General features: G+C 55.8%; 2 protein-coding genes across 9 annotated transcripts; both read right to left on the bottom strand.

Annotated features, from left to right (window-relative positions):
* Positions 1-19,245: 19,245 nt before the first annotated feature.
* HTRA3 (HtrA serine peptidase 3) lies at positions 19,246-57,850 on the bottom strand. 2 transcript variants are annotated; one of them, XM_003816489.8, is made up of 9 exons: positions 57,201-57,850; positions 44,910-45,009; positions 40,643-40,865; positions 35,842-36,036; positions 35,053-35,085; positions 33,205-33,319; positions 23,818-23,866; positions 22,054-22,149; positions 19,246-20,373 (listed from the first exon to the last, which is right to left on the bottom strand). In XM_003816489.8, the coding sequence occupies exons 1-9, from the start codon at positions 57,583-57,585 to the stop codon at positions 20,208-20,210; spliced, it is 1,362 nt and encodes a 453-aa protein (XP_003816537.4). In that variant the 5' UTR covers positions 57,586-57,850; the 3' UTR covers positions 19,246-20,207. The 2 variants fall into 2 exon arrangements, with proteins under 2 accessions (XP_003816537.4, XP_034807818.1); XM_034951927.4 differs by lacking the exons at positions 19,246-20,373; positions 22,054-22,149; positions 23,818-23,866 and adding an exon at positions 29,870-30,653 and having other exon boundaries at positions 57,201-57,811.
* A 28,491-nt stretch (positions 57,851-86,341) lies between these two features.
* On the bottom strand, positions 86,342-128,719 carry SH3TC1 (SH3 domain and tetratricopeptide repeats 1). Of its 7 annotated transcripts, XM_024928576.4 has the most exons (19): positions 128,088-128,346; positions 126,391-126,905; positions 122,127-122,326; positions 117,664-117,738; positions 114,343-114,470; positions 112,585-112,690; positions 110,908-111,054; positions 109,998-110,208; positions 108,819-108,895; positions 107,671-107,866; positions 104,244-104,374; positions 101,993-102,034; positions 98,560-100,224; positions 95,109-95,289; positions 93,750-93,900; positions 91,893-92,015; positions 91,053-91,203; positions 89,785-89,981; positions 86,342-86,762 (listed from the first exon to the last, which is right to left on the bottom strand). In XM_024928576.4, the coding sequence occupies exons 3-19, from the start codon at positions 122,296-122,298 to the stop codon at positions 86,505-86,507; spliced, it is 4,011 nt and encodes a 1,336-aa protein (XP_024784344.3). In that variant the 5' UTR covers positions 122,299-122,326; positions 126,391-126,905; positions 128,088-128,346; the 3' UTR covers positions 86,342-86,504. The 7 variants fall into 7 exon arrangements, 5 of the variants coding, with proteins under 5 accessions (XP_024784344.3, XP_063459786.1, XP_003816493.3 ...); XM_063603716.1 differs by lacking the exons at positions 126,391-126,905; positions 128,088-128,346 and adding an exon at positions 128,695-128,719; XM_003816445.5 differs by lacking the exon at positions 126,391-126,905 and having other exon boundaries at positions 128,088-128,345.
* Positions 128,720-140,804: the final 12,085 nt, after the last annotated feature.

Genomic DNA, 140,804 nt, shown 5'->3' with positions numbered 1-140,804 from the left:
TTAGATCCCATCCAAGAGGGGATTATTCCTCCAGCTGGGGTCTTTTACTTTAAAAGGCCTTTATAATAAATGATGGAGTGGGTATTGTCAAAAAATTCAACTGCAGTTTACGGTCGAGTCTCTCTGTTTACAGAACCCACAGTGGAAAGGCCTCAAGGAGGCCTAAAGGCACTTAGGGACTTGCCCCTCATACTCTGCTAAGCCTTCAAGGCTAGAATCCAGTGCTACTTCCTCCAGGAAGCCTTCTCTGATTTCCTGGGCCCACAGAGCTTGCTCCTTTGCTTAAAGCACTTGACCAGCCCCATTATGGTTCACTGAGCTTTTTCACCCTTGCAATGGAATCTGGTAAAGGGGATCAGGCTGGGGAAGGGGACATGTCCCCTCTCTGCCACTTCCTGACTGCATTAGTAAGCATAGTTTGGCTTCCCCAAAAGCTGATCGGGAAGCAAGATTTTGGGAGTAAGTAGTTGTTGATCCCAGGAAGCCTTGGTAGGGGTGTGGGCAAGTGAGTCAGGGAAAGGAGGATGCATCAACACACAGGTCACACCTGTGGGCAACTGGGGCTCACTCCTAGTGGGGCTCTCTGGGAGACTGTGGAGCACACCCCACTGAGGCACGAGAAAACTGATTTCACCCATAAACTGCTCTCCCTCCTGGTAGAGGGCAACTGTAGACATTGCCTCCCCAGCATGTCTGGCCTGCAGTGCGGACAGGTTGGCACACTCCCAGGCTGGTCCTGTGGCCTGAGGTTGCCACAGGCAGACAGACAGAAGTGGCCCTTAGCTGGAATGATGGAAGCCATCTGCAGGTGAGCTTGCCAAGGGTGGGGGGACAGAGCATCATCGGAGCCTGCTTCTGTGTCCTCTGACAACCTGAGGACCTCTGAGACTGCACCCATGTCCTGCACAGGAGTGGCATTTGATGATTAGCCTGTGCCGAGGGCCCAGGGGAGTTGAACAGTGAGACCACCTGCCTCTTCTCTGAGTCCCTGTCTCCTCTGGCCCAAAGCAGGTACTTAGGGAGGTTTGATGAAGAAAACAGAGGGTAAGGAGTGTTCATGCCAGCTCTAACCCAGTCCTGGAGAGGCCACAAAGCATTCATTCATTCAACAAATATTTATTGGCAGACTGTAACTGCCAAGCCCTGAACTTAAGCCTGTCCCAAATGCTAGTTGCGGCTCAGAGATCCTGACTCAAAAGTAGGACCCTTAGTCACTTGAAAAACAAGTGAAGGCAGAGGCTGGAGGTGCGGGGTGTGTTTACAGGCAGCGTGCGTGGTATGCACAGCTTGGGCTTTGGAATCAGATAAGCCCAGTCTCACATTCAGTTCTGCCACCTTCCAGCTGTGCATCCTGGGCACATCCCTTAACCTCTCTGAGCACATCTCCTCATCTGCAAAAGTGGACCACAAATGAGGTTACAGGGTCACCTGAGGATTTGATGACATCATGGACATCAAGTGCTCAGCACAATGCCTTCCACATGGTGAGTGGTCAACGTGGCATCACTATGGTAATGGGCGTGTTAGATGGGTCTCTCTCTGCCCAGAATTTGTGCTGAGAGCAAAGATACTGGGTGCCCACGCCTTCTGAAGAGGGAGCCAGAACCTCTCCGAAGGAGGGATCAAGGGGAGACTAAGGGGTGCTAGGTGTATCAACCTTGGCCCATCATCAGTTTGCTAAAAATGGCTGAGAGACTGGAGTGAGGGTGTTTTGGAGAAGACTGGGTGTTTCCACCCACAGGTTGGTAAAGAGGAGCATGCAGCCTGAAAGCCAGGTGAGGGGTATAGAGAGACTGCTCAACTGCCCAGAAGGAAGGGATGCCTTTGTAGAGCATAGTGGGGCAAAGTGCCCAGCATTCCAGAGTGGAGCCATGGTGGGGCCTGCCCAAGGGTCTTCCTGCAAGGGCAAGTGGCTGCAGGCAGAGCACTTGGGGGGGTGACTCACAGAGGCAGGAGCTGGGGAAGCGACAATTTGTTTTTCTAAGGCCACTCAAGGTTACCCTCCCCCACAATAGAATTTGAGCTTGGCCAAGTGAGGGCTTGTTAGCAGCTGAGTGGATGGACATCCCCATGAGCAAGTGCTTCTTGGCACATACATGTATGTGATTCTCTGGAATGAGCTTCTAGGAGCGGAATTGCTGGGTCAAAGGGGATGAGCATTTACCTTTTGAATAGACGGACAGAGCCAAACTGTCCTGCAGGGTCAGCGGGAGGGTGTGGCCACCAGCAAGGTGTGAGTGTCCTGTGTGCCCATGCCTAAGCATCCCTTAGATGAAAGTAATTCAGGGCCTTTGACTCTCCAGTAAGAAAAATTGAGGCAGAGAAAGCAGCCCAGTTTGGGGAGCACTTTATTTTCCAAACTCAGAAAGTCAGAGCCCATATCCCTCATCTTACAGGTGGGGAAACTGAGGCTTGGGAAAGGGAATGTGGTAGTCCCTCATCCCTGGAGCCTGCTGGCACTGTTCTACTCCTCAGGGTGTCTGGGAAGAGGCATTTTGGACCCCTGTGTTTCTGGAGGTGCATCTGAACAAAACTGGACAGTTTGGGAGGCTGCTACAGGCTTAGTAGTTGGCTCTGAAAAAAACAAAAGAACAAAATACAGACCGTGTCTGCCAATTTCCATGGTGTAAATGCTCTCACTATAGCCAATTTCAAGCTACCAATATGATGACATTGAACTTGGAGAGGGGAAGTGATGCACACCATTGTGTCTGGTGGGAACCACTTGAGTGCCCTCATCGGCTGAGCCACCCTAGGTCCTCAGCTGTTCCTGATTCAAAGAGAACCAGAGAAGAAGCTGGGCAGGACAGCCACCTTCATCCAAACGTGTGTCCCTCTGGAGGCACAGCAACTGTCTTCCCAAAAGAGAGGAGGCTTTGACTGGGTTGGGTGTCCTTTTCCATGTGTGTGGCACACTATGGGGCAGGGTTTGCCTCAGGCCACTTCCAGGCCTGCCCCACTGCACTCGGTGGCCAAGACCCACTGCCCCCTGGACTGCATGGCTGTGACTACCCTGGGACCTTTATTGAAAAACCCTGTTGGAACCCCTTTTGTCAGAGGACCTTCCTGCACACAGTCTTCAGCCTGCCTGTCAGGCCCTATTGATTTCAATAGGGATGGCACCAGATTCAAGAGGCTGAAGAAGAGACCCAGAGACAGCACCGAGACCTAGGGCTTCATTAGACGGAAGCTTACAGGGATGGACCAGTGGTGGCTGGATGGACAGGAGAACCTCAACTGCTTGCAAAAAGCATGTGGTTTATGTAGCACTTTTCCTTGGCGCCTCCCCCAACAACCTCCCTCCACCTGGCAACGTTCACATAACCCAAAACACAGGGTCTCAATCCCCTGTACGGCCTGCATTCCGTAGGATGAGGCCAGGAGCTCAGATGTTCCTCAGATAAGGAATGAATCTCTGGGTTGGCCACTCCCAGGTTCCTTAGCTCACAACTCTGAACATATATTCTTCTCAGACCATGGGGTCATTCTCAGGGTGTGCTTCAGTTACGCTGTTGCTCTCAGGTTCATCTACCACCCACTGCTCCATAACCTTCCAAAACCCCAGGGGTAGCTGTTATCATCCTTCTTTTACAGGTGAGGAAACTGAGGCTTAGAAAGAGATCACTCTTCCAAGGCCACACAGCTAGTCCCAGGTCTCATGTTAGTTTCACTGAACTAGTGGCACGGATGACATAACAGCTGACACTTGGGCAATTCCCTGGCTGGTGCTGTGCCAAGCATCTTCTTCCTGAAACCACCACTTATGGGTTGTGCTGCAAGAGTAAGTTCTCCACCATCTCTAAGCTACAGTTTCTCCTGGAAAGACTGGATAAGATGCAGTGCACCAGGGCTTAGCACAAGGCCAGATACACATTCTACAGAACACCATGGAACAAACGTTATAGAAGAGATCGACTGCGCTGGTGACTCATGCCTGTAATCCCAGCACTTTGGGAGGCCGAGGTGGGCGAACTCTTGAGGTCAGGAGTTCGAGACCATCCTCAACATGGAGAAACCCCGTCTCTACTAAAAACACAAAATTACCTGGGCGTGGTGGTGCATGCCTATAATCCCAGCTACTCGGGAGGCTGAGGCAGGAGAATTGCTTGAACCTGGAAGGCAGAGGTTGCAGTGAGCCGAGATTGCGCCATTGCACTCCAGCCTGGGCAACAAGAGCAAAACTCCATCTCAAAAAATAAAAAAATAAAAAGGACGAGATCAACTGTTCTGGGATTCCTTGGGGGTAGACATCTAGACCTGCTTGAGTCAGAAGATGCCTTCATGGCCAGAGTGTCTGCTGAGCCCGGTGCCACTCGGGGAGAGAAAAATGACTCTGCAAAACAGTTCAAGGGACTCAGTGTTACTCAGGGAGAACTGGGAGGGGAAGAGAGGAAAGTGAAAGAGCAGGTGGGACAGGTTGGAGGGGAAAATAGCCCTCCAGTGATGACTAGGGTTCCAAGGGGAGCAAATCCTACTGTGGGGATCTTGAAAAATCTTCATGTCATTTGCTGAGAGGCTGAGATATGCCTTCCTTCCCTTGTACCCCAGGAAATTTTCAGTAAAGTTAATATTTCTCTCTTATATATTTATGCAAGTGGATTCTTCTTGGGAAACACTGATGTTGATGGTGGTGATGATGATGATGGTGATGGTGAAGATAGTGGTGATGGTGATGGCAGTAATTGTGACAATGATGAAGATAAGGGTGATGGTGATGATGATGATGGTGTTGATGATGGTGATGGTGATGATGGTGTTGATGGTGGTAATGATGAGGATGAGGGTAATGTTGATCATGATGGTGATGGTGGTAATGGTGACGATGATAATGATAATGATGCTGATGATGATAGTGATGGTGATGATGACAGTAATGGTGATGATGATGGTGTTGATGGTGCTAATAATGAGGATGAGGGTGATGGTGGTGATGGTAATGGTGGTGATGGTGATGATGATAATGATGAGGATGGTGATGACGAGGGTAATGGTGATGATGACGGTGTTGATGGTGGTAATGATGAGGATGTGGGTTATGGTGATGCTGGTGGTGATGGTGACGATGCTGGTTTTGATGATGGCGATGATGATGGTGATAGTGATGATGCCTGATATGGTGTGGCTCTGTGTCCTCATCCAGATCTCACCTTGAATTATAATCCCCATAATCCCCATGTGTCAAGGGTGGGACCAGGTGGAGGTAATTGAATCATGGGGGTGGTTTCTCCCATGCTGTTCTCTTGATAATGAGGGAGTCTCCTGAGATCTTATGGTTTTATAAGCATCTGGCATTTCCCCTGCTTGCTCTCATTCTCTCTACTGCTGCCATGTGAAGAGGTGCCTTCTGCCATGACTGTAAGTTCCTTGAGGCCTCCCCAGCCATGCAGAACTGTGAATCAATTAAACCTCTTTTCTTTATAAATTACCCAGTCTCAGGTATTTCTTCATAGCAGTGTGAGAATGGACCCATACAATGCCAATAGTTGCTAATATTGGGGAGGGAAGTTTTAGTTTTAGTTTAACTTTGCCAAAATTATCCCATTTCATCCTAACAGAACCCCTTTGAGGTGTGCACCACTATTGTTGAGTCCCATGTACAGGTTGCACCAGGTGAAAGAGCTGCTCATGTGAGCACAGGAGTCCAGGGGCAGCAAGGAAGGGGATGTCTGGAAATTCTGAGGCTCACTACCACCCCCATGAGGAGGGATGGCTGTTCTGCTTCCTATGCATAGAAGCCAAGGCCCAGAGAGGGAGAGAAGCTTGCCTGAGTTCACAGAGCTGGGGGTAGCAGAGACAAGGTGGGAACCCAGGCAGGTTCGAGCTTTCACTAAGCACCAAGGTAAGTGCTAGGAATGCAGAGATGAATCAGACAGACTCAGTCCCTGTCCTCAGGAGCTCCTGGTCTGTTGATGGAGACAGGCACGTAAACTGATGGCAGGAGAGGAACAAGGAGGCATACCCTGTGGATGGGCAGGGAAAGCTTCCCAGAGGAGGTGGCACCTGGTCCTGCAGAGAAGGGGAACCACATTCAGATAGTGGGCCCATGGAGGCCAGCAGGCAGGGTCATGCACGAGCAGCCCTCATAGTCTCAGCCATGACCCCATCCTGAGTCTCAAACCTTCAGCTGGCCAAGCAGGATGGCCGCCTCGGCAGTCACCTCTCCCAGACCTATTTTTAGATGTAATTGAGCATTAAAATCAAACACATTGTCAAGATAGTGGCCAACTTGGATCCCTTCCATGAACAGGCCCTCTTCGCTACACCAAAATAGAAGAAAATTGCTCTCCTTGTGGATGACATGGACTTCTGGCAGAGGCTTTGACTTCCAGTGGACGGAGGCCAGATCACGACCCAGCCCTTGGATGACCTGGGCGCATCAGTGCTTCCTACCAAATACAGCATAAAAATGCATGCAGAAAGGCACTGCAGTTCATCTCATAAAAAGGCAGCTTCCTCCTGGGGCAGGCCATGGTGCCAGGCGTGTGTGAGCAGGCTGACCTCAGAGAGGAAGCAGAGATCCTACTTGCTACAGTGAGTACGCTCAAGATAGTTTGTTATTGTAATTAATACTAAGTTGAAAGCCACTGGATCTAAGGACTGGGAAGACTTTTTGGACCATCTTAGCAATACACAACTTATCATAGGCCCAAGTTACTTATCATGAGCTCACCATGTGCAGATACTGCACTGAACACCTACATTTTAGGCATTGTCCCCGCATAACCACCCATGAGATGGATAATTTATTATTCCATTTCATGGATGACAGTACTGAGGCTCAAAAGGGGTAAGTAATTTGTCCTACTAGTTGGTAAGTAGGTGGTTTGGAATTTGAATTCAAATCTGTTGAACCCAAAGACTATGAGCTTAATTTCTCCATGACATTGTTCCTCTGTCTTGCAGTTCATCCTCCTCTTATTCATCCCCAAAGCCCAGCTCAAATGTCACCTCCTCCAGGAAGCACACCCTGTCTGCTGGATTGGATTGGATGCTTCGTCTCTCAGAGCAGTGATCACACTAAGATGCTTTCTCTGCCAGACGGAGATCCCCCGAGGCCAGGGACTGTGTGTGACCATCTCTGTTAGCCTTCAAGCCCAGACCAGGCAACTCCCTCTGGAAAGGTCTGATGCCGACTTGGAAGGATCAACGAAGCTTTTCTTTCTATAGGGAAGGAAACCGAGGTCTAAGGGGAGGGGCAGTGAGCTGTGTAGTGTGGTGATCAGAGTCTTAGATCCCATGGTCAGAGTGGCACGGATTGCAATTCACACACTGCCACATTTTACTTCAGTTTATTTTGAGACAAGTTCTGGCTCTGTCGCTCAGGCTGGAGTGTAGTGGCGCGATCTTGGCTCACTGCAGCCTCGACCTCCTGGGCTCAAGCAATCCTCCCATCTCAACCTCCCAAGTAGCTGGACCACAGGCATGTGCTACCATGCCAGCTAACTTTTTGATTTTTTATAGAGATGGGGTTTCCCTATTTTTCTCAGGCTGGTCTTCAACTCCTGGACTCAAGCAATCCTCCTGCTTTGGCCTCCCAAATTGCTGGGATTACAGATGTGAGCCACCGCACCAGGCCTCTGCCATGTTTTAGACACGCTGGTATGGACAAGCTACCTGAGCTGTCTGAGCATTCACTTTGTTAGGATGCAGACACTGCTGTTATCCCAGGGTTACCGTGAATGTGGAACCAAAACTCAAGCCTTTCAAGCCCTTAGCATGGTATCTGGTGAACACTCAGAGTTCCACAAGTGATCATCTCTATTGACATGAAAAAACAAAACAAAACCAGACTTCATTGCCACACAGACTAGGGACAAAACACATTTATCTCCTTGTGTTTTCTACAAAAAGCCCGTACCGGTGTGCCCCAGGGGTAATCTTTTTTCACTTTTAAAGTTTGTGGCAAGCTATATATATATATTCCTCCTCCTCCTTCTTTTAACAACCTTTTAAACATATAGAAACCAGTCTTATCTTCTGGGCCATATAAAAACAGGCTGTGTGCTGGATGTGGTCTGCAGGCTGCAGTTGCAGACATCTGCCCTGGAGAATTGGCTGGCCTGGGGAATCCCTTCTGAGGAGGATGAGGTCTCTCATGTGTATGTAACATTGGGGTCTGTTACATGTATGTACTACGATGTATTTAACATGAGGATAAGTCATATTAAAAGGACAATAACCATTTTTCAGAACAAATGAAAGCCATAAATAATCACATTGTGACAAAGCTGAAACACCGAAGACAGAGAATCTTTTTTTTTTTTTTTGAGACAGGGTCTCGCTCTCTTGCCCTGGCTGGAGTGCAGTGGTGCAATCACAGCTCACTGCAACCTCTGTCTTCTGGGCTCAAGGGATCCTCCCACCTCAGCCTCCTGAGTAACTGGGACTACAGGCTCATGCCTAATTTTTAAATCTTTTTGTAGAGACGAGATCTCCCTATATTATCCAGACTGGTCTCCAACTCCTGGGCTCAGGTGATCCTCCCACCTCAGCCTCCCAAAGTGCTGGGATTATAGGCGTGAGCCACTGTGCTGGCCTAATGAGAGAATTGTAAAAGCCACTGGAGAGAAAAGACCATTTGCCTACAAGGCTGACAGTTATATTTTGGCATGCTTCTGACCCCACCACAATAGAACCCGCTGGCAGAACCAATGGCAGGTGACAGAAATCAGAACCGAGGCTGTGGTGTATTTTAGATATTTCATTATCAGAATGCAACAGTGTGACAGGCCAGATGATAGATTCATAGGTTAACTACGTTTTCTATTTGTTATGTGTTTGAAATATTTCATGATCTTAAAATGTTCCTATCTAGAATATAAACAAGGCAAAAAGAGGTTAAACCGTGGGCTCTGAGGGCTGCACAACACCTAATGCACTGAAGCATCTCAGGTGTGCATCCCCACAGGTGTGTCCTGTGCCGCAGATGCTGCCTGTGGGGTTTCCACGCCCCCCATCACCCCATCCTGCTGACCGTGTCTTATTGTAAGTGCCGGTAGCTCTTTGCCTGAGTCCTCCCCTCTGCGCTCACCCAGGGCCTGCTGGAGGGGCCGGGCCGGCCACGTCTTCTAGAGCAGCCCTCGGCCAGGGACGACAGGAGTGGAGGAGGAACACCCAGCTCCCTCTCCCCTTGGTGGGCGAGGCTGCCGTGTGTCCCACACACCACCGCAGAGGTCACAGAAGGATGGTGCCTGGGCACCCACCAGGGCAGTCTGAAGAAGGCACATGGGCTCCTTTCCCTCCCTGTCTCGCTTCCCTGCTGTCCCACTAGGGCTTCCAGGGATCACCTCGCAACAAACCACTCACACCTGAATACTTGATTCAGGCCCGGCTTGGGGCCCTGGCCCTAGACAGCATGCTCACACGCTAGACAAATGCTCACACGTGTGTGCCTGGCTCTCAGCTCCCGCCAGGTCTTCTTTACCCAAGATTCCACAACATTTATTCTGCACACCTGTCGGCCCACAACAAGACTAGCATTACTGTTGAGCCTAAGGAGGAAGAGGGTCCCGGGTGGTGATACAACCTGCAGGGTAAGCCGATGGTGGGCAGGAGGAGAGATGGCGAAGGGGCTGAGATGAATGCAGGGGGCCTGGTCACGGCCGGGGGTGGGAGGCCTCGTCCCAGGGGGGCCTGGTTGCAGGGTGGGGCATTGCAGGAGGCCTGGTTGCAGGGAGGAGACTGTCGCAGGGGGCCCTGGTTGCAGCAGGGATCGGGGGGTGTCACAGGAGGCCTGGTTGCAGGGAGGGGGCCGTCACAGGTGTCCTGGTTGCAGAGGTGCTGGCTACAGCAGGGCGTAGTCGCAGGAGTTCTGGTCACAGGGGGGCCTGGTCCTGGAATGACAGAAGGAAGCCAGGCATGAGGAGAAGGAGCTGGGCAGGTGCCTGGGCCGGATGAGGCCTGGCTGGGGATGCATGAATCCTGGGCACTGACTGTGGAGGGGACTCTCAAATTAGCCGGCCCATGAAGCTGAGCCGAGGAAGAAATTTACCCAAAGTGTCTCAAGCCCCTCACTGTCTCCGGGTCTCCGGTGGGCCTGAGGCAGGGTGAGGAAGGCCGCGTCTGGAGGTGGGAGAGGGTGGGGGCACACACAGCAAGGAGCATTCCTTGGTCTCTGAGTCAGCATCGGAGCAGGGCTGAACTGGAGGGAAGGCGGAGCCACAGCACAGACGCAAAGGGAAATGTTTGGAAAGACTCGGTAACCTTGCAATCACGTTTCGGGTCACGAACTCTCTAAAAGCAGGCTTTGCTTCATTTCAGTGAATGTGAAAATACACAAAGGGGGCCTTGCTGGCCACTCTTAGCTGGAGTTGCCCCCAGCTTCCTGAGCTTCTCACATTGCCAGGCGCTGGCACAGAGCCCAGCCTTGCGGGTGGCGAGGAGGCCCTGCAGGGGCACATTCTGTCTGCACGTGTGTGGCGGGAACCTGCCATGCCTACACTCTGCCACCCAGTGACTCAGGTGTGGCCAACCAAACATGGAGCGTGGTGTCCCCTGCACCCTTGCTTAAGGGCCAGGAGTCCCCGGGAATGCCGTCAGCCAGGGGAGAGTGGAGGAGCAGAACGGGTCTGTTTGGAAACGGTTTCCCTCCTGAAGCAGGAGTGGGGACAGCAGCTCTGCAGTGCCTGCTGTGTCTGGGTCCTCAGACATGTCCATGTCCATCACATCCAGGAGGCCCTCCCTAGACCGTGCCATTCACGTTCAAGGTCAGAGCGTGCTGTACATCCGCCACTGCAATCTCCTCAGCAATGGCAGGAAGGTGTCTTGGGGAACAGGAGGCTTTTTCTAGTTTCACCAAGACATGCATCAGGCCAGAGGGGAGGAGGATCAGGTAACTGTTGTAACAACTCTGTGAGATGCATATTAAAGACTCCATTTTACAGATAGGGAAACTAAGGCTCAGAGAGATTGCCAAACTTGCCAGAGCCAGGGTTTGGCTCTGAACGGGGGCTTGCACCAACTGAAGATTCTGACAATTTCTGTAAAATGCATCTCAGCTGAGAGTGCAGGAGCCACTGCTGAAGGACCAGGGAAAGAAGGCTCTAGAGGTGCCGGGACACCAGCACCACAGGAGGGCCTCCTGGGGTTTACAGGTTTGGAGCATGGACTGGGAAGAGGGAAAGAAAACCCACAGGCGGATTTGAGACTTGTTTGCAGATGAGCTGAATTGGGTGGTGGCAAGAAGCTCTCCAGCAATTCTGGAGATGCCAAGTCTCAAGGCAGGGGTCGGTATTCCAAACGAAGGTGCTCCTCATCGGGGATTGGAAGGCAGCATCCCTGCCCTCTCCCCTCGGTGCCCCCTCAAGTGAAGCCTGCTGGTAGACACACCTGCCCAGCACCCACAGGTCAAGGCCAGCTTCTCTTTCAGGACAGAGACTGGAGATGTCCAAGAAAACCCACACAGGTGCTTAGCTGAATCCGCCAGGTCCTCCAGCCATATGTTCAAACAGACACACAGGACCAGCAGACCCTAGAGTAAGACCAGTGGCCAGGAGGCAGTCTGGGGTGGACAAGAGCTGTAGAGAAAACAGAGCCCACTGTGCTTTCTAACAAGTTGTATTAAAAACATATGAATTACTATCCCCAGAGAGATTTCATATTTTGCATCCATAAAACGAGAATAGGCTACTAGAAAGAAAGAAGCAATCTGAGAATAAGAAGGAGTACATGAAAAAAATAAAATAGAAGGAAAAGTCAAGGTAATCTTTCTGAATTTATATAGCCAAAGACGAAGAGGTAGAAAACTCAGAGTAATAAAATGGTAATAGCTAACAGCATATTTTGAGTGGGTATCTATACTGTTTAATCATTCACTCTCCAAGGGAGAATGATAATGATCTCCATTTCACAGATGAGAAAACTGAGGAAAGAGAAATTAACTAAATTGGCAATGGCCACATAGCTAGAAAGTTTCAGAGCTGAAATTCAAATGCAGATTGTGTGGTTCCAGATTCTGTGCTCTAAACATAATATGATATTGATTCTGGAACAACCTAGGAGGGCAACATTTGTCGAGTAGAAGTTCAGAAAAACCCAATGAGTGATACGGCTGAAGCTGTGCTAGAGGGTAGTTTATACTTTCAGCATATGTATTAAAGTTCTTCTTGAGAGGCAAATTAAACCCAAGGTAGAAAGTAGAAGACAAGAAATAATAAGGGTAAGAGCAGCAGTTAATGAAATAGAAAGCAAATATACAATGAAAAGGATCAACACAGCCAAATTTGGTTCTTTAAAGAGTAATAAAATTTAACCTCCTGATAAAGCTTGAGAGAGAGAACAAATAGCAAAGTCAAAAATGAAAATAGAGACGTAATTGGAGAAACTGAAGACATCAAAGAAATAAAACGAGGAAATTATAAACAACTTTATGTTGATATATTTGACTTTTTTTTTTTTTTGAGGTGGAGTCTCGCTCTGTCGCCCAGGCTGGAGTGCAGTGGCGTGATCTCGGCTCACTGCAAGCTCCACCTCCCGGGTTCACACCATTCTCCTGCCTCAGCCTCCCAAGTAGCTGAGACTACAGGCACCTGCCACCATGCCCAGCTAATTTTTTTGTATTTTTAGGAGAGACAGGGTTTCACTGTGTTAGCCAGGATGGTCTCGATCTCCTGACCTTGTGATCCGCCCACCTCGGCCTCCCAAAGTGCTGAAATTACAGATGTGAGCCATTGCATCCAGCCTACATTTGACATTTTAGATGAAATGAACACATTCTCAGAGAAATACAACTTACCTAAACAGACACAAGAAGAAATGGAAAATCTAAACAGTCCTATAACTATTCAAACAATTAAATCCATAATTTAAACCATTCCACAAACAAGACTCCAAGAACAGATGTCAATTCTATTGCCATTTAAGAGAGAAAGAATGCCAAACTTATACAAACTCTCCCACAGAACAGAAGATAAATCTTCCCTCTTAACAAAATTTTAAGTATGTAATACCATATAGCTGACTATAGAAACCATGTTGAACAATAGGTCACTAGAACTTACTCATCTTGTGTAACTGTAATTTTATAACCATTGAACAGCAGTTCCTCATATCTCTCTCTTCCCATCCCATGGTAACCACCATTATATTGTCTATTTCTATACTTTTAACTGTTTTAGATGCCTCATATAAGAGGAAGCATGCAGTATTTGTCCTTGTATGGCTTACTTGTTTCACTTAGCATAATGTTTTCCAGATATATCCACAAGAGAAGGAATTTTATATACATAAAATAAAGAGTTCATTTCTACAGTATATAAAAGAACTCCTGCCACACAGTAAGAAAAAGGCAATTTAAGAGAATAATGGGCAAGACTCAAACAGGTACTGCTCCAGAGAGGACATCTAAATTACCAATAAATACAGTACTTGAGAAGTTGCCAGACCTCCCTCATTAAGAATCATGGAATTGCAAATTGAAATCCATGAGTTACCGCTGCATGCCCACAAAATGTCTCACATCCAAGAATGACAACATCAAGTGTTGGTGAGGATGTGGAGCAACAGGAATTCACACACTGCTGTTGGGAGTGCAAAGTAGTTAAACTACTTTGAAAAGTTTGCATTTCTACCAAAACTGAATATATGTATACTATATGGCCCAGCAGCTTCAGTCCTAGAAATACGCCCAACAGAGATGCTTCCACAAGTCACAAGACACAGCTATGAGGATGTTATGTCATGATGCACCATAGCCCCAAGTTAGAAACACCCCAAAGTGGCCATCAACAGGAGACCAGGTAAAGGAATTGCCACATGTTCCCAGAGCAGATACTATACAATGGTGGATATTGGTAGCCTTCAGCTGCACACATCAACATGGATGAATCTCACAAATGTAATGTTGAGCAGAAGCCAGATGCAAGTGAGTACATCAGTGTAATTTCATGTGAAAAATGCAGGCAGCGTGCAACTGTGCTTAGCAATGCATGCTTAGGTGGCAAAATTATAAAGTGAAGGAGGCGATCGCCTCAAGGGGCAGGACGTCAGTGACCTTTCTGGGAAGAGGGCTGTTGATGGGATGGGCTGGAGGGAAGTTCTGGGGAGTCAGGAGTTGGGGGCTGGTCATGTGGGGTTTGCTTTTTGATAGTGCATTGGACTGTTTAGGTTTGTGGCACATTGTTATATGTGCCACACTTGACAGTAAAAAATGATTTTGAAAAAATAAAAGTGTTTCAAACATGTCTGTCAGCTCCCAGAAAACCCACCCCATGTATGCTGTGCCCATGCACGCATGCATGAACTCATGTGAGCTCTGAGTGTACATACTCACATGTGCAGTGGCACGCACACATGCATCTGTGTGTGCAAATTCATGTGAGTTGGAAGTGTACACACTTATATGTGCTAGGCCATGCACATGTATCTGAGTGTGTGTACTCATGTGAGCTGTGTTTGCACACTCACATGTGCTGTGCCATGCATACAAGCATCTGAGTGTGCACACACGTGAGCTGTGAGTTCACATACTCATGTGTGCTGTGGACATCCTTCTGACGTTTGCCTGGCCTGGGTTTGAAGGGCCGGGCTTGCTGGTCTGGGAGGATTTGCAGAGAAACCTAACAATCCAATGCACTATCAAAAAGCAAACCCCAGGTGACCAGCACCCAAGTCTTGACTCCCCAGAACCTCCCTTCAGCCCATCTCATCAGCAGCCCTGTCCCCAAAGATCACTGACATCCTGCCTCTTGAGGTGATCGCCTCCTTCCCTGGCATTTTTGGGCAGACACAGGTCAAGAAGGTGATCTGAGCTCAGGTGTCAGAGCCTGTCCCCTGCAAAGTGTGAACAGTTGTCAAAGGAGAACAGTGGGTTAGGGAGTGTTTTGCAGATGGCCGACCTCCGAACTCTCCTCCGGACCCCAGAAGGCAAAAGGGAGCTCTTTGGGGACAGGAAGGTGAGTGCGGATTGTGGCCACTGTGTGGGGTGATGATAAAACATCACAGGAGAGGACTTGGGCAGCTCAGGGAGAGGGCAGCTCTCAGTTGGTGAGAGGTGAGATCAGGTCTCCTCTCCTCTAAGGAGCCATGGAGGGTGGCCCCAGAGCCCAGGGAGGAGGGGTCCCTTTTTCTGAAGTGAGAGGAGGGAGTGGGACAGAGGAAGGAACTGGCGAGGTGAGGAGGAGAGGGGATTTCCCCTTGGAGGCTCTCCTGCCTGGGGTGTCCCTGGAGCCTAGAGAGGTCCTGGGAGAGGGGCTCAGTGGTGGCTGCATGGGTGCAGGGCTCAGTGATGGCTGCGTGGGTGCAGGGCTCAGTGATGGCTGCGTGGGTGCAGGGCTCAGTGATGGCTGTGTGGGTGCAGGGGCTCAGTGGTGGCTGCATGGGTGCAGGGGCTCAGTGGCGGCTGTGTGGTTGCAGGGCTCAGTGATGGCTGCATGCGTGCAGGGCAGCACGTGGGCTGCTCCTTTGGAGGGGATATCTGCAGAGTGAAGATTGCTCCTCCACTTTCAGAGAGGATCCTGAGGCTCAGAGGATCAGTAGCTATGAGGAGAGTGGGGCCATTTTCCTCCCACCCCCACCTCTTGTCCCTGCATCTTCCCATCCCTGACATCCTGGCCTTCCTGGATATTGGATTTTGGGGTTTGCTTGGAGTGACACAGCAACATAGGCCCCAGAGTTATAGAGCTGAGATGAACTTTCAAGCCCACGAGTCCCATTCAAACTAAGACCCATTCACTGAGCACCTGCTCTGCCCCGGCACTGGGGTTGGCTCTGGGGACATGGCTGTGGTTTAAGCAAAGTTCATGAGCTCCTGGAGCCAGTGTTTCTAGGGGATGGGGAAGCAAGGAGCAGTCAACATCCAGAGGAACAAGGAAATAAGCCAGAAACCAGAGACCATGAGGGCTCTAAAGGGTCCCCAGCCCCTTGGCGTGGGCAGGGTGGGGCTTCCCGGCGGGAGTGAAGTTGGAGGCCAGCTTGAAGAGCGGATGCAGTTCCTGCGGCTGCTGTTAACAAATGACCATGAACCTCACCGACTAACACAGCACACGCTCCTTCTCTCACAGTCCTAGAAGCCAGAGTCTACAATCAGTTCGTCTGGGCTAAAGTCAAGGAGTCAGTGGGGTGGCTCCTTCTGTGGGCTCTGAAGGGACCATTTCCTTTCTTTCCTTGCCTTTCCAGCTTCTGGAAGTCCTCTGCATTCTCAGCCACTCCCCACAGAGCCCCCACCTGTCACTCCATCATCCCACTTTCTAACTTCTGCTGACCCTTTCTGTGTCCCTCTTATAAGTACCCTTGTGTCACATCAGGCCCACCCTACAATCAGGATCATGTCCCCACTTTAGAGTCTGCCTTGATCACATGTGCTAAGTCCCTTTTGCCATATAAGACATTCCAGGGCTCCAAGCGTCATGACATGGATGCCTTTGGGGGCCATTCTTCGGCCCATGATAGAGGGAATGGTCAGTAGGAATGAAGCAGGTGTGGGTGACAGCCCCGGGCACTCCCCTTCTCCTTCAACTCTGACCCATTCTGAAATTTCCAACTGTGCTCATCCATTCTGAACCCACTCACCCCAGAGGGAGCAGGCAGGGACTCTGGAAGGAAGATGTGTGACCCACGGGTGAGCAGTGGGAGGCAGGGTCTGCCCTCCTGGAGGCACTGGCTGGGCCCCGCGTCAGGGCAGTGGAGGTCTGTCCTGCAGCAGTTGCACCACGGCTGCCTGAAGGGACAGACGGGAGCCTGATGCTGGTCACCTGGAGCCCAGCCACTGGCTCACATGTGACCTGGAACAGGTCCTCGCCCTCTCCAGGCCTCAGTTTCTGTCTCTGTCACATGGGGTGTTGGGACATGGGGACCTGTGCCTGTGAGATTCCAGGTGTTCACTGAGGACCCAGCCTGGGGCAGGGGGCTCCTCCTGGTGGGTGCTGGCCTTGTGAGCACCCTGTTTACATCTTCATGGGACACGTAGAGGGGTGGGTGGCGGCCCAGCAGCTGGGGCTGCACAGGAGCCAGAGGGTTGCACAATGACGGGGTAGCAGCCGGCAGCCTCTGCAAAGGTTTTTTTTTTACGGAGTGCAGCTGGAAGGGCAGCCAGGGAGGCGGCTCAGCCCGGAGGGAACAGTCAGGTCTCGGGGGCTGAGAGTTCAGAGGTCTCAACCTCCCACTACGACAGGGCCAGCCGGGGTGGGCGAGAGGGTGACCCTGAGGGAGGGCTGTCTGAGTGCCACTGTCCCTCTTCCTCTGGAGGTGGCAGCCACAGGCCTCCTGAATGCAGAAGCCCAGAGCTGGAGGCCCCCACAGAGGTCAGTTCAAGGGTGTCAGAACTGGGACCACAGTCCAGGCCCACTCACTCCCAAGCTCAGAGACCCCCGTCCCACCTCCCTGCTGCACAGATGGGCATCCGGAGGCCATGGTCATTTGGGGCCAGGGGCAGGGAGAAGGAGGGTGGTGGGAGGCAACATCTCAGGGGCACATTCTGTCCTGGAGTGTGAGTAGGATCCTCCTCATGCTGTTTAATTCAGTGCTCACGCAGCCAGTTTATCTCCTTCAGTGGAACCCAAACTGTTAAGAAAACATTATCGGCCAGGCACATTGGCTCACACCTGTAATTCCAGCGCTTTGGGAGGCCAAGGCAGGCGGATCACAAGGTCAGCTGGCAATATGGTAAAACCCCGTCCCTACTAAAAATACAAAAATTAGCTGGGCGTGGTGGCAGGCACCTGTAGTCCCAGCTACTTGGGAGGCTGAGGCAGGAGAATTGCTTGAACCCGGGAGGTGGAGGTTGTGGTGAGCAGAGATCACACCACTGGGCGACAGAGTGAAACTCCATCTCAAAAAAAAAAAGAAAAGAAAAGAAAAAGAAAAAAGAAAGAAAACAACATTATCTCCATTTGACGGGTGGAGGAACCGAGGCTCAGAGGCTCAGAGTCTCATCTGAGCTCAGCCTCCTGACCTCACAGCCCCGCTGTGCTCCTCAGGCCCCTGCAAGGGATCTTGGGACTCCGAAGCCAGGCTGCAAGGTAAACGCGACCCAGACAGAGCCAGGAGACCACAGCCCATCTGTGAGTGAGCAGGTGGGTTTGCGATCCGCTCTCCCCTGAGGCAGAGCATGGCCCATCTGTGAGTGAGCGGGTGGGTTTGGAATTTGTGATCCGCTCTCCCCTGAGGCATTTGCAGGGCAGACACAGGGGGTTGAGAAGGTGGTCTGAGCTGGGGTGTCAAGACTTGTCCCCCGCAAGGTGGGAACAGCCATCAAGGGAGAAGTGGCTTCATGTGGTGGACACCAATGCAGGGACAGTGTGAATGGGCAGAATCTCCAGACCCAGTTCCCCCAGAACCCACAGGACCCCAGAAATCACTCCAGTGACCGCTGACCCTCCAGATTTGGGAGAGCTGTGGGAATGGCGGTCGTGGTTTCCCTGGTGGCCCTCAACCCTCCCCCAAGTGCTCACCTCTCCAATAATTGATAAGGTCACAGCTCTCCATGCCCTCTTCCCAACCTCAGCCCCCCAGCACCCAATAGGCTCCTCTCAGCCAGGGCCCAAAGACTGAGGGGCAACGGCCTACTCTCTGGGGCCAGTGTGTGTGTGGAGAGCCCAGGCCGCAAGCGGGAGTGGGAGCAGGGCCTGGAGGGTGGACATGGCTGCCTAAGCCTGGCAGGTGGATGGAAGCCTAGATGGGGCCAGAGTGGCTGGGGGCCTGGCAGGGGTGGCCCACTCTGGGTGGAGCAGAGGGTTGGGGGCAAGTTCACGGTTCCCAGTGCTCCGCTTCCAGCTACTCTGGGCAGTGTCCCTGGACCTCCTGCTCATTGAAATTGCTCTCTGCCTCAGTTTCCCCATTGCTGGATGGGTGGCAGGGAGGGTGAAATAGATGTGAGAAAGGGTTCTTCATGTGACCAGACGTGCACAGTGGGGCTTAGTGGGAGCTCCCCGTAAGCTGGGTGGCTTCCCAAGTGCTGCACCTGTCACCTTGCATCCCAGGGCATCCAGGAGGTCAGCGCAGCAGAGCCAGCCTTCCTGCTGGACAGAGGCAGAGGCCAAGGTAGGGAGGGGGACATCTCTTGCCCAAGACCATGAAGCCGGAAGTAAGCGGAGGAGCCAGGACTTGAGCCGGGCTGCCTGACTCGGAGCCGGCCCTCCACAGCGCCACATGACCCCGAAACCTGGTGTGCCCCAGTGCTCAGCTGTCATAGAAACCCTTTAAAGGCCCGTGTCTTTGCAGGTATGCCCAGTCATGTGTTAGATGGATCCCCAGGAAGAATCCTGGCCAGTGGTGGTTAGGCTGCCCCAGTGCCCTGCTGGCTGAGAACCGTGTGCTTGTAAACTTTATTTTCCATACAGTAGAGAAACATACAGTACAAGCAACACTGGGAATCCATTTTCAGCAAAGCTCACAAATGCCCCTTGAGACACACTCGTTCCCTGGATGAGGGGGTGATGCCCAGGAGCCTGCATGCCTCTGGGCGGCACTTCCATGCGAGCAGCTGCTGCATCCCAGAGCTGCGTGGGAAGGGGAAGCCGGCTCAGTCCTCACACCCCGCAGCTCCACGTCCACTGTCCTCTGCAGGCCGCCCCATGGCCGCCTTGGGGAGGAGAAGCTTCCCCATGCAGCAGCCAACTTTCCACGTGCTCCCCGCAGCCTCCTGCCTGCCTGGGGAGGAAAACCTCATGGCAGGGCGGGGCTCAGCTCCGCAGCCAGGGGGCATTCACTCAGTGCCTGCTCCGGGCTGGACCCCACCCCCCCCACCCCGAAGGGATCAGATGTGACCTGTCCTCCAGGGACCCCAGGCTGGCAGGCAGCAGCCCTGGCCCTACAGCTTGGTAAGTCCTAGGGCAGAGGGAAGCTGGGGCCTCAGGTCAGGTGGGCGTTTGTCAGGGGGGAAGAAGCTTGGCAGCCCAAACCTGCAGTAGGAGGGGCAGGAGCAGGGGATACTGCAGATGGGTGTTCACAGGGGCAGAGGCGGGAAGCTAGGAGAGGAGGGGACCTCCATGGAAGGCAGTTTTGTGAATATCCGGAGAACTTGGAAGTGACTTTCAGGATCATCTGTACAAGGGGATGTTGGGCTTCCCTCCCCGGCACTGGGATGTGGATCCAACACTCCCCAGGCGGAAATTCGGGCCCCTGGCCAAGCCCAGCCTCCGCTCTGCCCCGGACAACCAGGAGGAGGCTGCCACCCTGCTGAGGACCGACGGTGGTCCTTCGTCCTGATCTCGGGGAGCGCTGCCCTCCGTTGTCTGCAGGCTCTGACGCGTGGCGCTGGAGGAATGCGCCCCTCACATGACCACCTCGGGTGCGATGCTGAAGAGGAGGTCGTCGTTCCCCCGCCGCACCTCCAGTAGGAGAGGAGACTCGGTCAGCACGGCCTCCTGCAGCTCACTCGAGTCCACTAGAGGACGCCCGTTGACCTTGACGATGATGTCACCATCTTGGATGCCGCCTCTGCCAACAGGAGAGACGGGGTCACCACCCACCGCCTCCCCAGGCACAGCCTTCCCAGGCCCGGCCCAGAGCGAGGCACAGTCAGGGTCAATGACAACATTTCAACAAAAGTCATTTCGATGGGAAAGAACAGTGCCCCAGCCCCAAAGCTCTCACACTGGATGAAAACCAATGTCACACGACAGGCAAACAACCTTTCAAACTGCTTCTCCCATGCGTCAGAAGGGTGGGTTCGAGCTCCCGCTACAGCCCTCCTAGCTGGGCCAGGCACTCTGTCCCCTTGTGCCTCAGTTTTCATGTCTACCATCCTATGTGGAAATGCACTTTGCAAATTATAAAGGCCCAGGAGTAGGTTCTGCTGTTACTGCCGTTACGAAGACGTCTATGTGAGAGGCAGAGCTCACGGGACCAGCCTTCTCTCTGCATGAGGCTCACTGAGACCTCCCCACTGCCGGGAAGGAAGGTGATGGTACTGTGCTCAGCTGCGTGGGCACCAGCATCAAGACCCTCACATGCCAGCCGTGTGACCTGGAAGAGTAACTTCTCTAAACCTCAGTCCCTCCATCTGTAAAATGGATGAGGGCAGGACCCTGCACCTCCCTGGCTGCAGTGAGGATTAACTGAGATGTGTGTGGAAAATTTCACCCAATTTCAACAATTTTTACTGCAGGCCTGCTGCGGGCAGGACAAGTGTGCCGTCTGTGCTCATCACAGAAGGTCACGCGGGGCCTCCCACCTTCAAGCCCAGCCTCTGAGGATGCACAGTACAGTCGGCCCTTGAACAACATGGGTTTGAACTGTGTGGGTCCACTTATATGTGGATTTTTCCCACTGCAGATGAAGACCGAGGCTAAGGAGGGGAGGCAACTGGTTCAGAGCCCTTCTTGGGGGTGGGTCAGCCATGCCAGCGTGTGGTAGTGTCGCTGCACGCCTGCCTCAGCCTATGGTGTTGCAACGCTTAACATTTCTCTAGTACTGGAAGACTTCAAAGAAAGCAATCCTTTATCCATTTCATCTACAAAGTCTCCTGGGGGTAGAAATCCCAGCATTTTGGGAGGCCGAGGCAGGTGGATCGCCTGAGGTCAGCAGTTCAAGACCAGCCTGGCCAACATGGTGAAACCCCGTCTCTACTAAAAATACAAAAATGATTAGCAGGGCATGGTGGTGGGCACCTGTAATCTGAGCTACTCAGAAGGTTGAGGCAGGAGAGTCGCTTGAGCCCAGGAGGCAGAGGTTGCAGTGAGCTGAGATCGCGACACTGCACTCCAGCCTGGGCAACAAGAGGGAGACTGTCTCAAAAAAAAAAAAAAAAAAAAAAAAAGGCTGAATTATCTCCATTTTACAATGAGGAAGCTGAGTCCCAGAAAGACCCAGGACCCAGGCCGGTCCCCACCTGGTGAAAGAGTCTGGCTTGGAGTGGGTTCTTAGCCCAACAGGGACTCTTCAGCCTCTGCTTCTCGAAGGAAATGACATTGTGGACTTAGGACGTACACAGTCAGGGCTCTAGGGACCATTCAGCTCTCCAGCCTCCTCTGGCTTAGCAGACACGCTAGAATCCACCTGCCCCTTCCCGGTCACTTTGCTGGGAAGCTCAAGGTCACATGAGGTCAGTGGGGCAGCCCCAGCCCAGACCGTCACGCCTGCCCCATGCCTCAAGCGATCTCCTCTGGCAGAGCCTACCTCTGAGAAGGTGAATTTGGCGCAACCTCTTGCACATAAATTCCACTGCTGACCTCTGGGAAGTCCGGGTTGCTGGCCTTCAGCTCATCCACCAGGCTGGAAAGAGTCTGCCGTCAAGGCCCCTCCTCTGAGCCTTTGCCCAGCTCCTTGGTATGAAGCTGCCCGTCCCTCCCTCCAGCACGAGGCCAGAAGAGGAGCCACCTCTGGGCCCCCATACTGCCCTGTCCCACCACTGGCCACTCTGTGTCCCCTACCAGATGTGCTTCTTAAGAGAAACGTGGTAGCAATAGCTGGTTAGAAGCGTGAAGAGAGGAGAGAGAGTGGGTAGACAGGTGGGAGGAGGGGCGGGAGGATGGATGGATGGATGGATGGATGAATGAAGGAATGATGCCGGATGGGTGGATAGAAGGAAAAATGGACAGACAGGCAATGCTGAGTCAAGGAATGGACAGACAATGCTGAGTCATGGAACGTACAGACAATGCTGAGTCACGGAACGGAAGACAATGCTGACTCATGGAATGAGCAGACAATGCTGAGTCATGGAACAGACAGACAGAAGACTGGACAGAGGTGGGATGGACAGACAGATAAAAGAGACAGAAAACAAAAGATAAATTGGCATACTGGACATTGATAATTTTTTTCAAATGTCACCCCTAGATTAGCAGAGTTGGTGAAACAGGAGGAATGACAGCTTTAGGGACTGTGTTCTTTGAGGAAATGGTCACTTGAGCATTCTCGAGTTCTTCGTAGGCTCCCGATGCAGTGACCTCTCCCTTCTTCAAACCTCGAAGCTCAAGTTTGCACTTCCAGCGTCCCTTCTATCCTGCCCCTGCTTCCTCTCCCCCAGCCCCTTCTTTCTTGCACTCATTCAGCATTTCCAGGCACCTGCTCTGCAGTGGACTTGCTTTTGGGGGCAGAGTGGAGGAATAAGTAGGTCACAGTCCTTGCTCCCAAGGAGCTGACAGCCGAGGAGGCAGGATGGGGTGGGGCGGTCCCACCACAGGTGATTCCGACACAGTAGGATGAGTTCAAGGCTGGAGAGGGAGGCCAGGGCTCTGTGTGCTATGAGGAGGCACCTTCTGCCACTTGAGTGTCCTGGGAATGCAGAATGGTGTTCCCCCAAATTCATGTACACCCAGAGCCTCAGAATGTGACCGTGTTTGGAAATAGGACCTTTATAGGTGTCATTAGTTGAAGATCTTGAGAAGAGACCTTCTGGGTTTAGAGTGGGCCCTAACTCCAACGATGGATGTTTTCCTAAGAGAAACGAGAGAGAGATGTGCACACAGATACTCAGAGAGAAAGAAGGTCAAGTGAAGACAGAGGCAGAGACTGCAGGGAGGCAGCCACAAGCCAAGGATGCCTGGAGCCAGCAGAAGCTGGAAGGGGCAAGGAAGTAGCTTTCCCTGGAGCCTCAGAGGCAGAGTGCAGCCCTGCCGACCCCTTGACTTCAGATCCCCGACCTCCAGAACTGAGAGGGAACACATTTCTGCTGTTTTAAGCCACCAGGCTTATAGTAATTTGTTATAGCAGCCATGGAAAGAGATAGCGTCCTGAAAGAGCAGAAGGAATCTATAAGGCAAAGAGGGAAAGGTCCAAGCAAAAGGACTGGCCTGAGCAACGGCCAGAGGCCTGAGTGCATCGGCCCGTCTGGGCACCTGCAAGGAGCCGAACACAGCCAGCCAGGGTCTGGAGGGAGGGTCAGGGTGAGGGATGAGAGGAAGGGGTAGCAGGGGATGGCACTCTTCAGACACTCGCCTTGGTGTGATCGTCCGCATCCGTATGCCGATGAAGCGCTTCTTCCAGTCTGGAAATGAAACACGGCGAGACTCCGTTAGGGCTGCTGTGAAAAGCCACCACGCTCCCTCAGGGGACAGGCAGAGGACAGAAGTTCCCCTGCAGGACCAGGAAGCAGCAGGTGTCATTCTGCTTGAGCTGGCCCAGTCCCCCTGCGGTCCGGCAAAGCTGCCCTCTCCTGACCATCATCATGGAGCTGAGGGGTATTCTAGCTCTAGTGTGGCTCGCCCCACAGGTGGCTTCATGTCCACCGCATCCTGCATCCAACCATGTGAGCTCCGACATCTGCTCTCCCAGCTGAGCTCCAACCCAACCCCAGTGGCCAGTGGGGCTCTCCTTTCTGGCTTCCATATTGCTGCTTCCCCAAATGTTCCCTGCTTGGAACTGAACTCATCACCTCCCACTGGTCTTCCTCAAAACAATACTCGCTGCTAATGTCCAGTGAGTACTAACCATGTGCCAGGCCCTGTGGCTGGGGCACTGCACACGCAACTCACTGAGATAGTGTTTCCATCCCCCGAGCTGCTCTAATCTGTGAGTTAGCAGGTGTCTCAGATCCAGAAATAAACAAGAGCCAATAAATTTAGAATTTTCATTTTATATAAGAGTTCTGACCACAAGTAGAAATCAATAATAGGTATCTAGAAAATTCCCAAATTATTGGAAACTAAATAATACACTCTAAATTACTCATCTTCAAATAAGTAAAAAGAGAAATTAGAAATTATGTTCAGCTGAATAAAAATGAATGTATAATATATTAAAATTTGTAGGTTGTAGAGGTAGAGGGAAATTAATAGTACTAAAGTGTCTATATTAGAAAATAAGAAAAGCCTCAAATCAATAACCTCAGTTTCCATCTTAAAAACTATAAAAAGACCAAATAAAACCTAGAATAACCAGAAGAAAAAAATAATTAAAAGTCTGAATCAATAATAAAGTTGAGTGTGAATTAATAATAAAGCTGAGAGTGTGAATCAATAAAGCTGAGAGTGTGACTCAATAAAGCTGAGTGTGAGTCAATAATAAAGCTGATAGTGTGAATCAACAATAAACCTGATAGTGCAAATCAATAATAAAGCTGAGTGTGAATCAATAATAAAGCTGAGAGTGTGACTCAATAATAAAGATGAGTGTGAATCAATAATAAAGATGAGTGTGACTCAATAATAAAGATGAGTGTGAATCAATAATAAAGATGAGTGTGACTCAATAATAAAGATGAGTGTGAATCAATAATAAAGATGAGTGTGAATCAATAAAGCTGAGTGTGAATCAATAATAAAGATGTCTGTGAATCAATAATAAAGCTGAGAGTGTGAATCAATAATAAAGATGAGCATGAATAATAAAGAGTGTGAGTCAACAAAGAGTGTGAATCTAATAAGAGTGTGACTCAATAAAACAGAGTGTGAATCAATAATAAAGATGGGTGTGAATCAATAATAAAGATAAGAGTGTGAATCGATAATAAAGCTGAGAGTGTGAATCAATTATAAAGATGAGTGTGAATCAATAAAGATGAGTGTGAATCAATAATAAAGATGAGTGTGACTCAATAATAAAGATGAGTGTGAATCAATAATAAAGACTGGATCAATAATAAAGCTGAGAGTGTGAATCAATAATAAAGATGAGTGTGAATCAATAATAAAGGTAAGAGTGTGAGTCAATAATAAAGTGTGAATCTAATAAGAGTGTGAATCAATAATAAAGCTGAGAGTGTGAATCAATAATAAAGATGAGTGTGAATCCATAATAAAGATGAGTGTGAATCAATGAAGAGTATAAATCAATGAAGAATGTAAATCAAAGAAACACAATAGTGAAAATAAAAAATAAAGCTGATTCTTTAAGATCAATAAAACTGATAAATCTTTAGCAAGATCGATCATGACAAAAAGACACAGTTATCAACATCACAAATTACAGAGGTGACATCACTACAGATTCTACAGATATTAAAAGAATAATAAGAGAATATTGTGAACAACTTGATGTCAATGAATTTAATCACTTAGACAAAAGAAGCAAATTTCTTGAAATTTCCAAACCACCAAAGCTCATTCAAGAAGAAATAGATAACGCAAATAGCACTACATCTATTAAAGAAATTGAATTTGGAGTTAAAAATCTTCCTACAAAAAAAAACTTCAAGCCTAAAAGATCTCACTGGAGAATTCCACCAGATGTTTAAGGAAGAAATAGTACTAATTCTATACAAACTCCTCCAGAAAACTGAAAATGAGTGGCTACTTCTAACCTCATTATCTGAATACAAAAACCAGAAGAGAAAACTAGACCCATATCCCTCATGAAAACAGATACAAAAATTCTTTAAACAAATCAAATCCATAAATACATTTAAAAGGATAATACAGCCGGGCATAGTGGCTCATGCCTGTAATCCCAGCACTTTGGGAGGCCAAGGCAGGTGGATCACCTGAAGTCAGGAGTCTGAGACCAGCCTGGCCAACATGGTGAAACCCCATCTCTACTAAAAATACAAAAATTAGCTGGGCATGATGGTGGGCACCTATAATCCCAGCTACGTGGGAGGCTGAGGCAGAAGAATCACTTGCGCCTGGGAGGTAGAGGTTGCAGTGAGCCAAGATCACACCACTGTACTCCAGCCTGGGCGACAGAGTGAGACTCCATCTCAAAAAAAAAAAAAAATGGATAATACATCACAAATAAGTGATAAGTGAGGTTCATCCCAGGAATGCAAAGTTGGTTTAACATTTAAAAATCAACCAATGCAATTTACCACATTAACAGACTAGAAAGGAACACCATATGATCATCTCCAGAGATGCACAAAAAGCCTCTGACAAAAAGTAACATCTATTCCCAATAAAAACCAGAAATAGAAGGGAACTTTTCAACCTGATAAAGGATACCTATGCAAATTTGTAGCTAGCACCGTACTTAATGGTGAAAGACTGAATGTTTTCTCCCCAAGATCACGAACGGGACAAGGATGTCCACTCTTACCCCTTTCATTCAATATTTTACTGGAAGTTCTAGCCAGGCAAGAAAAAAAAAGGCATTCAGATTGGAAAGGAAGAACTAAAACTGTCTTTATTCACAGACTGCATAGCCATCTATGTAGGAAATCTGATGGCATCTACAAAAAAAGTTTCTAGAAGCAGTAAGTGAGTTATCAAGCTTACAGGATATCTTATGGTGAACATCCAAAAATCATTTTAATTTGAATATTCTCTTAACCAACCAGCAGAAACTGAAATTTAAAAGAATACATCATTTATAATAGCATCAAAATTAAGAAATACTTATGAATAAATCTGATGAAAAATGCCCAAAAACCAGTACACTGAAAACTATAAAACATTGCAGAGAGAAGTTAAAGAAGATATAAATAAATGGAGAGGTAGTCTGTATTCATGGATCAGAAGAATTACCATTGTTAAAATGCCAAATTTCCCCAAATTGATCTGTAAATTCAATGGAATCCCAATCAGATCATCAGCAGGCTTTATTTTTCTTTTTGTAGAAATTGACAAGCTTATTCTGAAATTCATGTAGAAATGCAAAGGGTCTGAGGAGTCCACACAACTTGGAAAAGGAAGAATAAAGTCGGGGGACTCACACTGCCTGCCTTTTAGACCTACTGTGAGGCCACAGTAATCGAGCCAGTGCAGTACTGAATATTGGCCTAAACACAGACAGCTGGAATGGCACATGGTCATTCTCTTTTGGACAACGGTGCGAAGGCACTTCAGTAGAGAACAGTCTTTCAACAAATGGTCCTAGAACAATTGAATTTCCAAGGCAAAAATAACAAAAATGCCCAAACCTCGATCTGTACTTTGCACTATTTAAAAATATACTAATTCAAAATGCTTCGCAGTCCTAAATCTGAAACCTCAAAAAGTAAAACTTCTAGAAGAAATTGTAGGAGAAAAATCTTTCTGATCTTGGGTTAGCAAAGACGTCTTAGATACAACACCAAACGCATGACAAATTAAAAATAAAAAACAGACTTCATCAAAATTTACAAAACTTCTGCTCTTTAAAAACACTGTTCAGAGAATGAAAAAGACAAGCCACAGACTGGGAGAAAATATTTGCAATTTGCTTATCTGATGAAGGGCTCCTATTCAGAATGTAGAAAGAACTCTCACAACCTACTAGTAAGAACACAAATAACCTAAATGTTTTTAATGGGCCAAATATTTAAACACACCAAAGATGAACAGCTCATGAATAAACCATGTGGGAGATGGGGTCAGAGCTGGCCGGGAGGCCTGACCCATGGGTCCAGTGGGCCCTAGAAGGCTTTGGATTTGGCCTTGAATCACCAGACATGATCTGCCGTTAGTTTTGAAAGGGCTTCTCTGGCTGTGGGAGGGTCTGTGGGGGACGGGGCAGCATCCGGAGGAGCCCAGAGAGGTAATGGTCCAGGGCAGCGAGTGCCCCGGTGCTGGACCCGGAGGTGGAGGTGGAGGCGGAGCGGCGACAAGGCCCGGGGTGGATGCATCCTGAAGGCTGGGCCAATGGACTCGCTGACAGTGGATGAGGCATGTGGGAAGTCCAGAGGGACAGAGGGACAGAGGGACAAGGCTGACATAACTGAGTGGGGACGGCAGGTGGGGCTGCAGGAGCAGGGGGGTCTTGACAGGTGCTCTGAGTGGGAACTGCCTGTGGACATTGGTGGGTCCATCCCACAAGCAGCTGCACGTCTGAGCCTGGAGTAGGAGGGGCCAGGCTGGAGGCGTAAATCGGGGGGATCACTCTCTAGGTGGCTTCTAAATCCAGGGGGTGGGATCCTCGACAGGACCTGCACAGCCCACCTGGGACATGGGCCCTTCCCACTCCCACTGCCTGGGAGTCCCCTGCAATCTCCAGAGCCTGCCCCACTCCCTTCCGACAGTCTCTGCTGGAGGTGGGTCACCGCCTCAGAGAGGTCTCCTGCCCCGTCATGCAGCCCTCACCCTCGAGGCCCCAGCCCTGCCCCAGCCTCCTCCCAGCACCCCTCACTCTGATCTGTGGCATCTGGGGGCGTTTTTGTGGCCCGTCTCCCTGCTAGAAGGAAAGCGGGAGGGCAGGACCTCTGGCTCACAGGAGTCCAAGACACAGAGCCAGCATTTGAACAATGACTGTGGTCCCCTCTGACTTAGACCCACTGTGCGGGTGGGAAAGCAGAGGCCTGGTAATGCCCCTGGGCCAGAGCTGGGGAAAGCACGACTCACTGTGCTCAGGATAGGGGACTCTGAAGCCTCTTCTCCTTGAACTTGAGAGGTGAGCAGAACACACACCAAGTATGGGGCCACCAGCCTCCCTGCCCGTCCTGCTCCCGGCCCTGCTCCTGCCAGGTGGCTGGGCTGCCTTCCCCAGACTTTTCCACTATTGGGAAGGACTCAGGACTCTACCCAGCACAGGGGCCTGAGACCAGGGGACATTTTGGCTTCTGAGACCAAGGGACCCTGTGACCTCTGAGGCTGGGGAACCCTGTGAACTCTGAGACCAGGGAAACTTACGGTTTTTGAGACCACGGGACCCTGTGACTTCTGAGACTGAGGAACCCTGTGGCCTCTGAGATCGGGGAATCCTGTGATGTCAGAGATCTGGGAACTCTGATGTCTGAGACCAGGGAAAGCACATGTCTTTGTCCCTGTCCCCTCCCCTCCCTACAGCTCTCCCTTGGCTTGTGGGCCACAGGATAAACGAGGGGTTTACCCCCCAGGCCAGAGGTCTCCCACCTATGAACTGCACTGTTCCCCACAGTCCACAGAGGGGCAGATGCCCACAAACGGCCCCACTCCATGAATCAAACACCCCACACCACCCCATGTGGGGCTATACTCTGGTCCTAAGGCTGGCTGGACCCCAAGCCCTCCTGGGGCTCCCCCAACATGCATGGTGGCCACTCTTTACCCTGAAAGCCCCTCAGAGGCCTCTGCACCCCACCTCCAGATGAGAATAATAAATGCACTTAACATCTCCTTGATTTAATAAAAAGATGGTTCATTTCAAACAACTTTAGATTAACTGGGTTTGGATCATTGGATTTTATTAAATAAAAAAGAGAAGCAAGTACAAACACCAGTCAACTTCAGAAGGATTTTAAAATTGCAAGTGTGCCATGCAGCTAAGGTTTATCAGGCTCCTCCGTTAGTCTGCACTGTCCTTGGGGAGGGGACACAGCTCTGAGGACAGGGGATATTTCCCAGGGGGTTCTGGGATGAGGTCAGCACTAACTAGGACAGCCCCTGTACAACAAAGAAGCAAACCTAGGCCCCAGGGGGATCCTGTCTCAGGAGAAAGAGAGAGGCAAGAAGGGAAGAGGACACTATCATCCACTTCCAAGGAAAGTCACCTCACAGCTCAGTGTGTGCAAACAGCAGCTCTGCTAATTTCCAGTAAGGAGGCCGAAGTCAAAGGCACCCATGGAGAATGGGATAATTCAACAGGAAAAACTCGGTCATTAGGGAAAGGAGCATGCTAGGACAGGTCTGGATGCACCCCTGAATCTAGCTCTGAGCTTCCTAGAGGCCAACAGGAAAAGGGCTCAAGAGATTAGATGGTCCCCACTGTTCAAGAGAAGAAGACTTCAGCTTCTTTGGGAAAGACAGGCTCTGCCTGGCTCCAGATTGTCTTCCCATAATGGACACAGAAGAACAATGGCGGCATCCTCAACAGCAGCTCTTCATGTGACCAGCCCTCATGGCACCAGCCTTGGCTGCACTGGGGTCCATGTGCTTGGCTGACGGGGTCATGGAGGAGGGGGAAACGTGAGGAAGCCCCCTGCTCTCAATGAACTGCCAGTGAGGGGGCTGGGAGGAGACAGCAAAGCAATGTGGAAGTGTGAGTTGCTGAGTCAGGCCTGGGCGTTGGCCAGGAGGTGGGCACAGGAGACACAATGGCAGGAGGGAGAAGCTCACTAGGGCTGAAGAGAAGGTGGGGAGGCAGAGGCCCCCAGGAAAGGCCCTGCGATTGGAAGCATGGCCCTGCTCTGGAAGGTGGCTGCGACTGCCCACTTAGGGAGGCAATGGGCATGCTCTCACTTGGGAGAGTTGCCTAGTGCCCTGGCGAGACCTCTCCCAGATGGGTGCTCATGGCAATCTAGGAGTGGGCAGGGTGGGCTGGGTATCCCTTTTTGATGGGGTGAGGAAATGGGGGCAAGGAAATGGGGGCTTGGAGGAGGGTGACTTCCAAAGACGAGGTATTGGACTCTGCTTCCCTGGCATAGAGGATATTCTACCATGTGATCTCCATGGGCCACAGGCTGAAAGAGGAAGTACTCAGGAGTGGGTAGATGGATGGAAGAATAGACGGACAGGGATAGAGGGACAGGTGGGTAGACGGATGGATGGATGGGCGGATAGGTAGACAGGTGAATGAGTGGGTGGGTGGATGGGTGGAAGGAAGGAGAGAAGGAAAAAAAGAAAGGAAAAAATAAAGGAAGAAATGGTGGCCAGGTGGGTGAATGGGTGGATAGGTGGGTGGATGAGTGGATGAATGGATGAGTAGATGGATGGATGGATGGGTAAATGGATGGATGATGGATGGACGGATGGATGGGTGGATGAATGGATGACAGATGGAAGAATTGGTAGTTGGAAGGATAAATGAGTGGTTGGGTGGATGGATGGATATAGGATGGATGGATGATGGATAGGTGGATGGATGGATGAATGGATGAATGGCTGGGTGGATGGGTGGATGGATAGATGGGTGGATGGATGGATGGATGGATGGATGGATGGTAAATGGGTAGGTGGAAAGATGGGTGGATGGAAAGATGGGTGGGTGGATGGATGGGTAGATGGGTAGAAAGGTGTGGGTGGATGGATGGTGGGTGGATGGATGGATGGATGGGTGGATGGATGGATGAGTGGGTGGATGAATGGATGATTGGATGGATGGGTGGATGGATGGATGGATGGGTGGGTGGGTGAATGGATAGATGGATGGATAGGTGGGTAGATGGGTGGGTGGGTGGATGGATGGGTGTGTGGGTGGATGGGTGGGTGGGTGGATGGATGGGTGGCTGGGTGGGCGGATGTATGGACAGATGAATGAGTGAATGGATGGGTGAATGGAAGGATAGATGGATGGGTGGGTAAGTGGATGGATGGATGGATGGATGGATGGATGGAAAATGGGTGGGTGGATGGATGGGTGTGTGGGTGGATGGGTGGGTGGGTGGATGGATGGGTGGCTGGGTGGGCGGATGTATGGACAGATGAATGAGTGAATGGATGGGTGAATGGAAGGATAGATGGATGGGTGGGTAAGTGGATGGATGGATGGATGGATGGATGGAAAATGGGTGGGTGGATGGATGGGTGTGTGGGTGGATGGGTGGGTGGGTGGATGGATGGGTGGCTGGGTGGGCGGATGGATGGACGGATGAATGGGCGGATGGATGGATGGATGAATGAATGAATGGATGGGTGAATGGATGGATAGATGGATGGGTGGGTGGATGGGTGGATAAGTGGATGGATGGATGGATGGATAGATGGATGGGTGGGGGGATGGGTGGATAAGTGGATGGATGGATGGATGGATGAATGGCAAATGGGTGGGTGGAAAGATGGGTGGGGGTGGGTGGATGGATGGGTAGAAAGGTGTGGGTGGATGGATGGTGGATGGATAGATGGATGGGTGGGTGAATGGATAGATGGATGGATAGGTGGGTGGATGGGTGGGTGGGTGGATGGATGGATGGATGAATGAGTGAATGGATGGGTGAATGGATGGGTGGATAGGTGGGTGGGTGGATGGATGGATGGACGGACGGATGGATGGATGGATGGATGGATGGATGGATGAATGGATGGGTGAATGGATGGGTGGATAGGTGGGTGGGTGGATGGATGGATGGACGGATGGACAGACGGATGGATGGATGGATGGATGGATGGGTGAATGGATGGGTGAATGGATGGGCGGATAGGTGGGTGGGTGGGTGGATGGATGGATGGATGGATGAATGGATGGATGGACGGACGGATAGAAGGAAAGAAACACCTGACAACTAAGGAGCAGCCCAAATGAGAGGAGCCCAGGGAGTCCAGGAAGCTGATGGTAGGAGCTGAGATCGGAGATTCTCCAGCCAAAAGGAGACAGCCTTGGACGGGCAGGGGATGAAGCCGATCACGAATCGATGATAGGCAGGGGGAAGATCCTGAAAGAGGCTGAGGATAAGCTGTCCTGGGGGTCTCACAGCTTTGGGGTGGGCAGACAGGACCTGTCCAGTAGTGAGCAAAGTTCACCCAGCACCTCCGGTGGGCCTTGGTCCCAGGGCTGGGGTGTTAAGGGGCTGTAGCCCTGAGAGAGTGCCCCCTGCCTCTGGCCCCCTCCAGGTGAGCTCTTTACCTTTGATCTGCTTGTCTTGGAACTCTGTGAGGAACCGTGTGATGCGGTCTGAGGGGATGGCAAAGGAGATGCCAGCCGTGACCTTGAGCGTGTTGATGCCAATGACCTCGCCATCCTGGGCAGGGAGGTAAGAGCAGGCATCAGTTGGGGGAACCCAGGCAAACCCCTGCCCACAAAGCACTGTGTCCACAGCTCTGTTTCTAGAGGCTGACCCCAGCTGTCAATACCCCTACAGCCCCCAACTCCCCTGAAAAGCTCACTCTCAGGATCACACCTGAGTCAGTGACCCTACCTCTCCAAATCCTGGAGATCCCCCTTCCCCATCCCTGGAGAGTATTTCCAGGGAAGCTTGCAGCTCGGGCCTGCCCCCAGGCTCTGGCCACTCTGCCTCTAAGAAGCACGGCCACTGGGCCAAGAACACCGCCAAGCCATGTTTGGAGGGACTGAGAGAGGGAGGAACATGGTAAGGCCTGTCGGGGACAGAGACCCTGTCTATCCCTACCTTCCAGAAGTGGGGGGCTGGCAGGTGGGACCAGGGGAGCTCCTTGACCCCCCCATCCCTCTCTTTGGAGACCCTCCAAACCTGCCCTGCCCCCCATGAGGCTGGTACCACTTGGGCAGGATCTGACCTGGCCCCTGGGGACCTCACACTCAGGCACACTCCTGGAAAGGAGCCCCACCCCACAGCCTGGCATATACCCCTAGCCCTGCCCTCCCTGTCAGGGCCTGGCCAGCTCATCAGGGAACCCTCTGGGGCCTGGGGCAGAGCTTTGGGTCAAGGCACCCTTTGTCCTCCTGGTCCCTGGAAGCTCAGGAGGCAGGAAGAGCATCCGAGTGTGAGATCCAGTAGATTGAGTTCTGTGTCCACCCTCGGCCCTCTGTGCCCATCTCTACTGCCTGGACCATGCGGAGCAGCCTCCTGGGCCTGGCTTTCTGGCCTCCAGCCTAAACCACACACACGAGCTTCCTTGAAACCAGGGCATGCCCTCAGCCCTGCCAAAAGCCTGGGAGACATCTTGGGCACATAGGGTGAAGCCCCATCTGCACACGAGGCCTGAGGCAGCAGGACATGGGCCACCAGCCCCTTTCATTGTCCCCTTGTCTGACCTCCCCCTTCCTAAGCCTCTGAGAGCCTCCTGCAATGCTCATGTTGTGCCTTCTCCCTGGGATTTCTTCTTCCTGCACCCAGTCCTCCTCAATCTCAATGGCCGTTGTATAATGCTCTCACCTCCAGGAAGCCCTCCCTGATCTCACATCAGCTGGCAGGCCTTCCTGCCCAGCGTCCCTCCAGAGCTATCTCATGTGGCTCACATGGTGCTGGGGCTTGTTCACATCTGGACACCTCCCCAGCCATGGATAGGAGCTTCAGGGGTGGGACCGTCCAATCCTTCACGGCCTAGGAGCTCTGGACTGAGCTTTCTGGTTTATTCTGGAAAAATCTCACCTGGGATGAGGCTGAGCTTGACTTTGCGGCTCAAGACACAACTAGGAAGGGGAGAATGAGGGTGCCCCTGTCATCCTGTGTGTACATCCAGGGCAGGGAGGGCTGAGGTGAGCAGCCCCACACCTGCGTCTCCCTTGCCCCAGCTCCCCTGACAGGCACATGGCCCTGGACTGAGCTGCTGCTCATGGGTGAGTCCTCATTCCTGGTGGCCACTAGCATCCCCGAGGCGCTTGGGGCAGCCTTGGTCTTTCCTCCTTCCAGGCCTCCAGCCCAGCTGCACTCCCGACTGTTGGTGTAAATGTTCTAGGACCATATTGTGGGGCCTGTCCCACCTCAAGGCTGAGCACCCCCATGTGAGAAGAACCCCAGAAACCTGAGAGATTTTGGCTCTAGGGGACACTTACCAGGTTCACCAGCGGTCCCCCGGAGTTCCCGTACTGCAAGGGGAGGAAACAGCATTAGCTGTGCCTGACCCCGCCTGAGGCTTCCTGGAACCCCTTCTCCAGATCTACCTCTAACCAGTGCAGAGACACATAAGCAGGTCTCATCCTCAGCAGCATCGAAAGGCCTCAGTGCTGCCCCCATTTCACAGATAAGAAGGCCATGTGGATGGCTGCCTGATGACCGAGGTCTGACTGTCACTGTTCTCTGCACAAACCATACGCTTCGGCATCTACACCCTGGAGGCCAGGCAGCACCGCCTGGTGCATGGAGAATGGGGGTATTACTTCCCATCCTGCTGGCCTGGGGGGGCCCTCTACAAAGACTCGGATTCCAGCCAAGTGCCTGAGCTGCAGCAAAGCTGGATGGACGTGATCTGGGGCATCTGGGTGAAGTGCTTTGTGAATGCTAAACGTGCCACCAACATAATCACAATAATAATGAAAAGCAATGTTGGCCAGGGTGTGTAAGCTGGGCAAAGGTGTTTCCGGGCTGTGGCCATGCCTCTGTTTCTCTGAAAGGCTGCCCGAGCGAGGACAGCAGCCTCTGACTCCCAGCGTGCCTGGCACCCTGGGGTGGAAGTCACAGGGTTAGAGCTCCACCGAATGTAAAGAGAGAACTTTCTAGCAAGTGGATGTGTCGAGTGCCAGAATGGCTCTGGGGATGGGGGCAAGCCGAGTCAGAGACTACCTCGAGGTTGAGGTCTCGGGCACAGATGGCAGGTGCCCCGGCCTCCTGTCCCTGGGACTCACGTTGATGATGGCATCCGTCTGGATGTAGTCCATGTCGGAGTCCCGGAGGCCCAGCTCCCTGCCCTCCCGCTGGGCAGTGCTGACGATGCCCGTTGTCACTGTGTTCTGTAGGGCGAAGGGACTGCCGATGGCCACCACAAACTCCCCAGGCCGCAGGTCGGCCGAGTGACCCAGCAACAACACAGGGAGCTTTTTCTAGGAGAGAGAAGGAGAAGACACAGAGAGGGAGGCTTAGCCGTCTACCTTCAGTGGGGACCGGAGTCAGATCCTGGCAGGGGGGTCCCAGGGAAGGCATGCACATCTGTGCAAAGCCACCAGGACTGTGAAGGCTCAGGCAGGTCACCGGTGCAGACCAAGACCAGGGCAGTCCTGTGCTGAGACCCAGGGCTGGAGTACACGGAACAGAGGCTCAGCTGTGCCAGGGACCAAAGGTTCCCCCAGGGCAGGCATGGGTGCTCATCATGTGCAGCTGAGCACAGCCTCCAAGGTCGTTGAGCCCAATGATCTGATGGTCACATGGCCTCTAAAAATCTGGTAAAAGCTGCAGACACCTGGTAAAAACTACTACACCATATGCACCACACACAAACTGATGCATTTGATGGAGAGAGATCTGCAGACCCCTGGAGCCCAGCTAAGGACTCTGACATCCTTGATCCAGTTCCATCTCATCTCCCATTAGAGACACACGGGGGAACGCAGGCCTGGAGAAGGGAAGCCACTAGCCGAGCTCCGCCCCCCGCCGCGCACACTGAGACACCTGCACACCCCTCTTCTGCTTTTGCGCGGGCCCAGCGGAGCCTGTCTGTCTGATTATCTGACTCTGCAACTAGCCTGGCAGCAAGGAGAACAGCCGGGCTCTGTGTTCCAGAAGCTGCGTGGTGCACACTCTGAGAAGGTAATCCCGGGTGCTTGTTAGAAGGTGCCGAAGCGCACACACACACACGATAAATTGGGGAAGGCGGTTCTGTGCTCGTACCCACATCAACTTCCTGGTTCTGGTTTTGCACCCATTACCTAAGATGTCACCGTTGAGGGAAGCTGGCGGAAAGTCTCCTGGGACCTTGTGGCACTACCCTGTAGCTTCCCGTGGATCTGCGATCGGCCAGGTCTCAAGAGCATTGCCCCAACTCAGGAGATCAGTGGGGCAGGACCCCATGCCTCTGACCCTCTGGATGGCTCCCCTCCACCAGGCCACTGGTCCTTCTCATCGTTTCAGTCCTCTTCCCTTTTATTATACACCATCATGTCAAATAAGAAAGTTTCTCTTTGCAGCTTTCAATACGAGGAAAAAGCTGTCAATAATGGGGGTGACGTGGAGCCCCGCACAGGATTACGGGAGCCCTTGGTGGGCAGGCGCTGGTGTGGGAAAGGCTCAGGCCGCTCCTCTATTCTTTGTGCTCAAGAAGCTTCAGTCAACGGCAGAGAGAATCCCAGGTGGCGGAACCAGGCCTGCACATTGGAAGGTGAGGGCCCGGAGAGATGATATTTTCCATTGCTGACCGGCCGAAGAGGCAGAAATAACGTCTGAAATCTCTGGGAGGCCATGAACTGAGGAGGGTCAGCCCGTCCTCCCTGCACCCAAGGAGGGCGCACAGGTGAGGCCATGAACTGGGGAGGGTCAGCCCATCCTCCCTGCACCCAAGGAGGGCGCACAGGTGAGGCCGTGAGCTGGGGAGGGTCAGTCATCCTCCCTGCACCCAAGGAGGGCGCACAGGTGAGGCCGTGAGCTGGGGAGGGTCAGTCCATCCTCCCTGCACCCAAGGAGGGCGCACAGGTGAGGCCATGAACTGGGGAGGGTCAGCCCATCCTCCCTGCACCCAAGGAGGGTGCACAGGTGAGGCCGTGAGCTGGAGAGGGTCAGCCATCCTCCCTGCACCCAAGGAGGGGGCACAGGTGAGGGTCAGGAGCCTTTCCCATGGCTCGATTTAATGCCTAGGGGCTAGGAGGGCGTTTCCCACCTCAGCTCATGGCCATGGGTGCTGACCAGGGCCTGCAGGACATGAATCACACTAGCTCTGCTGGCACCCATTTGCCACAGGTGGCTGGTGGGGCGTCCTGCTCAGGCCCACCTGGATACCACCCCACCAGTTCTGCCAGCATTCTGCCACAGCCGCCGGAAGGGGAGACAGACCTGCCCCTAGTCTCGCTCTCCTCTTCCCACGGGGGTCCTCGAGCGGGGGTTGCAAACTGGCCCAAGGCCCAAACGCTGTCCATTGCCTGTTTTGTGAATCAAGCTTCACTGGAACACAGCCACACCCACCTGTGCAGCCTAAGGCTGCATTCTTGCCACAGCAGAGATGCGTGGTTGTGACAGAGACCACAGGGCTTGCAAAGATAAAATATTTACCATTTGGCTTCATGGAAAATTTGTTGGCTGGGCACCATGGCTCACACCTGTAATCCCAACACTTTCGGAGGCCGAGGCAGGAGGATTGCTTGAGCCCAGGAGTTCTAGACCAGCCTGGGCAATACAGCGAGACCCTATCTCTACCAAAAATTTAAAAATTAGCCAGGTATGGTGGTGCATGCCTGTAGTCCTAGCTATATGGAAGGCCAAGGTGGGAAGATCCCTTAAGCCCAGGAGTTTGACGCTGCAGTGAGCTATGATCGTGCCACTGCACTCCAGCCTGGGCAACAGAGCGAGACCCTGAAAAAAAAAAAAAAGAGAGAGAGAGAGAGGGGGAGGGAGGAAGGAAGGAAGGAAGGAAGGAAGGAAGGGAAGGAAAATTTGGAGGTGGGGTGCAGTGGCTCATCCCTGTAATCCTAGCACTTTGGGAGGCCAAGGCAGGGGATCACCTGAGGTCAGGAGTTCAAGACCAGCCTGGCCAACATGGTGAAACCCATCTCTACTAAAAATACAAAGATCAGCTGAGGGTGGTGGCATGCACCTGTAGTTACAGCTACTTGGGAGACTGAGACAGGGGAATTACTTGAACCTGGGAGGTGGAGGTTGCAGTGAGCCGAGATCCTGCTACTGCACTCCAGCCTGGGTGACAGAGCAAGAACCCGTCTCAAAAAAAAAAAAAAAAAAGGCTAGGCACGGTGGCTCACGCCTGTAATCCCGGTACTTTGGGAGGCCAAGGCAGGTGGGTCACCTGTGGTCGGGAGTTCAAGACCAGCCTGACCAACATGGAGAAACCCTGTCTCTACTAAAAATACAAAAAAATTGGCCAGTGTGGTAGCACATGCCTGTGATCCTAGCTACTCGGGGGGCTGAGGCAGGAGAATTGCTTGAACCCAGGCGGCGGAGGTTGTGGTGAGCCGAGATGACGCCATTGCACTCCAGCCTGGGCAACAAGGGCGAAACTCCACTTCAAAAAAAAGAAAAGAAAATTTGCCAACTCCTGTCCATGAGCACACCCCTCAGTGGGTTTCCTTGACTGTAAAATGGAGGTGATGCCCCCAGACTCAATCGCGACCGTGAAAAGGCTGAAAAGCAGGGAAGGGTCCCCATTAGGGGAACTCCTTGGAACCATTAAATCTCCTCTCCCTTGATGGGGCAAGAGGAAACCCCCTTGTAAAAGACTTCATCACAAATGCTGTAAACGTTCATTCAGAAAGAGAGGAAGCCAAATTCAAACCAGCCAAGGTGAACTTCCCAGTCCAAGGGAAGCTCTGGGTCCAACGCTGGTGTGAGGCATGGGACTCAGTGACCTCATGGCATGGGGAGCTGCAAGTAACTCAACTGTGGTCCCCAGGGTCACATAAGCATGGCATTGGGCAAGACAAGAACAAGCTGGAGGGAGGCCGGGGTGCTAGCTGAGCGGGCCGGACCTGCTCCCGTGCGCTGTGATCTTGGGCGAGTTACCTAACTTCCAAGCCTCAGTTGCCCCGTCTGAAATCCCAAGATAATGAGGTCCACCCAAATCTCATGTCAAATTGTAATCCCCACGTGTTGGGGGACGGGCCTGGTGGGAGGTGATGGGATCATGGGGGCAGACTTCCCCCATGCTGTTCTCATGGTGGTGAATTCTCATGAGATCTGATGGTTTTAAAATGTGTGGCATGTCCCACTTCACTCTCTCTCTGTCTCCGGCTCTGCCATGAGAAGACGTGCCTGCTTCCCCTTTGCCTTCCGTCATGATTGTAAGTCTCCTGAGGCCTCCTGGTCATGCTTCCTGTACAGCCTACAGAACTGTGAGTCAACGAACCCTCTTTTCTTCATAAATGACCCAGTCTCAGGTAGTTCTTTATAGCAGCGTGAAAACAGACTCATACAGGCCCTTTCCTCCCAGGCCTGTGGTGAGAATTAGAGGAGTGCAGTCAGCACCTGGCTGAGAGCAGGCCTTCCAGAAACAGCTGGTGGAGGAACAAGAGGATTCTGGGGGCCTCAGTGCAGGCCTCTTCTGGGTCAGCTGGTGGGAGGTACAGACGTGAAGGTGGAGGGATGGGGTCCCTGTCCCAAGTGTTCCCCACTGCAGCCCCCTGGCCTCCACGCCCAAACCCAGATGCCATCCCATGGGGCAGGTGCATCCCCAGTAGTGGGCCCAGGTAAGACAGTGAAGAGCCTCCGTGGGGTGTGATATGGGACCACAGCCCACCCACTGTGGGCCACATGCTTCCTGGCTCTGCCCTGCACCTAGCGGCTCAGGGAGCGCAGGGCAAGGAGTCCAAAGACCTGGGTTCTAGTTCTTTTCTGAGCCGTGACCCTGGGCCAGCTGCCAGTCCTCCCTGGGCCCAGTTTCCTCCCCCTGGCCGATGGAAGGTGGGGCTAGCTTGCCTCTGGGGTCCGGCGTCTGGGAAGAGGCCGCCATGCCCAGCCCCAGGTGCTTCTGCCCCTCTGCCCATGCCCACCCACCTTGGGATGGATCTTGATGGTGGCAATGTCCGACTTCTTGTCGATGTCTTTGATGGTGGCCTCATAGGAGTCCCCATTCTGTAGCTGCACCTTGAGCTGCTGCCTGCCCGGGGCAGCACTGTTGCTAGACACCACGTGGGCATTGGTGATGATCAGGCCGGCCTCTGACATGATGAAGCCAGAACCGCTGGACAGGGGCACGTTGCGGCCAAACAGCGGGTGTCTGCAGCCAGGGAGACACAGGCGGGCATTTAGGGTGGGGCTAGGACGCGGGGGAGTCAGGCGCAGTGGTGGGGCTGGTCAGCGAGGAGCAGAGCCAGTGTGTGGCTGATAGAACACAGGTCTGGAGTCCCTCAAGCTCCCATTTGAATCCTGGCCCTGTGACCTGGCCAAGTCACCAGCGCCTGCACCCATTCACAGCCATAAAGAGGTGATGATGATCACCTCTGGCTGCAATTTGCTGAGATGAGACGGGCTGCCTGCGACATGTCAGATGACTCCCAGCTTGCACTTGCCATCCTGACTACGGAACACGGAGCCAGACAGATCAGGATGCTAATCCCAAGTCCAGGCCCCACTTATTATCTGCCTGACCGTGGGCAGGTCAGTGAAGCTCTCTGAGCTTTGGTCTCCCCACTTGGGAAATGGGACAACAACACCTCCTCCACCGAGTGGTGATGCCTGGGCTCTAAAACGCCTCTCAACAAACAGGACAATAATTGGCCCTAGGGGAAAAGCCCCATTGCACACACAGCATCCTCCAGGGCTGCAGCAGGTACCCAGGAAGGGAGGCTCCCCAGAGGCTGGGGCAGATTCCTGATCAACCCGACAGGGTGAGTGCTGGGAGGGCTGAGAAGGCTTATTCCCACCTCCCTCCACCCTCACCCCCAGGCTAGCTGCCTAAAGCCCCAAATGTGGCAGTGCTGGCAGTAGGCAGATGCAGGACCCGAGCCCTAGACACCCTGAGGGCAGGGGTGCACAGGCACAGATAAGGCCAGCCTGGGCCCTGCCCTCTGTGAACGGAGTGGAGCTGGCCTGGGTTTGCATTGGTGTTCGCCGATGGGCAACAATCCCCAGTTCTCACCAGAGCTCTCTGAGTAGAAACCACAGCCCCACGTCCAGCAGGGGAGGAGGCTGAATGCCAGACACAGCCTGGGACCTTCTCCAGGGTGGGAACCTTCGGGACCCCAGCGTGGGGCCCAGCCCAGAGCAGGTACTCACTCCCTGAGGCTGCTTAGTAGAGATGAGCAAGGAAAATGTGCGAGGGACAAAGTATGGAGGGATGGGAACGTCTGGCACATGCAGGCAGGTGACAGCAAGAGACAAAGCATGGAGGGATGGGAGCGTCTGGCACGTGCAGGGAGGTGACAGTCTCTGCAAAGTACAGGAGCTTCGCTATGACCCACAGGACCAGAGATGGCAGCGAATGCCACCCTGTGCTCCCTCTGAGGCAGGCAGGCCATTGAATGCTCATGGGCACCCTGCAAGGGGGGTGCTGTGGTGAGCTGTGTCCCTGCCAAGAGATACGGCCAAGTCCTAACCCCATAGACCCGTGAATGTGACTTTATTTGGAAACAGGGTCTTTGCAGGTGTCATGAAGTTACGGTGACATCAGAGTGTGTCTGTGTTGTCTTTAAGGGAGGGAAGTCCAGACTCACAGAGGGGAAGGCCATGAGATGATGGAGACAGAGCAGAGAGAGGGGTCTAAGGGCCGAGGCGTACCAAGGACTGCGGAAAACACTAGAGCCAGTAGAGGGGCCTGGGACACTCCCCCAACATCCCCCAGAAGAAAGCAGCCCTGCTTGATTAGGACCTTGACACCTTGATTAGGACCTTGACACCTTGATTAGGACTTCCGGCCTCCAGAACCATGGGAGCAAACATCTCTGTCATTTTAAGCCATGCAGTCTGTGGTACTTTGTTATGGCAGCCACAAGAAACTACTGTCGTCCCTAACTCTCAGGTCTTCATGGTGGGAAAACTGAGTCCCGAGACGCTGAACTACTTGCCTAGGTCAGGCGGGCAGGCAAAGGGCAAAGCAGGGGTCTGCCCCAGGCAGCCTGGGCATCTGGCCACTTGGCCACCCCACACGGTGACCCCAGCATCTGTCCACTCACATCCGCAGCCAGCTTCTGCCACACCCACTCTGTGTGTGCCCCAGAGTAGGAACTGCACCTGTTTTGCCTGCGGAAGCCCCAAGGTGCCTCACAGGGCCAGGCACCTGCGGGGTCTGCAGAAAATGCCCGCGGCTGCCCACTGGCCTCCATGCCCACACTCAGACCTCAGGTCAGGGGTCACAGCCGGGAGGCCTGTGCTGGAAAAGCATCTGTCTCATCTTTGCTGGGTCTCACCCACCCACTCAGAGCATCAGTCACTGGAGGCTCTGAGGGCGGAAATGGCCTCCCAGCTGGGCTGGAGTCAGTAATTAGTTGGGTCAGAGCCTGGTGGCTGGGGCCTTCCAGAAAGATGCTGCCCCCATCCCTACCTCCTGGAAGGCCAGCAACGTGCCACTTAGCGCATCCAGTTATAATTTCCTCAATGACATGTCTCAGGGCCCGGGGCCCGAGGGAACGGCAGTGAGGGGTCAGTGTGCTGCCAAGGGGGCAGTGAGAGGTCCATCAGCATGGGGCACTGGACAGGGTGGCAACCGGGGCTGTGGGTCCTGCATGGGTGGTGCCTCCAGGGCTGTTTTGAGAAACATGGGCTACACAGCCCACAGCCCAGGGAGCTCCCAGCAGGTGTGGAGGATGTGATGCTGAGGTGCTATATGCCCGTCACGCGCTCTCACACCCCTGTTCAAGGAGCACGGCCTCTGCTGGAGAGCCCGGGATGGGGAGGGCAGAGGGGCCGTGACGCCTAGTGACAGGGGCTTGGACCAGACAAGTGCCAAGCCAGCCAGCAGAGAGGCGGTGCTGGAGCAGGAATCACTCCTGGGATCTCCCGATGAGCCACCAGATGCTCAGTCCCCAGGGCCGGGCCTAGGGCAGTGGAGCCTCGTCACAGGGAGGCTGGAGGCCTCAGGGAAAGTGCCGTGAAAACAAGCAAGTCCCTGGAGCCCTGGCCTGTGGCCTCTGGTGACTGCTCATTGCCGGCTCCTTGTCCGCCTGGACCTGCCGTCTGATCCCTATCAGGGTGGAATGAGGCTTGGTTCCGGGGCCTCCTCATCAGGCTGTTTGCCAGCTCTGTCCACACCCAGGGGCCAAAGGGCCAGGAAAGGTGGATGGGAGAAACACTCTAAACCTCAGAAGAGTCATTCAGTTTGCTTCTGCGGGATATAAGTCAATCTGGGACAAGCCCTCAGGATTCGGTGTGAGCGATCAGACATTGGGCAGTTTGCACAGCAGGAGGTTCTGAAGGCAGGGCTCCCCCACACCAGCTCAGAGGGTCCCTGTGATGGAGGAGATGGGAGAGGTTGGGGCTGGTGGCAGGGACCGGGGCAGGCCCTGTGGGAAGAAGGGGAGGAGGCTTTGCCTGTGCATCTGCAAGGAGAGGTCTTGCTCGGGGGGTGAGGCCACACGGTACGCACCACTTCCTCTACGGGGCTGGGACATCCTGCTTCCCTATTGACCGACTCCACTCATTCATTCATTCTTTTACTCATCCATTGTACACTCACTCATTCCCTCCCTCACTCATTCATTCTGCCACTTCCTCACTCACTCATTCCTCCCCTCACTCATCCGTGCACTGATTCGTGCGTTCACTCACCCATCCCTCATTCCTCCCCGCTCCGGCCACACGGGCCTCGGTGCTTGCAAGCTGCCCCCACTGCCCTGCATCCACTGGCCCAGCTCCTGGGGTGCCTACTTCAGGCTTAGCTTGTGAGGCCTCCCGAGCCCCCGGTTCCCACTGCCCCGAGCCCTGCTCTCTGCCTGCCGTGCCTCTGCTCCTTGCACACACACCTGCTGTCTCCTGGCGTCTCCTCCACTGGGTTCTGTCTGTGTCTGCTTTACTGCACGGCCCCTCAGGACAACCAACACATTGCAGGTATCCAATAGCATGGGCGGCAGCATGAAGGGACAAAGACCCACAGCTGTGCACCTTCTTGGTGCCTACAGCTCCAGCAGGTGCGGAGTCACTTCAGCGGGGATGTCCTTCCCCAGGGGCACACAGGCAGCCGGCAGATGTGACTGAGGTCAGCCTGACCCCAGGCCACTCCAGTTTCTGTGGCCCAGGCTGCAGAATCAAGCCTGGTTTGGGCCCCAGCAGCTGGCGGGTGTACCAGGGAACGCCGGGAGGCAGAGAGGGGCGAGGGGTATTCACCCACCTCAGGAAGAGCTCTATGTGGACCACGGCTGGTGCGATCTTCTCCACCACGTCGGCAATGAAGTTGAACTTGTAGCGCGGGCTGCTCAGCTGGTGGAGACCTGCGCTGGCGGGAAGGGCCAGGTGCGTCAGTGAGACCACGATGCTGCCAGCTCCCAGAGGCCTATGCCCGGTGGGCAGGAGGAGGAGGCTCTTCCTGAGACCCCTGTCCCAGTTCAGAGCCAGCCTCAGCCCACACTGAGCCCGTTGGGGACCCCCTACCACACAGCAGTGCAGTGACACCAGGCATTTGGGAAGGGGCTCGCTCACCCCGAGAATGGTTAAAAAGGCTTCCATGTGCTGGGCTTCCTCGCCCCCCTCACTGGACCCTGCTAGGCTGGGCAGGAGGCTCAGAGAGAGGTTAGGACATTGCCGTGAGCCACACGGGAGTGAGGCCAGGGCTGGATCTCGGGTCAGTCCCCCTGGGCCTTGTCTGTTCCCTCATGCTACAGCAATACCCTTACAGGAGAGAACTGGCCCTCTCCTCATGGGCTCCAGCCGGTCCCTCCGAGCCCTGGGGCTACAGCAGTGTCCAGGCGGGGGTGTAGTGGAAGACCCCCAGGTGACCCTTCTGAGCTACCCAGGCCCGGACACAGTGTGGCCCCTCTGGGCCAAAAGCGCTGCCAATTTCTGAGTCCACAGGGCCCTACATCTGTGTCTAACTTGGCCACACCCCAGCCCGACTTGCTAGATGGTTCACGAACTTCCCTGGACCCTTCCCGGGCTCAGATTCCTGCTGCCGTCAGCAGTAGGGGCTGTGGCTGCCAGGACCACAGGCCTGAGGCATGCAGTGGCACGGGGCCCACAGCCCTCGGGGTTCCCTGCATGGGCCTGTGCCGGGATCTCTCCAGTTCCCACCATCTGGAACCCATGCTGCTCAGCCTCGCTCGTGGCTCCCGAGCCCCGCAATGAGCAACTGGGCTGGGGGCTGCACACACCAGGGGTTCGGCTGGGCCTGGCTGCTTTCTAGCTGTGTGGCCTCAGACAGATTACTTACGTTCTCTGGGCCTCAACTCCTCATCTGAAAAATGGGACTGAATATGCCCTCCTACCACATATGTGGGAACTGAGTGTGGAGGACTGCAAACTTCGAGTCCCTGCCCGGGGGGCTACCCACCTACCCAGCCACCTTGGCAATGGGGAGCAAAGAGGGCTCAGTCCATAACGTCCAGCTTTGCAGCCCACATTCCTCTTGATCTCTGGGAAGTGGCCAAGCATGGGGACCGAGGGAAAATCTGGTTTTCTGGATCGTCCAAAGGCACGAAGATACCATGGTGGATGCCACTGTGGGGGCAGGGCCCGGGCCGCGGTCCATGCTCTAGGAATCATCACAGGCCAAACACAATCCCCAGGCACATCCCAATTCATTCACCCAACTCTCCGGGGGCAGCCAGGGGAAGGAAACTTTTCCTCTATTTTAAAGGTGGGGACACTGAGGCTCTGTAAGAAGAACCCCCCTGCCCAAGGACTCACGGCTGGGAGGGGAGAACCAGGATCTGAACGCAGGCCGCAGGCCTCCTTTCCCTGGGTGCCCCCACCTCTGCCCTGCGGCTCCCCAAGGCCCTGAAGAACCCTTTAGCCTGAGCTGGGACCTGGGGGGTTGGCTCGAGCTCTGGTGTTGGGTCTCCCAGACTTCCGACGTCTGCCTCTCAACCGGCCCGCAGGCACCAACCACACCAGCCCTCGTCCACTTCAGTCAGCCTGAATCAAAGGCCACCTGTCTGGGGTGGCTAGAGCCTGGCTGGGAGACGCCGGCCACTGCGAGGCTCCTCATAGATCAAACCACTGCGGCAGAGCGGGGTCTCAGGTTCAGACGTCACATTAACAAACACCCCAGGGGCAGGGCCTGCTGTGGGCCCAGGGCTCTCTCTGCCCACGTTTGCTTCCATGAGGGATGCGCTGCCCTGCTCGACACCTACAAAGCAGGCGGCTCCCTTGGTGAGGTGAAGCTGCCGTGCGGCCCGAGTGGGCAGCCCAGGCCTGTCTGCTTCTCCTCCCTGCCCCTGGGAACTTGAGTTCATTTTCTAGCACCCAAGTAGAGAGGAAGGACACCAGCCACAAAGCCTGCTTCCCTGGTGAGGTTTGGAGCTGGTTCGGAGCTCTCACAAGATGCGCTCAGACCCACAATTTCCACGACCCAGAGGGATCCCAGGGCAACCCCCAGGCCCAGGCCCTCCTCCCTCCAGGAGGGAGGACTCAGCCGGTCTGCTGCTCCCCTGTGTGCCCTGGGGCCTGAGGCTGGCACACCATGTGCCTCGCCTGAGGAGAAGCGCCAGGGCACGGGCACAGCCCCCAGTTGGGACCATATTACCTCTCCTACCGTGTAGCCTTTGTCGGGCCACCAACTCCAGTTTCTGCTCATCATCCACCTCTCTACACCTCCCCCTGCACGACCTCTCTCTACTCTCCCTACCAAGATGCTCTGGTTGGTCCTGGGCCAGGCCCTAATCCTGCCTCCTCCAGGCAGCCCCCCAGCAGCCCCAGTTGTACCGAATCTGCCGCTGCTCACAGCCTTATTCAAGCCACGCGTGCAGGGTGCCTCCTGTGTGCCCACCTGTGACAGCTGCTGGAGACACAGTGGTTCAGCTGGGGGCAAGGGTCAAGTCAGTGACCGACCAGAGACAGCACAGCATCACCAGGGATGAGGCAGAGAGGAGCCCGGCGTGGGGTGGGTGAGTGCAGAGGTGCCCTGACCCAGGCCTGGAAGAGCCCACGGGCAGGGGCACAGCACATGGAAAGCCACAGGCTGAGCCCGCATTGCCTGTGCAGGCAGCCACGGCAGACAGGGACTGGGCCCAGTGTGAACACAGCAGAAGGAGGAATGGCGGCACCTCTCCTCCCACAGGTGATTAGAAAAGCCTGCCTTCCTGTGTGTCTCCATGCTGGACTCAGACACTCCAACACCCAGGGCCGGAAAGCTCTCTGGACCCCAACGTGTCCACCCCCTGCTTGCCAAAGCCCAGCCCCTGGACCCCCTCAAGCGCCTGGGCTGCTGGGCCCCTGAGCTCTGACGCGGCAGCCTGAAGATCTGCACAGCACTGCGGCCTCCACCGCAAGGACTTTCTCCCCAGTGTGGTCTCCCAGAGGTCACTTAAAATAGGTGACACTCGATTTTATAGGGGATGATTTGTTTTTAAACCCTCTGTGAAATATTCGTTAAGTAAAAGCCTTGCAGGAAACATCAAAATTCTACTACATGGTGGTTATTTGTGGTTGGGGTAAAGTTACAGTGACTTTTTTTCATTTTTCAAAGAGAAAATAAAACAGGGAGGGAGAGCAAGGCCTGAGACAGAAGGGCCGTGGGGCTGGGCTGGGAGGTGGCCTGTTTCCCACAGAGTCTCCAAAGAGAAGCCCGCACGTGCCCACCCCACACCCCAGGCTCCTTTGGGACAGAGACCATCTGGTTCGCTTCCACACCCCAGTGGTAACCAGCACAGGGTGAGACAGTCGCTGAGACATTTCAGAGGGAAGGGATGGAGGGGGAGGAGGGACGGAGACAGGAGGGGAGGAAGACAGAGAGAAGGGAGAGAAGTTCAAGGGGGCCCTTCTTGATGCTCTCTGAGCCAGCACACAGTAGGTCTGCAAAGAGCACCCTGAAGAAAGAATGTGGGTCAGCTGATTAACCAAGTCTCTAAGCAGCCTCACAAAAGCAGCAGCACTGGCCCATTTTATGGCCCAGGAGACTGAGGCTCAGAGGCAAAGATCAATCACTGAGGGAGGGCAGGCCTGGCGCTGGCCCAGGTCTGCTGGATTTCAGGGTCTAGACAACCCCAGAGCCTGGGGCACCCCTGCAGGGCCCCACCAGGTCCTGTCCCTTTAAGCGGACCTCAGTGGGTGGTGGGGTGGGGGCAGGGGCCCCTGTGCCCCAGCTCCTCCTCCCAACACGCAGATGAATCAGCCATGAATCAGGGGGAAGGGAGGACGTGGTTCCCACTGCCTCTTTCCACAGGAAAACCGTGGGCCCCACGGCTGGGAAGCAGACTCTGTTTATTTGGGGGTTTTTGACAACCTCCACCCCCACCCCATCCTCGAGCCAAAGTTCTGAAGTCAACAGTCAGTCTCAACCAGATTCAGCCGTTAGCCTTTTTTTTTTTTTTTTCCTCAATAAACTGGAATCTAAAGCCCTGGAAGTTTCAGTCAGGAAGACCCTGACACAGAGCAAAGCAATCAAGGCCCAAGGCTAGGTGTCTGGTGTCACATCCCAGGAGAGGAAGGGGCGCAACAGGGCAGGGGAGACAAGCAGGGTGCCAGGGCTCCAGCTCCAACAGCCCTGCCTGATGGAACTCCCAGGAGTCCTGGGGGACTGTGGCCAACCCCGAGAGAGGACCACGTGCTGGCTCTGGACAGTCATAACTGCCATGGAACAGATGGCGACACTGAGGCCCAGATACTCTGTGGGGATACTTTGTGTTTGTACACTGCGTAACTCCAGGCCCTTACTGACAAATATCAGAGTGGCCAGCTTCCCTGCAGTTGTGCAGTGCACAACCTGCCCAACTGTATGCATCAGTCCCTCTAGCACATAATGTACAGAGCTGGGACTGACACCCAGTTCTGTTCCTCCATCTCTAAGGTCCCTGCCCCTTCTTTTATTGCCCTCTGCAATTAGCAGACCCCTCTGCCACCCAGTGGTCAGCTGTGAGCTGGGGATGGAGGAGCCATGAGTGGATAGCCATGGGTCCCAGGCTGTGCCCATCTGTCCATAACGGTGACCATGGTCTACAGACCAGATGGCAACCTCTAAGCAGGGCATTCAAGGCCTGGGGTGTCCTGGTCCCATTGACATCTGCAGCCTCACGTGCTGCCACTCTCCCCTGTGGACCTCGGCTCTGCTTCCTGCACATGCAGGCTCCTAAGTGTCACTGTGCCTTTGCACATGTGGTTCCCTCCTCTGGGAATATGCCCTTCCTGTCATTCCTCAGGGCCCAGGCCAGCAGCGCCTCCTCTGGGGAGCCTACCCTGACTTTGCAAGCGTGGTGATCCACCTCTCCTTCTGGGCCCAACAGCACCTCGTACCCTTCCCAAAGCTAGTCCCTTGGAAGTGTACCTGTGGCCTGCACCCCTGCGTCTGGGCTGGACCTGGCCCGCTGCAGTGGGCAGGAAGCGAATGAGGGAGCGAATGAATGCTCTTCAGAGACAGAGGAGCCATTCCAGGGGCCCCCTCAACAGCCCCCAGCCCCGCCCACCACTAAAGGGGCTGCCTCCTGGGTCTAATTAGTTCCCAGGGCAGCTTCCTTTGCTTTTCCTCCTCTGGAAAACTTGCCTGTCCCCTAGTGAACTTTGCCCCACCGAGCCATGTCCCCAAGTGAACCGTGCCCCCACAAGCCTCAGGTCCAGCTGTGGCTCCCCGTGGGGTGTATGCTGCCATCTGCCACCCTCAAGCCCAGAGACCTGTTCATGTGGAACGCAGGCGGGATGAGGGCTGCAGCCCAGGCCCAGAGGAACCCGCTGCCTCCCCCTCCACGGGCCACACCTCGCAGGCGGGACCCGATTTGGGCATGGGACGTCAGGCTGGGCTCCGAAGTTTGTGATCTCATTGAATTCTTGCAGCAATTCTGCAAGACAGGAACTGAGTCCATTTTACAGGCAAGGCAACAAGGCTTAGAGAGGCCATGGGACCTGCCCAAGGTGCACAGCCAGGCCCCGCAAGCCCTGACCTGGGCGCTTCCCCTGCTCCGTGCTGGCCCTTGGCAAATGTGACAACCTGTCCAGCCCCAGGAAAGCTCAACCTAGACCCGAGCTCAATGTGGGGCCAGCCTGGCTCCTCTGGCTGTGAAACTCCACACCCAGCTGGGCCACAGCCAGCCCCTGGGAGGAGGAGGAGGTGCTGCCGCCAGCCTGCCTGTGATTTACCAAGAAGGCTGGTCCTTGTGCACAGTGCCATGGGTCAGGCAGTTCCATGCCACTGAAGGCAAGGAAGACAGCCCCTGGCCCTCCTCTTACAGGAAGCCCTCCCTGCCTTGACCGGGGCCAATGAAACTCCCTCCGGCAGGGCCAGCACATGGCAGCACCTCCACAGACACCGCCTTCCAGCTCCTCCCCTTCCTCGACCCCTCTCCCTCACTCTCACTAACTCCACTTCTGTAAGACGCGTCCACCTGCCATCCTTTCTTCACATCAACTTCTATGAGCCCGGCACCGTGCAAAGCACACTCAGTCCATCATCTCATTTGTCCAGTGACCAGTGAGGAGGGTCCCACTGTTATCCATTTCACAGATGAAGAAACTGAGGTGCAAAGAGCTTCAGAGACTTCTGGGGCAGAGCTGGGACTCCACCCTGAGCAGCCAGACATGAGGGACAGAACTGGGTCCCAGTCCTGGTGCTCTGCCCATTATGTGCTGGAGCAGGGTAATGCACACAGGTGGGCAGGCTGTACATTGCACAATTCCAGGGAGTCACCTGCTACTCCTGTACCAGACCTGGCTTTCAGCTTGGGGAACATATGGACGTGTCCTCGCCATGTCTTTGCTGCATCAAGGACAGCGGTCTATGATTTTAAACCCTGTCTCACCCATTAGTCCACAAACACCCTCATCAAAACCAAGCAAGGCAGACACTTCGAGGTGCTAGGGGCCTGCCTGGTATTCAGAGCACTGGCTGGGGAACCAGGGGACCTGGGCTCAGGGCAGAACCATCCATCCCTACCTGAGTGACCGAGGGCAGCTTCCTACAGTTCCCTGAACCCTTTCTCATACAGGACCAGGACATCAATACCCCAATGATGTGTTGAAGGCTTTGTGGGCCTGGAACACTGCCCAGTGTCACAATGTTGACCCTTGTAAAACCTGGTGGCCTCCCTCCCTCAAAGCAAGCCTGGGCGGAAGGCGTTCAGACCACCTGGCAGGCCCTGGTGAGCCTGTGGGAGGCCGAGGGTGCACAGGCCCCCTTGTACCCACCTCTCCACAACTAGATGCCCCCATCTCCAGAAAGCCCTCCTGATCTAGCCCTCTCTCCACTCTGAAGGTGGTTTCTTCCTCTTCTGGGCTCCATGCATTGTCATTGGTCCCTCACAATGCAGGATGGGGGTTTCACAGGGGTCTGCGGCTGTGGTGATGTGGGCAGGAGGCAGTGGTCGGGGTCACCAAGCCTGCGAGCCTGCCAGGAGGCTATGCTTAGTCCTGAGGCCGTGGGAGCCATGGCCCAGCTTTCCGCAGGGACGGTCCGGGTCTCGCCAAGTCCCTTCAGGCTGCTGTGTGGGGCTGCACGGGAGGGCAGAGGCCTGTCGGGGGAAGACCACAGGATGGCAGATGGGGTGAGGGTGCATTTGCTAGGCCAAGCCCCGGCAGGAAGGGCAGCTGCACAGCGCCCTGGTCTCAGCTCCAGTCCGGCTGGACTCCTGGCTCCTGGCAGCCTTGGCGAAAGCTCTTGGCCAAGCAGCTCTGCCGGCAGTTCCAAGTCCTCCAGTGCCGCCAGATGCTGTGGCTCAGCACTGCAGCCCCAGCGGGAGTGGGCGGGGCAGGAGGGGAGGCGTCATCTTGCCTGAGTGGTCCCAGATGCTGAACTCCAAGGCATGTGCAGCCCCAGGAAGCTGCTAAGAGGATTACAAATCAAAAGCCAACCCAAGTTCTTCAATAAATACAACCGGGAGATGCTGTCAGAACCTGCTTGGGGTTGCACAATAAAAGCCGGTGATTAAATGCCACCTTGTAAACTGGTCTGGGGCTCTACATTCTGAGCGCATGGCAGGCTCCAAGGCCTGTTTATCTGCAGCCAGAGGAGAGGCTGCACGGCCTCAGAGCTCTGGTTACGCGCAAAGGGAAACCCTTCTCCACACAGGCCCACAGAAACGCATTTATCCCCGCTTTTACCACCCCGTGGATGGACATGTATCCACTCTGTGCAACTGTGCTGCCTTAACATGGACCTGAGAAGATGCGAGGGTTCCCCTGAGAAGTGGTGAGCCTCCGTCGCTGGAGGGATGCAAGAAGGGCCCGGAGGGTTAGAGGAGATTCACACATCACATGGGCCCTCGTCTCATTTCATGTCATCTACAGAGGCCACGCACTGGCCCAGGCCCCTGCCCCGCAAGGCTCCGAGCCTGGAGGAGATGGGGATCACGCAGAGAAGTTGACCCACAGTCACAGCTGTGTGCAGGGCCCACCGGAGACCCTGGGTGTGCTCACCAGGCAATGAAGGATGACCTGGGCACAGTGGCCAGGGCAGGCGGCTCAGGGGCGGTGGGACATCCGGGTGAAGGCAGGATGAGGAACCCACCACGCTAAGGCAAGGGAAGGAAACACCGGGCAGTGGGCACTGTGCGTGCAAAGGCCTCGAGGTGGGAAAGAGACCGGTGAGGCCGTGAGGCCGGAGCACAGGGGATGAGGGGACAGTGGGAGACGGCACCGAGGGTGATGCGGGCCAGGTGGCAGGCACAGGGCCCTGTGAGTCAAGGTAAGTGTTGGGGTGCCTTGCAAGGAAGCCTGCAGGTGATGGGCAGGACAGATTGACCAAGGTGATCCTGGCTGCTGTGTGAGAAGTGATGGAAGGGAGGATGGAGGGGGAAGTCAGAGAGCCCCAGGAGATGTTTTGTGGATGAGCTGAGAGGACTCCCGGTGCACAGGAGAATGAGGGGTGGAGGGCAGCGAGGGGCAGAGGGGAATAAGGGGTGGAGAGGAGTAAGGGTTGGAGGGGAGTGAGGGGCAGAGAGGAATGAGGGGTGGAGAGGAGTAAGGGCCCCCATCCACACAGCTGGGCTGCAATGGGCAGGCCCAGGAAAGGTACCCCCACACCAAGTCCCAAACTGATGAGCCACCATGACGGTGCAGCAGGCATTGAGGGGAGTGAGGGGAAGAGGGGAGTGAGGAGCGGAGGGACGGAGGGGATCGAGGCTCCCCACTGAACATCCTGGTGCTCCTTTCAGTGGGGCTGGGAAGAGTGGAGCCCGAGGCGGCTCCGCAGGCATCTCCACGTGACTCTAACTCAGGAGAGACCTGGGGGCTGGAGATAGGGCCCGAAGTCCCAGCACGTGGGGAGGACTTCATGGCAGATGAGCTTACTGGGGCGGGGGGGCGGGGGGAGGGTGGCAAGAAGGGACCAAGGAGACCTTCCTGCCTAGAGGGGGGGAGAAGGCGGAGGAGCTGACATGGGGAGGGGAGAGGAGAGCACAAGGAACCTCAGCCCACAGGAGGCTGCCCTCACCAGGCAGGACTTCCTCCCAGAAATGCCCGGCAGCGCCTGGCACACCACTAAGTGTGACCGGCACCCAGCAACTTCTGGCTGGGACCTCAAGAGGGCGGAAGGCCGGCTACGCTGCTGGAATACTCCATGGAGGCTAAGCCTGATGGAGCCGGGGGCCCAGGCCTGACCCGACTCCCAGCCTCAGGGGCCCTGCCACCCCTTGCAGAGGAAAAGCCAGGAGGCCCACAGAGCATAGCCTGCAAAGCCAGCCAGACCCAGGCCAGGCCCAGCCGGGTCACTTCCTGACCATGTGACCTCAGAGCAGTCCCTCACCCTTCCTGGCCTCCGGCAGCACATCTGTGGTGCCTGGGAAAGGACCAGGCTTGCCGTGGGAAATGAGACAGGGCTGGGGAGAGGCCGGGCACCCAAGGCCTCCACAGGGAGTGGACTCTGCGTGTCGCCCTGCCGAAAGCTGGCTGTCCAAGGTCCCCGTGCACCGGGCTACAGTGGCAGGGCTGCACACCATCCACAGTGTGAATGGCGCCCTGGAGATGGCCAGCAGCCTCCCACCTGCACTCTCTGCCTCCCCTCCCCACCGGGCCCCATTTCCTCACCTGGCTCCGTGGGCTCTGGTGGCGACAGGGCTCTTGGGTCCTGTGCAGGTCTCTGCCTTGCCCACGCCCTCTCTGTCCTCCCCACCCTTCCCCAGGCAGCTCCCAGTCCTCCTCCACAGCTTGGCACAGAAGCGCCTCCTTGGGAGAGCCTCTCCTGACCTTGCTGGGTGAGACAGATTTGGGTCGGTCGCCACAGTGATAACAACATATGAAACAATGTGGTCTGGGGGTCACCCATCAGGCAAGGGGCGTGTGCCTTCGTGCCTGGCAGCAGCTCTCCTGCAGGTGCTGCTGTCGTCCCCGCTTCTCATTTGAGGAAACTCAGGGTGAGCAAGTGGTCTAAGGTCACCTCATCGGGAAGAGGCGCGCTGGGACTGCAGACCCCGGAGCACTGAAGCCTCAGCCCATGACCCCAGGCTCGCGGCCGCCTCCTGGCCTTCTGAGCTCCCCATGCACCTGTCTCTGGGGATACGACTATTTTCCTCCTCCCTTCTGTCCCCTCGATGGTCTGTGAGGCTTGAGGGCACCAACAGGGTCTGCTACATGGCTGTGCCCTGTCACCAGCCTGGGGCCAGCCAGGCACAGAGAGAAAGCGCCTCATGACGCGAACTCCAGAAGTCAGTGAGTGTCTCAGAACACCCAGGCTGCCTCCAGCTCCCTGCCAGCCCTGAGCCCTGTAGCCCTATTCTCATAGTGCCTTCCACAGTGGGGAGCGGGGTGGGGAGGTGGCCCCCATGCACACAGCTGGGCTGCAATGGGCAGGCCCAGGAAAGGTACCCCAGCACCAAGCCCCAAACTGATGAGCCACTGTGACAGTGCAGCAGGCGTTGAGTCAATGACAACGTCTCCAAGACCCCGCAGCCCCACACTCGCACCCCTCAGCCTCCTGGGCAGTCTCAACACAAGCCGGACCTCATCACCCTCACCCCCATGATGGTTTGAACATGTTCCCTCCAAAACAGAGGTGTTGCCAATGTGATGGTATGAAAAGGTGGGGTGTTAGGAGGTGATGAGGTCACAAGGGTTCCTCCTTTCGAGCGTGGGCAGAAGCTCCTTATGAGAGAGGCTACAGGCAGCGGGGTGGGAGGTGGCCCCCATGCATACAGCTGGGCTGCAATGGGCAGGCCCAGGAAAGGTTCGGCCTTGTCCCTGCCTGCACTTCTGCCGTGTGAAGACGCAGCTTCCTCCCTTCCACAGAGTGCAGCCCTCACCAGACAACCGAGCCTGCTGGCACCTTGGTCTTGAACTTTCCAGCCTCCAGAGCTGCGAGAAATACATCTCTGTCCTGTATAAACTGCCCAGTCTCAGGTGTTGTACCAGCACAAGGTGGACTGGGACTCCCTGCCAAACCCTGCGGGGGCTCTTCCACATAATCCTAGCTAATCTCGAATGATGCTTCCCACACGGGGCTCCCAGGAACCCCACCGTGCTGGGAGGAGGTCACGTGTTCTGCCAGAAAAGAAGAGCTCTCTGTTGAAATTCTCTGGGGAAGCCCTGGGTTTCATCAATTGAGGACACTGCAGGTTTTCTCAGAACCTCTGATAGATTGAGCCTGTGAGTCTCCACTACAGGAATAGAGCGCTCAGTTCCCCAACCTTTTTACACCATGAAAACACTTGGAATTGTGTTCAGCGGACCGCAGAAAAATGAGGAAGCCCTCTGCAGGCTTCCCAGGTGCCCCGGCAGTTGGTGCTCCCCATGGTGCTCCTGAGGCTCCACGGAGCCTGTTCTGGCAGCTGCTGCATCTCTCCCTGCCACCTGCAAGCTGATGGCACACAGGACCCTGACTCCTATCCATGAACCTGGGGCCCGTCGCCTGTCTTCAGTGAGACCCTGTCCGGCCACAGCAGAGTCTGCTTTCCTAAGAGGCACCCCAAACAGGGAAAAAGGTACAGCAGGTTTTCCAGCATTTTCTTCCACGTACAGAGTCAACCTGCACGGTGAGATGCAACCTAGAGCCGACTGCCTCAAGGGAGGCTGTTCTAGGGTCTGACCCCGACATTCTCTCCCCCAAGCAGCCTCTCCCTGGGGCGCCCTAAGCAGTTCAGGGACCTGCACCCTGACCCTTCCCACACAGTCCTGTGGAGACATGCACTTAACCACGGTCTCCAGGAAAGAAGGCATCACCCAAGAGGGCACCCGGGCTGGAGAGTTAGGGCAGGAAAGAGTGCCCTTCACTCAATACCCGGACAGAGCAGGGGTCCAAGGATCAAGGGAATGGGCACAAGACATCAGTTCTGAAGAGACCAGAGCTGGAAACAGTCCTAGATGAGGCCCCTCGGGTGGCCAGGAGACCACCGGGTTTCCCTTTTGACTCTAATTCTGTGACCTTGGGGACAGCGGTTTACCTTTCTGGGCCTCAGTTTCTTCATCTGAAAGACCAGAGGGCTGGTGGGATGATTTCTGAAGGGCCACCCAGTGGTGCCCAGGGAAGGGCGACCTCGAGCTCGGCCCTAACTCCCGGCCTTAGTTTCCCCAAGAGAAAGAAGCTTCACTTCCTCCCTGGCCCCCGAGCGCTTACCCAACGGGCAGGCGCCCTTCTGCAGCTGGCGCACGGGCGTCCCGGAGAGCTGCAGCGCGCGGCGGCTGGCCGCCTGCAGCGCGCACACGTTGGCATAGGTGTGCCCGTCGGTGCCACACACGGCGTGCGACCCGCGGCAGCGGCACAGGCCGCGCACGCACTCCAGGCTCTCCCCGCAAGGCGAGTCCAGAGGGCCGCCACAGGGCTCGCCCTCGCTGGCGGCGCACACCAGGCAGCAGTTGCAGAGGTCGGGCACGTAGCCGCCGGGGCAGCGGGGGCTGGGACACCGCGACACGTCGCAGCGCGCGGGACACGGCGCCGCAGGGGGCTCCCGGGCCAGCGCCAGCGCGGCCAACGCGGCCAGGAACAGCGCTCGCGCCTGCATGGCGGCAGGGCCGGCGGCGGGTGGCAGCGCCGGAGACCGGGCAGGGGCCGGCGGGGACAACGAGGCCGCTGCGGGGCCAGGCGCCGGGCGCCTACGGATGGGACTGGGGCGGACGCGCGGTCACATGCGCCGGTGGCTCAGGCTGGCGGGCGTCAGGGCGGCAGGGGCATCCCCAGGGCGCAGGGAGCGCAGGGACTTCAGCTCCCTCCAGCCTGACTGTCCGCGGGCGGCGGGCCCCGAGCCTTTAAAGGCGACCGCCCAGCCCGCCCTCGCTGGAAGGGGCGGCCCGGCCCCTCCGCCAGCCCCGCCCAGGCCCCGACAGGGCCCCGCCTGGCCTTCCGGGCCTGGACCCACCCGGCAGGCCTTGGGACTCTGGTCGGCCTGGTCGAGAAAACCCGAGGCTACAGACACGCAGGGGTCCTTTCTGGTGGGGACCCCCGGGCCCAGCCTATCCCAGAAACCTTGGGGGATGCGTTCTCCCCGCTCTGGAGGGGTCTGTCCGGGTCCAGTCTCCTCTGTGCCTCAGTTTCCTCCTCCAGGAAAGGGGAATTGACAGCATTTCTCAACCTCATAGGGTCGTTGGAAGAACCACAGAGGCCATGGCTGAGCAGTGTTCCCGAGTCCTCCCTGTCCACGGAACCGGAAGCTGTTTCCATTCTCATCATTGCTCCTGCATTTTCTGCAGGGCCCTTTCAGACCCAGGTCCCATCACGAGAGTCAGAGTCTGGTGACAGTGCGTCAGCTGATGGGGTGAAGGCTGCGGAGTTGTGAGAGAGGGCAGAACCCCCCTTGGAGGTGAATGTCAAGCCTGAAGAGGAAGGATGGGAAGCGGGAGCTGGCCGTGACCTGGGCAGAGGCTCCCAAGCAAAAGCAGGTCAGGGCAGCAGGAGATAACCCCGCGTGCACAGCCTGGAGCTGCAGTCTTCACACTGTGTGTGTCCCTAGTACCCTGGGCTGCCTGGTGAAGCCTGGGTGTCCTTTTCAGAAAGATGTCGTCAAGTACATTTAAACGCATAAAACAAAGACCATGGGGTCACAAAGGGGAACAATTCTATCAAAACACAGTTATCAAAATACATGAAGCAATTCATGACAGCGTGGCCTATGGGCTTCTTTATCAGCATGTTAATGACAGGTTCTGGTCGGTCTGTCGTCTGATACCAGTGGACATTTCACAGCAGCCCTGGGCAGAGGGCTACCACCAGAGACACCTTTGGTAAGGGCAGTGACATGGGGATGAAAACACATTTCGCAGCAGCCCTGGGCAGAGGGCTGCCACTGGAGACACCTTCGGTGAGGGCGGTAACATGGGGATGTAAACACTGCTTCTATTGGCCGTGGAGCCACAGGCCTTGCTGGCTGGGGTCAACTGCACCCCCAAAGGAATGAATGCTGGACTTCAGTTGGAGATGTTGGGGTAAATAAAGATGTTTTTCCATCCAGGTTCACAGATACCGAAGTTAAGAATGGGGAGGGGTACCTCTGGTCCAGAGGAGGGAGGGGGAGCTGGAGGTTAAAGGGCCTCGGGGAATGGGAAGGTGGAGGGGCCTGATCCCTGAGGGCCCTGGGTCCTCAAAGGCCTGGGGAGGCGTTGAGTAGGGAGTGGCCCCATCAGACAAGATGTCTGGGGAGGAGGAGGTGGGAGGAGGCGGGGCCCCAAGTGTGAGCCCCCATAGGACCCAGAGAGAGTGAAAGGTTGAAGGGTCCCAGGGGACGGGGAGAGAAGGGACCTGGAGCTTCTCCTCGTAAAAGGCCCTTTGACAAGGGGCCTAGCACCTGCGTTTCTGCCTCTACAAACCTCAAGTGCATTTTGCTTTGAAGATGTGGAGAATTTCAGGCCATTTTTTGGAATGACCCAGAATGCTAGGAGTTGGGGACCTCAGGGCTGGGCTGAACCTCCCTCAAACTTGGCCAGGGCTCCCGGTTCATGTCTCTGCAGTGTGGGCTTGCCTAAGGCGCAAGGAGAATTTTTCACGTGCCCAGGATGCCTGCTCCTCGAGTAAGCCTTGGTGGGGTACTGTGGCCCAGAGCTGGCTTTTTTGGGGGCCTGTGTTTTCCTGCAGACACCTGGCCCTGAAGATCAACACTTTTCCATCCCTGGATCCTTCAGTGCACAGAAAACTAAGTCCCTGGGAAGGGCCCAAGAGCTCATTTCCCCTAAGCTTTTCCTCTACAATGGGGAAACTGAGTCTCTGAGAGAGTCCAGGACCGGCGCTGCAGCAGGTCAGAGTTTGCACAGCCTGCCACAGTTTCCAAGGAACCACAGCTGCCGATGTGTAGGCCCTGAGGCTGCTGGAGCACTCTGCAGACACTTGACTCAGTCTTCAGGAGGCGCCTGAGAGATGGGCGTTAGGATCCTTAGAACAGGGCTGGGGGAGTGCAAGGCCAGAGCTTCTGGCAGGTGGGCCTCAGATCTTGGCCTGTCCTTAGGTCAAGTCCTTGCTCCTCCCTGGAGACCATGCTGCCCCCAACGGTCACCATCTTGACCACCTTGCAGTGGGGATTTAGTCCTCTTGTACAGAGAGGGAAACTGAGGCCCAGAGTGAAAAGACCCTTCTCTGCTCTGCAGCTGGGATGCAGTTCCCTGGGGTGGCCTTTGCTCTTCCCTGAAATGGGCAGGCGGGGCTCACAGTGGCTGCCTTGAGCTTGGCGGGAGCCCAGCGCTGTCCTCAGGAGAGCCGCGCCCCCTGCTGCTCCCGCCCTGCACTGCCTCTCACTCAGTAAACTTTGGGGCCTCCCAGCCCCCACCCTGAACACCTGACTTAGGGGCCAGGAGTAGGAGAGGATTCCCCAAGGGCCTGGGATCCATCCGGGAGGTTCCTCTAAGTCTCTGGCTTCCCAGCACAGGACGGCCTCTGTCGTCAGCCCAGAGCTCCAGATTCAGGCTCCGCCAGGCCAACGTGTGCAGGCGCAGGGCCGGCCCTCTGGCCCGTGTTATCTCAGCTCATTCTTCAGCAATGCCGGGAAGCTTGTTTAATTTACGTACACCCCTCCTTCGTTCATTTCTACTTACTCCCCCTTGTCACCCTGCCCGAAATATTGATAGTTCTTTACAAACAAGCATAAGATGAGATGTTGCTTATCCTCAGTGGAATGGAATTCACTCCCTCCAGGCTGGGCCTGGGCTGGGCCAGGGTCTGCCTCTCTCCAGGGTACTCTTGTCCCATGCCAGGACCCCATGGCCCCATCCCATCCCTCCATCTCCGCCCAGAGCTGGACAGCAGTGCGCATCCTGGGCCTGCAGAGGAGCCCTCCAAGCTGTGGGCAGGCTCGGCCCTTTGGCTTGACCCCTGCCCAAGTCCAGGCTTCGTCTCAGATGAGGTCACCACTTACACCACTCCAGGGACCTTGAAGACCATCATCAGCTGTGATAAGATGCGGTGGCTGTGTGAGTGGGTGACTCAGAGGGTGGGCTCTGCTCAGGCTGATGGGTGGGGGAGTGGGCGTAGGTTGTGATATGGGCCATCCTTTCTGCACCTCCCAACACTGACATCAGCTCTGCCGTCCTTGGGTGCTTCTGTAAGCTCTGGGAACAACCCCTCAAGGGGGAATGCCAGTTACAGCCATTTTATAGGTACAGAAAGCCGAGCTAGGGGAGTTTAAACGACTTGCCAAAGGGCCCTCAGCCTTTAGGTGATGGACCCAGGCTTAGGAAAAGTCGGATCTGACCCCAAAGTGTATGTTCTTCCTCCAGAGCCACACTTCTGTTCCATACCCATTTTATGGAAGGAAAAACTGAGGCCCACAAAGGGAAAGTGGGTGGCTGAGACAACCAGGCTAACTGATACTAGTAGGTCGCATTGATTGAGCTTCTGTGATGTACTGTGTACTAGGGACTGTGCAGGTGTCTAGCCCTTACCACACCCTCTGAAGGAGGTCTTACTATTGCCATGCCCATTGCACAGATAAAGAAAGCAAGGCACAGAGAGGCTCAACAGCTCATCGCTGTGTCCAAGATCACACAGTGAGTGAGCTGCAGCATTGGATTGGAACCTAGGCAGAGGGACTCATCTTGTACAGAAGCGAAGTGGAGGCTCACAGGAGGAAGGCTGGGAGGAGGGGGAAGGAGCGGGCAGATGGCTTCGAGGGCATGGAACCCACCCTGGCTGATGAAATGAAACGATGAATCAGGGTCACGCAGCTGGGCAAGGGTCTCCTTTTTCTTTTTCACATGGCGCTCCTCCTTTGGCTTTCTGGAGCCAGAACCCCTCTTGGAAATCACCCTGACTCCACGCAGCCCTGCCAGGAGGGGTTGAATGTGAACACCCTGGACCACAGCGGCCTCTGCCTCCTGGGAGGGGATGTCCTGTCCAGGGAGGCGGCTCTCCCGAGACTGCCAGCCCCACATGCCCGCAGACGGTGCTGCTGTCCTGGAGGCCGCTCGGCCTCTGTCCACCTTCTGAGGGGCCACTGGCCAGGGGTCATCTGAGGCCTCCATCCTCCAGTGGGAGCTGGGGTGAGGTAATGGCCTAAATTGTGGTTCTGGCCACCTGGGTGTCAGGAATAGGGAAGCTGTCGGGGGTGAGTAGGGGGGACACTGCTCTGTGGGGTAAGGCTGGGATGCTTGAGCTGCCTCTGTAGGGTCCCAGGGGCCTGGGGGACTGAAGAGGGCCGAGAAGGTGGGGCTTCCACCCTGAGGGGCAAGGAGGCCTCTGGTGACCCTCGGGCTCCTGCGGGGAAACAGCTGCTCCTCAGGTGCCTCCTCCACAGTGCAAGTGCTGAGCCCATTCCCACTGCTCCCTGACAAGGTGTGGTTGAATCCTATGACCATTCCCATGTCCTAGGGAAGAACGCAGAGGCTCCGAGAGGTGAAGTGACACCCCACCCCTCATCCCTAAATGCCACCACCTCTAAGATACGCTCGGGCAAAATGCCTCAACAGCTCACAGCCGTGCACAGCCATCTCTATCTGAAACACACACAAACCTCCACCCGCTGTCGTCTCTTCCCTGACCCAACCTGACCCCCTCCCTCCCAAGTCCTGAGAGTCAGCCCCACCCTCGTCCTAGAGACTCCACGGGTGGGGACAGCAGTGCATCCGGCCTCCCTGTTCCCAGGACCCCCACTGCAGGGACTTCCTCCTCCATCCCTCCCGGGCCCCGACTCCCACACCCAGCTCCAGCATCACCCGAAACTGCTCCACCTTCCCAGACCCTGATTTCCAGCACACCTCATCCCATGCTGCCTGGCCACGTGGGCCTCCATTCTGCTGAGCAAATGGGCAACAGGGGCTGTTCTACCTGCTGGGGCGAAGCCTCCTCCTTCCCGAGGAGAAAGCGGCTGGGGCTGCGGACGTGCAGTGGGGCAGGGTGTACCCCGTCAGGAAACTGGGATGTCCTGTGGTGCCTCTCCCTATTCACACCTCCAGCAAGAAAAAGTCTTAAATAAAATATATAAAAACAATATATAATATATACTATCTTAATATAAAATATATTATTGTATATAATGTGTAGATAATTTGTGCAACATATATATGCAACTGCTTTTTTGTGAGATAATTCACGAACTATACAATTCATGCTTGTAAAGTGTGAGATTCAGCAGCGTTTGGTACATCCACACATGTGCCACCATCACTGGCATCAATTTTAAAACATTCCCACCACCCCCGAAAGAAACCCCATCCCCAGGAGTAGCCAATCCTCGACCCCGCCGCCTCCTGCTGCTATGGGCCCTGGTGTCCCCGCCCTCCTGCTCCTGCCCGACTCGGGCAGTGTTCCCTGTTCCGTGCTGGGCCAGCCTGACCCCGCATCCCTCCTCCAAGATGCACCTCCTTCCACGTGTTCTGAGCTTTTATTTGAGATAATTATAGAGTCGTAGACACATGAGAGTGACAAAGAATGTCATGCACCTTCCCCAGGGTCCCCAGACGCTCACGTCCTATGACATCCGCTTTACCGCTCTGGCTCTGGCTCTGTCCCTCCACCTCTCTCTGTCTCCTTCCATCCCTCAATCACTCTCTGTCTCTCCGTGTCTCTCTGTCTCTATCTCTGTGTCTTTATGTCTCTCTATGTGTCTGTCTGCATGTCTTTGTTTCTCTCTGTGTCTCTGTCTTTCTGTCTCTGTCTCTGTATGTCTCTGTCTCTCTGTATCCCTCTGTATCTCTATGTCTCTATGTCTCTGTATGTGTCTTTCTCTGTCTCTGTGTCTCTCTCTGTCTCTGTCCTCTCTGTGTCTCTATATCTCTCTGCGTGTCTCTGTTCTTTCTGTGTCTCTGTTCTCTCTGTGTCTCTCTGTGTGTCTCTGTGTCTCTCTGTGTCTCTGTTCTCTCTCTGTCTCTGTGTCTCTGTGTCTCTCTGTGTGTCTCTGTTCTCTCTGTGTCTCTGTGCATCTCTCTCTGTGTCTCTACATCTCTGCATGTGTGTGTCGCTCCATCTCTCATGTGTCTGTCTCCCACGTGCGCACAGACTTTTTCCCAGGCTGTGTCAGGGTGCAGTGCAGACACCAGTGCCCTCCAGCCGTGAACTGCTCAGCGCCCTCCTGAGCACCACACACCCCTCCACACCTGCACCACGAAGGTCAAAGTCAGGCTCACGTCTGCATCTGGGGGACCCCGACCTAAGCCAAGACCTGAAGAGAGAGGTCAGACAGGTCAGGCTGGGAGCCTGGCACAGGAGGGATGGAGGTGACATTTGGAATTGGGAAATCCCCTCACCTTCCTGCAACCTCGGCCGTCACTGAGATGCCCTGGCTAGCGACGCTGCAATCCAGGCTCACTCGGCAGAACTGAGCGGCCACCTTGCCAGGAACCCAGCCCAGGGCCCTGAGAGAGCCTCTACCCTGGGAGGCCACCACCCCACAGGCCTCGCGCTGCAGACTGCAGTCCATGTCCTCCAGCCATGGCTGAGAGCGGGGGCTCTGCCTGCCCCTTCCCCACAGCTGCACCTTCCCGGCAGTGCCTGTCCTGTGGGCTGCATGAGGCCTGACGAGCAGCCTGGGTCAGCAGGGGCTGGTGGGAGTCTGTGCAGGGACGGAGCCGAGGGTCTGGGAGGCGGGATCACCTGCTCAGGGTCACTGCGGGACGGCAGAAGGGCGGGACTGACCCTGGGGCCCTGGACTCCTGCCGGAGTGCCCGTAACCCTGGGCCCTGTTGCCCTGGACTGGATGCAGGTTTGGCTGGAATTCTCTTCCCAGGCCCAGCTGTGGGTGCTGCTGGTGGCATTGACCATGCCACCTGCCAGCACTTGCATGTCGTAAATGTCCTACTGCTGGGAATAGGCGTGGCAGGGACAGGCCAGGACAGAGGGAAGGCCTCGAATCGCTCTTTCTGGCCAAGTGTGGGGCAGCAGCGGGTGGTGAAAGCGGGGGTGGGTGGGCTAGAGCGGGGTCAGGCCCAGGGTGCAGGCCCTGGCAAAGGTTTGGATGTGACACCAAGTGTGGCAGGGGTGCTGGGGGCTGCATGGGTGGAGGGGCAAGGACAGGGGTGGGGAGCAGCTGGGGTCGAGAGAGGAGGTGACCCCACCAGGGTTGTGTCCGCAGAGGGCACTTTTGTGGCATCTGGATGTGCAGAGACAATGTCCCCTTAATCTTCAGTATCTCCGTATGGATATGTACGATGACAAACCCTTCAAGAGGTGACACTCAGCGGCTGTGGAGGAGCCCCTGGGCAGGCCCGGAGGGTGGACAAGAGTGTGTTCCTGCTTCCTGCAGGGCTGCGGTGTGCTCCCTCCAGCTGTGGCAAGGGTCCCTATAATTTTCCTGCAGTTGGCAGGAAGCTCCAGCCATGCAGCCATGGTGGATTCCCTGCCCCCAAAGGGGCCCCCCTGCTTCACCCCTGCTCCATCTGTGGGTCTCTGGGTCAGCGCAGACCTTGTGGTATCTTTGTGCAGGCTGAGCACTTCCACTCCTGCTACAGCCACTGGTGGTCAGTGACGTCACCCCCGAGGCGTCCGCTTCCCAGCACCCCTGCCCGCAGGCCTGGCCCTGGCGGTGGAGTAGAGGGCTCTGGAGCCTCCCCTCTCCATCTGCTGTGGCTCCCCAGTTCCCCAGGCTCCTGCAGCGACTCGCCGGCCTTCTCCAGCCTGCAGGCCTTCGCCCTGCGGTGCCCTTTCCACTTCCGTGGATTCTTCCTCCTGTCAATATCCAGGTTAGGCGTCGCTGCCCCCAGGCCGGGGAGGCCCTGGTTCTGGACGAACACTGCCCCTGGGCCTCCCCTACGAGGCATGCAGCCTGGACTAAAGCTGGTGACATTGTCAGTGAAGGCTAAATCCGTATTTTCTTTGAGCTCTGCTGGCGGGAGTCTTGGTTCCCATGGCAGGAGTGCTTCCAACAGGGGCCACAGAAATGGCCCCATCAATCAGAAGACGAACCTGCCACCTGGCCAGTTGGGCCCCTCGTTCTGCTGAACAAATGGGCCCAGAGGGTGATTCCACAGGCTGGGGCGATGGCTCCTGATTCCCTGGGGAGAAATCGGGGGGCAGTTGCTACTGCACAGTGAAGCAGGGAGGGCCACGTCTGGGAACTGGGGATTTCCTGCCGTGCCTCTTTGTACTCACATGTTCGGTGAGAAAAGTTAATGAAAATGTAGCACAACTTCAAAGAAAGGTGGGACCCCAGAAACTCAGACCCTTCAGAAATAGGTGCTCGGCTGTGTCCATGAGCAGTGCGTTTCGCCACAGCGATTGGAGGGATAGTCCACGGAATGACTGGAAGGATGGCGTCCACGCACTTGGCCCCTTAGGCCTCGGTCTGGGTGGAGTGAGGGTCCCTCGACGTGCACCTGCCTCGTATCCCTGTCAGGAAGTAGCAGCGGCTCAGATGCAGGCACCATGAGAGAAGCCACGTGGACGCATGGACAATCCTGAGAGCATCTTCAGGAGCAAGCCCCCACCTCACCCCATCCGGGCTTCTCTGACCCCAGGCTGGGTGCCTTACAGAATGGGGAGTGGGGGAGGTGGCCAGAGAGAGAGAGAGATTCCAGAGCCACCGAGAGCTGAGTGTCCGTGTGCACCCAGGCCCAGCAGCTCCCGGAATCTACCCCGAGGAAATGTAATCAAGGCTGCTCGCAAGTGCTCAGCGGCAGGAAGCTCCCCCGGCAGGTTTACAAAGCCGGAGAACTGGAACCACTTCAGCGCCTGGTGGGGATGTTTGAGGAAGCTCTGTCGACTGTCTCTCCCTTTCTGCCTGTGGCTCATCCTCAAGTTGGGAAAAATAACGATTACTTTTATGCAACTGTTTATTATTAGTAGCATTATTAGTCATCGTCTATCGTAACAAAAAGTGCACATTCTCACGCCAGGCACAGTGGCTCATGCCTGTAATTCCAGCACTTTGAGAGGCCGAGGCAGGTGGATCACTTGAGTCCAGGAGTTCGAGACCAGCCTGGGCAACATAGCGAGACCCTGTCTCTACTAAGAATACAAAAAGTGTAGTGGCCATGCCCCTGTGGTCCCAGCTACTCTGGAGCCTGGAGGTCAAAGCTTCAATGAGCCAAGATCACACCACTAAACTCCAGCCTGGGTGACGGAGTGAGACCCTGTCTAAAAAAAATAAACAACAAAAATATACATTCTCATTGTGGGTAATTTAGAAAGTAGCAGAGTATGCAGACATTTCAAAAGTCACCCGCTGTAGTAGGTGGGTTGCTGGCCCTGAGAAAGATACATCCATATCCCAGCCCCCAGGCGTTTTGCAAACACCATTTGACCATGTTTGCAAAAAGTGTCTTTGCAGATGTGATCAAGTTGAGATCATCCTGGATTAGCCAGAAGGTCCTGAGTTTACTGATGATCATCCTCATGAGAGACACACAGAGGAGGAGCAGGAGAGGGAAGGAGGGCTCCGTGAAGACAGAGGTAGGGACTGGAGTGACATGGCCACAAGCCAAGGAACACCTAGAGCCACCAGGAACGGCAGAGGCAGGAGGATCCTCCCCCGGAGGCTTTGGGGGGCACACAGCCCTGCCCACACCTTGATTTAGGATTTCTGGCCTCCAGAGAACTGTGGGGGGGCACATTTCTGTTGCTTTAACCCACCACGTGTGGTCATTTGTCATGGCAGCCACCAAAAACCGCCCCAGGAAACTGCACCTGAATCTCCAGTCAGCATGGGGCCTTATGACCTCCAGGCTGCTCTCCTGTGGACTTGAGTCTTGGGCTGTGTTTGTGTGTGTATGCGCAAGTGTGTGTGTGAGTGTGCGTTACATAGTTAAGATCACACTAACAGACCTTGCAGTATCTTCCTTTTAAAAATCATAATTTCATGAGAGTGTTCTTTTTGTTAAATAATTTTTACAGAATATCCTTCTGATTTATTTTATAAAATGTGGAAGATACAGGCATATACATGCAAGGAATAAAAATTATATTTGGCCAGGAGCAGTGCCTCACGCCTGTAATCCCAGCACTTTGGGAGGCCGAGGTGGGTGGATCATGAGTTTGGGGGTTCAAGACCAGCCTGGCCAAGATGGTGAAACCCCGTCTCTACTAAAAATACAAAAATTATCTGGGTGTGGTGGTGGGCACCTGTAATCCCCACTACTCGAGAGGCTGAGGCAGAGAATTGCTTGAATCCAGGAGGCAGAGATTGCAGTGAGCTGAAATCGAGCCACTGCACTCTAGCCTGGGTGACAGAGTGAGACTCCGTCTCAAAAAAAAGTTATATTTAATTATGCCAGTCAAAAATAATTATCATTTTTGTGTTTTTCTTCTAGATTTGCACACAGATCAAAACCCTCTTGGGAAATGTAAAATGGTACATCCACTGTGGAAAATGCTTTGGCGGTTTCTTAACAATCCAAAACACACACATGCGACCCAGCTCTTGGCTCCTGGGCGATTGTCCCAGGGAAATGAAGACACAGGTACACAAACACCTGTACACAGCTGTTCACTGCAGCTTTATTTGTAACAGCCAGAAACTGTCAACAACCAGACATACTAGATGAGTTATTACACCGTCACAGACCGCACTGTCCACCGTGGCCACAGCTCGGCTATAAAAAGGAGCAAACGGCTGATGGACCAGCAAGGGGGCTGCACTGCAAACACATTACACTGAGGGGAAAAGCCAATCTCAGAACGTCACCTACTGTGTGACTCCATGTATATGATCTTGAATTGACAAACCCATAAGGATGAAGTTCAGATTTACAGTTGCTGTGGTGGGTGGGGAGGTGGGTCTGGCCACCACAGGGCAGCCAAGGGAGGGCTTTGTGGGGGTCACACTGCTGTGTCTTGACGGTGGTGGTGCTTACGGGAATCCATGCACGTGATAAAATGACACAGAACTAAGGACACGCATTGTACCCACGTCAATTTCCTGGCTTCCGTACTGTATGATAGTCATATAAGATCACTAGGGGAAGCTGGGGGAAGGGTGCATGACACCTCTCTTCCTATCTTTGCAAAGTCTTGTAAATCTATAATTATTTCAAAAGAAAAATAAAAAGCACCTTCTGCCTGAAAGATGGAAACCACTCTGGGTATTTAAGACAGGTGATTAATTTAGGGTATTGGTCACACAGGTGATGGAGGGACAGAAAAGCCACTCAGAAGACACTGAGGCACAGAGCAGGGGGCTGTTACCCCACCAGGACTGGAGCAGCAGAGGCAGGAGGTGGGAATGCTGGAGCCTTGGGCTGGAGTTCCTTGGCTGGAGCTCAGGTCACAAAGGGAGTGTGTATTAGTCTGTTTTCACTCCTGAAAATGACATACCCAAGGCTGGACAATTTACAAAGAAAGAGGTTTATTTGGACTTACAGTTCCATGTGGCTGGGGAACCCTCACAATCATGGCGTAAGGCAAGGAAAAGCAAGTCACATCTTACATGGATGCCGGCAAGCAAAAAGAGCTAGGGCAGGAACCCTCCTCCCACTTACAATAACCATCAGATCTCATGAGACTCACTATCACGAGAACAGCATGAGAAAGACCTACCCCCATGATTCAATTACCTCCCACCAGGTCCCTCCCACAACACGTGGGAATTCAAGATGAGACTTGGGTGGGGACACAGCCAACCTATATCAGAGTGTATGTAGGAGTGCATGTGTGTGCACATACACAATGGGAGAAACATCCTGGCGTCTCCCCTCCTCTCACCTGGGGCCCTCCCATCAGTTGAGCCCAGCAGGAAGCTGGTTGGAAAGGGAGCCTGGGAAATATTTTCTTCCCAAGACACAGAACAGACTGGGGAAGGGTAGAGAAAGGGGTAGAAAACCCAAAGGCAAATAAACAGCAGAATATGTGCATGAGGCACACTTATTTTTGTCACCGTGCTCACGCTATAGTGGAATGTTCTACTTATTTGACTTATTATTTGTTTTGAGATGGAGTTTCGTTTTGGTTGCCCAGGCTGGAGTGCAATGGCACGATCTTGGCTCACTGCAATCTCCGCCTCCTAGGTTCAAGCAATTCTCCTGCCTCAGCCTCCTGACTTGCCAGGATGACAGGCATGCACCACCACGCCCTGCTTTTTGTATTTTTAGTAGACACGGGATTTCACCATGTTGGTCAGGCTGGTTCCGAACTCCTGACCTCAAATTATCCACCCACCTTGGCCTCCCAAAGTGCTGGGATTACAGGTGTGAGCCACCGCACGTGGCCATTGACTTATAAATAAAAGGTGAATTCTCCTTTTATTAAACTTCTTTTGGCCAGGCGTGGTGGCTCACGCCTGTAATCCCAGCACTTTGGGAGGCTGAGGCAGGCAGATCACTTGAGGTCAGGAGTTCAAGACCAGCCTGACCAACATGGTGAAACCCCATGCCTACTAAAAATACAAAAATTAGCCAAGCATGGTGGCACATGCCTATAATCCCAGCTACTTGGGAGGCTGAGGCAGGAGAATCACTTGAACCTGAGAGGCGGAGGTTGCAGTGAGCTGAGATTGTGTCACTGCACAACAGTGCATGACGGAGTAAAAATCTGTCTCAAAAAACAAACAAACAAAAAAACTTCTTTGGAACACATGCTTTGAACAGGTCCACACCAGCCAATGGGTGTGGGCTTATGTTCTGTTCAGTCAGCCCCATCACTGAGTGCTGGGATTACTAACCCTGTGATGAACTGTCTTGGGCGTAAACCGTTGAGGGCCTCTGCAGGGACTTCGTTAAGACGTAGATAAGAATAAGGTGAGGATAAGAGTCTTCACAGGCCCATGAATATCAACTCTTTTAAGACTCTTGGGGGCCAGGCACGGTGGCTCACACCTGTAATCCCAGCATTTTGGGAGGCATAGGTGGGCAGATCACAAGGTCAGGAGATCGAGACCATCCTGGCTAACACGGTGAAACCCCGTCTCTACTAAAAAAATACAAAAAATTAGCCAGGCGTGGTGGCGGGCGCCTGTAGTCCCAGCTACTCAGGAGGCTGAGGCAGGAGAATGGCATGAACCCGGGAGGTGGAGCTTGCAGTGAGCTGAGATTGCGCCACTGCACTCCAGCCTGGGCGACAGAGTGAGACTCTGTCTCAAAAAAAAAAAAAAAAAAAAAAAAAAAGACTCTGGGCCAGCTTGCTTTCTGGGAAGGTTTTACCAGGTTTCTTCTTTCTCCAGGAGGACGGCCTCTCTTACTGTATCTTTGACATCATTGAACACTATCTTTAAAAGGCATTGGATGTTTTAAAAGGTTTAGAAAGCCACCTCTCTGTAACTGGTTCATGGTGCTGGATGAGTCTCCTGTGAGTGACACAGACAGAAGCCAAGGGGAGGGGTCGGCGACAGAGAGCCAGGAATGCCAGAGATGCTTGTGTCAGCGTGGCTCCTGCCCACTCTTGGATGATGCCTGGGGTCTGGCCAGCAGCTGCTCATACTGAAACCCTCCCATTTGGCAGCCTGCTTGATCGAACCCTCCCTGCAGCCCACACTGCTGTCACACCCTACAAGTCATTGTCCCAGAAGGCCTCACCCTCTAGCTGGCTCTGTCTGGAACTCCCCCTCCCTGCACCGTCACCCGTTTGCTCTTTCCTCACTGGCTCTGTGATTTAACACGTATTCCCCAAGCACTCTGAGTCCTGGGGTTGCCTGAGCAGCACTCAGGGAGCACGGGGAGGACAGGGAGGCAGGACTTGCTGAGGTGTCACACCCCAGGTGGACCCCTGCACTGCACCCCCTTGTGAAGCCTCACTTGCCCCCAGGCGGGATTCCCCGCCTCCCTTCTCTGTGGCCCCGTGCCCCGTGCCAGTCTGCCTCATGGCTAGAGTAGCAGCAGTGTCCACCTCCGCTCCACAGTATGGGATGCATCATTTATCTCTGTTCCTCTCAGCCTACTCCTGACCCAGCGCCAGCAGGGGCTTAAAAAACAGGGGCCCTATGAACAGACCGATGAACGGTGCTGTGATCTCTTACTGGCGTGGCACATGCTGGGATGCCCTGTTTAGAGCCCACCTGCTTCTGGTGCACTTGGAAACATGCCCACACCTCTTTGTGTATTGCATTGTACAGAAGAGAAACCAGGCTGGGCACAGTGGCTCATGCCTGTAATCCCAGCACTTTGAGAGGCCGAGGTGGGCGGATCACCTGAGGTCAGGAGTTTGAGACCAGCCAACATGGTGAAACCCTGTCTCTACTAAAAATACAAAAATTAGCCAGCATGGTGGCGCACGCCTGTAGTCCCAGCTACTCAGGAGGCTGAGGCTGGAGAACCGCTTGAACATAGGAGGCAGAGTTTGCAATGAGCCAAGACTGTGCCATTGCACTTCAGCCTGGGCAACAGAGCAAGACTCTGTCTCAGAAAAAAAAAAATAAGAAACCAGAGGGTCAGAGAGGAAAGTGACTTGCCTCTGGTCACACAGCCAGCACATGGCTCTATCAACCCAGAGTTGAGACAGCATCTTCCCTGGCCCCACCAGCTACAGGGGGCTGTGCAGGAAGGCCCTGGACTGGATTTCTCCTCACAATTTATGACTTCAAAAGACCTGACTTGGGGCATATAATCATGGAAAGACAGAATTCATGTGCCAAGATCTTCATTGTAGTTGGGTGCTGTGGCTTATGTGTACAATGCCAGCATTTTGTGAGGCTGAGACAGGAGGATCACTTGAGGCCAGGAGTTCAACAGCAGCCTGGGCAACATAGTGAGACCCCCGTCTCTACAAAAAATAAAATTAGCAAGCATGGTGACATGCATCTATAGTCCCAGCTACTTAGGAGGCTGAGGTGGGAGGATTGCTTGAGCCTGGGAGTTTGAGGCTTCCATGAACTGTGATCATGCCACTGCACTCTAGCCTCACCGGCCCATCCACGAATCAGGACACGGAGCTCACCAGCCCGTCCATGAATCAGGATGCAGCCCTCACCAGCCTCACCAGCCCATCCATGAATCAGGATGCAGCCCTCACCAGCCTATCCACGAATCAGGACACGGCCCTCTCCAGCCCATCCACGAATCAGGACGTGGCCCTCTCCAGCCCATCCACGAATCAGGACACGGCCCTCACCTGCCCATCCACGAATCAGGACGCGGCCCTCTCCAGCCCATCCACGAATCAGGACGCGGCCCTCACCAGCCCATCCATGAATCAGGACGTGGCCCTCTCCAGCCCATCCACAAATCAGGATGCAGCCCTCACCAGACACTGAAACTACTTCTCCTTGAACTTGCACTTTCCAGCCTCCAGAACGGGGAGAAAGAACTGTCTGCTGTTTGTAAGCCACCCAGGCCACAGTATTGTGTGATAGCAGCAGGAATGGATTGAGCCAGTGGCATTGGCACAGTGGAATGCTGTGGGGTTTTACTAGAAACAGAAAGAAGAGGGACGGGCCTGGACACGCAGACCTGCCAAGACGCCCACATACTGGTAAGAGGAAAACGGAGGTTCTCAACGCAGCCAGAGCCTCTCTCCCCCTCTCTCACACACACAAAACACAGGCACACACATGCCCACAAAACACAACAACACACACACACAACACACACACACAACCTTACTTCCTCAATTCCAAGTTACTGTTGATGACAAGAGAATCACCTATTTGAAAATAACTTTTCGGCTGGGCGCTGTGGCTCTCACCTGTAATCCCAGCACTTTGGGAGTCCGAGGCGGGCGGATCACGAGGTCAGGAGATCGAGACCATCCTGGCTAACATAGTGAAACCCCGTCTCTACTAAAAAATACAAAAAATTAGCCGGGCGTGGTGGCGGGCGCCTGTAGTCCCAGCTACTCGGGTGGCTGAGGCAGGAGAATGGCGTGAACCCAGGAGGCGGAGCTTGCAGTGAGCTGAGATCGCTCCACTGCACTCCAGCCTGGGCGACAGAGCAAGACTCCGTCTCAAAAAAAAAAAAAAAAGAAAAGAAAAAAAGAAGAAAATAACTTATCCAGAAATGAAACTATTTCCCACAAAAAAGAAGATCCTCTCCCTCGCTGACAATGCCCATCTGTTCAGCTGTGTATCACTCATTCATCAGCATCTCAGCCACAGAGTTCCACCAGCAATTTTTACTTTCAATAGCTGAAGCTTCTTCTGAACCTCAGCTAATTTGCAAACTCAGAGGGTCTTGATCTTCCCAAGCCCCAGCCTGCAACCTCAGCCCAGACACCCAGGCACCAGGGCCCTGTCTGTCTGGACTCCGGAGAGGCCAAACAGTGTCTGACCTCCTTTCTCCCTGAGGGCTTGGGACCTTTGCACTGTAACAAGTGGACAGGGACCCTCCGGGGGTCATTCTGTCCACTTGCTCTGAACAAGGAAACCTGCTCTGGAGGTGGATAGAAGTGAGCCCCTCAAACCTCCAGGAGCACCCCATGCCCAGTGCTGTCACCAGGACCCCAACAGAGACGAGGCAGCTCCTCTTAGTCATGCACACCTCCACATGGAGATGGTCAAAGCAGGAAGGGAGGGAGGGAAAAGGGAAGGATAGAAGGAGAGAAGAGAGGCAGGGAAAGGGGAAAGAAGGAGGGAAGGAGAGGCAGAAAGAAGGAAGGAAGGAGAGAGGAAGGCAGGGAGGGAGAGGAAGGAACCCCTCTGTGATGTTCGCAATCCCACATTACAGGTGGGGAAACTGAGGACAGACAGTCTCCCAGGGATAAGAGCATAGGAGAGCCAGCCGCGGAGCACAGAGCTGCCTGCCACAGAAGGGCATATTCTTTCACTAAGCGACACCCGCCACCCTTCCCCCACTCCCCATCAAAATGCTAGATAAGAAAACCACAGGGACGTAGGGTCATGCAGCAGACGCAAGCAGTGGCTTGGGAAATGCACTGTAAATCCATGCTGATTCCGGCCATGGTGAAACACGGCAGCTGGGGGTGCTGGGGTGGCTGTGGGGAGGCTGGAGGTGGCCCTGAATCGTCCTTCCCTGGGAAACGGGGTAAACATGCTTCCAGTTCATCTGGGTCCATGTCTCCATTCCCGGCCACTGCCTGGGGCTGATGACCTCCATGACCTCATTGCCCCATCAAGAGGCAGGTACCCCTTGAAATTTGGACCTGACCACCCTGGCCACGCACAGCCCTCCCTAGCCTCAGGAGTGGCGTCACCCACCTCCCGCAGACCAGCTCCCTCAGGCCAACCCTCCCCTGTTCTGCCTCCCACCGCTCTGCATCCTGCTGCCTCCTGCTTCTCGAATCCACCAGGGCTTCAAGCCCCTCCCTTGGCTCATCTGGAGCGCATCCCTGGTGGCCAGCCAGAAAATGGCCCCCTAGGACTTCGTGCCGGGAACCTGGAACCAGCACCTGTGATCTCATAGGAATACGGAGATTCAGCCCAGGGACTTGGGATGGAGGGATGATCCCGGACTATCTGAGTAGGCCCTAAACGCCACCACAAGTGTCCTTAGGAGACAGAGGCAGAGGGAGGTTGGAACAGACACGCAGAGCAGAAGGCCTTGTAAAGACACTGCAGAAAGGGGAGCGCTGTGGGTCGCCAGCAGCCTGGGAGGGGCAGGCAGGGTCCTCTCCCCACCTTCCGAGGGCATGGCCCTGTCGATGATGCCTTGATTTGGACCCCTGGCCTCCAGAACTGTGACAGGAGGCACGTCTGCTGCTTCAAGCCACTAAACCGGGGTAACTTGTTATGGCGGTGACTGGAAACTGAGACAGGCCTCCTGGAGTGCGGAACTAGACTTTCGGCCAGACCAACAGGTAAAGAACGCCTGCCCTTTCATTTTGGCCCCAAATTGCAATGCCATTTTTATTCCCCCGAGCTGTGCACCAAGGGTCCTCACGCAACAGAGAAATAAAGGGTTAGTGAGACACACGGCGCGTCAAGATGGACACAGGTGATGAGGGGAGATTGGTGGCATGGAGCAACCTGGCTGGCACCGCCCTGGCTCCTGCTGCAGCCTCCCAGCGACGGCTGATGCCCCTGCCTGCTGACCCCCAGGGTTACCATGGGAACGCCACCACAGGTGCTGTGGGGAAGCTGGTGGCTGCAGGGGTGTCCAGGCTCTGCCCTTCCCCTCTTTGGGCCTCAGCTGCAAGAAGGGGCTGTGACCATGCGATCTCTGTAATGCACCTTGTCCCTAAAATGGCAGCGGCCCCAACTGCCCACCAAGAAGCGCAGGCCATTGTTCAGAGCGGGTGTTCGAGAATATTCATTTGTCAAACATGCAGTTAACAAAAGCAGCCTGGCCACGATTTCTGCAGCAGGAAATTCAGCAGAGCCAGTGGGTCCATCCCCGGTGGAAAATGCTCACGACAATCACTCATTGCAAAAGGTCCAGTCAGGAAAGGGGCTGCAGGGACTTCTGAGAAAGAGCAAAGAACATTCCGTTCAGTGCAGAAGCCTCCAGAGCTTCCCTTCATGGGATATCTTCCTGCACACTCAGAACCCTTTCCCAACCACATGGGACACACCTGCCACTGGACCTCGGAGGCCGAGGCCTCCTTCCAAACCCCAGCCCCGGGCAAAGCTTTCTGCCTGCCTTGCAGGTCCCTCTCAGGGGATTTCAATACTCGTGGAACCTGCCGTCCTTCAGGAGTTCTTACACCCGCGCCTGGGCTTGTTTATTCCCTCAACAAACGCCTGCTAGGCGCGGACCCTGTGCTGGTGGGCAGGTGATGGTGAGCGAGACCCACTCCAGGCTCCGGGACCTCATGGAGTGGAGGAGCTGGGTAAACAGGTGGGTGGCAATTCAGTGCAATGAACACTACTCGGGAGTGTAGAGAGCCAGGTGGGGGAACTGCCAGGGGATGGTGCAGGCAGAAAAGGCTTATAAAGGGGTCATTCACATGGGGTCCTGAAGGGTAGGTAGGAGCCCACCAGGCCAAGGGTAGAGTGCAGCCCATGCACGGGGGTGGATAGATTACTGCCCATGCACGCCGGTCTCTCCTGTCCAGGCTTTTTCCGTTAAAAAGATAACAACAACAGCTGGGTGTGCTGTGAAACAGCCATGGTCCCAGCTACTCAGGAGGCTGAGGCAGGAGGACCACTTGAGCTCAGGAGTTCAAGACAAACCTGGACAACATAGTGAGACCCTGTCTCAGAAACAAAAAAAAAAGGAAAAAAAAGCTAACAGTAACAGCACTCTGTATTGAGGGCTTGTTCTTTACAAACACACCCTCACATGACCCTCACAGGAACCTCTGACATCAGCATCACTGTCCCCATTTTGCAGAGCAGGAAGCCAGGACTCCAAGGGGTTGACTTCCCACAGCAATGAGCTCTGAGCAGTGGAGCCAGGGTGCCTCCCAGCCCTGTGGCCATAGGCCTGTCCCTCGTTCCCCATGTGTAGGGGAGATTGGCCAACGATGAGCACTGAGGGTGCAGGGACAGCTCTAGGAGGGCTGCCCCAACTCTCCCTATGCCTTTTCAATGTTTAGACAAATCCTTCCCGTGCTGTGACAGCTGCCTGTGGTGTTCAGTACAGTCACACGCCATGCAGGCGTGCAGCCTGGGAGCAAGAGGCTTTGCTCTCTGCCCAGTGTACAGTGGCCAGACCATCTAGGTGCGTATAAGCACTCCACGATGTTCACACAAACACGCGTTAACATCGTGTTTGTCAGAATGTATCCCATCATTAATCAATACGTCTGTAACTGTACGTGTGTATGCGTGTACTTGGTTATACATGATGTTTGCAGATGTTATACATAAAATGTCATATCTGACACATTAGATCCTGTATTACACAAATGCTTGCATGTACTTTGTTACATATGATGTTTGCAGATGTTATACATACATAAAATGTCATAAGAAATCTATTAGATTCTGTATTACACACGTGCACATGATAAACTCTATATATTCCACGTAGCGCACCATGCATACATGTGGTGAGGGTCAATTTTGTGCCAGCTTGACTGGGCTGGTAAAGTATTTCTTGGGGGTGGGGGGTGTGAGAGCGCTTCTAGAAGAGTTTAGCGTTTGAATCCATAGTATTAAAGAAGGCTGCCCTCATCAGCACCAGGGTAGGCAGCATCATCCCATTCCTTGAGGGTCCAGATGGGCCAAAAAGGTGAGGGGAGGGCAAATCCTCTCCCTGTCTGCTGTGGAGTTGGGACATCCGTCTTCCCCTGCCCTTGAGCATCAGCTGCCCTGGTCCTCAGACTGTCAGACCTGGAATCACACTACCAGCTCTCCTGGTCTCCAGCTTCACAGGCAGCATCTCATAGGACTTCTCTGCCTCCACAGTCACTTGAGTTCCCGTAATCAATCTCCGTATGTGTGTGTGTGTATCTATGTGTATGAACATATATGCATATGATGTATAAGTGTACATATTTACCTGTGTGTCTGTGTGTGTGTGTGTGTGTATGTGTGTGTGTATATATATATATATATCCTATTGGCCCCATTTCCCTGGAGAGCCCTGACTAAAACCTGTGCTGCAAGTATCTTCTCCGAGCTCGGGGCCTGTCTTTTCTGTGTCCATGGTGTCTTTTCCACACAGTGGTTTGTAATTTTAATATAGCCAGACTTAGTCATCTTTTCCTTTTATGTTCTAGGTGCCTTGTTTGAGAAATTCTTTCCCACTGTGGCTCATGACGATATCTTTTTTTTTTTTTTTTTTTTTTTTTGAGACAGAGTTGTGCTCTGTTGCCCAGATGGAGTGCAGTGGCGCAATCTTGGCTCACTGCAAGCTCTGCCTCCCGGGTTCAAGCGATTGTCCTGCCTCAGCCTCCCAAGTAGCTGGGACTACCAGCATGTGCCACCCTGCCCAGCTAATTTTTGTATTTTTAGTAGAGATGGGGTTGCACCATGTTGGCCAGGCTGGTCTCAAACTCCTGACCTCAGGTGATCTGCCTGCCTTGGCATCCCAAAGTGCTGGGATTACAGGCGTAAGCCACCACGCCTGGCCAATAGCCTCATTTTTTAAAGAAGTTAACATCATTTTTGCTTTCCACCTTTGGGTTTGTTATGTGGCAGGAATGGGTTTTTGAGGAGGACGTGAGAGGCTGATCAGATGGTGCCCACCCAGATTAAGGGTGGGTCTGCCTTTCCCAGCCCACTGACTCAAATGTTAATCTCCCTTGGCAACACCCTCACAGACACACCCAGGATCAATACTTTGTATCCTTCAATCCAATCAAGTTGACAATATTAACCATCATACATAGTGTCTATCTTCTTGATATTCAACATTGCGTAATTGTTATAATCGCATTTCCCAACTCACTGTTCCAGGTCTGTGGGAATGGAATTGACTTTTGTTTACTCTTTTCCCAGGAAACTTGGCCTCTTAGTGACCCTAAAAGCTGTCTGGGATGTCTTGGATTTTCTGGGTAAACAACCCTGTCATTTGTGAATCATGTCAGTTTGTTTCTTCTTTAACAATTCTTTGAATCGATTTCTTTTTCCTTGTTTTGCTGCGTTGTCTGGGACTTCCAGTATAATGTTGACCACACGATGAGCCTTGCTCTTGAACTTGAGTGGAATGCTTCTTACGTCCGCTGTTAGGTAAAGCAGAAAGCCCTGGTCAGGTTGAGGTCGATACCATCTCTCCTTTGCTAAGAGCATTGATCACCAGTGGGGCCCCAGAGCATAGGTGGCTCTGGAGGTTCCTTTGATCTGTCCCTACAGGGTCAGGGGCTTGGGGTGAAGCTCCCATAAGGCTGAAGGCTGAGCTCACAGTGGTCCCAGGGCCTCCTTCCCTCCAGGGCACTTCCCCCGGCACAGGGAGGGCTGTCCCAGAGCATGTGGGATCCATGTGGGAAGGTAACATCACTCCTCCTCCGTCACCATGGCCCATCCCGGGTGGGGCCCCCGAAGCTCGTGCTGGAAACAAGGCTTAGGTCAGAACCGGCCCAGCTTTGCACTCTGCCCTGGATCCAGGCCGTGTCGGGAACGGGTGTGTTCACAGGGCCCGACAGTGTGAGCCGTGACCACACAGCGGGGTCCTCCCTGCTGGCCTGGAGATAGCCAGTCTGGTGTGCGTTCCTGCATAGGAGGTGGGGATGCACACAGGGGCTCCCCTTTGGGGCCGACAAGGGTCAGGAGGTGAAGGGAGAGGCTTGCCCCTGGGCGTCTTGGAGTCCCTGAGGCTCTGGGGACAGGGCAAGGGGACTGGCACTGGCTATCCTCCCCAGAGGGGCTGGGCCTGGCCTGAAGCCTGGGGTGCTGGCATTGTGAAACTGCCTCCCCTCTCAGACTTCTCTGGAAACCCAGCCCTCCCCATGCGGATGAGTCCCCAGAGGTCTCCTCATCCTGCAGTCTGGGCTTATCGGAACCGTCACAGACGAGGAGCTGCCGTGTTTGCTATGGGAGGGACGAGGTACGCCCTGCTTCCTGGAGATCTCCTGGCACTGGAATTCTCTTTTCCTGGGATGCCGCACAGACCCAGGCCAAAGTGGCCCGGGTTGTGAAATCCTGTGTTTGGCTCTGGCGGGTTACTGAGGGCTGGCCTGGTGAGCACGGCAGCGGACGAACAGGGTCCAGGACAGGAGGCCGTGCTCGCAGGACGCCCACGCCAGGGCTCAGGACATGTGCCCTCTGCTCTGCAGAGAAGGCCACCTGAAGCCCAGGCTGTCCTGGGGTCACACAGCTGGGTGGAGGGTGGAGGCCAGGGGTCCCAACACCTGCCCCCCTGTTCCCCGATGGAAGGTCATTACTGTGAGTTGTCCAGGGTCTTGGCATGTTGAACAAAACGCACAAAGCAACAAGAGAAGCAACAAGAGACCAAGCAAGAGAAGAACGGAGCAACCAAAACAGATTTCCTGAAGAAGCAAAAGTGCAATTCACAGAGTGGGAGCGGCTCCAGCAAGCGGCTTGAGGGCCCCTCAGTTCACGTGTTTATTAAGCTAAAGAACTTGGCAACACCCCTGGGTGCCCTCGAGAGGCCCCCAGTTGGCTACGCCCTATGAAGGACTGGCCCGCAGTCCATCAGAGGTGAAGTGGACACTTGGCCCGCGGTCCATCAGAGGTGAAGTGGACACTTGGCCCGCGGTCCATCATAGGTGAAGTGGACACTTTGCCCGCGGTCCATCAGAGGCTGCGGTAGAAATTTCTGTGTTGTTATCGCAGAAACGAGGATGTGGCCTGGGTGCCGCCCAGTCCTGCCTAGAACCAGCTGCCCCTGCAGTTCTCTGGCTTACTCTAACTGGCCGCACCTGCTATTCCTTTGCTCATGCCCCAGCCGTTGGCTACCCCAATTCCCCATTCTCCTGCCTTACTCCTCCTTCTCCCTTCTTCCTTAATTCCTGGTGTGGGAGCTGAACATGAAGACCTCAGTTTGAGGATTGGACCTGCTGGTACAGGTAAGTGGGCAGGCGAGGAGGCGACCTCGGGAAGGGCTGCCTGGCTACCGCCCACCATGAGTCCTTCAGGGCTGGAGGGATGCCTGGGGCTCGGCCTCCCCATTCCTAGGCTTGGCCTTGTATTTGCTATCTATGCTGTGTACCAAATTATCACAAATTTAGCAGCCTAAAGCAACGCCCCTTTCTTTGGGTCAGAAGCCTCATGTGATTCTCTGCCCAGGGTCACCACAAACTGTAATTGAGGTGCCAGCTGGGCTGTGATCTCCCCCACGATTCAGCATCCTTCCAAATTCACGTGGTTGTTGGCAGAATTCAGCTCCGTGCCGTTGTAGGTCTGGGGTCCCGTGTGCTTGAGGGCTGCCAGCTGGGGACCGTTGAGCTCCTAGAGAGCCTGCAGCCCCTACTGGGCTGGCCTCTCTGTGGGGAGCCCACTGTTTACTGTGCTGCGCAGCCTGGAAGCTGTTTACTTCCAGGCCAGTAGGAGAATCAGAGAAGGCTGAACCCTCTTACACGGGACTCACTTGATTAGGCCAAGCCCATCTGCAATCATCTTCCTTTGAATAACTCCAAGTCAACTGATTAGAGACCTTAATTACATCTGCAGACCTCTTCACCCTTCCCACGTACTGCAACCTACTTGCAGAAGTGATAATCCTATCACAGCCCAGACTCACCTGTGCTGAAGAGGAAGGAGGCACGCAGAGTCAGTTTAGAATTCCGCCTGCTTGCACTTCCATCTGGGGGGAGGCATATTATTCTTTTCGCTGTGTTTTTCCATCAACCCTGGAGGACCTGACAAGCCCTGGAAAATGTGCTAAATGTTTCCTACGATGCTGTTGATCTTCCTAGTAGCTCAGCAAGGTACATCTCATTGCCCCATTTTATAGCTGAGAAAACTGAGGCTCGCAGAGGGGCAAGGCATACGAACGGGAGCCCACTGCCGGGTGCTCTGGGTCAGGCCGAGTCAGAGAGAGGCAGAGCCTGGACTCAAGCCTGTTTCCTGCCCCTGAGCTTGCATAGACCCCACCCTGCTGCCGGTGCACGGGTCTCGCCAGCTGCCCAGCCTAAGACCCACACCCTGCTCCCCAGGCTGGGCGCTGGACACAGGGCGTGTGAGTTGACTGCGGCCAAGCTCCCTGGAAACACAGTCTGGATCACTGATGGTGCCAACTGGAGTCCAAGGGCACCTTTATGCCCAAACAGTGTCACCCGGACACACTTCTCCACTCACGTGGGAGACCCTTGTGGCCTGCTTGAACCCCTCTGCAGACGGGGAGCTCACTTCTGCCTGAGGTGGCCTCTCCCATCTCCGGAGAACCCTGCTCAGGAGAGAGTTTGGCCTCACGCTGGGCCGTAAACCACCTCCTCTCAACTCCTGGGCTCCGTGGCGAAGGTAAGGCTGATGCAGACTTGCTGGGCACCCTTGGGATGGTGGCCTGTATGCTGCCCAATCCTGCCTAGAACTGGGTGGCCCTGCTGTTCTCTTGAGTGGAGATGGTGCTCTCTCCATTCAAGGGAACAGCAGCAGGGCAGCCAGTTCCCTTGGGATGCTGATCATTCCATACCCTTGGGATGGTGACCCTTCCTCTCTGAGCCTCGGCTCCCTCATCCAAAATGAGGGTCCAACTTGGACTCGGCCGATATTTACCCCTGGAGGAACCAGTACAGGGAAGGACGTGGGCTCCAGGAGAGTGGAGGCGGCTGTGCTGGGCGGAGCTCCCTTGCCTCTGAGTCAGGAGAGGGGGCTGTGTGACCCTGGGCAAGGCTCTTTCCATCTCTGTTCAGGGGAGAGTCTCCAGGGACCCCAACAAGGAGTGTGATTTCAGCTGCAGTCCCAGGAGCACCTCTGGGAGGGCCTGGAACACTCCTGGAGTTCCCTGCACCTGCCTGAGGCAGTTTCTGCAGCCCATGCAGTGGACGCTTGCTGAATGTGTGTGGGAAGGTGACTGAGTTAACCTGGGGATCATGGCCGCCTCCTTCTAAAATCGGGGCAGCTGGCTTCTGGGCTGTGAGACCACTGGCTGCATAGAGCTGGGCACGTGCCCACTGGACATCTCTTCATCTCATGCCCACTTTGCTGAAGGGGGTTGTTGTTGCGGCGGTTGTTGCCCGGGAACCAGCCTCCGACGGGCAGAGCAGGGCTGGAGACCAGTGGGCTTAGGCCTTAGCCAGCCGAGCCCTGACCTCCACCCACCACAGAACAAAGGGACTGGCTGCCTGGTTCTGCACACCAACTCTGTGCCCCTCGTTTCCCATGCATTCTCTCCTCACTCTTGGAACCTTGGGGTAGGCTTTGTCTTTGGTTACAGATGAAGAGACGAAGGGTCTGAGAGGTTAAGCAAGTTTGTTACTGGAAAGGGGTCCCGATCCAGACCCCAAGAGAGGGTTCTTGGATCTCACAGAAGAAAGAATTCGGGGCGAGTCCATAAAGTGAAAGCAAGTTTATTAGGAAAGAAAAGGAATAAAAGAATGGCTACTCTGGCCAGGCACAGTGGCTCACTCCTATAATCCCATAACTTTGGGATGCCGAGGCAGGTGGATCACCTGAGGTGAGGAGTTCGAGACCAGCCTGGTCCGACATGGCAAAACCCTGTCTCTACTAAAATACAAAAAATTAGCTGGGCGTGGTGGCGGGTTCCTGTAATCCCAGCTACTAGAAAGGCTGAGGCAGGAGAATTGCTTGAACCTGGGAGGCGGAGGTTGTAGTGAGCCAACATCACGCTACTGCACTGCAGCCTGGGCAACAGAGCGAGACTCCATTTCAAAAAAAAAAGAATGGCTACTCCATAGGCAGAGCGGCCCCAAAGGCTGCTGGTTGCCCATTTTCATGGTTATTTCTTGATCATACGCTAAACCAGGGGTGAACTATTCATGAGTTTTCCAGGAAAAGGGTGGGCAATTCCCAGAACTCAGAGTTTCTCCCCTCCCTTTTGAGACCTTATAAGGTAACCTCCAGACATTGTCATGGCATCTGTAAACTGTCATGGTGCTGGTGGGGGTGTCTTTTAGCAGCTAATGCATTCTAATTAGCATATAATGAGCCGTGAGGACAATCAGAGGTCACTCTCGTGGCCACCTTGGGTTTGGTGGGCTTTGACCGGCTTCTTTACTGCAAACTGCTTTATCAGCAAGGTCTTTATGACCTGTATCTTGTGCGACCTCCTATCTCATCCTGGGACTAAGAATGCCTAACCTCCTGGGAATGCAGCCCGGCAGGTCTCAGCCTCACTTTACCCAGCCCCCATTCAAGATGGAGTTGCTCTGGTTCACATGTCTCTGACAAGTTGACCTGGGTTGAGTGTTCCATAGCGTGTGGTTGTTGGAGCTTTTCTTAGGAGTAAGAAGTATTGTTAGTAGGAAACAGGCCTCTATTGGCCCTGGGGCTGGCACTCTGCCCCAGTATGTCAGTCTCATTTTAGTGGTGACCAAACTGGGGCTCAGAGAAATCAACTCCCTCACCCCGAACCCCCAGACTGTGAGTGGTGGGCTGGGGTTTGAATGTGGGGCTTGAAGACCCACCATTTCCTCTGGTCCCCTATGCTCTGCTGCCCGAGAGGAACAGGATCCCAGGATCCAGGCCCCTGATGGCACCAGCCAGGGTGGGTGGAAATGGGGAGGCACAGTCCCAAAGCCCCCAGGACTCTGAGGCAAGTCGGGGGCTGAGAGCAACCCGGAACTGCAGACCCCACCCCGAGAGGAATGGCTGCAGGCCCTGCCTGGCAGGCAGGAGGTCTGTGTCCTCAGTGACCGTGACGGCGCTTCCCGCTGCTCCAGCCAGGCCGTGCCGTCTTCATGTTTCCAATCATGCGGCCTCCTCTCCAATTCCCAAGCCCAACCCACAGAGACAGCGGTCTGGGGTCAACATGAGGTTTGTCAGCAGCTCTGAGCCGCGGCTTCCCTCCAGTCCCACGGCGGGTTCTGGAAAGCTCTCTGCTGCCCCCTGGTGGGGAAGCTCGGGGCAGGGCTCCGGCGGTAAGCATGGGGCTCCCCTGTAGCGCTCCCAGACCCTCCTGGCTCTGCCACCTCTGCTGGGTGGAAAACCAACCCAGGCCTGGACCAGCAGTGGGTGCCTGATTCCTTATTATCAGAGCTCCGCTCACTGGCAAGTCCCTCTTCGGACCCCAGGAGAGGGGCTTGGGGGATACCAAGGAGGGGTAACTGCTTAATGAGGACAGGAGATTTCTTCTGGGGAGATGAATGCCTTTTGAAGCCAGACGGCGTGGGTGGGTGCACAGCACTGTGAATGCACAAATGCCACCACATTATTCACGTTGAAATAGTTAATTTCATGCGATGTGAATGTCACCTCATTTTAAAAGTGTTTAAAAGAGGGGCCTGGGAGAGTGCAGTGTTTGTGAGAATCACGTGGGGCACCCACAATCTCTGAACCTCAGTTTCCTTGCCGTAAACTGGCGAAGAGACCGTGTGAGCCGTGTTTCCTGGGGCCAAGAGATTCCAAGAAGGAAAACCTGCGATTCCTGGGGACTGAGATGAGGGCCGGGGGCCGGAAGGGGAGGGGTACGTGGGGAGGGCTGAGGGGCAGCCCAGAAAAGGCTTTCAACACTGGGCAGCAGCGTCTACACAGGCAGAGATCCCTGCATCTCACTTCCCGCAGGACTGACCAGTGGCTGGAGGTGGGACTGGTCAGGCTCAGCCCAGCCAAGTCTGGGACCAGAGGACACTTAGTGGGGGATCCCCTGGGCCACCCTCACTGGCCTGGGGCTCTCCTGACACCACAAAAGAGGTGCAGGAACTGACCTTGTGTCCTAATGGGGGCACCTTCCTGGCAGCAGGCCGGCAGGGTGGTGTGGTGGTCAGCGCACTGGGCTCTGCGTCTGTGTGATGGTGGGCCAGACAGTTAACCTCTCTGTGCCTCTATTTCTTCACTGGCGAATGGGGGCACTAGCAGCCCCCACCTCCGCGCACAGTGGCCTGAGGATTAAAGGCAAGGGTGGCACAAGACCTACAGCAAAAGCTCCGAGCAGCTGCCCAGGGAGTTCCACCACCGTCTCCCCTCTGGCTGCCAACGAAACCCAGGCTCATGGTGACCTGGCACAGGTCTGTTGGACTCGGGGTCCTTCTCATACCCAAGATCAGGACATAGCAGCAGGGCTGCCCCCAGGGAAGGGAGCTGGCCCCTAGACACGCCCCAGGAAGCACACTAGGGAAGGATGCCCTGCTGACTTCGATAAGTTATTGCAAAAAAAAAAAACAAAACCCATTTATTGCTATTTGGCCCCTGCATTCGTGCCTCCATTTGCCAGAAAATGAGCCACCGGCGACACCAGGAGAGGCAGGAGACCCCCACCCCTTACACAAAACCCACTCCCTTGGACGCTGTCCTCAGCGAGGGTGGCTGGGGGCCAACCAGGGGGCCCACCCGCAGAGTGGCAGAGGAGGCAGGTTGACCCTGCGGACGTTGAGCTCTGTGGCGAAGGTCCTGGCCTTCTGGTAGAAGAAGAGCGACTTCTCACGGTCCAGGAGGAAGTTGTGGTAGATGGTGGCCAGCCGCGTGTAGATCTTCAGCTGTGCCTTCTTGTTGCCCAGGTCCACGGCGGCCGCCAGCGCCAGCTGGTAGTACCCGGCTGCATCAAACGGGTCCTGAAGGGGACAGGCCATGCTCAGCAAAAGGGGGACTCGGAGCCAGTCTCCCCAGAGGCCGTTCCTGTGCCCAGGTCGTTCCACATGTCCGGCCAATGCTGGCTCACCCCATGAGCCCCGAAGCCTGTGACACTGCTGTGGGCTCAGCTGCAGGAGGTGGAGACGGCCCTGGCACCCCCTGGAAGGATTCCTGATTGTCCCTACACCCCAGTCACCCCGAGCCTCCTGTCCCAGCCCCACCCTCTCTGCAGGCAGTGGCTGCTTTCCCCGTGGGCTGAGGTTGGGGCGGATCCTGCCTGCTCTGAGAGTTCCATGCAGGACCCGTGGCTCCCAGCCACAGCAGGGGCACAGCGTTGAGTGACCCAGGCTTCCCTCTGGCCCCTGTCCATGCTGACCATTTCCAGGCCCTCCATGGGCCGGGCCAGGTATAAAAGCATCTCCCAGGTGTCCTCTCTGGGAATCTTCCCTGAAATATTGACGGAGTGTGATGCCCCAGACATCCACTCCCATTTTCAATGCATCTGTGGCTCAAACTCACCATCCCTGGGTTGGGATGCCACTTCCCAGACCTCCTCCTTGACCCTCCCATCCCCCACCCAGCTTCTCCCCAGGCACCTCCTCCACATGGGGGTCACCCAAGGGACCTCTCTAAGACCCAAGCTTGGCCCATTCCCCTTTACCATCTCAAGATGGCTCCCAGGGCCAAGGACAAAGTCTAAGATGCAGCAGCCCATGCCCTCACTGCCCCGCCCCACACACAGGGCAGGGGTGCGAGAAGGGCCCGAGTCACATCACTGCTCATCCAACGCCCCCAGCCCCACCGAACACTGGACTCTGTGCCAGGTGCATGGCTGAGCCTAACGTCCCTGCTCCTCTGGGGGACCTGGGAGTGAACACTGACCACACAGGGTGGCCAGGGCTGTGGCAGAGGCAAGCCCAGGAGCCTGTGGGGGCCCAGGAGGCCCCAGACTCAGCCTGGGGTGGGAGGCAAGGGCTCCTGAAGCGGGTGGCATCCCAACTAAACAGGAAGGAGCCAGCCAAAGCATATGTGTCTCTGTGTGCATGTGCCTGTGTCTGTGTATGCCCGTGTGTGTGCACGTGCCTGTGTGCGTGTGCCTGTGTGTGTGCATGTCTGTGTGTGTGCCTGTGTGCATGTGCCTGGGTGCATTTGCGTGTGCCTGTGTGTGCCTATGTGTGCATATGCCTGTGTGCATCTGCGTGTGCATGTCCGTGTGTGTGCATGTGCCTGTGTGCATGTGCCTGTGTATTTGTGCATGTGCCTGTGTGTACATGGGGCCTGTGTGTGTGCCTGTGTGCATTTGCGTGTGCGTGACCATGTGTGCATGTGTCTCTGTGTGCCTGTGTGTGCTCGTGTGTGCATGTCCGTGTGTGCATGTGTCTCTGTGTGTGTGTGTCCCTGTGCGTGCAGCGTGCATGTGCCTTTGCATGTGCCTGTAGTGCGTGCAGCAGCTAGTGGGTGGCAGGCTGAGCCAGGACACACCTAATCCACCCTATTCCAGGGCTCACTCTCACATGTAGACTAAAGTGGACCCCATTTTAGAGGCAATCGGCAAAGATGCCCATTTACCCCTGCCTCTCTGCCAGCCTTCCAGGCCCCATCCAAACCGGCTTTCTCTGCCACCTCTCTGGGCCCTGGGTCCGGCACCTCTACACAAGGAGGAGGGTGTGGCCTTGGAAAGACAGCGGCCCTGGGGGAATTCCGAGGGGGCCTCCCTGTGGGAAGCTGGCCTGCGCTGACAGCACAGTCACCATGAGGCCCAGAGGGCTGTGCAGGGGAAGGAGGTGAAGGAGGCCTCTGCCCCTCGACCCCAGCCATGGACTTTGGCCTCTCAGGGACTACTTGGTCCTTTCCTTCCTCCTGGGTGGGCGGAGTGGGCAGCAGGCATGACTAAGAGAGATAAAGTCCCCTCTGGAAGGCCTGTCCCCTGGGTCCCAGGCCAGCCCCTGAGCAGTGAGCAGCGTCCCTCTGGGCCAGACACCTGGCACCTCCCCGTCTGGCTGGGACTTGGGAGGCCACAGGGACCGCTTCTGACCACCAGGTGTCGCCAGCACCGGGCGGGGGCCTCCCTGGCAGCCCCAGGCCTGCCACGGGGGATACGGGGCGGGGTCTTAGGGCTGCCGCAGCTCCTCGTGTTGTTCTAAGGCCCCCAAGAGCTCAGTCCCTGGACTGGAGCGCCCTGGCCCCCCAGCCCACAAGGAGCACCGATGCAGTGCCAGTGTGATGCTGAGTAGGGGCGGGCGCCTGCTGGGCAAGGGGGTGGGGACATCCCAGATCCGAGTCTGCCGGTCCCAGTTCTCCACCCCTGCAGGGCTGGGCGCAGAGGGAGCACAGGTCCCAGCACCTCCTCTCCAGACAGACCCGACCAGCAAGGCCTCAGCCTGGCTGTCTGGGGCCCCGCCCCACTGCACCTGCCCTGAGCTGGGGTTTCCCTGCCTGTGAAGCAGGTGGTAAGACACCGGCCCCGCCCCACCCTGCCTGGGTGATGTGAAGATTCAAGGTGTCTCGGGACTCCAGGAAGGAGTTGCTCAGTGCAGCCTGGCACCCTGGCAGGCTTCCTAGCGGAGGCGCCGGGATTTGGGTTGGATGTTGCAACATGGATTCAATGTGAGGATGATGCCATCCCCCCAAATGTCCTTCTCCCTACTCTGTTTTCTTTGTTAGATACAACTTGACACTTGACTGTCAAGACTCAGCTTTGGTGTCACCTCCTCCAGGAGGGCCCCCCTGACTACAATCCCCCTTCTTTACCAAGAGGCCACCATTGCCCACTCATGTATCAGCCTCCCTGGCTGAGGCTGAGTTCTTGAGGGTGAGGCCTGGCCAGCTTGGGAGCTGGGTTGTGTCTACTAACCTTGCCAGCTCCTCCAGCCAGGCGCAGCGCTCCAGGGAGGCCACTGGGCCATTCTTAAGGAAGGCTGGAACCCAGGCCTCAGGGGTCTGGGTGGAGATCCCACCCCAAGGGGGCCGGGAACACCCTGAGCCCAGCCCCTCCCCACCCACCTTCAGGTCATAGAAGATGATGTCACCGAGCACCAGGTACACCTTCACGTAGTAGAGGGTCTCCTCATCAAACTCCAGCGGCGAGTTGCAGAGCGACAGGGCCTTGAGGTAGAAGTGCTCTGCCAGCTCGCCATGGCCCAGTCGGTGTTGCAGGGCGGCCAGCCGGTGGTAGGCCACGCGCTCGTTCAGCCGGTCCCCTGGGGTGTAGGCCAAGGGGGCAGGTGTGAGGACGTGGCTCCCTGGGGCAGGCAGGGCACAGGCCCCTCAGGAGCAGGCATGCAGACCCCGGCAGCACCTTGCTCGCCTCCAGGCACTGCGGTCACCTGGGCAGTTCTGGCCAGTCCCTTCCCAGCTCCCAGACTCACTTTCCCATCTACAAAGCAGAACTAATAAGGCCTGCCCCCATCTACCGTGAGGCTTTGGCAAAGTCGGACTTGGATGGCCCAGCTCTGTGCCTACATATAGCCACCTGCCTTTGCTCACTGTTTTTAACCAGAAGAGCCCAAAAGGCATGCAGCCCACGCGCTCCTGGGCACCAGGGCTCCAGGCAACCCACAGACGTGACATCCAACTCTTCCTGGGTGTGTCATCATCAGAGTCCCTTACCTTGGGAAGTCACTGTGTGCCTGAGCTCCAGGTCCCCCCACAGATGCGCGAGCCCACCCAGGCTGTCTCCAGTGTCCTCCCCTTTTCAGGGTAAGTGCTGTGGAGCCTGCATTCAATGCATTCCCACGCGGCTGCACACCTGTGTACCAGGCCCTGGGGCACAAGGCGCTGGGGCATGTGGCCTGTCTGGGGCTCCCTCTCTCTAGAGGACAGACAACCCTGGCACAGCACCGGGGGATGCCTGGCATTAAGGGGCAGGCTGCTGGAAGGGGAACTGGGATTTCATCAGCCAGAGAGCCGTGTGGTTGATGAGGGTGGGAAGGGCACAAGAGAAAGGGAATGTGCCACTCAGCCTGGCACATGCAGGGACCAACGAGATGTCTGGCATGTCTGGAAGGCAGAAGGCACACTGGGCAGCCCTCGTGGTCAGCAGGGGGAAGAGGCACAGGAAGCAGAGCTCAGCCAGGCAGGGAGCTCTGCACTGCGTGAGGAACCTCGGGCTGTGCCCCACAGCCGGACGGGGGAGCCAGCTGGGCAGATGTGCCTGCCTGGACAGGAAACCAGGAAAATCCGGCAGCTGTTTCGGCTCCTGCCCTGCAGACCTGGAGGCTGAGCTCTGGCAAAGTGTGGGTCCTGGCCAGGCAGGGGCTCAGGGGGCTTACCCAGGGTGATGCTGAGTGCTAGGGCCATGTGGGCAAACTCCAAGCCCTCCTGGGGCTCCTCCAGCGTGGCCAGCAGTGCCACCAGCTTGTTGCACAGCCGCAGCTCCGCCTTGCGGTTGCCCGTAGTCACTGCCAGGGGCAGGGCCCGGTCCTGCCACACAGACAGGTGGGGTCAGGCTTCCCACAGCACCCACCTTGCCCAGTGCCCTCCTCAGAGCTCAAACATATGCTCGGAGCTTCCCACGCCCCAGCTACCCCTGGGCCTCGACATAGCTCTGTGCTCTGAGATAAAGGGCGGTTCAGACACCCAAGCTAGGGGCTGAAGAGTCACCTGAGGCCCATCCAGCTACACCCGGCAGCCTCAGACCAGCCCCTCCCGCCTGGGCACCAGGGGTCTGACTGGGGGGAGCCAGCACTCCTCTCTGCTCTAAAAACACCACATTTATCTGTGCCCAGGGCTGAGCCACACCATGAGCTCAGAGGAAGGGAGAAGCTGTCCCTGCTTCGGGGTGCATGCAGACCTGGGCCCTGGCCCTCCCACTGGCATGCTTTGTGTCCTTTGACATGTCCCTGTGCCTCTCTGAGCCTCAGTTTCCTCATCTGTAAGATGGGGACAGGACTTCCCACTCAAGGTTTCTTGAGATCATCGGGTGCAAGGGTAAGGCCATTGCTGTGTCCAGGCCCCAAGTGTTTGTCCCGGGCGGGGGGCACAGTCAATATCATTCCCGGTGAAACCACTAGGAAACTAAGCATGTGCATGGGCGGCCCTGCCACACCTGTGCCTCAGCCCTCAAGGTGCCCCCCTGGGGCCCACCCACATCAGCCCACAGGCCAGCTCACGCGGTAGAAGGACACAGCTTTCTCCCGCTCCCAGGCCCCGTCGAAGAAGATGTCTCCAGCCGCCTCAAACAGTTCCAGCCCCAGGTTGGGGTCGCCTGTGTACAGGGCCACATTCTGTGCCACCTGAAAGGAGGCAGAAGTTCCCTCAAGACCCACACCTGGCGAGGTGGCCACGCCCACCCAGGTGGGACTCCCCCGCCCAGCCTCCTTCCTCTCACACACTGCAGGTGCACCTGAGCCTTTTTCAGATCCTGTGCATTAGGGCCGCCCCCACCGCTGGCATGGGGACAATGATCTCATTGTCCTGAGTGCCAGGAGGTGACTGTGCAGCTGCAGCCCAGGAGCCCGACACCTGTGAATCCTGCTAGCCCTAGCCCACTCCCCCTGCACTCAAACCAGCTTCCATGGCCCCCAGATTGCTGGGAACCCATCCCCTGGCTCCTTTCTGAGTTGCCACATCCCTGCCACAGCTCAGGACCCCACATCAACAGTGTTTGTGGGTGGGCTGGTCCCCTCTTGGCCATGAGCTCTTGATCCTTCTTCTCAGCTCAAGGAAGTATACAGCAGGTGCTCAAAAACAAAAGCTTCACCAGGCTCTTGGGCTTCCCAGTTTGTTCCAGATCACACTGTGTTTGGGAAAGCCTCTGAAAACTGCTGCTATGACAGATGCATTTTGTAAGGAGATTTGCCACATGTCGCTTGGAGCAAGTTCTTCTGTATGTTAACTGAGAGGCCACATTATTTGAGCATGTGCTGTATACCAGCAGGTGCTGGGCACTGTGAGGGGCTGTGCCTCTGCCCTCAGGGAGAAGATGCTGGCCATTGGGGGAGGATATGAAGTAACCAGTGGGAGAGAGGAGAAAGGCATACAACAGGTGCTCAGCAGTGGCTTAGGAATGAGTGGATGGATGGATAAATGGATGAGCAGATGTATAGGTACATGGATGGATGGATGGACGGACAGATGAGTGGATGAGTGGGTGGGTTGAATGATGTGTGTATGTATGGGTGGGTGGATAATGTATGGAAGGATGGGTGGAGGGTGGATGATGTATGTATGTACATATGGATGGAGGGATGGATGGATGGGTGGATAGACGAATGTATGGATAAACAAATGGACAGACAGACAAATGAATGGAGGGATGGATTAATGGGTAGATGGGTGGGTGGATGGATGAATGATGGATGGATAAATGGATGGGTGGACAAACAGGTGAATGGATGGATGGATGGGTGAATGGATGGATGATAAAAGAATGGATGAATGATGGATGAATGGATGGATGGATAATGGATGGATGAATGGAAGGATGACAGGTGAATGGATGGATGATGGAAGGATGGATGCCTGATGGATGGATGGACGGATGATGGATAGATGGATGGATGATGGATGGATGGAAGGATGAACAGGTGAATGGATGGATAATGGAAGGATGGATGGATGATGGAAGGATGGATGGATGATGGATGGATGATGGATGGATGATGGATGGATGGAAGGATGAACAGGTGAATGGATGGATAATGGAAGGATGGATGGATGATGGATGGATAGATGGATGGATGGATGGATGGAAGGAAGGAAGGACCCATAGGTGAATGGGTAGATGATGGATGGATGGATGGATGGATAGATGGATGGATGGATGGATGGGTGGAAGGACCCATAGGTGAATGGGTAGATGATGGATGGATGGAGATGGATGGATGGATGGATGGATGGATGGATGGATGAACAGGTAAATAGATAGATGATGGACGGATCATCTATCATCATCATCAATGGATGGATGGATGGATGGATGGAGAGTGAATATGTGCAGAGGCCCTCCTGCATCCCTCACCACTCACCTGGATGTAGAGGTCCACCAGCTCGCTCTGCCGCAAGATGTAATAGATCTTCCCTGCTTGCAGCCAGGCATGCGCCTCCTTCTCTTTCTTCTGGAGGTCAATGAAAATCCCCAGACTTCGTTTGGTGTAGTCCAGTGCGGATTTGTAGGCCCTGGAATCAGACACAGGTATCAGAACAAGGGCTCTCATCCTCCTGGAACCAGTCTGCCTCCTCCCGTGGGTCTGGTGACAGATGAATCTGGAATGGGACTGGGAATGGCCCTCTTGTGTGTGCAGTGTCCTGCCCTTCCCAGGCTGCTGAGAGGGCGGGGGTGAACACACACGGCACGGAAAAGATGAAGGACATCCTTCTGAGGGAACTGGGCATCATGCTGCCCTGTGGCTGGGGGAGCGTGCTAGTCCATCTCCCCCGCGTCCCATACATGGCCTGTGTCTTCTCCAGACGCACCAGGAGCCATCAGTGTTCAGATGCTATCCAGGCCGATGGTTCTCAAGGTGCGCAGGCATCACAGTCATCCAGAGGCCTGTCCATATAGCTTGCTGGCCTGCCCCCAGAGCTTCTGGCTCCACGGGCCTGGGGCGGGCCCTAGAACTCCCACTTGCCACAAGCTCCTAGGTGACATGGATGCTGCTCTGCTGGTCCAGGGACCACACTTTGAGAAGCATGGCTCTAACACACTGGCCCGTTTTCCTGCTGTGAACCCGAGGCCAAGGCTGGAGCCGATTTCCCAGGTCCCTGTGGAATCTGGCTGCTTCCCTGCTCTCTTGGTGAGTCGAAGGGGTGTGAGTGCAGCAATGTCACTGGGCCCTATGGGTGGGGTGGCCAGGGCCATGGTTACCCCACCAGGTCAGGATGCTACGGGAGAGCCAAGTGGGCCACATGTGGGATGTGAGACCTTGAAACCCTGCCCCAGGGAAGCAGGTGACACAACTGGCTCTGTCTTCTGTGGGAGAGAAGCCACAGGTGGCTGCTGTGGTCACATTTAAGGGGACAGGTGAAGGCCAGGAGTGAAGACTCGGGGCAGGCAGAGGTCAGATGACAAAAGCCACCATGGTAGGAAGAACAGCTCAGAATGCATGTAACTGCTTCTGCTGGGGTTGAAATGACCTTTGGGGAGGTGTGCAAGCAGGAATGGGAAGACGTGTCACCCAACAAGGGAAGCTCAAGCTGGGACTCACGGGTCATCAGCAGCCCTGGGACAACCCCAGGCCCCCCAGCTCAGAGCATCCAATGCCAAGGAACCAAATGATCCCAAGGAGAGGGGCTGCTGGGGCCCTGGGCCAGCTTCCCTGTGCCCCCGCCCCACCGCCCCCTTTGCCCCCTCCCCCCGCCCCCACCACCACAGAGCCAGCCCTCACCGCTCAGTGCCCAGGGACAGGTAGAGCTGACTGATGGTCTCCAGGAGCTGCCCCTCCAGCACCTTGTCGGCCACCTTGCAGGCCAGGGAGAGCTGGAGCTCATGGTAGATGACACACTGGGCCTCGCTGGGCATGACGGCGCTGTAGAAGTGGCACAGCCGCTGGACGGCCCGCAGCTGGCCTGGGCAGAAGACAAAAGAGGTCAGCCTCCCAGCATCGAAGCGAGGCTGGCTGGGCTCAGAGGCCCCTGCGGTGTGCTTGCCTCTTTCACACCTCTGTGAGCCTGGGCCCCACAGGCGGGGAACCGCTGAGCACACCGTGACATGGGCACAGCTTGGTGCAGATGCCCATGGTAGAGGCCGGCCTTCTTTACAACCCCCAGGGCTGAGGCCCTAGCCAAGCTCGGCCCCTGCACCAGGCCATCTATTTCTGCTTCACAAAGCCCCTCTGGCCAGGACCAGGGCCGCCTTCAGCCCGAGCTGACGAGGCCAGGGACACAAGTAGCCCCTGTCGCAGATGAAACCCTGGGGGTGCAAAGCCAAATGTCACGTCTGCCACACACGGCATCATGTTGGGGGAATGGGGTTCAAAGCCGGCCCCTGGCGTTCCCACACATGCTCCTCCCGTGCAGCCAGGCTCCAAACCCACAGGCTCACGGGCCTCTCCCAAAGCCAAGGCGCTGGGAACGGTGGAAAGCTGCTGATTTTCTAGTGTCAGCAACATTCCGGAGATGAACACCAGAAACCAGGTACGCCGAGTAGACATCTATCACACACGCCACCCAACAACGGCAGAATACACAGTCCTCTCAAGCGCCCACGGGACACTCCCCAAGACAGGCCACGTGCCAGGCCACACAATGAGCCTCAGTGAATGGAAAAGGACTGAGACCAAAGCAGGAGTGTTCTTCAGCTGTACTGGCGTGAAACTGGACATCAACAGTGAAGGAAATTTGGGAAAGTCAAAAATATGTGGAAATGACACACTCCTAAACAACCAGTGAGTCAAAGAAGAGACCATCAGGGAAACTGAAAACTAATTTGAGAAGAATGAAAACAAACGCACAGCATGGGCCAGAGCAATGGCTCATGCCTGTCATCCCAGCACTGCGGGAGGCCGAGGCGGGAGAATCGCTTGAGTCCAGGAGTTTGAGACTAGCCTGGGAAACATGGTGAAACCCCCGTCTCTACAAAAAAATACAAAAATTAGCCGGGTGTGGTGGTGCATATCTGTAATCCCAGCTACTCGGGAGGCTGAGGCAGGAGAATGGCTTGAACCCAGGTAGAGATTGCAGTGAGCCGAGGTTACACCACTGCACTCCAGCCTGGGCAATAGAGCAAAACTCTGTCTAAAAAAAAAAAAAAAAGCACAGCATATCAAAAATTCCAAGATGCAGCTAAGGCAGTGCTGAAAGGGAAATGTGTAACTCTAAATGTCTACATGCAAAGAAAGAAGAAAAATCTCAAATCAAAAACCCAAACTTCCACCTTAAGAAACTAGAAAAAGAAGAATGAACTAAACCCAAAGCGAGTAAAAGGAAGAAAATAATAAACATGAGAGTGGAAATGGGAAGTAAAAATACAGAGAATGGAAAAACAAAAGAGCTAATCAACAGAACCAAAAGTGGGTTTTTCGAAAATATTAACAAAATTGACAAATCTTTCAGCAGACTGACCAAGAAAAGGAAGATGGGACACAAATGACTAAAATCAGAGACCGAGCACCATGGCTCACGCCTGTCATCCCAGCACTTTGTGAGGCCGAAGTGGGAGGAGCGCTTGAGGCCAGCATTCAAGACCAGCCTGGGGGAACATGACGAGACCCCACCTCTAATAAAAATAAATAAATTAAAAATTAAAAACCCACGTTTCTAAAATCAGAAATGAAAGAGGGAACATTATTGCTGACCTGACAGAAATAAAAGGATTCCATGAGAACACTACGAACAATTGTATGCCAACAAATCAGATCATCCAGACGCAACAGCCAAACTCCTAGAAAGACACAAACTACCAAAAGTGACTCAAAAATGACCACAAGTAAGCATGTGGGGTATCAGCCCCACCCTCGGTCTTCTCGACTGTTCAACGCGGGGCTGGGAGACAGGGAAGCATGATCCTCGTCCCCTGGCCCCCGGTCTCCTCGACTGTTCAACGCGGGGCGGGGAGACAGGGAAGCATGATCCCCGTTCCCTGGCCTGCATTTCCAAGTCTGAATCCCCCAGCACCCCGGGGACGGCCTCGTAGGAGGTGCCACAGGCTATTGTGCCAGGACCCACCGGAGGCTGCAGTGGGGGCTGGGGTGCCGGGTTTCTGGAGGGTCTCCTTGCAGTCAGAGAATGGCCCTGGGGAAGAAGCCTGGGTCTGAACCCCCCACTCTTCCTTGGGCAGATGGCTCCCCAGTGCCCTTGGGGAAAAGGCCAAGCCACAGCCTGAGGCCCCAGGCCCTGCTTAGCTCTCCAGCAGAGCTTCTCACCATCCAGCACCCAACCAACCCACGCCCAACTCTGCACCTCCCTGCATAGGCCCTGCTCACTCACCCCCACTTACACCCCACTCATCCCCGCTCACCCACTCACACCCCGCTCACTCACCCCCATCACACCCCCGCTCACTCACCCCCTGCTCACTCACCCCCATCACACCCCCACTCACTCACCCCCATCACACCCCCACTCACTCACCCCTACTCGCTCACCCCTGGGCCTTCACACAGGCTACACCACCAGCCCCTCACCCACCACGTATTACTTGACTAAATCTTCTCAACCCTCTGGTCCCAGACTAAAGAGGCTTCCCTAACCCAGGGCCAAGAGCTGCCCCGCCATCACACCACTCACCCTTTTGTGGCTTCTCTGGCCTGAAGCTCACTTTCCCACGCTCAGCCCCTGCCACCCAAGGACCCCACAAGCCCCATTTGTGGGTGGGACGTGGCACACTCTGCACAACGAGCTGCTTTTGCATAAACTGCTCTGTGGCTTTGGGTAACCACCCGCCCTTGCGTCCTCTGTGAAGTGGGATGACAGGTGCACAGGGCTGCCGAGATGCCAAGCAGATAACATGGGCACAAGCACCGGCATTTAGGGCCTGGCTCACGGAGGGGCCCCAAGTCCTAGCTCAGCGGAGCCTGCCTCGCTTCCTGGGTTATGTCTAGGGTGACCCACCGCCCGTTGCCCAGACTTCAGGGATTCCCAGCATGCAGGACTTTCAGTGCTCAAGGCAGGATGGTCCCTGGGCAAACCAGGAGGAGCTGGCTCCCCCAGTAGGGCACAGAGGGCCTGGCCCTGCGTGGGAACTGCCTGTCTCCAGGGCGCTTGCCAACATCTGCTGTTTGCCATGACTCAGCACTTTCGATGGTGGAAAAACCACCGCTTGTGTCTGAATCACAAACCCCAGGTGTGCCCTGACCCGAGTGGCCCCGGAAGGCATGCGGGAGGAACTGTGGCACTCACTCTCCACGTGGCCCATCTCCACGGCGACCAGAAGGGCCCACTCGTAGTAGCCCTTGCCCTGCTGGGCCGGGCCCTGGCGGGTGCAGAGGTGGCCCAGCTGCAGGAGCACGTGGGTGAAGTCCCGGCCACACTCCCCGAGGGGCAGCCTCGAGAACAGCCGCACGGCCTCCAGGAGGTAGTGCTGGGCCAGCCTGCTGGCACCCACGTGCAGGCACAGGGCCCCGAAGTTGGCCAGCCCCACTGCCTGGTTCCTCTGCTGGCCCAGGTCCCGAGCCGCCCGAAGGGCGCGGTAGTAGCTCTCGGCTGCCTGCCTTGTCCGGCCCGTCCTCTTCAGAGCCACGGCCACCATGTTGGCAATCACGCCCTCCTGGTCCTCGCTGGCCACCACCGCATCCTGGACAGACTGCAGGATGTCCAGGGCCACCGGGCTCTGCCCATGAAGCACGTGCAGCCAGGCCAGGGCCACCAGGTGGTCCACGATGGCATGGACTCCGGCAACAGCACTGGCTTCCACTGCCTGCGTCATAAAGGTGATGGCCGGGCCGTGGCAGCCATGGTGGCTGTACAGCTGGGCCAAGCTGGTGTAGAGGGGGCCGCGCAGCGCCTGGCCCGTGCCCGGGGTCAGGGATGCCAGCGCTTGCCTGAGGTAGTGGGAAGTCTGGGCAGGGAGGCTGTGGGGCTGGGGGGCGTTCTGGAGCACCAGGTTCACACTCCTCAGCGAGCCGGCCAGCGAGCCCCGTGTCCGCAATGAGGCCACCTTGACACAGCTCAGCACCAGGTGGGGCAGGCACTTGCGGCTGTAGATGTCAGCCAGGAGTAGGTAGCAGTCTGAGAGCCACGCAGCCTCTGGGGCTCCCGAGTCCCTGTGCAAAAGCAGCAGCCGCTCTAGGAAGGGCAGGGCCTCCTCGGGCTGCTTGAGGTGCACGTGGTGCCTGGCCAGCAGGAAGCAGGCCCGGGCCTCGGCCTGCAGGCTCTGGCCACCCACCGCCCGCCGCAGCGCCAGCTGCAGGATCTCCCCCTCCGCCTCAGTGCTGCAGATGTGGTCGGGCGTCCCCAGGAGCAGGGCCATGGCTTTGGGCACCACCTGTGCACACTTCTCCCGGTTCTTCTGCTTCCGGTAAATGCTGGCCAGGTTGGCGTACACAGCCACCACCAGAAACAGGTCCCCGAAGCTGCCCTCCAGGGCCCCCAGCGCTTCCTCAAAGTACACCCGGGCCTGGGACAGCTTGAGCCTCCTGCTGCACAGCCGCCCCAGGAGGAAGCAGAGCCTGGCCAGGGCCATGAGGAGGCCAGCTTTCTTGGCCGCCCCCCGGGCCTGTGCCAGGCGCCCAGTCAGCTCCTCCTCGTCGCTGAAGCTGCGGAACACGCTGCTCAGCCACGGCAGCGCCACATCGTACAGGCCATGGAAGCTGGCCTCGTACCCGGGGGCGTTCAGGAACAGCAGCAGTGAGCTCAGGGCCTCTGGGTCCTCCCAGTCGTCCTCAGCTTCCAAGCAGAAGGAGGGCTCCTCGGGGTCCTGCAAGCTCACGTCACTGGATGCCGCACAGAGACCCCAGGACGCTGGCTCCTGGGGGCAGCCTGGGCAGGTCTTGCATTGTTCCAGAACATTCTTCACCTTCTGCAAGGTCTCCTGTGGCTCCGGGCTCAGGCAAGGTGGAGGTATTTCTGCAAGTCACAAAAACACCTAGACAGATTAGAGTCCAGCAGTGAGTCCTGGGTCCACTGGGGGCAGGGTCCCCGCATCCCCAGCCTCTGTGTCCCCGGTGCAGCACTTTCCAGATGATGCCGCCCTACCGGCTTGCCATGAGCCCTTGAGAATTATGTGCAATGCAAACCCAGGGCCTGGAGCACATAGGAACTCCGGCACTGTGGGGACAGGGAAAACACAGGCCCATGGCCCGACTCTCCTACGAAATCACCTTCCTGTCCTCCTTTGTCGCCCACCTGACAGCATGATTTTAGGAGACTATGTGTCAGCTCAGTGATCCCTCAGAGATGCCTTTCCCTTTAGAAAGAATCAAAGCCTTCTAACCGCACCCAAGTGTACGCAGCACTACAACTACAAATGTAATTTTTGTCAGCATACTGGGCCCCCCGATGGGGTACAGGAATCCATGAAATCCTCAACAGCCAGTCAGAGCTACTGATCACCTCAAAAGCTGCTATGCAAAATTGGTAAAGCCACCCACGGCAGAGGACAGGGATGTTGTAGCCATGTACCCAGCTCCGTGCAGGGAAATGGACCATCCCTGCAGGAAGGATGGGAAAGCTTCCAGGCTCCTGTGGCCACCTTCACCTTGGATGGTCTGAAAACCTGAAGCCCGCAGTTCCTAAAGGGTTAACAAAGGCCAGGCTGCCCATGCAGCCTGCTGGTGCCTGCTGGCTTTGGTGGATTCCCAGCCAAAGCCCCCTCCCAGAGGTGAGCAAACAAGCGCATTTCCTGTTGGAAAACCTGGGACGAAAGGAGACATTACTGGGAAGGAAAGAATCTAGATTTAAATAGACTCTCTGTTTCAAGCTCACATGTAAAAAATATTTTCACTACAAACGGTCTCCTTATTCATCTGTAAAGCCTTGGAATTAAAAAAAAATTAAATATGATTTAGAGGCAAATGTCTGACTTGACTACACTAGATTAGCTAAGAAATCTCCCCCGCCCGGCAGAGGCAAACAGCCCCTCCCAGCTATTACCCTGGCCTTGGGGGCAGCTGGAGAGTCACTCGCCTTTGCTCCAGGGACTTCGGCAGAGGGTGGATCCACCCCCTCCCCCAGGAAAACCTACAACAGCCTTCCCTTCCCCACTGGCTTCCAGGCCTCCTCTGGGACCTCCTGCCTGCATCCCAAATATACTGGAATGGATCCCATTCCCAGGGAACTTCCGAGGGCTCTTGGGGTGTCCACATCCCCAGGCTCTCCCCATGCGGACCCTGTGTGAGGGGAAGAGACAGAGCTGTAGAGGGGAGATGAAAGGGTCTCCCTCAATCAGCCCCTCAGGCAGGAGCAGGCCCTTGAGGGACCTCAGTTGAGGCCCCTGCAACCTAAGGCTCTGAATTCTGCCACCCGCTGAGGGCAGTGTGGCCTCCCATCTCTGAGGCAGAGCAGAGGGCAAGCTGCAGCTTCTCCAGGTCATGAGAAAGGAACCCACAGCTACAAGTGGACCCAAGCAGTGGAAAGGACGCTCCATCTCGGGCGGGGACCAGGCGGGGGCCAGCATGTTCATTGGAAGAAGTGCGGGACCCCACGGCCTCCAGTGCCACAGTGGACGGGAGGTTCAGGCCCACCTCAGGCAACCTCCCTCAAGCCCCCAGCCCACACCACAGAGGGGTGACAGCCGCACCCAATGCCCACCGTGCTCAGCTCTGTCACCTCCCCCAGCGTTACCCCAAGGCCCAGCTCATAACCAGAGGAAGCCTGAGCCACTGGCAAAACCCACCTTTTTCCTGCGGCTGCTCGGTCTCAGCTTCCTCTACTGAGTCTGGCAAGGGAGAAAAGAGAAGCAATCAACACCCCCAGCCAGTACCTCTGGTCCCCTGCCAGGTTGAGCTGGTGTCGATGTTGCAGGGTGAGAGCATTGCTGGGTGCAGGTATTGAGGGCTGAGATGTTGCAGGGTGCTGGTGTTGCAGGCTGGGGTGTTGCAGGGTGCAGGTGTTGCGGGCTGAGGTGTTGCAGGGTCAGGTGCAACCAGCATAGGAGCACTCCTGACACCTGAGGGAGAGGCACCAGCCAATGGGCCAGAGAATTCTCATGTGCCAGCATCTCCAGGCCTCCACCCCACCCAACCCCTGTGGGGACTCCACTCTCCCATCTTCTGGGGACATCCTCCCATCATCAGTGGGGAGCACGCTCTCGGCTTCCATCAGCTCCATCAGGGAGCAGGGCACATTGAACAGGCAGCAGCTCTGAGTCCGACAGCCCAGGGATCAACACTGCTCCAGTGCACCCCCACCCTCTTCATCCCAGGGCAGGCAGCTACCAGGTCTCAGTTTCACCCCCGTAAAGTGGCTGACACTAACTGCTTACTGGGTTTCCGTGGAGGTCAAGTGAGAAATAGCTGTAAAAAGATGTGGAGATGTGGACAGCGTCAAGCGCTGTGAACTGGGATAACAGGTGTGCAGTTCTGGGGAGCACCCTGCAATGCCTCCATCTCACAACACCTGCATCCTGCAACACCCCCACTTATGACACCTGCACCCTGCAATGCCCCCGCCCACAACACCCCACAGTGTGGAGGGTCCCAAACCTGCTTCCTAAAAAGGACAGGAGATACCGTCCAGGGGGTCTGAGCCTTGATATGCTGAGGTCAAGTCTAAGTTTGTCCATTCAGGAAGGGAAGTTGATTTGTGGGATCTACAAATGTTAACTCTAATACTGGTGGGAGAAAAGGTCTTGTAATGCATGTCATCGAGCAAGCAGGAAAAAAGTGTGTGTGGAAATGTATCTGTTTATATATGTGTGTGCATATGTGTGTGAGGGGGTGCATGGATATGTATGTACGTGTGCGTGTACACCTTGTGAGGAAGGTGCATGCACATGTGTGTATGTGTGTGTACACCTCTGCAGGCACATGTGCACACATATCTGCATGGGTGGGTGTGTGTGTGTGCGTGTATACTTGTGAGTGCATGTGTGCATGCACACAGTGTGTATTTACATGTGTATTTGTGTGTTTATGTCTGTGTTTGTACGTGTGCACATAGGTATACAAGTAGGTGTGTAGATGCTGGGCACAGTGGCTCACAGCTGTAATCCCAGCACTTTGGGAGGCTGAGGCTGGCGGATCACCTGAGCTCAGGAGTTCGAGACCAGCCTGGCCAACATGGCGAAACTCTGTCTGTATAAAAAAATGCAAAACTAATCCAGGGTGTGGTGGCGCGTGCCTGTAGTTCCAGCTACTTGGGAGGCTGAGACACGAGAATCGCTTGAACCCGGGAGGCAGAGGTTGCAGTGAGCCGAGATCATGCCACTGCACTCCAGCCTGGGCAACAGCACAGGACTCTGTCTCAAAAAAAAAAAAAAAAAAAAGTGGGTGTGTATCCACACATTTGTGTTTATCTACACCCAGCAGATAGCACGGCCTCTGCCATGTTTCTTTACGTTGTGGATGACATGCCAACTTCATCTATGCATTGCACTGCAGCCCCCAGAGAAAGCTTTCGCACACAGAGGGGCACTGAGGTCAGAGGGACTATCTCTGTCCTTAGGAGACGGCAGCCCTGGGGTCCCACCATGACACTCCCTGGCAGCCAGGTGGCCAGGCCACACCACAGTCTGGGTTCTTTCTCTTGTGACAAGGAGAAAAGTCACTCTCACCCAGGCAAAGTGCAGTGGGCAGAGGGCTGGGCCCCAAACAGGAGCCCTCAGGGCTGGCAAATTAGACCCAGACCCATACCCTCTCCCTCGCCCAGCGTCTCAGGCAGGTGCCTGGGGTCAGGGCAGGAAGGGCTTCCCTGGTGCCCACAGGAGTCTCAGGGGCCACATTCCCACGCCCTCAGCTCCTCACCCATCCTCTCTCCTGTCTGGCTTGTCTGCAGCCCCTATGTGCCCTGGAGGCAGCGGCAGCCTCTGTCTGTTCACCTTTCAGCATCCAGGGGCTGGCACTATCTGTGGATGGACGAGGGCAGCAGGGGCTGCAGAAGGGAAAGGGGAGGGCAGTGGCCCCACCACAGGCATCGCCCACACGCACCCAGGCTGTACACGCTGCAGACATCGGTGCCCGACATCCGCCTCAGCAACTGCCTGGCATCCTCCTCAGAAAAGCAGCCCTCGCTGAAGAATGACTTTTCTTCCTCATTGAGAAAAATCGCACTTTCCAACCTGGAAAAAATAAAGTGCTTTATTCAAAATAACGTATTTGCAAAGTCAGCATTTCACACTAAGCACATTTCCATTCCTTGATTTGACAGACAGATAGTCTCGGAGCACTACTCTCTGCCCAGGGGTAGAGACAGAGATTTAAAAACAACAACAACAACAAAAAGTCCAGGCATGGTGGCTCACACCTGTAATCCCAGCACTTTGGGAGGCTGAGGTGGGCAGATCACTTGAGGTCAAGGTTTCAAGACCAGCCTGGCCAACATGGTGAAACCCCATCTCTACAAAAATACAAAAATTAGCCAGGCGTGGTGGCATGAGCCTGTAATTCCAGCTGTTCGGGAGGCTGAGGCAGGAGAATCACGTGAACAGAGGAGGAAGAGGTTGCAGTGAGCCGAGATCACACCACTGCACTCCAGCCTGGGTGACAGAGCAAGACTTTGTCTGAAAAAAAAAAAAAAAAAAAAACAGATCCTGACCTCAAGGGGTGCCTTGTCTGGCCAGGGGCAGATACCCAGAAGCAGGAAAGGCTGAAACAGATGCAAACAAGTAATGGTGTCCTAGGACAGTGAGCTCCTAGGCAGCCTTCAAAGCCCCATTCCAAATGTCCCCTCCCTTATGAAGTCCCCTGTGACAGCTGCAGACAGAACCAATCCAATCTCTCCACATTGTAAACTCCCACTGATTCTGTACAACCTCAGTGCTCCCCAGAGTGCCCAACATACACTCAGGGCACTCTCATAAAGTCAGGGAGAAGAACTACAGGAAGAAACAGAGAGAGAGGGAGAGAGGGGAGGAGAAAGGAGGCAATTTTTGCTTACAGGACTAAATTACCAGTATAATATGAAGCTTTGAAATGCATCTTATTCAGATTTTTAAAAAACTTAGAGTAGCTTACAGCACATTCTACAAAATAACAGGCCTGTATTCTTTAAAAACATCAAAAAAAGACTGAAAAGCTGTTTCACATTAAGGAGGCAAGACATGACGTCTGAATAGAACACGTGGTCTGAAATTTTCATTGTCTACAAAGGCCATCATTGTGGCTACTGGCAAAATCTGAATAAGATCTGTAGATAATGGCATTGTATCTGCGTTCATTTCCTGATTTCGACAGTTGTACTGTAGTTATGTAAGCAGATGTCCTGGTTTTAGGAACCACATACTGCATTATTTAGGGGTAAAGGAACATCATGTTTGCAACTTACTCTCAAAGGGTTTAGAAAAAAATAGAAGTGAAAGAGAGAAAGTAATAAAGCAAATGTCACAACATGTTAACATTTGTGCAGTCTGGGTGAGGGCGTGTGGGAATGTTATACTCTTTTTGCAACTTTCTTCTAAGTCTGAAATTGTGTCAAAAATAAAGTTAAAGAAAAAAAAAAAAGAAGAGGCACCAGGTTGTTCATTAAATAAAAGATGAAAACCCCGGGTCTGGAATAGGAAACATATTCAGCAAACATTTGTTGAGTGAATGAGAGAAGTCAGAATTTCTCCAGCTGTGAACAGGACTAATGGCACCCAACCCCGTCATCTTTCTGGGTTAAAGGAAGGGAACAAACTAGCTCATTCCCTGGCTCTTCTCTGACCCCTTGTAAGTTCAGTACATGTTGACTTCACACGGCCCCCAGTGACCTGTTGAGAATTTGTGGTCTCCCTTGGAGATGGTAGGGATCAGCTAGACCAAGGATCCCCAAAGAGTGTCCCATGGAACACCAGCTCAGCCAAAAGCAAACAGGGTCGTGGAGGATTCTGGAGGTTAAGTAAGTGTGGAAAAGGCATTTCAACAGGAAAAAGATGCCTTGTTTGTGCTGGGAATCCCTGGGATCACCCACAAGGGATGTGGACAAAGCTTTTCCCCACTCCTTAGGGCATGATGAAGTCTATGACGGAGCAGTGTGTGAGAACATGCTTTGGGAACTGCTGGTCTAGCTCCTGCCATCAGTGCATGGCCTGGCCAGCTTCCAGCTGCTTCTGAAGCACAGGTGCCAGAGGTACCAGAGCAGACGGACCCTTTCCATGAGGGGAACAAGTGAATGGCTTGATGAGGCATGGTGACAAATGGCCTCTGAGACCTGGTCTGAGAGGTGTTGGTCTGTCGCAGCCCCAAACATTGAACAGGACCATTGAAGACAAGCATCTCATTGGTGGGGCCAGGACCAGGATCACATGACCCAGAAGGTGGCCTCTCCATGCACCCACATTCTCTGGGCTCCTTGACTGAGGTCTTAACAAGGACAAGGCCAGGGAAACAGAATTCCATCAAACGATGGGCACAGCTGACTCAATCTCCAAAGACCCCCTGCTGCTGCTCGCACTGGGCAGTGAGAACACAGAAGTGACCAGGGAATTCTTCTCTTGGAGTTCCCTGGCTGAGAGCAGGCAGGTCATGGGTGGCGTGCAAATCACATAGGAAGAGGCGTATGGCCAGAAGAGTGCCCCCCCAGGGGAGCCACGGGGGCTGATGGAAGGCCCCAGGAGAACACGGGGTTCAGGGAGAGGGGGCTTCCCAGGCAGAAGGACACACGTGTCACCCAGAGCAGTTTTGGAAGGCACAAGGTACTCTGTGCAGCCCATGGGGGCCTGCAAGGTCGGGCCGAGAAGCTTCCTGGGGCTTAACGGAGGAGAGCGACGTGTGTACTGGATTAAATCGTGTCCCTCAATTCATGTCTCTCGGAACCTCAGAAGGTAAGCTTTCTTGGAGAAAGGATCTTTGCAGATGTAATTAGTTCAGCTAAGATGAGGTCAGATTGGAGTTGGATGGGCGCTAGGAGATGGGCACCCTTTTAAGAAGAGAATACGGAAGACACACAGAGGAAGACAGCCACGTGGAGGCGGCGGCAGAGTGCAGTGATGTGGCCACAAGTCAAGGAACGCCCGCGGCCACCAGGAGCTGGAAGAGGCAAGAAGGACCCTCCCCTAGAGTCTCCAGAGAAAATGTGGCCCTTCTGGCCTTGGTTTTAGACTTTTGGCCTCCACAACTCTGAACAAGCACATTTCTGTTGCTTTAAGCCCCCGGTGTGCAGTGCCTTATCACGGTAGCCACGGAAAGATGATGCACATGGGCAGGTGTGCATTCGAGGGAACGCTCTCCCTGCAGCAGCCCGGAGAAAGGACGCCAGGGAACCCTGGAGTCAGGCACTGGGGCCAAGGGGGCAGCAGCCTGAGGACAAGGGAAGAGACTAGGCGTCGTCCACAGTGACTTTCAGGCTTGTTACCTGGGGAGCCAGGTGGACGCAGCAACGTCCCCTTAGGTGAGATGGGGGTGGGTTCAGGAAAGGGGCGGGGCTCCAGCCACTCACTCGGACACGGGGCCCTGCATGCTGATGAGGCTGCTCCGCACAAACCCCACCTGGCCCGAGGCTGCGTGTCGGCCCACGCACCAGGGCAGGCTGGGCACCTGCGCCCCAAGGATCTCGATGAGGTCGCCACCTCGGAAGGTCATCTCTTCGGGCCCTGAGCCCTGGAAGTCTGCCAATGCCGAGGCCAGGCCCACAGCTGCGGAAGAAAGCCACATGGTGAGTGCCAGGGAGACCAAATGGGGGCCAGAGCGGGCAGACAGGGCCGATGCCAGCCACCCTGAACCATGGGGAATTCATCTTTTGGTTACTAGGAGGTTCGTAGTAAAGCTTGGTTTCCGCAATGAGGGAGGGAATGTCTATGTGGTCCTCACAGGGGATGTTTTTATCCCTCTGTTGAAGATGAGAAAAATGGAGGCTCAGAGATGTTGATAAATGAGCTTCGGCCATCAGCCTCCAAGGCCAAGGCTCTTTCCTCCTTTCCTTCTGCAGCCACAACCCCCGGCCCCACCTACTCCCCACCCGGCTCCTGCATGGGGACTTTAGTCCCCCTGACAGGTGCACAGGCCACCCAGACACCGGCAGCTCTGACAGGGGCACAGGCCATCCAGACACCGGCAGCTTGCCACAGAGCAAAAAGCGCTGGACCCGACATCCAAGGAGAAGGGCTGCTGGCAGTGCCAGCTTTTCATAAAGAGGACGCGGTCACGGTCCTCTGTTAGTGCGCGTGGCAAATTCAGCCAGTGCCAGCCCACCTCGGCCCAGGGCCTTCCAGGCGTTTCCCATGGTGACAGAAGGCTAGACTCTGAGACTGTTGGGTTGCACTGTCTGAGAAGTGGCGTTTAGGAGCTCTTTGGAGACAGTGGCCAGGGGCCCTGGTGCAGCTTCACTGAGCATCCTATGAGGCTGCAGCAGCCCCCAGAGCTTCCTGAGTGTCAGTTATGACCTCACAAGCTGGAGAAGACTCGGTTGGTACAAAAGTAATTGCGGTTTTTGCCATTGAAAGCAATAACAAAAACCACAATTACTTTTGCACTACCTAATAGCTATCTCTCTGGCTCAGGGAGGATGTAGGGCAACTTCCAAAATGTTGGTGCTGCTCCCTAGCACACACGTTTCCCCAAAAAAGAGAGGCCCATGGAAACACTTACCCATCAGCGGGTTGCCGGGCATCACAGGGTCACCCATGGCATCGTCGATGGGGTCCTGGGGGATCCTAAGAGCCCACCTGGAGCCGGAAGAGAGAGGTCTTTGCTGCGGGATTTCAGATTTGGGGCAGATACATCCTGTGCAGAGACTGGACAGGCCAGCAGCCCCCAGCAACCTGAGCAGGTCCCTTGCCTCCCCCAACACACACACGTGCACACACACACACACACACATGCCTGCCCAGGTGTGTGGCCTTCAGGCCCCGTGCGTGTGGCACTGCCCCCAGGGAGCCCCGCACCCCTCAGCCTAGGGCCCTTGTCCTGGAAACACCGCCACCCCTGTGGGCCTGGAACCCTGCAGACCTCCAAAGCACCTGCCTCCCCCAGCTCCACACAGTGAGGGGTGAGGGAGATCCCAGCCTGGGGCTCTGGAGGCCTGGATTCAAATCCTAGTACCACCGTGACTTTGCCATATAACCTGGACAGATCACTCCTCTCTCAGTCTCAGTTCCTTCAGCCAGAAAAAAAAGGAAGCTGGACTAGATGACTGACAATCCCTCTTTCCCAGATGGCAGAACACTCTCAGCGTCCCCTGTTGGGACACCACTGGCCAGAGCACATAGGAAGGATTCTTAGGAGAAGCTCCTCTTGGGTCTCAGTAATGAGAGAAGCCAAGCCACAGCCTGTCACTTGAGACACTGCAAATCAAGAGATTGAGGTTCTCTCTTTGCTTTGGCTACCAGGAAGCTCCAACCCAAGTTAATGCCCCTGCTTCAGCAAGTGAACAGGAGTTTGCATGTCACCTGTCCTCACATCCCCTGGCTCTATCTGTGGGTCCCGTGTGCCTTCTCACTCTGGATACGCATGTTTTATGTAGCTTCCTCAAAAGCTTTTCGGATGAGCCTGGTGAGAGCTCATGCCACATCTCCTGTGCCAGCAAACCCCAGGATAGCCCTGCCAAGTGGATGTCATTGGCCTATCATGCAGCTGGCAGGCCAGAGGCCCAGAGAGGTGGGCCAAATTGCCGAGGCCACACAGCTGGGAAGCAGCAGAACAAGGCCATGGCCAGGTCTGTCCGGGGCCCCCACCATTCCCTGTCCATCCCCTTGACCTCCAGATGACCCGGGCCTGGGAGTCTCAGCGAGGCCAACAGCTCTCAGAGCAGCAAAGTCCGGTACCTACTGATGAAATGGAATCAAAGGCTCCGGGGCGGCCGCCACTGCCACCTCCTCGGAGGACACGCTGGGGCTCGGCGGTGAAGAGTCTGTTTCCGGGGCCGCCTCTCCCTGGGGTGCCCCCGAAGCCTGCCTGAGGGCCTGGGGGCCATTTCCTGCATCCCGGGGACCCGTCATCACTCTCACATGGTGGTCAGGACACAGGACAAAGAAGGGCCCTTCAAAAGGATGGAGGTGGTCACTGAGGGTGGCCGGACTGGGCGCAGCTGTGGCCCTGCCCCCCACACCCCTGCCGGACAGACAACGAAGGCAACACCCACAGGAGTGGCCCCCCCAGTGTCTGCAGGCACAGAGACCCAAAGGGGCTCAGAAGGAGAGGTGGGCCCAGGGCGAGGTCCCAGCTCTGCCTCCATGTGGTGTGTGAGGCTGGCTCAGCCTCAGACCCTCGCCCTGGGCCTCAGTTTCCCTGACTGTGCGATGCGGAGCCAAACGTGGGACCCCCAGGGCCCTTCTCCATGGACTGCCCCAGTGACCCCAGCCACTGCTGGCAGTCCCCCTCCTGCTGTGGTCGGGTAGGAAAGACAGCCTCATGTCCCCTCCTCAGACTCGGCGGCCAGCCACAAGGCCAGGGCAGCAGCCATGTCAGAGACACGAGCTGGGGACTGGCACTAGACAGAACCTCTCTTCCACTGTTTCCCAGGCACCTCTGTGTCCCTGGGGGCTGGCCAGGGTCTCTAGAGCTAAGTGACAGTGCCACACCAAGCACACCTCCCTGCCTGAAGCACCCCTCAGCCTCCAGAGGTTCCGCAGCCCACAGCCCCAGACATGCTCAGCACAGCGGGATCCAGGCTGTCACCCCACGGCCCGGGAGTGCCCTGCACAGCTGGATCTCGGCCATCACCCCATGCAACACTCACCTTCTTGGATAAGGAGGCTCTCGTGGGTCAGCCTTAAGGCGTTCTCATCCACATGGACTTGGATAGCCGTCTCCTCCTCCTCACTGGGCGAGAGCAGCCAGAAGGCCTGGTCCATGAGCAGGTTTGCCAGGCAGTGATGAGTGAAGCCTGTGGAGGCCAGGCCCAGTCACCCGAGGGCTCCAGAAGAGGGGCAGGGAGGCAGGGAAGCCTGTGTGGTCCCAGGTCGGCTGAGCCCTGCACTGACCAGGTCCAGGGAGACCATGGAAGACACCCACCTGCCCTGGGGTGCCCACAGTGCTGGCTACACACAGCAGCCCACAGCCTGATCACCCGGGCTGTGAGAGGTCAAGCCCAGCTCCACCACCCACCAGCGGCAACCGTGGTCAAGTTATCTGACCTCTCCACGCCTCCATATTCCCCTCTGTGAGACGGAGACCATGTGGTCGGGGGCCGGGCAGGCCGCAGGGGGTATGGGCCAGCAGCAAGGTGGGTCTGAAATGCCCATGTGCAAGCCCCGCCCCGCATCATGAGCTGGTATCTGTTTCCATTTCTATCAGGTGGAGCCTTGTCTCTGGGATGCTGCGAGCTCCCCCCTCTCGTCTGGGGCAGTGAGCCTTCGTTCACCGCAGCTGAACTAGGAGGCTCGGTGCACGCGTAAGGCACAGGCAAGTGATGTGAGAATCCTGCCTCCACACTCAGCGTAGAGTGGACTCTGAAAGAGGGGGACAGGAAGCCTGCTGCCCTCTGGATGGACATCCCCCCACAATGGCCATCACTGTGGATGGGCAGCCGCAGATGAGCCACTTCCTCCAAGAACCGGATCAAGAAGCCCACGTCCACCGTGGGATGAGCCTTAGCCCTGCTCACCGGTGCTTGGGGAATTGTGGCTACAATTCTTACTCCCTAACTCACTTAGCCCTCAAATCAAGGGTGGTGTCGCAAGATCCCCAGGGAGGCTCCGTTAGAGCCTGGAATTCCTCCAAATGGAACAGGGAATGTGCCAGGAAGAGCTCACGTGGGTCAGCTTTCAAATAACAGCTTTCCCGGTCAGCACTGAGGCCACTGGATGGCAGCTTCCCTCAAGTTCTGGTTGAGGGAAATTACAGAGGGCAGAGAGTGAAGGCAACTAGAAGCGCAGCCTAAATCATTCCTGCAACAAAGACCCACATCCGTCTACGACTCCGCCTACCCAGCATTTCTCCCTGAGCACCAGGTGTGCACACCGGTGTTGCTATCTTGCTAGTGAGGCCTTTGTGAGCCTGCCTGTTCTAAAGCACAGATTCATGGCTCATGCCTGTAATCCCAGCACTTTGGGAGGGCAAGGCGGGCGGATCACCTGAAGCCAGGAGTTTGAGATCAGCTTGGTCAACATGGTGAAACCCCATCTCTACTAAAAATACAAAAAATTTAGCTGGGCATGGTAGCTCGTACTTATAATCCCAGCTACTCAGGAAGCTGAGGCAGGAGAATCGCTTGAACCCGGGGGGCAGGGGTTGCAGCGAGCTAAGATTGCGCCATTGCACTCCAGCCTGGGCGACAGAGCAAGACTTCGTCTTAAAACAATAAATCAATAAATAAATAAACAAAGCACCAATTTGTAATCTAAGTGCATGGTGTGTAACCAGCACCTTCCGACGGGCGTCCCCATGACCAATTCTGGGAGGGTCACCTCTTTACCGAGAGCGTGGTAGGTGGAAAACTTCCAGATTTCTTCAAAAGTCTTAAACGTCACCACGATCCGGTCCTGGTCACTGTGGATGGACAGCAGCCTGGCTGATAATTCCTTAAGAGAAAGAAATAGGAATTCGAGAGGTCCCCAGGAGCTCTGGGGCATCTGTCAGGAGGACAGCGTCCACATGACAGAGACATCTTGCAGATGTGGCCCCGGCGGGGGATGACACACCCAGGGCAGATTCCTTCACAGCCCAAGTCAGCTCCTCCCCTGCTCTCAAGCCAGCCGTGGCTCCCCAGAGCCTGTGGGGAGAAGCCCCTGCCCTTCCCAGAGCTCACGTGGCCCCCATGCCCTGGCTCCTCACCCTCTACACCTCCCCCTCAGCACTCTACCTGCCTTATCCCCCACACACCAGTGACCGCCGCTTCTCCCGCCCTAAGCTGGTCCCTCTTCGGCTGTGCTCTCAGCCCTGAGTGGCCCCAGCCCCACCTGCAGCATCAGCTCTGATTTCCATCCCCCCACCAGCATCCCCTCTCCTCTGATTTCTATTAATCAGTGTTGACAGGGGCATGAAAAAATAACAGCAGCTAACACTGGAACTCTTCCGACTCGGGAAGTGTGTGTCGGGGGGTACTATTAGACTCCCCATTTCAGAGACAAAAAATAAGGCGACGTTTCTTTCTTTCTTTTTTTTTTTTTTTTTAGAGATGAGGTCCCACTCTGCTGCCCAGGCTGGAGTGCAGTGGCATAATCATGGTTCATTGCAGCCTCAACCTCCTGGGCTCAGATAATCCACCCATTTTACCTCCCACAGGTGCACACCATCACGCCTGGCTAACTTTTTAAATTTTTTTGTAGAGACGAGGTCTCCCTATGTTGCTGAAGCTGGTCTTGAACTCCTGGGCTCAAGTGATCCTCCTTCGTCGTTCGCCCAAAGTGCTAGGATTACAGGTGTGAGGCACCATGTCCTGCTGAAGGCCCCATTTCTTATTCAAGATCTGACCTCTGTCAGTGGCTCAGCTGAGATTCAAACCCGGAGCCAGCACGCTGACCCAGTTCACCTGTGCCCGACATCCCGCACGACAGCCCCACGTGTTGAGCAGGTACTATGTGTCCAGCACCCTGCAGGTGCTTGGTGTGAGTTAATCACATAACCCTCAAGTCAGCCCCCCAGGGATGTAATTCTAAGCATCCCCAGTATGTGGCTGAGGAAGCAGAGTTCACAGAGGCTAAGAGGCACCGGCCAAGGCCAGGCTGGTCCAACCCCAGTCAGTGGTGGTAACGCCCAGCCCAGCTCCCAAGCCCCCAGCCCTCAACCATGGGGAGGTCTGCCAGGTCAAGACACACCCTGTGCCAGCCTCCCCAGAAGGCTGGTATGTGCAGAAGCCCACAGGAGGCTGGCTTTTTCACCAGAAAAAATAAGACTAACTTCACACTTGTCCTTAACTCCCCATCAAAGAGACTTTGACAGTCCTTGTGGGTGGAGGGCAGGTGGAGAAAGGGACAGCTCGAGGTACCCTGTTGCTGGGGCTGTGGGAGAGCAGAGGGACGATCATAGTGCCCTCCACAAAGCAAGTGGGAGAAACAAGCCCTCACCACCCACTGGGTATCACAGCCGCCCCTCCAAGGCCACCACTGTCCTGAGCGGCTCTCGCTCTCTGAGGCCTGCCTCCTGTGTTCCCGGTCTCAGACACTGCACCTCAGCCCCTCTCTCCCCCCGACTCCAGCTCCCATCCCTGAGCAGGCCCCAGAGGGCTACTCACCCCAAGCACGCGGGCCATCTCCCGGCTATCATTCTCCAGCAGGCGGAGCTGGCCCCGGAGGGTCTGCTGTAGGCCGGGGTCCCGCAGTCCGCTCTTCCTCCGCACAGCCAGCAGCTGCAGGGTCAGGTCTGGAGGGGCAGATGGAGGTTGGGCAGTTGGTCTGACGTGGGCTGGGAAGTCTGTGGGGCAGTGTACTCCACCTGCCAGCCTCCAACCCACACACCTGACCCCGAAGGCCTGGGCAGTGAGCTCCTGGGGAGCCCAAGCCCCGGGTTTAGATCTCAACCTTGCCCCACCCCTATAAAGGCCTTGGACCACTGCCTAGCTCCCAGCCTGTTTCTTTCGGGGTGAGTGCCTGTCCTATGGAGTGGTGGGGACAAGTGGACTCATGTCCCCTGCAGGCCAGGCCGGCACAGAAACCACTGCGCACAGATGGTCTCTCCTCCCTGTCACCGTGACCTCCAACCCCTCCCCTCAGTGCGCTGCCCCAGAGGGTTGCTGCATCGGAACTTGCGGGCACAGGACCTGGACAGCCACATTTAGCAAGCCCCTCCTCCACGCCCATGGTGACTGTAAGGTGGGGAGTCTGGGACCATGGGGGCACCCACCTCCAGCAAACACCCCACAAGCACCTTGGAAATCTCAGTTCTGCCTCCCTAAGCCGGCTCCTCTCCACTTCTTCCCTGTCTCTCAGAGGGCAGAGGGCCCCCACCCCTGCTCGGATCAATGACACCTCCTACTCACACACCACATCAGCCACCAGCAACCCCATGGGCTCCACCCCCCACCCCACTCCTGCCCCCATCGTGGTTCTGAGCCTTGGCGGGTCTGACCTGGGCAGCTGTCCACACCTGGCCCTCCCTCCTGTCTGTCCCCTGGTCTGCGCAGAGCCATTGGGACCCCATGACAGCATGGTCCGACCCATCGGCCTACTCTGGGCCATCCCTGTGGCACCATCCAGCGGAATCTTCCGCAGGGGTGGGCACGTGCTCTGTCTGCTGTGTCCCATTCGGGGGCCACCTGCCACGGGGGCTGTGGAGCTCCTGAGATCCAGCCCCCTCCTCAATGTCTGAGGTTGGCAATTTCCCACTAGAATCCAGGCTCCCGGGGCTGTGACCCCATCTGCCCTGTGCACTGTCCCTTCCCAGTGCCTGGAAATGCTGAGAAAAAAGTGTTCCCAATCCTCCAGGTCAAGACTCGGCCCCAGATCTCTAGGCAGTGGCATTCCAGGGGCTTTGGCCTCTACAGAGCATGGCTGCCCCAAGGGAGAAGGTGGGGAGAAGGGAAGAGAATGAGGAGTAGAAGGGGAGAAGGAGAGCAGGGAGAGGGGAGACACCAGGAGGGGTAGAGGGAGGGAGAAGGGAGAAAACGGTGTGGGGGCGGGTGGAGAGGGAGGGAGTGGGGAGAAACCAGGAGGGAGAGAGGGAAGGAGAAGGGAGACAACGGTGAGCGGGAGAGGGAGGGAGAAGGGAGACAACGGTGAGGAGGGTGGAGAGGGAGGGAGAGGGGAGAAACCGGGAGGGGGAGAGGAAGGAAGAGGGGAGAAACCAGGAGGGGGAGAGGAAGGAAGAGGGGAGAAACCAGGAGCGGGAGAAGGGAGACACCGGGAGGGGGAGAAGGAGGGAGGAGGGAGAAAACGGGAGGGGGAGGAGGGAGGGGGAGAAAACGGGACGGGGAGAAGGAGGGAGAAGGGAGAAAACAGGACGGTGGGGAGAGGGAGGGAGAGGGGAGAAACCAGGAGGGGGAGAGGGGAGACACCGGGAGGGGGAGAAGGAGGGAGGAGGGAGAAAACGGGAGGGGGAGAAGGAGGGAGAGGGAGAAAACGGGACGGGGAGAAGGAGGGAGAAGGGAGAAAACAGGACGGTGGGGAGAGGGAGGGAGAAGGGAGAAAACAGGACGGTGGGGAGAGGGAGGGAGAGGGGAGAAACCAGGAGGGGGAGAGGGAGGGAGGGGGGAGAAAAGGGGAGGAAGGAGGGAGGGAGAAGGGAGAAAACGGGTGGGGGGAGAGGGAGGTAGAGGGGAGAAACCAGGAGGGGGAAGAAAATGGGAGGGGGAGAGGGAGGGAGGGGGGAGAAACCCAGAGGGAGAGAGGGAGGGAGGGGAGAGAAACCGGGAGGAAGAGAGAGAGGGAGAGGGGAGAAAATGGGAGGGAGAGACAGATGGAAATGAGACAGAGACAGAGATGGATTCTCACACCTTTGAATAAGCTTAAAGCACCTGCCTGAGAGTTTTCTGCTAGGGGACCCTTGAGCAAACACCCTCACCCCCTATGGGGGAAGGGCCAACCGGGCCAACCTGGAGACTTCTGGAATCTGGAATCCACTCCCCCAACAGGAGGCACCAGCCCATCATTCCACAATGGTTCCTGAGCTGTGACGGCTTTTTTTTTTTTTTTTTTTTTAAGAATTTGCCCAGGCTGGAGTGCAATGGCGCAATCTCGGCTCACTACCTCTGCCTCCTGGGTTCAAGTGATTCTTCTGCCTCAGCCTCCCAAATAGCTGGAATTACAGGCATGCGCCAACTAATTTTTGTATTTTTAGTAGAGATGGGGTTTCACCATATGGGCCAGGCTGATCTTGAACTCCTGACCTCAAGTGATCCACCGGCCTCGGCCTCCCAAAGTGCTGGGATTACAGGCGTGAGCCACCGCGCCCAGCCTGCATTTTCAAATTCTAAATAATGGTCCTATTGCCTAATGCATCCTGGTTATCCCGAGTGGCCACCAGCAGTGCTGACCACACAAAAGGAAAGTCAGAGGACAGTCGGGCATCACCGCAAAGGGGAAAAGCCAGCAATGGATGCTGGGGTCTCCATTCCTCCCCAGCGGGGGGTTGGGGGGTCTCCAGGGTAAGGGGCTTCTTACACCTCCACAGCCGGCAGCTTCCTGGGCCCCCTTTGTGGGCTCTGCTCCCCGGCCCAGGGCTGCCTCCCTCCACCTGTGCGGAGATCCCATCCCTGGGAAGCCTGTGCCTGGACACCTCGCCCCACGACGCAGTGGGTACTTTCGTCTACCTCTTACCATATGGCACCTGTGAAGCCCCTCCCTGGGGTGTCACCCACGGAGTCCCCAGGACCGTGTCTGCCATTTGTGCAGGTGCACACAGGGATGCCTAGGGGAGCCCCCAGGGGCCATGTCCCCCTCTGGGTGCAGGACCTAGGCATCCGCATTTAACAAGCCCTTCTTTCTATTCCCATCATGATTTTAAGGCGGGAAGTCTGAGGCCGCACTTTGAGAAGCCCTGGGTTAGACTCTTGGATGCCCAGGGAGCGGCACAGCCCGGATTTGAACCTGAAGCCCTGTGTAGGGCCCAGGATGTTTACCTGTGGGATAAACCCCCATCTGGCAGGGAGGGGTCCCAGCAGCAGGCCCAGCCACGCGGGCAGGAGGAGCCTCATCTGCAACACAGCAGGTTCCCAGGATTAGGGGAGGCCAAGCAAAGGCCTGGCTCCTCTGAAGGTGCCAAACGCTCCAGGTCTCTCTGCAAGAAAAGAGGTGAGTTCTGTCCCGCACGAGCCGCCTTTCCCACAGCTGCCTTCCTACAGTCTCCCCAGAGCCCAGCAAGGAGGGAAGCTGCCTGCATTTCCCAGCGTGCTGTGACAAGCTGCCCCACTCAGAGGCTTAAGACCACACGACTCGTATGATTCCGCCGCTCTCAAGTTCCAATGGGCCTCACAGAGCTAAAGTGAGGGTGTGGACAGGGCCCTGTTCCTCCCAGGGGCTCTGGGGAGAATCCACTCCTCACCTTCAAGAGGCCGCACACGTCCCTCGGCTTGTGGCCGCCACTTCTACTTCCGCTTTGTCACTGCATCTCCTTTTCTACCTCTCCCTCCTGCCTTCCTCCTACAAAGGCCCTGTGATTCCATGGAGGGCCCACTGGAGCATCCGGGATCATCTCTCCATCTCGAGATCCTTGCCTTTGATCACATCTGCAAAGTCCCCTTTGCTGGATGAGGTAATGCAGGCGTAGGTCGTGGGGATAAGGACATGGGCATCTTTGGAGGACTTTATCTGAGCCCACAGACGGGCTCAGCCTCACAGCTTGTGCAGGTGGGAGCCAGGACATAGACCCCTACTGGTTGCTTGGTTCCCTGCTGGGGGTCACCCCTCTGGCCATTGGTCCTGCAGAGTTTGCATCTTGGCCTGGGCACTTCATCTCTGTCCTGCGCAGTTTCTCTAACCAGGCCTCAGGATCCAGGGGGATCTGATTAGGAAAACCTGCAACTGCAGCAGAGAGTAGTGAACTTCTGCGTGGCCGGTCTTCACAGCCTCCTAGACGTCTCACTCAGAGCCCTGGGCACAGCACAGCCACAGTGGTCTTGGGCCTTGCATTGCGACGGTGTTCACTTCACACCCACGTTTGCTAACCACCTGCAGTGGCGTGCACTTGCCCGGTGTGGCCAGAGCCCATTCCTAGGCCTCACTTGCTCTGCAGCCCCAGCCCAAGCCCAGAGCTAGGCATGCAGTGGGGGCTCAGAAATGTCTCAAATGGGCCGGGCGCAGTGGCTCACGCCTGTAATCCCAGCACTTTGGGAGGCTCAGACAGGTGGATCACCTGAGGTTAGGAGTTCAAGACCAGCCTGGCCAACATGGTAAACCCCATCTTTACTAAAAATACAAAAATTAGCCGGGCAGGGTGGCGCACACCCATAGTCCCAGCTACTCGGGAGGCTGAGGCAGGAGAATCACTTGAACCCAGGAGGCGGAGGTTGTAGTGAGTCGAGATCACACCATTGCACTCCAGTCTGGGCAACAGAGCGAGACTCCATCTCAAAAAAAAAAGAAAGAAATGTTTCAAATGGAAAGAAGGTGTGTGGTGCTCAGATCTCGACTCCGTTGGCCGACGATGCACCTGACAGCGGTAACCGAAACACACCCCGCAGATGCTCCAATGGGCTAAGAAGAACGTGTGCTCGGAATTTGAGCTAAAGAATCCAGCAGCAGCCAGCCTGGAGATTCACTCCCTGTCTGAAGAAGATCTGAGCCTCTGGCTCATTGCAGGGAATGCAGGCCATGCAGATCCTGCCCCTTTGCTTGGAAGGGTTGGATGAGGGTTGCCAGGTGGAGGATGGTAGAGGGAGGGTGCGAAGGGAAAATGCTACATCAACTGCATGCTTTTCACAGGGGTCCTGTCCAGCCCGCCACTGCTGAACCACCCTGTACATGAGTCCTCTCAATCAACCCTATGTCATGGTCGCTGGCTCTGGGTCTCCTCTTCAGTCTCTCAAACAAGGTGCCATCCCTATTGAAGTTGATAGAGTTCCGGCCCAACAGCTTCTAAACACCATCCTCCAGTTCAAAAGCCAGGGCTCCCTGGAAACACGGGGCTGTGGACATGGCCGATCCCAGGGCTATGGCAGGGAAAGTGCAAGATAAGCCTGGAACATCTCATGTCCCAGAAAGTGAGGACGCACCCACTAAGTGACGTAGACACATGGAAAGCCCAAATCTAGCGTGATTTGAATGACAAAATAGGTAATGATGTATATAGTATGGAGACTCAATTAAAGATGTGTTAGCCTACGCTGAAATAAATCAATGGATAACTGGGGAGCGGGACAGCTCTTCCTTAGAGTTGAAAGCTGATTGCTGAATGGAGAAGGGTTGCCTAATTAGACAGTCACTGCCTGGCAGCCTCTGTCGCAAGGATTATTTCAGCCAGGCCAGCCCATGATGAGACAGTAGCGCTTCATGAATTTGATGAGGAACAGGATATTCATGCAGTTTCAGAGTGTTGTCCCCCCAGCTACTTACTAACTGCAGAGGGGAGAAAAATAACTGTGCAGTGGGGAGAACTGGCAGCCGCCCCTTCTCCAAGGGACCAAAATTAGCGTCACCAGCCAGAGACTAATAGACATCGTCTGCACGGAAGAAACATCACTTCTGCGGGATTCCTGCCCAAATCCCTAATGTGATCGTGAAGAAATAGTAGCTGCACTCGAATCGAGGGACATTCTACAAAAGATCCAAACTGTATCCTTCAAAACAGCAGCCTCCAGATTAAAAGGTACCTCAGAGAGGTCGCGGTCACGTCAGAACACAAGGTGTGACCCAGGAATTTTTTTTTTTTTTTTTTTTTGCTATAAAGGATATTATTGGGATAAATGGCAAGATCTGAATGAGGCCTGTAGATGAGGTGATGGTGTTATTGAAAGCAGGGAATTAACATTGAAATAATTACATTGCGGTTATGTAAGAGAATGTACTGGTTTTAGGAAATATGGACACCTTTTAGGATGAAGGGGCATCATGTCTGCAATTTACTCCCAAAAGGATCAGAAGAAAATCACACACACACACACACACACACACACACACACGAGTACACACACAAAGGAGAAGTCCTAAAATGCGAACATTCAGGGAACCTGGGTATGGGCAAATGGAATTATCTGTACTATTTCTTGCCACCTTTGATGTCTATCTGAAATTGTCCAGAGAAGACGAGGAGGTGAAGGAGCTGATGAGAAGCCCCACCCCAAGCCAGCTTTCCCTCGGCCAAGCAGGGAAAGTTTCCTCAGCTCCCCTCCGCTGGGTCCACAGAGATTCGCTCCAGGCAGCGGCGATGCCACGGTGCTTTGCTGAGCCTTCGGAGGAGGAAACAGCCAGCCACTCAGGGCAAAGGCTTCCAACTCCTGCCACTCCCCTTCCCAGAGGCTCCCAGCTCCTCCCTGGGCCCCGCGGCTCTGTGGGAGGCTGGCCAGGGCCCTCCTGCGCGTCTCAGTTTCCTTGTGCACTCGTGGCCCTGGGCACAGCCCAGCCCCTTCCTTTCGTGAGGCCTGCCCTGGAGGGAACGCGATTCCATGGCCGGGTGGGCTCCCCAGGCCCAGGCCCCACCCCAAACCTCTGAGCCGCCCTTCCTGCCCGGGCATGCCAGTGCCTGCAGACCACTTCCCCTTTGTGATCAGTGCAGGAGGCCATCCACCCCTTCCCATCTCCACCCTCAAGCAGAAGGGCAGGATCGCAGGTATAAAACACTCCCACACCTGGCTGTGAGCCAGGCGACAGTATCTGAGGTTTCCACGCCACTGTCCAAACACATCCTTCGTTCATCAATCCCTTGAACAGTGATGAAGCACCTACCATGTGCCAAGCCCTGGAGTCCCGAGACAGGGACATAGGCAGCTAAGAGGAGGCTGGGCTGAGGCTGGACACTGGGAGGACGAGGCCCAGGGACGGGTCACAACCGCAGCTGTCTCCTGCCGGGAGGGGCCGTGCAGGCCTTGGTCTCCCCTGCCTCTCACCTCGTCCCCTTCAGGGTCTCAGGATGGGGGTAAGAGGGGATCCTGGAGATCACCTAGGCCACTCTTCAGGTCTCCCGGGAATTCAGGAAACTGGGCACATGTCCTGGCCCGGCCCCTGACCACAGGGCGGCCTGGCCCGGCCCTTCCCTCTCTGCACCTTGGGTGCCTCCTGGAGAACGAGGATGCCTCATCCTGAGGACTCTCAGGGGTTCCAAGGCCAAACCCATTGGACTGTTTCTGGAATGGTCTCTGAACATGTGAGTTCAAAGGCCCCTGCCTCGTTCTTTGCCAGTTTTGTTATCACTGACGCGTCCCTGGAAAAACACGAGCTGGGCCCTGGCCTCTCAAGTGACTCAGCGGGCACAGTGGCTCCTGTTAAACACACGCGGGGGAAGGAAACGAGAAATGATGGAGAGCAGACCCCAGCCCCAGCCCCAAGAGGCCCGGAGGCAGGCAGGGTGGTGAGGGATGGATGGACGGGGCAGGTGGGGTGGAGGAGTGGGTGGGATGGAGGGCGGGTGGTGAGGGTGGAATGAACTCACCGCCTCTCACCGGTGCCTTGGCCTCCTTGGGCCCCGCTTTCTCCCAGCTCACAGAGGGCCTCATGGCCACAGTCCGGACCTGGTCCCGGCTGCTGCCACCTCCTGAGGGTCCCACAGGACCCCTCCCCATGGGGGCCGGCTCCTCAGTGGTCACGGCAGGGAGGTTCTCCATGACCCGCAGAGACCGCACATGCCTGGCCCTGTGGACAGAGGGGGTGTGGTCAGGAGAGGTGGCCCCTCCAGAACCAGCACGGAGGTTGTGTCCAGGGCTGGGGTCCAGAAAGAGAACACCAGCGTTGCTGAGCACCTGCGCCTTTCAGATCCAGCAAGCCCCTCACCGCACCGTGCACCGTGTTGTGGTGGGTGTGATCCCGCACCGCTGCTGCGCCTCCCCTCCCTATCTCGGGTTTGCTGTGCTCCCTTCCTCCACGGGGCCTCCTCTCGCTGGTTTTCTGCCTGGAGTCCCCTTCCCCGTCGAGGCAGAACCCCTGGGTGCCTTGTGCCCCTCCTCAGGAGCCGGTCACTGCCTCTTTGCTGGGCCATCACACCCGACAGACCGTGCTCCCGGAACAGTGCTCCTTCGCCTGTCAGAAGACACAGAAGGACACAGAGTCCCCCTTCCAGCGTCACAAATAGGCACAGGGGCCATGGGGATGGCAGCCTGGGCCAGGGCTGAGGTGCGCAGGGGACAAACCCCAGCTGTGGCCACAGGGACGGGGTCAGCCACGTCCGCCTCAGCTCTGGCCTCAGACAGAGGGGCTAATAAGAGAGGAGGATGGCAAGCACATAGTCAGAACCCTGCTGTCCCCAAAGGGAGGGCTTGGTCATGGGGGGCCTCACTGTTCACTGATTGTGGGTGGGGAAAGGTCCACCCTGCCCCTCCAGAACACCATGGCCAGGGCAGTTTTCAAGTCTAGAGCCTCGGGGAGCAATGGGGATGCAGAGGAAGGAAAAGGGGTTCCGTCCGTGCCTGATGTGTGGTGAGAAGGTTTTCGCTGCTGCTGTCTAATACAGGCTCTGCTGCCCCTGCTTGGTGAAATGTGAGGTGGGGAAGAAATAAGCCCAGCATGCCCCGCAGCTCCTGCCTCCGATCTCCTCGCCCAGCAAGATATTCTGAGCAAACATTGGGACAGACTTTCCGGTACGTGGACTCGTCCCCTTGCTCCTGGCTTGAAGCCCCTCAGTGGCCGGCAAACATCCCCTCTGCAGGCAGGGCACGGAGAACCGGGACGGCCATGCCTCTGACCTCTGTCTGGGAGCAAAAGTGCAAGTCTGGCCTCCTGCTGTCCTGTCACCCCTTTTGTGGTGGATGCTGGCGGGCAGGGCACCCAGGGCTTGCCAGGGCCTCCGTCCGGGCCTCAGAGCCCTGATGGGCCCACGAGGCTGGGGCCTTCCAGCTGCCAGGACAACCCCCAGAGCCTCCTGTCCTTGTCCCCATCTCCCACTTCCACCCTGGTCTCTGGGCAGGGAACGTGGCAGGGGACTGGGAGGCAAATCAGGCAGCTGTTGGGGGTGCGTGGGGTCTGCAGTCAGGGACAGAGGACGCAGCTGTGAAGGGGAGGCAGGAGGCCCTGGACATCGAGCACCTGGGAAGGGCAGAGAGGCACCCCTGGGAGCTTCAAGCCAGGAGCAGGGGGACGAGTCCATGCACCGCAAAGTCTGTCCCAGTGTCTGCTCAGAATGTCTTGCAGGGGCGGGGAGATGGGAGGCAGGAGTTGCGGAGATGCTGGGCTTATTTCTTCCCCACCTCAGTTTTTTACCAAACAGGGGAAGCTGGGCCTGCATTAGACAGCAGCACGGAAAATCTCACCATACATCAAGCACAGATGGAGCCCAGTTTCCTTCCCCAGCACCCCCAGCCCTCCCCCGAGGCTCTGAGCCTGAAAACCCAGAGGCGGTCAAGACTGACCTCAGGACAGTCCCAGGACAGTAGGTGCCAACTGGCACACCTCCTGGTATCAGACACCTTGGCCCAGCAACCCCCAGGGAAGGCCTACCTCCCCAGTGCAGAGATGGGGAAACTGAGGCTCTGAGGGGCTAGGCAATTCTCAAGCCTGTGTGCAAGCACACACACACACACACACATGCACCCGCACACCTATCAGACCGAAGCAGAAGTGCACACTGCAGCTGCCATCCCTGCCATGCCTTTTCCCACCCACGAGCACCTCCTCCCTCCCCGCACTGCTCTCGGCTCGGGCCACCACTGTGGCGACAGGTCCCTTCACAGAGGCTGCTCCCCAAGAGGCAGCTCCTGTGTAACGTTTAGTACAGGATGAGGAAACCCTCATGGGGGGCAAGTCGGCTGCAGGCAGGGACGAGTGGGTGTCATGTAAGCCCAGCCATCACCCCTGCCCCCACGGCTGTGGCTGTCACCCTGAGAACTGGCCTCCCAGGCCCCAGCTCACCGCATACTTTGGGCTCCATCAGCAGAGCAGGGGTGGGAGGAGCCCACGGTCTAAAGTCCTTGGTTTCAACAACCACCCACCTCCCACACAGAGGGAGGGAGACCCAGGCCTGCTAAGTTGGGAATTTCGACAGAATAGTGATGGTTCCGTGAGGCAGGTTCTATGAGGCATAGAGAGGGTCCCCTAGCTCTGGCCGGGGAGGGAATCTCCCACAGTCAGGGAAGGCTCCCTGGGGATGCTCAGAGTGCAGGGCCTCAGCCAGATCAGCCCCGGGCCAGCAAGGCTTGCAGAGGCGACAGCCCCTGGCTGTGAAGTGGCCCCGGCACCCCACCTTCCATCTGCACACCTGCTCCAACTGTAATCTGATTGATCAGTTTGTGGCCAAATCCTTCCCACCCCCCAACCACCTCTGAGGGGCAGGGACCAGGACCTGTGGGGGCCGGGAATGGTGAATCAGGAGACATCTGACGCCAAGAGGCGCCCAAGAGACCCTCCGGGGAAGCTGTTCGCCCAGGAGTGGGAGCAGGGTGCAGCCCATGAGACTTGCTTTCCAAAGGAGGAAGCGTGAGTGGAACTGCGGACGCAGAACACAGCCTCACTGATCAAATGCCCTGTGCAGACTGGTGCCTTCACCCTCCCTGTTCCCATGTCCTGGGACCCTGGTCACGCCTGGAGAGCTCTGGGCACCTTCAGGGGCAGTGCAGGATGCCCTGGCTGCCCTCGCCCAGCCTCGGACTTTGCTTTCTCCTTCTTGCTCTGCAGGACTGCGGTCCTGGCACCTGTGGCTGCCTGTGCCCACCACCTGGCCCTGAGTCTGTGGCAGCACCAGGAAGCCCCTGCCTGCAAGGCCAGGCTGTCTTCCCGTCTCCTCTCCGGAAGCACATGGAGGCGTCTCAACAAAGCGCTGGAATCCACTCCCTGGGCATGCTAGCTCCCTGGTTTTGGGGGTCTTTCGCTCCCAATGCCTGACCTCGGAGTCCTTGTCCTCCCATCTCTGCCTCTTTGTCCCTCAGAAGCTGGGTCTTATGTCCCTATAGGCAGAGCAGGAGTCCCAGCAGCCTTTCTCCATCCACTGGCTGATGCCCGGGACACCTGCCTGCCTCCCAGCCCACCACCTCCCCCTGGGTTAGGAACAGGCCTGTTCGAAATGGCATCCAGGGCTTCTCCGGGCCTGGCACACAGCTGGTGCTCAGAGACTGTCTTCTGAGAAAAGCAGGGCTCCCCAGGCTCAGGGAATTTCCCACCTGCTGTTATAACCCTAAGCGTGGGGTTCCTGTGCAGAGCCTGGCGATGAGGAAGTGAGCTCCTTCTCCACAGCGTCCCCTCCCTCAGCCCTGCAGGCCCAGCCACCACTGCACAAGCAGAGGCCCCAACCACGGGCAGGTGTTGACGCCCCCAGGGGCCAGCTCACCCAGCTGGGGGACCACCAAGCAGCCTGCAGGACTCTCTCCTTCCTGCCTTCATCCTGTTTGTTCAGTTTATCATCAGGACAAACCCTTGGGGGCCCCTGGATGGGTCAGAATAGGCTCCAGCCCCAGGCCAGCCTCCAGCCCCGGGGGAAGGGGTGGAGTTTGGCTCCAGAACATGGAGACGTGGGGCCAAACCCCGGTGTCTGGGAGGCCTCTCCATGCCTCAATTTACTGAGCCAGAAAGTGAGAATGAGCACGCACACCGCACAAGTGGGTCGAGTGGGTTAAAGGGACAGTGCTCCTGGTCCACAGTCAGAGTTTGGTGAATGTGGGTTGGAAGAAGAAGGGAGAGGGCCGCGGCCAGCCCTGAATGGGTTTGGGAAGCTTTGGCCAAGCTTTCGCCAGGCTCTTACGGAACAAATACTTCTAGGGCCATTGAGACCTCACCTATGCCACCAAGCACCTCCGGAGGGTTGGCTTGTCACCTCGCATCCTGGGGTGACACTGTCCTTTCAAAATTCATGCCCCCAGAAACCTCAGAATGGGGCCTTATTTGGAAATGGTCTGCGCAGATGAAGCGACCTTCCCTTGGGATGAGGGTGTTCCAGATGAGGATGGCCCTAAATCCAGTGCGTGGTGTCCTTGTAAGTAAAAGAGAGGACACGGAGACACACAGAGGAGCCGGGGAGGAGGCCATGTGACCACCAGGGCGGAGAGTGGACTGATGTAATCACAGCCAAGGAGCGCCCGGAGCCACAGGCAGCGGGAAGAGGCAGGGAGGAGCCGCCCAGTAGCCTTCTGAGGGACGCCTTGAGTTCGGAATTCCGACCACCAGAGCCGCGAGATAAGACGACCGAGAGGGCTGTGTCCTGCGATCTGGCAGCAGGGGAAACCGGCGCACCCGTGCGCTGCTGGGCCCTGCCTTGCTCTTCTGTGTTGTGCGGCCATCGTCACCTGTGTTCCTGGAAGAGTGAGTGACGTCTCCATGCAAAAAACGCTGGCCCAGCGCCCCACACGGGACACAGTTGTCATCACTGTCAACAACGGTGTTGACAGTCACGTAATTATGGCCATCCAGGGTGCTCACAGCATCCTCGGCTCACCTGGAGTAGGGAGGCACAGCCGTGCCCCTTTCACGGATGAGCCATCAGCTGCGGTGACTCTGCCTGCCCAAGGTCACACAGCCAAGCAGCAGAGGTGGGGTTGAACCCAGGTGGTCAGAGCCCAGCCCCCACATACCCATCCTAAACCCAAACCTGACTCAGGCCCAGCCTTGCCTCCAGCCACAAGCTCAGCCGCAGCCCCGCTGCCTGGCCCTGGGAGGCCACACCCTGAGTGGCCGGCCCACATGCAGGCTGCCCCTGGCCCTGGCACTGGCCGACACCGCTAACTCCCCCCAGCGTCACTTTGCTATTCATCTCATCTGAGCCTCGTCAACGGCAAAAGGTCGGAAACTCCCGCTTCACAGACAGGGCAGGGCTCCCAGGGCTCCTGGGGATCACGCACAGGCCCAGAGGGGGTCTCAGTGGTGTACACACACAGGAGCACACGCCCCGGCACACCTGCAGTTGAAGGCTGGGCCCAGGCCCTCCCTGGAATTTTCAGGCTGAAGCCCCTGGTCCAGTTGCTGGTCCATTTGGTTGTTGGAAAAGAGGCCCAGGTGGCGGCATCAGAGTGGCCGGTTATAGCCACTGCGGTGCCGGGTGAGGCTGAGGCGCTGGGCTCGCCCTGGTAGGTCTGGTAGTGTGGCCCAAGCTAACCGGGCGCTGGGGTCACACCTGAGATCCGCTGGACTTGGAATCCAGCGACAGGCTGGCTCTGCTCCCATACCCCCAGGGCCGCTCATGCCAAGGGCCAGCACGGGGTCAGGCCAGGTCCCAGAAGCAAGGGTGCTTGGTCAAAGCTGAAATCATTGCCCTCAATCACTGCGGATTGGCACTGCCAGCACCTGTGAGCTCTGAGTGGGGTCTGCTGAGGGTGCCGACGACCTCCCTGAGGCCCCCAGCTTGCAGTTTCGCTCCACCCCCATCCCAAACAGGTCAGAAAAGTCCTCAAGAAAGTGTAAAGATCCAACCATGGCAAGACCAGCAGACAGCAGCCTGCTCGGCCAGTCCACGCCCCGCCTGCCCCGGAGCCCCCCATACCTGCGGCGTGTTCCTCAGAGGCAGCTCCCAGGCCCACAGGGCCGTAGCACGCAGGAACCAGGTGGCCGCTCCTGGCCCAGCGCTGGCTGGCCCCACGGGGCTGTCTCCAGCTGGACGGAGCAGGCAGGGGCCGCCCACAGCCAGGCTGACTGCACAGCGGCCTCCGCCCCCTGCTTCCTGCCCTACTTCCTCCCTGCCCCTGAGGGCCGGTGACGGAGAGGCAGGCCCAGGGCGGCTGCACAGACACCGCAGCCGGTTGATCATTAGCTCTTTCCTGGACAAGGTCCAGGCCCTGTCCTGCCTGCCCGCTGCCCAGCCCCCAGGCTCTGTAGTAGAGGCCAGGGGCACCCAGTCCCCCGCCAGGCTGGGATTGGGGAAGTCCACCAGCCACCGGCTGCCTCAGCCCTGCCAGCCTCAGCTCTGATCTCTGTTCCTCTTCCATTTACTGCACACACACACACACGCATGCCTGCACACATACATGCATGCACACACACACGCATGTGCATGCAGACACACAAACATACATATGCATGGGCACACAGAGACTCACAAGCACAAGTGTGTGCACACATGGACAGGCACACGTATGCACACAAACGCTCACGTGCAATTTCTTCCGTCTCTGCCCGGGTGCCCTCCGGGCCACTGGCTCCATCAGTGGGAACATTTAGGGGAAGAGATGGGCTCCCCTCCTCCTCACCGCAAGCTCTCCTTGCTAGCCTGGCCTGTCCCAACGGGTCTACCTCTTTACCCTCCCACCGTCTCCAGGCCTGAGCCAGGTTTGAGAGCAGAAACCTTCCCGGCCAGGCAGACCCAAGGCCAAAGCACGTAATCTCGCCCCTGCCTGCTGAGGAAGCCTGGCCTGGGCTCACGTCAGCTGGGACAAGAGGCAGAACTGAACTCAAATTGCCCTGTTGGTCCCGCCTGTCTGCCTGCTCTGATGCCCTTGCCAACACAGGAGTGTGAGCACCCACGTGGTGGGTGTGGGCTGCTGGCTCCGGCCCAGCTCTAGGAAGTGGGAATGGGAGGGATCCCTCCAGCCTGTGCTGTGATAGGTCGGAGCTTTACACACACGTGGTTTGAGAAAACCAAGAATAATCCCTAAGTCAAATAGTTATGTATCCATCTCACAGACAGGAAAACTAAGGCTCAGGGAGGTAATGTGACATGCCCAAGGCCAGTGACCAACAAGAAGATAAGACTGGAACCAGGTCTGACTGGTTCTGAAGGCTTTAGGGCTGGGCTTTTCAACCAAGGCACTACCGACATTTGGGTCCGCATCCTTCTTTGTTGCAGGGCGGGGGGCTGTCCTGTGCACTGGAGGGTTTTAGCTGGTCCCTGGCCTCCACCCACTGGATGCCAGTAGCCCCCTCCTCTAATCATAGCAGCCAAACATAGCTCAGATATTGATCCCCTGGGGGTGAAGTCACCCCAGGCTGAGAACTCCCAGCCCAGGTGAGCTACTCAGGTCAAAGCCCTTCCAGCCCACACCTGCGTCCTTCATCCTCGCCCTCCCGTCCTGTTCACCTTTCTCTAATCACAGGCTCTGCCCAGGCGCTGACGCTTACCTCAAGTCCCTGCATCCTGCACAGTGAGCCCTCAAGTCACACCCTCCCTCCTCCCCACTGAGGCCAGGGCCCGGGATCGGGGGTGCAGCTGCAGATGCCCCAGGCATGTCCCCTCACTGCCCCGAAAAGAACTCGAGGATGGCCCAGGTGAGGCCCAAGCCCCTTAGGGGCCCAGCCTCCAGGCTCCCCGGCCCGGCCTGGCCAGGCCCCACCTTCCATGCCATCAACATGCTCAGTGAGCACACGGTGGGTTGGAGGGTTCAGAGGCACCAAAGGACACTTTGAGAGAATCCCCAGTGGCAGCAATCTGAAAGTCTGACCCACAGGCAGAGGGGCCGCAGCTCCCAGACCAGCTCTTCTTCCCTGCGGGGACACGGCTCCCCAGCCCCGGCTGCGTCTGAGGAGGAAGATGGTGTTCTCTCTGGCCTCATCGAGGGGCAGTCACTCTATCAGTTTCATGGGGCTGCCACAACCGAGTGCCACAAACTGGGGTCCCCAGACAGCAGAAATGTCATCTCTTACAGTTCTGGAGGCCAAAAGTCCAAAATCAAGCTGTCGGAAGGGCCATGCTCCCTCTGGAAGCTCCAGGGGAGGCCTCTTCCTGCCTGCTCCAGCCTCTGGGGCTCCAGGTATGCTCCGGCTAGAGGTGGCATCGCTCCAGTCTTTGCCTTTGTCTCCACCCAGCCTCCTCCTCTGTGTCTGTGTCTCCTCTTCAGTCTCCCTTAAGCGCCCTGTCACTGGATTTGGGGTCCACCTAAATAACCCAAGATGATCTCATCTAAAGACCCTTAAGGAAATTACATCTGCAAAGATTCTTTTCCCAAATAAGGTCAGGTTCACAGGTTCAGGGTGGTCCTACCTTTTAGTGTCAGCTCGGTACATAAGCTGTGAAGCAGGCCTGGGACAGTGGTTAGAAACATTGGCCCCCAACCACAGCCCCTCAACCCCAACAGCCTGCAGTCCCTGCAGCCTGGTGTCCTCTCAGCCCCCTCCTTGGGCCTTGGGGATGGACGATACAAGGTCCAGGGACCCCATCCTGAAGCCCCTCCTGGACTCCAGCCCTCAGCACCCCACCCTTCCTTGCAGACACCTGCCAGCCCCATCTCCCACCTTCCTTCTCCCATCAGGGCTCAACTTTCATCCTGCCCAGCCCCCACCAGCTGGAGGCCTCTGTCCAGCTCCCTCTGCCTCCCCTGTCTCAGGGGACTGGGTAATGCTTCCACCCTTGACAAAGGTCCCACTGCTGAAGCCCAGAGCACTTTGGGAGCTGGATTCTACTGGCAGATTCCCTGTGGAATGGGTGCAACTCTGGGCACCCACCTCTCCTCCATGTGGGCTGCTTTCCTGGGTGAGTGGCCACCCCCGAGGCATCTGCCACCCCAGTGCCCAGGACCTGTGGATGCCCACAGAAGCACCCAACATCACCCCGCCCCACCCCTCCAGGTCTTCCTCTCCCCACGTCCCCACCAGTGCCACCTGTAGCCTCTGAGGCTCCCTCCCCTGCTCAGCGAGTCTTCTCCACCGAGGGTCACATTCATGCCTCGGGTCCAACACATCCATCAACACAACCTCATGGAGTGGTCACTTCCTCCAAGTAGCCCTGGGTGTCAGGCGGGTGGGGACGTGAGATCTGTGTCCATGACCTGAGTCATCGTAAAGATTAAATTAGACTCAAGGACTTTTCTAACAAGCCAAGCACAGGTGCACAGCTCAGTTGCACTGAGATTCTGTGCATGTAACAAATGCCCGTGCCGGGTCCTCTCCGCAGCCTTGGCCCGGCGAGGAGCACGGAGGGGCTGCGCTCGACAGGCAGGTGGGGAAGAACCGACATCCCTGGGAGGTTAGCGCCTCCTACCAGTGCCCTGGCCTCGTCACCCCCATCACGGGGTGGGCCTGCCCTGTGCCCCTGCTCAGATGATGGCCCCAAGGGGCTGTGGGGAGAAGTGGGGAGTTGGCGCCCAAGACCACCTGTGTCGACTTGCTGCCTGCCTGTGGCACCTCCTTCTCTGGGCCTCAGTTTCCCATCTGTGACCTGAGACTCAAAGCGGGTGCCCCCAGTTCTCCAGCCTGCTCACACCTCCACCCCTTCTCCAGAGTAGGCAGAACACATTTCCTCGCCTGGCCAGAGATGCTTGGCTTCCCCTGTGTTTGTTTTTCTGGAAGCTACGTTGAAAAAAGCCCCCAGACGGGCTCCACATCCACACACGGGTCTGGAGACATTTCCTCTCCTGGCCATTGTCCCCTGCTGTGGCTGGAGACCCCGTATCCTGTTTGTCTCTGCAGCTGTACTTCTGGCCCAAGGCCAGGGGAATTTTCCAAGAGCCTCCCCAACTGCACAGAGCACCCCGACTCCACACAGCACACCCAGCAGCCTCCTAGAGGAAGGTGCCTGAGCCTTCAGGGCTGGGGGCTTTCCAAGCATGCCCACCTGGAGGGTGCAGAAGCTGGGGCAGAAGCACACACAGCCCTGCCTGCCAGAGGACCTGTCCGAACCCCAGCTCAGGCTTCAATTCTCCCGGGACAATCTGTCACTCCTCTGGGCCTCAGTCTCTCCATCTTGCAAATGGTAGAGTTGGGCTTGGAGATTTCTAAGTGCCCTCCGGTTCTGCTCCCTGATGTGGCTGTAATAAATTCAAATTGTCACTTGCCAAGAAGATGCTCAGTCCTTCACAAGGATTGTCATCACATGGGGCTTGCTGATGGCGCCACCAGCTTGACTGTCTCCTGATGCCTGCTGGTGAGTATCTCCTGATACCTGCTGGTGAGTGTCTCCTGATGCCCACTGGACTGATTCACAGAGGGGCTAGAGGAGGCATGACCTGCCCAGGGCCACACAGCTCCTATGTAGCAGAACCAGCCCAGATCCCAGTCCTTCCAGCACCAAACCTGTGTTCCTCACCCCTCCCTCAACTGCCCTCTGGGGCTTTCTAAGGTGTGAGCGGAGCAGCCGGAGACAAAGGCAGTGGTGCCCTCAATTGCCGGAAACCCCGGGAAGCAAGTCCTGCCCAGGAGTCTGGGGTTTTCCAGGGAACTTAACACCCACTCCTTCGAGCACCAAGCTCCAGAGTTAATCTTTGCAATGGTGCTCTGGAAAGCAACGACCGTCCTCTGTCCCTTTCCTGATCTCTGGGACCAGCTAGTGTTTTACTGAATTATAAGGCAAGGTGACCCATCGCCAGGGTGAGGGGATAGTCTTAGAGTTTCTCCATCTCCCCACCTGCCTTTTACACGAGGCTGTTCCCCGTTTCTGGCCTGCTCCGGGCTGGGAAGCTGCTGAACAGGTATGTTAGAGTTAGAGAGAAAACAAAACAAGCCACCCTGACCAGAGGCTTTCCCTGAGGGCGGAACAATCTCATTTTCAGCAAGTGCTTCCCATCCCAGGGTTTGGCTGCTCAGGAGTCTGGGCAGACGAGGTGCCAGGGACACGATTTCTAGCCAGCACTAGAAGCGGCAGGCATGGCCACCATGGCCTGGGAAACTCGAGTGTGCCTTCAGACTTTTTCTGTGACTGTCCCAGGTCGCTCAAAGAAGCTACCAAATCTGTTCCTGTGTCCTTCCTTCAGGAAAGCCCAAATCTGGCCCACCTGGGACAGAGCAGCGTGAAGCCCCCCAGCCACACCCTTCAGCTGTGGCTTTTTAGCGCCACCACCAACACCCCCCGCCGCCCCCTTTAATTATCCATCTCGAAGGTCCCAGGACAGCTCCTAGCCAGAGCCTCGGATGCACACCCTGAGTGCTGACCAGGCTCCCTGAGGCCCGAGCCCCAGGCTGCAACTCAAGCCTGGGGTGCTGGCTGGGGAGCAGGGGCCCTGCCTTCTACCTCCCGCACGGGTGGTGGCTTTTGTCTTTGTGTTTTTCAGCCTCCTGCAGCAAATGATGACAGCTGCAGTCATAGGAAGGCACAGGCGGTTTCTGGCTTCATCACACTGTCTCAGAGCATTTTCAGTTCTCTGCAGTGAATCATCTTGGGCTCAGAAGGTGATCCGGACCTGCCCCCACACCAGCAGGGGTCCTCGGGACTGCATCCCTCACAGGAAACTGCACTTCTGAGGGTCGGTCCCACTCCCCACCTCCAGGTAATGCTGCTTTTTGCAGCTTGGAGCCCCACCTGCCACTGGCGATGGCAGCACCCCCATCCCAGCTCTGCTTTGTGGGACCCTACCTGTCCCATGGTTTGGCTGCTCACAGGAGGAGCTCACAGACAAGTGGGGGAAACTGACTGGGAAACAGATCAGGATGGCAAAGCATGATTGGTGCAGCAGCAAAGGGAGGCCTGGGAGGAAAGAGAGGAGGATGAAATCAAGGAAGGCTTCCTGAAAGAGGAGACACCTGGGCTGAGACTTGGAGGGACAGGAACCAGGCAAAGCAGGGGCGTAAAGGGTTTCTCAGGGGTCAGGGCCAGCTCAAACAATTGTGCTCCTGGCAGGCAGTGAAGTGGCTCCCACAGCCACTTCAGGGGACTATGGACACTGGTAGCCAAGGAGAGGCCAGCATGCTTGCACCCCAAGTGGTTAATCTACAATGCCATAAAAGTGACTCTCAGGAATGCAGAGGCCAGGGGCTAGAGGCTACCCACACTCTCCCCACTTTAGCAGGCTGCGGTTCTCCCATTGGCCCTGTCCAGCAGAAACAGGCACACAGGAGCCTCCAAGGTCGTTCTAGAACAGGGGAGGTAAACGTGCTCTGGGTAGGGCCGGGGGATGCGTATTTGGCTTTGCCAGCCATCAGGTCCGTCACAACCCTGCCCTTACAGCAGGAAAGCAGACAGAGAGCAGTAAGTGAACGGGTGTTGCCATGTGCCAAGAAAACTATCTATTACACAAGACAGGGGACCAGATTTGGTCATGTGGTTTATGGACCACAGAGCTGAGGCTGTCTTGTGCTGTGAAACAGGCTTGAAACATGGTACATCACGTCAGGCCCCGCTTCGCTGCTCCACCCTGGTCATGCCTGCAACTGTGCAAATATGTGCACAGAAAAGCCAATCACCAGGTGGCAACATGAACCTAAACTCGGAGCAGAAGAGAAGGCAACAAATAAAGACACGTGGGCCGGGCACCGTGGCTCACGCCTGTAATCCCAGCACTTAGGGAGACCAAGGCAGGTGGATCACGAGGTCAGGAGTTTGAGACCAGCCTGACCAACACAGTGAAGCCCCACCTCTACTAAAAATACAAAAATTAGCTGGGCGTTGTGGCATATGCCTGTAATCCCAGCTACTCAGGAGGCTGAGGCAGGAGAATTGCTTGAACCCGGTAGGCAGAGGTTGCAGTGAGCTGAGATCATGCCACGGCACTCCAACCTGGGCAACAGAGTGAGACTCCATCTCAAAAATAAAATAAAATAAAATAAAGACAAGTGGTTGGATAAGAAGATTGTAATTTACAACCTTCAGGCTTACAAATGGGGAGACTGAGGGGCAGGGCGAAGATGACCTTTACCAAAGGTCACAGGAAGGAGAGTTCCTGGTGATTCCGTGGCCCTTTCATTTTAAAGGTGACTGAGGGCCGGGCGCAGTGGCTCACGCCTGTAATCCCAGCACTTTGGGAGGCCGAGGGGGGTGCAGATCACTTGAGGTCAGGAGTTCGGGACCAGCCTGGCCAACATGGTGAAATCCCATCTCTACTAAAAAAAAATACAAAAATTAGCTGAGTGTGGTGGCAGGTGCCTATAATCCTAGCTACTCGGGAGGCAGAGGTGAGAGAATCACTTGAACCTGGGAGGCCGAGGTGGCAGTGAGCCGAGATTGCGCCACTACACTCCAGCCTGGGTGACAGAGCAAGACTCCGTCTCAAAAATAATAAATAAATAAATAAATAAATAAATAAATAAATAAATAAATGTAACTCAGAGATCAGCTCCTGCCCCTGGAAAACACAGCCCGGCCGGACCCCAGCTCCACGCTGAGCAGCCCAGTCATCTTTCCCGGCCTCCGATTCCTCCTGTATAAAATGCTGTCTCTGCTGAACGCAGTGTTTCCCAGAAACACAAACAAGCAAAGATGGCCCCGCACACCTCCCAAGGCATTATCAAGCCCTACTCAGACCCAAGAATGGGGGGAAGGACCTGCACAAATCTCTCCTGAGGTTCCTTCCTGAGTTGATTCCTCTGCGCACCCAAGTTTGAGGACGGGTGTATCCGGGCTGGCATGATAAGCCGCTAGCCTGGAGCCCCGTACCAGCTGGTGCTGGAATGGTAGCATGATGAGTCATCCCCCGGAAAGGGCTAGGACGGTGCCCCATTCAGCAGCGCTCACACCATGTGTTATTTCTGGCCTTTGCTGCTGAAACCGGCCCCTGATCAGAAGAGCAGAGCTCTAGGCCCCATGATTTCAGGAACTGCTCTTTGCAAAACGAGGACACGGGGCTCATAGGCTTTCCAGATGACTGATGGCCACCCCAGCCGGATGGGTGGCTGGGCCGCCGGGTCGGAGGCCTGCAGGAAGTGGTCAGCAGTTCTCGTGCCTGGGCTGGAACTGAAGACACCCACCCCCGAACTGGCCGGAATGTCCTGATCTGTCGGGGCAGGCGTCAGCCTGGAGCCCAGGGAATCGCTGACTCTGCGGCCCAGCAGGTCCACAGTCCTTCCTTCTCCCTGGGTCTGCCTGACCTGCTGACCAGGTGCCTGAGACTCCTTAGCACAGTGCTCCTCATCTGGGGGTGGTGACGGAAGCGAGCTGTTTCCCCAGCGGAGATTTCAGAAGAGGGACCTTCCTTCCTTGGAGGAAGCTGACCAAAGAGCCCTCACTGCCTACATAGGAGCCCCCACAGCAGCCCTGCAGCTCCCGCCAGTCCTCAGCATCTCCACCTTTAAAACCACAAGGAACAGAGGTGCGGAGAGGGTAAAATCACAGAGCCAGGGCTGGGCGCAGTGGATTACGCCTGTAATCCTAGCACTTTAGGAGGCCGAGGCAGGAGGATTGCTTGAGTCCAGGAGTTCAAGACCAGCCTGGGCAACATGGTGAAACCCGTCTCTACAAAAAATACAAAAAAATTAGCTGGGCATGGTGGTGCGTGCCTGTAGTCCCAGCTGCTCGGGAGGCTGAGGTGGGAGCATTGCTTGAGCCCAGGAGTTGGAGGCTGCAGCGAGCGATAACCACACTACTGCACTCCAGCCTGGGCGACAGAGCCGGGCCCTGTCTCCAAAAAAAGATCACAGAGCCAGAAGAGGCCAAGCCTCAGAAACACCCTGTGGACCAGCCGGCTGGTGGGGTGTGGGTGACCGAGAGAGTGCACAGAGGAGAAGGTCCCAGATGAGGGCACACAGCAGGGGCTGCGAGGCTGCCATTCTCCCAAGAGCCCGGGGACATCAGATCCCAGCTTACAGACGAGTCCTCCCAGGACCTCCAATCCTCAGAGCCCCAACTTTCCTGAATCGGGGGTGGGACCCCAGCTGGAATTTTGGCATTCTGCAGAGCCCAGTGATGGGGGTTGATCCTGACCTTGGCTTACACAGTCATTAACCCAACCCAAGCACACAGTCCCCCAACTCCGCCGAAGGAGTGAAGTCCTCCCAGCTGGGAGCCATCTCCTGGGAGCTTGAGGCTCCGAGGCTGAGGTCACAGCAGGCGGTGGGGAGGAGGGCTCCAAGGGGGATTCCTGCAGACCCCCTGCTACCCACCTGGACTGGGCCAGATGTCACGGGGAGCACGCTGGTGATCGCAGGCACCTGCGGCCAGTGCTGCCGCCTCCCAGCAAAACCTCAAGTGCCACTTTCCAGGCCCCACTTCCTGGCCTCACATCAACGCACCCACGCCGCGCTCCCCAAAACTACCCAGGCACAGGTCACCGGTGTTTTCCACGTGGCCAAACCCAGCAGTCCCTTCCCGGCTCCCTCTTCCATGTCTCTCTGGGCCACTGGTCCACCTGCTGACCACACCCTTTGGACATCTCCCGTCTCCCAGCCTCCTCCTCCCTCAAGGTCGTGCCTTCTCTAAGGGCCACACTCTGTGCGGGGAGCTCACGCCGGCGGGGTCTTCAGAGCCATCTGCTTTCACTGAGGTCCCCAGGCTGCAGCTCAGAATGAGGGCCTGTGCCAGTGCCACCGTCTGCCTCTCTGATGGCCAGTAGCCAGCCCAGACACCACCCAGCCAGAACTGGACACCTACTGCCCCCCGCCGGCCCTGAATCTTAGCAGATGGCACCACAGGGCACTTGGCGCATGACCCCTCTCTTTCCCCACCTGGTTACATCCAAGCCATCCTTGCCAGCCTCACCCTGCTCTCCCCTCTCCCACCCCTGGCGGGGCCCTGACCACCCTGTGCTGTCCCACACCCCCAATGCCTGCCCTGGCTTCTGCACACCACTCCTTCCTGGCACCCCTTCTCCTCCAGGCTGTGACGGCAGTGTGTTGCCTCCTCGAAGAGGCCTACCCCGGCCGCCAGCCTGGCCAGCCCTCGCCCTGCGCCCTGGAAAGACTCAGCATGCTCCGCCCCTCCTGGGACTGGGGCCATCATCTGTCACCACCACTTGCTTCCTAGGCAGGTCCCCTGCACTGCAGGCTCCTCCAGCGAGGAGACTGGCGGGCCTTGCTCTCTGTGGGCCCCGTGCCCAGCACAGCGCCACACTCTGCAAGCGTTTGCTGAATGACTAACAAACCAAGTGCCAGTGACAGGGGGCCGGGCTGCCCAAATCAGGTGGGAGCCAACAGCCCCATGTATTCTGAGCGGGGTTCACCTCTGCCAGACACGCAGAAGGGGGCAGAACCCAGTCAAGTGCACTTCTGCTGAGGCAAAGCTGTGTGGGCAGCTGGGTGGGAGGGAACCACCGGCTTGCAGCAGGCATGGGCTTGCCCTAGGTGGGGTTTGAGCTGTCCCGCCTCATGTGTCGAGCCACGTGTGCCTGTGAGCAGTGCCCAGCAGGATCTGGCTACAGCACTGGCTGCACCTCTCCGGGGACACTGGAGAGACAGGGAGGGGGTGGCTGCCTCGTGACAGGTACCAGTGCAGGCTCCAAGCAGCAGCCCCTTGTTGGGCCAACATCCACAGCTGCTACCTCACATGCCTGCTAACCCGCTGGGGTGTCTCCCAGGTGGTGTCACAAGGGCGTGGCCCACCACTTTGGTGTCCAGCCAGGTGTGGGTCCCGGGGTCTCCCCTCACTTGCTTACTGCAGGATGGACACATCCCTCACCCCTTCTACCCTGGCATAGCCCTCCCCTGCTCACCAAGGGTAGCGTAGCGGTCCAGGTACCACAGAGGGGGGACCGGGAAACTCCCCCACTGGCCCACACAGCGCATGCTGGGGTGCAACCCAATGATGGAGAGCAGATTCTGAAGCCTAGGTTCAAAGCCCCTGGGGGAGCTGCTTTATGGCCCTGCCCAGGCCCAACACCTGCCAGCGTAGGGGAGGGGACCCACAAAGGAGAGCAGTTGTCGTCATTATTATTCAGTGGGGCAGGGTCAGCAGGCGGTGTGGCCCAGATCCAACCTGCCTGCCCGATGCTGGGCCTGGCTCAGCATCCGACATGGATGAGTCAGATGCCTACTGCCCTCTAGAGAGCCCAGGCTCGGCCTCATGGTGCAGACAGCCATGGAGCCAGATGGGACAGCTCGGCCAGAGCAGCCATTGCAGAGGGGTCGGGAAAGGGGAGCACTGCACAGCCCCAGTCCTGCCTGTAGAGAGCTGGGGAGGCTGCCTGGAGGAGGGGCTCTGCACCAGCCTCCACACGTGAAATATTTGCGAAATACATTGCCTGGCAGGAAATAAACACAGTGGGCCTGGAGTGTCTTGTCGCATCAGGAAGTAAGGAAGTGTGATCCATCAACCGACCAATAGTTAAATGGATCAATAGATCCCCGAAATGATGGAACTGTGACAAAGGGACACAGGAATCAACTGAAAGAGCTCCCAGTGGCCAAAGCTGGGACAAAGTGAGCAACAAAACACAGGTAAAGCAGTGGTAATGTCAATCCCATATAGAAAACAAATATGTAGGCCGGATGCGGTGGCTCACGCCTGTAATCCCAGCACTTTGGGAGGCGGAGACAGATGGATCACAAGCTCAGGAGTTCAAGACCAGCCTGGCCAATATGGTGAAACCCCGTCTCTACTAAAAATACAAAAATTAGATGGGCGCGGTGGCACGTGCCTGTAATCCCAGCTACTCAGGCAGCTGACACAGGAGAATTGCTTGAACCCGGAAGGCGGAAGTTGCAGTGAGCTGAGATCACGCCACTGCACTCCAGCCTGGTGATAGAGCAAGACTCCATCTCCAAAAAAAAAAAAAGAAAATATGTATGAGTCCACACCAGTACAAATAAGTCATGGGATAGCTGGGTAAATGGGGGAGAAGAGACAGAGACCCCCCCGGGCAAAAGAATTCCAACTAACTTAGGCTGGGGGGCGGAGCATGACCCCCACTCCTTTAGTGTGGGATGCGCATGGTGGCGTCCTTCCACAGAGGATACTGTGGAAATGGGGAAACCCAACCAACACCCCTCAGCCAGGTGACCAGGGTCAACAGCATCAATGACAAAGCCTGTTGATAGCAGGTGTCCTTGCTAAGATGGGAGCAGGAGTGCACTTTGCTGTCGTGGTCTTCCTCCCCCAAACCCATATCCCCTGTCTAATATGAGAAACACATCAGACAAATCCAACTGATAGTGTGGAACAGGAGTGGCGTTGGGTGGCAGAGGGTACGAGTGAGGATATTAACTGTGCCTGGCAGTCAGGGAAGGCTTCCTGGAGGCAGTGACATTTGAGCAGGGCTTTGAAGGATGGCAGGTGTCAGAGAGGGCAAGGGAAGTCGGGCAGGAGTCCCAGAATGGGCAAAGGCACAGCAATGTGCCTACAGGAGCATGTCTTTTTTTTTTTTTTTTTTTTTAGACGTAGTCTTGCCCTGTCACCCAGGCTGGAGTGCAGTGGCATGATCTCGGCTCACTGCAACCCCCCACCTTCTGGGTTCAAGCGATTCTTCCACCTCAGCCTCCCGAGTAGCTGGGATTACAGGTGCCCGCCACCACGCCCAGCTAATTTTTGTATTTTTAGTAGAGATGGGGTTTCACCTTGTTGGCCGGGCTGGTCTTGAACTTTTGACCTCAAGTGATCTACCCACCTCCATCTCCCAAAGTGCTGGGATTATAGGCATGAGCCACCGCACCCAGCCTCAAGGGGCTTTTTAAAAGTGTTTTTTTAACCTAAACTTTA

This window comes from Pan paniscus, chromosome 3 (genome assembly GCF_029289425.2).
Source record: "Pan paniscus chromosome 3, NHGRI_mPanPan1-v2.0_pri, whole genome shotgun sequence".
Classification (NCBI taxonomy): Eukaryota; Metazoa; Chordata; class Mammalia; order Primates; family Hominidae; genus Pan; species Pan paniscus.
This window is presented reverse-complemented; position numbering and strand designations above follow the sequence as displayed.

Coding starts and splice junctions, on each gene's coding strand:
- HTRA3 (XM_003816489.8), bottom strand. CDS start 57,585: ATGCAGGCGCGAGCGCTGTTCCTGGCCGCGTTGGCCGCGCTGGCGCTG. Junction 45,010..57,200: donor GAAGGGCGCCTGCCCGTTGG/GTAAGCGCTCGG, acceptor CCGCCAGCGCAG/GTCTCCACCAGCTGAGCAGC. Junction 33,320..35,052: donor GGGGACCGCTGGTGAACCTG/GTAAGTGTCCCC, acceptor CTCCCTGCCCAG/GATGGCGAGGTCATTGGCAT.
- SH3TC1 (XM_063603716.1), bottom strand. CDS start 122,298: ATGGAGAACCTCCCTGCCGTGACCACTGAGGAGCCGGCCCCCATGGGG. Junction 110,209..110,907: donor GAGCCTCCTTATCCAAGAAG/GTGAGTGTTGCA, acceptor ATCCTTTTGAAG/GGCCCTTCTTTGTCCTGTGT. Junction 104,375..107,670: donor ATGCAGGGCCCCGTGTCCGA/GTGAGTGGCTGG, acceptor TATTTTTTCCAG/GTTGGAAAGTGCGATTTTTC.